The 144179-nt window shown below is 39.8% G+C and overlaps 2 protein-coding genes across 3 annotated transcripts; both read left to right on the forward strand.

Moving 5' to 3' along the window:
• Nucleotides 1-26591: 26591 nt before the first annotated feature.
• On the forward strand, nt 26592-83008 carry sdk2a (sidekick cell adhesion molecule 2a). Its single transcript, XM_081363966.1, has 44 exons — nt 26592-26746; nt 31395-31501; nt 32083-32230; nt 33347-33480; nt 35832-35943; nt 36150-36340; nt 38515-38598; nt 38679-38873; nt 41028-41144; nt 41370-41537; nt 42520-42622; nt 43150-43326; nt 44440-44576; nt 44667-44814; nt 48519-48659; nt 48835-49016; nt 54256-54371; nt 54543-54738; nt 54842-54940; nt 55024-55215; nt 56764-56885; nt 56978-57087; nt 58677-58827; nt 59952-60189; nt 60912-61027; nt 61116-61305; nt 61387-61485; nt 62497-62691; nt 62775-62976; nt 63074-63177; nt 63432-63502; nt 63613-63748; nt 64521-64577; nt 65501-65602; nt 65793-65908; nt 67387-67573; nt 69228-69365; nt 70635-70796; nt 70898-71023; nt 71107-71271; nt 71367-71507; nt 72914-73058; nt 76900-77029; nt 79670-83008. The coding sequence occupies exons 1-44, from the start codon at nt 26610-26612 to the stop codon at nt 80069-80071; spliced, it is 6489 nt and encodes a 2162-aa protein (XP_081220092.1). The 5' UTR covers nt 26592-26609; the 3' UTR covers nt 80072-83008.
• A 5086-nt stretch (nt 83009-88094) lies between these two features.
• cdc42ep4a (CDC42 effector protein (Rho GTPase binding) 4a) lies at nt 88095-113275 on the forward strand. 2 transcript variants are annotated; one of them, XM_081377389.1, is made up of 2 exons: nt 88095-88315; nt 109739-113275. In XM_081377389.1, the coding sequence occupies exon 2, from the start codon at nt 109922-109924 to the stop codon at nt 110927-110929; it is 1008 nt and encodes a 335-aa protein (XP_081233515.1). In that variant the 5' UTR covers nt 88095-88315; nt 109739-109921; the 3' UTR covers nt 110930-113275. The 2 variants fall into 2 exon arrangements, with proteins under 2 accessions (XP_081233515.1, XP_081233516.1); XM_081377390.1 differs by lacking the exon at nt 88095-88315 and adding an exon at nt 108534-108753 and having other exon boundaries at nt 109739-113201.
• Nucleotides 113276-144179: the final 30904 nt, after the last annotated feature.

The following is a 144179-nucleotide window of genomic DNA, read 5'->3' on the forward strand; positions in this document are numbered from 1 at the left end:
AAACTGAGTGACTGTGACACAGTGATGGACGGAAACAGTTTTGAAAACTTTTGTCTTTTTGAAACAGTCGTTATTTTGTGACTCTGTTGAGATGGTGCAGAATCTATGCTTTAATGCGTGTGTTTATGACAGTTCCTTTGAAAAGGCAGGAATAAAGAAACTCTGATCAATAAGCTCAGCTTGATATTCACAACAGTGAGGCTGAGGGAAGCAGTGCTTTAAAAAAAAAGTTGAGACTGGCCTTTCAATAATTAAGACAGATTTGGGAAAGCAAACATCTCGGAAAGAACGGGTAAGAGCGAGCGCTTTGATAATATCCCGCTGATTCATAAAACATTCATACACTTTTCATTCTCAAACTTGTCAGTCAGATCTCTGCACCTTGTACTCTTCTTTTCATATGCAGGTCTTTGAGGCTGTGCGGGCTCTGCGAAGATCTATAATCACAGCTCTGAGCCCTTTTCTAAATCTATCTGATGAAAAAAAAAAATTCCCATTTAGAAAATAAAGGATCAAACAGTCATTATTCAAAACCATGTGGTCGCCTTTAAATGCAAATGCAAAAGGTTATCCCTGCCCTTTGACTCAGAGAATATCCCATGGAATATTATTTTATGAAGTGCACTGATCCCGTGCAGAAAAGCTGGCTGCGCTACGGTAGACGGGGGAGAGGAACCACGGATTTAGCCGCAATCTGATTTACTTTCATCGTGTCGCACGCAGTGAGATAGGCACTTAAAGTGATGAAGCAGAGCGTCAGGTTTATGTTCCTCACGGAGCTCGCGCAAATGACTCGTGGCATGTGATCTACGCCACAACAGCCTGTAAGGGGGGTGTAGGAGCATCAGTTAGTCTCTCAGGCCTGATTAAGGAGCCGTACGACGTATCTGAATATCTTATGTCAGAAAAAAAAAAACGTCTTTGAGAAGTAGTAGTGTACAACAGGAACCATGGGAGCAGAGTGGGTGGGGTTGCTGGAGGCAGAACAGTTCACAAACCTTCAACAGCTTCGGGCTAAAACAACTGTGTTCTTTACAGGAGTGCCAAACTTACGTTGCACACAGAATTCGGCCTTGCGTGATCAGACTTCTCAGTTGTGCTGTGAGAGTGCGCTCGGCGTGTCAGCACTCCTTTCTTTCCCTTGGAATGGTCTGGTTTTCATCAGCTTTTGAGATGGCCCAAAGAAAAGCTGTCATCTTTCAGCTGACAGGCTATACTCCACAAACTCTGAGTGAAGAGGAGTGTCTATGTCCCTCCTGCGCCTTGTCAAAGTGACAAAGAAAAAGTGGAGCGAAGCGGTGAGAATCTCCCCTGCCTGAGTAGAAAATCTTTGCATTGTGTTTACAGTATGTGAAGTAACACTGCTGGCCACCAACGTGTGCTGTGTGTTAGGCTTTGTGAAAAAGAAGTACACTTTAGCATACTTTTAAAAAGTGTACTTATTACGGAAGTAATAAAGAATTTACTTTAGTGCGAACTAAATGTGATGTTTTCAGACACATAATTGCACGTTATTTGCACTTAAATGAAAATGTGTAGTTTTGAATGCAGTTAGTTAAACTCGAGAGTGCTTTTGACAAAAGTACATCTTTATTTGTAATTTCATACATTTGGCAGACTTGCTACTGCCAAAACATCCAGATACATTGCTGTGAGTGTGTAAGACATGCTGCTGCTGCTGCTGGACATGTAACATACATGATTTAACCCTCATTGCAGATCTATACAGGTGGAGCTGGGGAAGGTGGAGGGTTGCTAAAACGCGCTCCAGACTGCTTACAGTAACACTACCAGTATTTGTTTGAATGTAGCTCATTTGCCGCTGGTGCAACAGCAACCAATCAGCTGTGCTATGTAGTTGATGATGCGATCTCTACCAAATGAGTTGAGAGGTATGAGTTTCAGGCCCCCTTTAAGTTTTAACTAAAGCTTTATTTAAGTTTTTTAGCTTTTAGTATGAGTCCAAATCTGATCACCGCAGACTTCAGCTTCTCATCACATCTTCTGTCCAATCAAATGCTCTCTAGAATCTAAAGCTCCGCCCCCTATGCTATAAATAGCACCTGGCCAAAGCGACCGTTGACACGTCACAGAGCAGTATGGGTTGGAGATGTGTGTTCGGTTGCTCAAACGCTCGAGTTTTATTCCGTTTTCCAACTGTACGTTCGTTAAGAATGAAATGGCTAGAATTTATTCACACCTCTACTATTGAATCCAACGTATCATCAGCGCTCGGATTCACTTCCATGGTGCTGTCAAGTACGATTTGCAGTCTATGAGGTACACTAAACGCTATTGGCTATTTGAAAAGGGGTAGGACTCGTAGGAGCCATTCAATATGTCCCGCCTTAGCTTCCTGTTTCAGTGGAAATTACGTCAACACATCATACGAAGCTGCGCGTTCCAAGGCACTTCAGTGGGCCTTTAAGGATCTATCAGCCGGTGCCGTCTAGAGTTTCATGACAGAACTTCTTGATAATTTTTTTTAAATATACTTGTAAGATCTGAAGTACACTACAGGTGCACATTCAAAACAATTAAGCACACATCTTTTTCACAAGATGGTCTCCTGCATGGCATGCTGGTATGCAGATGTTCCCACCAGCCAAAAATTATACCTGCCAACTTAGTTCTGGTCTTTTCAGCAAGGATGGTTGTTTGTAAGTGTCCTCAAAGACGAGTAATTTCACCCGTTGGCCATCTAAGCCAGCTATTTTCTTTTGTTGGTACCTCATTGTCAGTGTTTGACAGGTTAGATTTGGCAGTTATCCCCTGCTGGAATCTCCACCATTCTGGGTAAAAAGGATGTTTCTCCATTGATTTCTGTGCAAAATATTTGGTGAATTCTGACATTTTTGCCATTGAAATATTTTCTTGTATGTTTATAGAGTGATTAGTCACATGTATTTTATGCCTGTCGCATTCTAGCATAGTACTCTTTTTATTTCCACCATATAAAGTTACAGTACAGCAGAAATAATAAGAATGGTGGTATGCTATTCAAAATTCAGTCATTATGCTATTAGAGGAGATATTTGGATAAGAGGGAATGGGACCCGGACTCAGATTGCCTGAAGCGCTATTGCGCCAGATGCTGGAGCGCTGCCCACAAGACTAAAATGAATTTTAATTAAACATTTTTAAACATGCTCATCATAGAAGAGGTGTATTCAAGTCATTGCATTGTGTGAATTACATTTTTAATATGTTTATGAATAAATTAGCTAGTAGTTAGGACAAAACAATAACCGTGACATAATTACCCAATGGTCAGAATGTGAAAGAGAAAGTAATACGAAATTTCCCAGCGAGTGCATTTTATTTCGGACCAAAATCACTTGAATGCACTTCTTACTGTGATTACGATTTTCAAACTCTTAAGGAAGAACTTCTCAGGAGGACTTGAATGCAAATTATTATTTTTTCCATTCAAGTCCTTCTCCTTAAACTTTCTTTGATGTTTTGCTTCATAAGTACACATTTATTCTCAGTGCTACCACAGATATGATGTGCCCAGAAACATGATCTCAGAGAAACCCTCCCAAGTCATATAGATCACAATTGATCTCTCAGTGGGATTGACAGCATGGAATTGTTTGTCAGCCTTGCACATTCCACTTGTTCATTATGGCCCTTGGGGTTTTGGTCGGTACGACTAATGCAATCGCTCAGAAGCTGCCGGTCAATATAAAGACACGTGTAACAGAGACCGACCACATTCACGACCTATCTTGCCTGTAATTACAATGTGCCTTGCACATGACAGCAGCGTCTCCACTCTTATTAGCCTCAGGTTCATGGACTTTATTCAGACTCATGTCTCATAGAAGTTTCTGGATTCACCTCAGAGTTGTCTGATTGCGAGGTGCGTTGCCTTCACAGCCGGGGCCCAGGTTGCGTCGACGTGCCGGGGTCATGACCTCAGCAACACTTCGTTCCGCCCATCCATTAGGTGGGTAACCAGTGTGCGTGTGTGGGCGAAAGTAGACGAAGATTGGTGTTGAATCTTTAAAGAGCCTGGCGCCTGCCTTTTGTGTTTAGCACGCTGCTCATGAGCTAGTGCCTGCAAGGTTCGGATATTTCAATTAAAAGCAAAACTGAGAACTGTGGTTAAAAGCACAGAGGGAAGCTATGCTCCACCGCTCCCCACCTAGTTCCTACTTCCCCCGACTCCATCGCAGAAACACAAAGGCTATTTTCGGAGAGCCAATGCACTGTGGGGCCAGCGGGCAGGCCGAGCTACTCGCCTAAAAGCACTCATGACTTTTTAATTTGTGGCTGAGGGGCTGTCGTCCTGCGGTCGCGGAGCGGACCCAAACGTCGGCGCAAAATAGAGGGATCAAATCCTCACCCGTCGAGTTAGCTCTGTCATAAAGCGAGAGAGGGCTGGAGAGGTGAGGAAAAAGAGGGGAAGGCGGGGAAATGAGGGTGGTTGGAGTTGCGAGAAGGAGCGAAAGTGTTAGATTAGTGCATTTCAGAAGTTACTCGCTGATAAGGAGACCATGAAATGGCCTACAAAGGAGGACAAAGAACAGGGGACTGACAGACAGAGATACTTTGCATCGTCTGACTGGTGAACAGAGAGAGAGATGCAGAGGACAAGATGAGGACGAGCCAGACATCTCCAGAGAAAACAAAATGATATCTCTTCCAAAAAAGAGCACGGTGGCAGACAGTCTCATGGGCGTCATTCGGTATTAACCCATCTCTGTGTCTGATTCATCTCTGGCACCTGTTTCCTACATATGCATTCATCCCACCGCAATAATACAAAACAAATAAAATATGTTTATGGCATTCTCGTCCTGTCTGTTTCAGTTATGGCATTTCAATTCAAAAAAGATTTATTGAGTTTTGAAATCCACATTCAAAAGTGATAGACAGAGAAGGCCTGATGAATAATGTATGCCTGACGTTGAACTCGCCCTATGAGAAGTGCAAAATGGTGTTAGTATTCGAAGGAGTGTGCATACAATGTCAGGGGTGAAAAGGTAATAGGCCATTGTTTCCTAGAGCCTACGAATAGCAGTTTGAAAAATGTATTTCACCCGGGTTCTTTTTAAAACTGTTTTAGCTGTATATGAATGGAGTGCCATAGCAAAAAAATTATTTCAATTTTGTCATGAGTCCTGATGAAAGTAGAGCTTCAGATTTGGACTCAGTAAAGCATGCGGCCTGCCATAGTGACAGCTCTTATCTAAAATCAAAATGTAATTTAGTTTATCTGAGAAAATGCTCATAAATAAATCTGAATGTATTAAAATAATCCTGTGCATGAAGTATGCATAACTGTGTTTAAGTGATTCTAATAAAATTCTGAAGCGTTTAATGCCTGTTTAAAATACCAATGCGATCCTCACCACTGTGACGCCAATGTTCCCTAATGGGTTTCATTTAAATATGTTCATTTGCGATTTTCTCCACCAATTCATTTCTATCTCGGATATTGTAGATGGAGATTATCCCTGGGATTACAATGTTGGGGGGGGGGGGGTAAAAAAAGACACTCTCAGTGTGTATTTACCCGCAGCTTAGTGATGTAGATGTTAAAAAATGGGTCTCGCATATGCAAAATAAAACCTTGACAATATCAGCCCAGCGTTGCCCATCTGGCTTCCTGTCAGTTTGTCATTTGCTAATATTCATTTCCAAATGTGGAGAGCTAACAGACGTTTACGATGTAAATCGCGGAGCTATAACTCATGTCAGTGTGGCAAGCAGCATTAATCCGCCAAATCACTCATCCCAGCGGGTGCCAGGAACATTAGAGCCACCGACTCTGTCTGTGGGACTCCACTGTAGTTTGTGATACCCGTCTGCATCAGCTTTGTAAAGGCCACCGGGTAAGAGCGGGGCCAGTGCTGTGCAAACTCCAATTCCCCTTCTTAACAAAGCCATTCTATTGGCTAAGACTGAACATACTTTTTATGAATACTCTTATCATGTGCTTGGTTAGAAATAATGGAAAATTGTTTAGTGGTATATTTGGACTTGAAATTAATACATGTTAATATATATGTCACATATCACATTATATTACCAAACTCAGCAAGCTATTAGATTGGCCACCTGTATCATATTAACTCTTTCCCCGCAATTGACAAAATTTTCGAAAAGTTTTCACTGTTATTTGGTAGGGGTTGCTATGACACATCTTCTGAAAAAGTACAGAATCTCTGGATCAAAGCACAGGCGAAACAAGCGATAGCATGTAAGCAGATGCTTATGTAAAATAACGCAATCATCAACATTAAACAGCTAGCATATAAATATAAATACTGCCTAACGTTACGAAAATTAAATGTCGACCCAGGACGAGGTATAGGACTGTGAAGCTTTGGAGGTGTCGGTGGACTCAATCTACCCCATCTGTGTTTTGATCACTGATCCGGAAGTAGTCTTTGACAAAACAAGATTTTCTCAGCTTTTTCTCAAAATGTTGCTTTTCTAGGAAACTAGAATTAAAATATATATATATTTTAAAGCAGAGTTCATTATTTTGACATATTCTATAATCAGATATTTTCTCAAAATATTCTGGAGGCCATGAAACTTTTGTGAAAATTATCAAAAATGCTGGTGCTAGCTGGCAACTTTTTTTTCAAAAATTCTGGTGGGGAAAGAGTTAAAGGGTTAGTTCACCCAAAAATTAAAATTATGTCATTAATGACTCACCCTCATGTCGTTCCAAGCCCGTAAGACCTCCGTTCATCTTCGGAACACAGTTTAAGATATTTTAGATTTAGTCTGAGAGCTTTCTGTTCCTCCATTGAAAGTGTCCAGAAAGGCAATACAGACATCATCAAAGTAGTCCATGTGACATCAGTGGCTCAATCTTAAGTTTATAAAGCGACGAGAATACTTTTTGTGCGCAAAAAGTAAACAAAATAACTACTTTATTCCACTATTCATTTCCTTCTCTCTGGGCCTCGAGCTATTTCACGTAGTGTTTTTGCACAGCGCGTTTGTGTTGTATGTCACACATAGGCTCACTATTTGCCGACGCTGGTCCTGTGTGATGCGTGTGACGTACAACACAGACGCGCTACGCAAAAACACTACGTGAACTCACTCGAGGCCCAGAGAGAAGGAAATGAATCTTCTGTGTTCCGAAGATGAACGGAGGTCTTACGGGCTTGGAACGACATGAGGGCGAGTCATTAATGACATAATTTTAATTTTTGGGTGAACTAACCCTTTAAGAATTACAGTTTTGAGTAGCTTGCCTAGTACTATTATCTCTGTGGTTTTCATCAGGCATTAGAATAGGAGGCAAAATTTCCACGACAGCGCTCCATCCTAATGGCAATGTAGACAGTCGCCTTAGGCCTTGCTGAGATTGTTCAAAATAAATTTGTATTTAACCCAAGGAAAATGCTAAATAGCAATTGTACATTGGAAGTGAGAGGCGCACTGTGACAAAACTGTCAGAACAGCTTTAATCAATGAACTGAACAAATCCAGTTTTGTTTTGTCACGCTGCTCTGCTCGTTGAATCTATTTCTCTGGAAACAAAACCACTTCTCACGTGGTTGCACTTTTTGAATTTTTGAAGTGGAGCATGGGGCCCTTTGTAATGATCTTTCCTAGGGTCTCCACAAAGGTCAGATTATGGTCCTGCAGGGCTCCAGGAAACCTGCCTCTTTAATGTAAAAAAAGAAATAAAAAGAAATAAATCATTGCAAATGTGAGAAAGACACTTGCAGTTTTGAAAGTTTTGAATTTGCAGTTACAAGAATGAGCTTATATATTGAGAACGAGACAACACTATATTATACATCAAAGCTGCAATAAGGGTGTTCAGGGGCTGGATTCACAAAACATTTCAGAGAATACTTTTTTTCTAACTGCCATTTTCCTTTTATTTTCTAACTTAAGAATAAAGTTAAGAATATTTTGTATTTCCAAAAACATTTCTAGAGAGAGCGTAAGAATTACTGAATGAGACAGATCGCTGGGACAAGCTCTAAAATAAACTATTTAAAATACACAGAATATTTAAAATGCAAATGCGACGCTGAGTGCAGAGCTCCAATCAAATCATTCAGGATGGAAATAGTGTGCAAAGGTAGCGCAAAAAGTATTAGTGCTGGTTGCGCATAAAAAAAACGATTTTTTTCTATGCGTTGATCATCAAATATTTGCCAAGAACTGCAATACCATCGTACTGTATACAACAAAGCCTGTCATTTTCTTCTTTAGGGCAAAAATAAGCAGTGTTGGAGCAGGTTACTTTTTAATAGAGCTGTCATTCAATAAATAGGAAAACATAGTAACGTGCTTTACTTATTTGAAAATGTAACTCAGATATTTTATTGTAAATTTTAAAGTAATGCATTACTTTACTAGTTACTTAAAAAAGGTAATCGTATTACGTATCTCACGTTACTCCCAACACTGAAAATAAGATGCTCTTAAGAAACATTTGAAAACTTAATGTCAACTTTTCAAATTTATCATAAGGTATTTCTGCACTTCTTTCATGAACCTTTTGTAAATCTTCTGCAAAGATTTTCATGAATCTGGCCCTCAAATGCACTGTTTGTGCTGAGATGGGACCGTTTTTAATTTCTTCATTTATTACACATAGTGGCAGTAGTCAGAAGTCTTCAGTGGTTTATTTCCAGGTGTTTGGCCTCCTCACTGATAGTCAGAGGCCCCAGGGCATGGGCCCCATTGGCCCTCACTGAAAGAGTTTGAACAGAGAATATTACCATTAATGGGTCACAAAAATCACAACTCACAAAAATGTTTAAATGATGAAGTGAATGGTAGAAAGGGAAAATGAAATGGTTGTGTTATTATTTTTAATTTTGTTATTCTGTCCCCCAGGGAGAAAGCTGACATTATGTGAGAAGTAGAATTGCTGTCGCTGTAATTCTCTCCCTCACTCACTATTTATCTCTCAATTGCTTGCTCTGTCTTTCCCTTTCTTTGTCTCACTCTACCTTTCTCTCTGTCTTTTAAGAGCTCCTGAATATTTATAAGAGGATGTCAAAAATAGAGCTAACCTTGATTTTACTTTCACAACTTCAACCCTGCACTGAACCTCTCAGGCTCCCGTTTCCAATACTCTTGCATATAAATTGGATTTGTTAGTAGGAGGTTGCCAGTGTGACATCTGGGTGGGGTGGAAAGTATTTTCCCCCCCTACAGCAAGGTTTTTGATTCTCACCTTTGCTGCAGGAAAAGAGAGAGACATTTCATAAAAGTGGTGATTAATCATCTAATGTTTTGGAGTTTAGCCTGACAGAGGGGAAGATATCTCAGTAGAGCCAACTTTTGCACCACAGAAAAGTTATGTGTTGTTCACCTCAAGCAGAAGTTTTGACTATAGACACATACAAAAATTCCTCTGAGTCATTACTTATGGTCCAATAGAAGTGTGTGATGGTGTTTGTTGTGACTGTAATTTCTTTTTTTTTTTCATGAAGTCCAGTGCTCGGGTTGTTTCTGGGCTGTGACTTTTGGCCACCGAGTGTGTTGCCACTGGCCAATAACGACGCACGGCACAGGCAATGGTGGGACTTTATCGTCTGTGTCTTAGGAAGCTCCGCTAAATTGATGTGTCTTGGCCCAAAAACAGCTTGCTAATGTTACTATTTGCTTATTGACTGCTATCTGTAACCTGACAGATTTCTAGGCATTGTAAAAAACATTCTTATAATGACATATAATTATTATAACATGTACTATTATTTCTTGTTAGCGAGCTAGAATAAAGATGGCTAAACTTGCTTGCAAATTACAGCCAGTCATCTATTAGCATAACTGTTCTTTCATATACACAAAAAATGCTATTTCTCTGAGGTATGACATTTCAATTTTAAGTCCATTCTAAAGAGTTCCACCCATTGGGCCTGATGTGAACTCAATCAGAAAAATGGGGGGTTTGGGTTTCTCATTCTTCCTGGACTTCTATGTCATGGATGTGACATAAATTCAATTGATATCTGAAACTAGCCATGGAACCCAGCAGCTGTGCACATATTCCTATGCATGGTAGACAACGAAAGCACTCACTAATTTAAAAAAAAAAATCTGTTAATGTGCCCATCACCACATATTTCCCTTGGCCAGACCCTAGCCTGTGCTGAAGAAATCTATCCCTGTGACCAGGGCACCTGAATTTAAACCACATTAGTCTGCATTTCTCACAGAAAAATGCTGATCCCGAGCAGTCTGCACCACAGTTCTTGCCCTCTCCTATGTTTGTATAACCAGATGCTTATTTAGTCTATTTTTAAAGGTGTGGTCAGTCTTCCTCAAACTCCAGAATTTCAGGAAGTTTATCTATACGGGTGCCATGTTAACCACAAGCACGGAGCAGATTCCAGCCGTTTATGGTTTATGCTGACTACAGAGGTTAATTGCACCCGGCCTCACATGCAAGACCATTACCGGCCACTATTGTCTCCTGGCAAACAGGATAATTAGTCTTCTGAAAAGAACTCCACTCTCCTTTTGTTTCTAAGCAGTGCATCCCAGTTACCGATGCACAATATCTGGGTAATTGAGAAGCGAGATGAGATTCAGCGAGAAGACATGTAAGACGTGTGAGAACAATGTCATTAGCATAATGCCTGAGTGTTTGGATCCATATCTGCGGTCGGCTCTACTGTCCAGCTTGGTCGGCCCATGTGCCCAAATGGTTCTTGCTGGAATAGAACTCTTGGAATGACAGGGGTCAGGGGTCAATGATGAGGTCTTTAGGGATGTGGAGTGCAGTGAATGGGGACTGCAGCTAGATGTGAGGTCCTAGGTGTCACAGGGGAGTTATAATTACACCATCTCGGAGAACACCAACAGCCCTATTAAGAAGAATGATGGGGGAAAATGGTGGTCAAAAAGGTCTGCAGGAAGTGCGTTTATGTGTGTAATGGAGTGCCATTATACACTGTAGACTATCAGCAGGCTGAGATTGGAAACTGCTGTTTGTCGGCTCGAATTGTTTTGTGTATGTTTTCAAGCATAAAAGTTCTTGTTTGGTCACCCAGTCTCAACTCACCATAGGTCTTGCTTGTTCCGCTCACAAAATAATTTATTTTTTCTACTTTTGTTACCAGCTTGTGCTCCCAGATGCACGGCCATTGTGCGGATTGTAGCCTCAATATTGTTTTGTCCTCTGTGAGGACACATTCTGTCTCTGTTTCATAAACTCGGATGGAAAACCCAGAGTTTTGATGCTTCTCCGTTTCAAGTCGCTCTGATGTAAAATATGGCTGACGTACCCTTGACAGTTCAGAGCTGCATCCTTTGCTGTCCCTCCCATACGAAACGCATGTGACTGATGTTCCTAATGCGAAACGTGTTCTTCACCCTCATAACAAATAAATAAACCATTGTCCAAGCCGAGCCCTGTCTGCTTTGGGACACAGGCCGCCATAAATGTAATGAAGACAGATGGTAATTCTTCTTTCTGTCAAAGCCATGCAGCCATTAGCATTTACATCCAGCCCTGCCATTCACTCAGTCACCTCGCGGCACTCTAGCCGGCACACGCGCAATGATAAGAATCACAATCAGCGGCCTTACCGCATACATATATTACAATGCCAGCCTCCAGATACAATGCAGAGCTCCTGACTATTAACAAGTATGCTATCTCTCCAACACAGGGGTTTCAGGTGTAGGGGAGGGGTTGAAAGAATGCGGGAGGAATCCGACAGCTTGTTCTGTTGGAGTGTCAGTATCTCTAAGGCCCAGTGAAATGACTGCTTGAACAGATGGGGCCTAGACCGTCCTGTCCATTTGAAATGATTGCCTCGGATGCCATTTAGTCATGAAGAATGCAATGTGTGATTTCCTGTAGGGGAGCCTAAAAGGGCGTGTCAGCCCATAATTACACAGCATATTTGTCATTTTTATGTTTGTTTGTTTTTTGACTCATTCTTTTGCGAGCCTGGCATTAAGCGAGTGAGGTATTGGACAGTGACATGTCATTCGTCCAGGTGCTCTACCATAATGGAGCCAGTGAAATAATAATGTGTGGATGGAATGCTTTCCCACCACCCCATCAACTAATTAGGATCTAATTATCCAGGCAAGTGTAAACAATCGCAGCAGATGGCAGAATGCGCAGAATTAACTCTAATGACCCGGGGCTCAGTGGAATTCTCATTTCGATGCCTTTGTTTGTTATTTTCCTCCATTATTCTTTGCCCTACTTTCTAAATACAGTTCGTAGCTGCCTCCTCGTGCCATGCTATAGTGCTTGCCTGCTTTCGATCTTTCTTCTTTCCACTTCGTTGAGGTGTTTGCACAACTCACATTATGTAATTTATCTTCTCTCTAAGATCAAGTAAATTTGTATCTTGTACTCTCATTTTCCGTTTTTTTATGCCACCTACTAGCATTAAATTAGACAGGAAGACAACCCCGAAGATGCAGTACTCTTTAAGTAGACACATAATTACAGCACACATGCCATTAAAACTTCAGCGCTCCCTCTGCTTCACTCCAAAAATTCACTACTCAAGTCCATCAAAACAGTATCTGACTTCACAGAGTCCACTGGATGAAGAGAGAAACTTGCAGTCAGGGCAACTGATTGGGATTCTCAGAGGCATTGACAGAAGGGTGAAAAATAGATGTGGATGAAGTATGAGGGTGCACGGCATCTCATTAATTGATGGTTGGCTTGCACAGTTGCTTTTCCTTGTTGTGCCAAGCGCTCTGGTGCCTAATTAATCTCATGGATATCAGAGACACGTCCCTGGGCGCATGCATCCCTTGGTGTTGTGTAAGAGAGAGATTGAGAATCAGAGAAGGAGAAAGGAAGATGAAACAAGAGGGAGGGAGAGAGAGTAGGGAGAGGTGGGGAAGGATGCAAACAGAGGTGAGTAGAAAGATAGGTTATAGAGGAACATGCAAGGAGACAGCATATGCACAGCGCCAGAGACTGTGACGAAGAGGCAGAGAAAGAAGAAGTGACAAAAGGTAAGAAAATAGATAGGTGTTGAAAGAAAGACAGGGCGGGGGAAGAATGTGTGCTGGCATTGTGTCGATGCCGCCTTCAGGAGGCTGTGCTCGGATAATTCAATATGCCGACCATTGACTGCCCCCCATTCTGTCTTCATTCCTAATTAAATCTCTATTTGATAGCTCAATGCCGCCTCTAATTGTGTTTGAGTTACGTCACTGGCTGCCCGCAGCCCCCTGGATCAAAATCGCAATGCCGTGCTACATTACACCTCAATTAATCGCATCAATTACACATCCATTAACCCGCGGCAACCTACTCATACTGCAGTCATAGACAGATGTGCTGAGAAAACCTGAGGAGCTAATGAAATTCAGAGCTTTGAGAGATAGCAAATTACCCCACCGATTGAATTGCAACAGAAGTCAAACAAAGTAATTCCGAGTTCCTGTATTATTCTACGCCTCATTCAACAGACCTGTGGTGCTTTTCAAAGAAAGAAAACAACAGTGAAAGAAAAGCTTTTTCTTATTTCTTGGTGCTATCACAATCTGCCTAAACAAAAGAGATTCTGAAGCGCCTACCCTTGTGCCTCACAAATGTCATTTTATCAGCCATAAATATACCAGAATATACTGTACACAGTAACATATGGGCTGAAACATTGAATGTGTTGGTGACAACAGTGCTGTGACCACATTGCTGTTGCATCTGCATTTGTCCTAATACGGTAACATGGTTGTTTGCCCTGAAGGGCAATGGGGCTCTTCACCTGGCTTCCAGGGGGGAGGGCACTTTGCACGCTTTGAGAGTTGATGAAGTGTAAATCGGCAGGGTGCCGGTTGTCTAGGTGACAACCGCTACTGACAGAGTGACAGATCAGGCTGACCTTCAGCAGGGATCAGGAGCACAGAGTGAGACTGTTTTCTGTGCCAGTCTCATACACTCACCTGAACCAGCAGACAAACAAACATGCACATAACTCTGACTTCTCCAGTATTGCACCTAAAGGCTAAGGGCATGGCCAACACCTACAGGCAGTAAGTTGAAGTTACAGGCAGTCAACAGGAAGTTGCAGGAGAAAGCAGAGGTGACCATTGCCCCAAGGTTCTACACTGATTTAATCAAAGGTTCCTCCTAGAAGAAAAAAAAAAAAAAAAAAACAGCTTAAGAGGTTGCCTAGACCATGCGTCCATTTATTTTAAGCCTTTGTGATGAGAAGAGCAGGATTGGCTAATGTGCTTATGCACAGGTGCCAGAGGATTAAGCGGAAAGGGACATGGCCCCTGCCGTGTTGGAATAAGGGAGGAAACACCAAAACAAGAGTTCAGCCCTAGCCCTGAGAGTACGATTGCATGCCAGCGTGGTGCAGTGAAAGCTCTGAGGGGCCTGCTTTATGGATCCCGGCTGGTGCCTGTGGCCTTTGTCTCAGAGCTATTAAAATTCTGTGTGCTGCAGCAGCAGCCTGAGTGGAGCGTTGCCATTCGAGGTTGCCTGTCAGGTTAGTGGAAGTGCTTCTTTGTCGTTTCTAAGGTGGCCAGTGGTGGCAAGGTGGATAAGGGCACTGCAGAATAATGCTCTCAGCCCGACCAAGCATGAAGAGAACATTAAACGCCCCCTGACTCTGGCCAGCTCAGCTTGCCTGCTGCTGGGCTCCTCCACCGCAGAGGAACCACCCCTAGGTTCTCCATCTGGACCAATAATCCATGCCACCCAACACCCACACACACAAACATACAATGTGTTGAAGGAACCTCAACATACCACACTTAATTCCCCCAGAGTATGTTGACATGCTTCCTATCTCTTGCCACCCCCCATGAAGACCAACACAAAAAGGCTTCCTTTAGTTTTATATTTTTCTTCCACTTCCAAACCACAGGGATTCTGATGAGAAATGGCACCTGCGTTATGGTTCATTAAGGCCGAGTTTAGCATCATCCTGACCTGGGGTTTCTTGCTCTCTGTGGGCACGCTCTCCTGCGGACCTAGCCCGCCCACTCAGAGCAGGATTTTAGAGAGTGAGAAACAGAGCTGCTTAACCTTGCCTGAGCCCCAGCAGATCAAAGCCTGGTACTCAAACAGTGAAGAGGCCACAGGCACTGACTGACATTCTCATTACAATATGGAGATCGCTCTTAGCACCAAGAAGCTTCCTGTGTGAGAACAATGTCAGACCTCTGCAAACTAGTCTGTGCTCTGCCTCCATTTCATGCTAACATAACCTTTCGTCTGACATAATGGGAACCCATGGGAGTGAAACTTTTACCACACTGTGTATTCGGCCACAAAAGCCCTGTTCATATCTTTGTATCTAAAGCAACACAGCTGCTCCAACCCGTTTGAGATCTCTCGACCACTAAATTTAACAATTTAGACAAACAGCAGAATTTTCTTTAAGAAAGCAGTTAAGAAGAAACATTATGAAGTTCTCAGTTTTGTTTGAAGTATCAACATTGTCTCAGATGTTTCTCCTAAAATTCCTAGACACACACGGGACAATTTGTAGCCTACAGTAAGACTATAGCGAAAGCCATTATTAGCCACCAGTAATGTAGCCCTTTCCCCAGGCTGTTTATCTAATCATTTAAAGAGTTTCAGCCACCCATGGAAACAAAATGGCAGCTGGCCTCTGCCAACAGAATACTTTGAGTTTTAATCTATTGTTGTTAGTGCCCACTTACCTTCCTTTCAGTGAGGATTACTGGGTGAGAGTTACGTCAACTAATCAACATTAATTTGGTGATAAGATAAGATGTAAGACTGCCCCCCTCAACATTTTTTTTTTTAGATCAGTCCTATGCCAATGGTATGGAGAATAGTCTACATCTAGAAAATTACTTTGCATATTATAGAATATTCAAATAATTTAGCAGATTTAATGAAGTACATTATATTGGGTTTATACTGAAATCTGAAATTTAATTGCAGACTTTGGTATATTGGCAAATTTTGGAACAGTATAAGATATTGTTTGGTGATCTCAGGAGATAAATCTTAAGGGGAAAAAATGGCTCAGTTTAATCAATTTAATCTGGTCTAGGAAAAAAAAAAATAAGTCTCGCTTTTTTTCTTTCTTATGGGCAGTCTAGATGAGACTTTATAAGATGGTGCAAATAAAAGCACAGCCAAGCCACACACACACACACATTTGCACACATATGTACAACCGTCCATCATATCATCGTAGGGGGGATACTGCTTTCAGCCAATCGATGTGGAGTCTGATTTTGCACCTGAGGTCTCTAATGGTGGTATGTTTATAGTGCGGCATTGCTAAGTGGATATGCCTCTCCACTGGCTGCGCTGAATGGCAGTGCATTTACTGGAGGATAAAATGTCTGTGGTGGCACGGTTGGCGAGCGCTGTGCACTCAGGGTGGTGTGTGTGTGTGTGTGTGTGTGTGTGTGTGTGTGTGTGTGTGTGTGTGTGTGTGTGTGTGTGTGTGTGTGTGTGTGTGTGTGTGTGTGTGTATGAAATGACACTCTTTTCAAGAGCCTGTTACCCAATGGCCATGATTTGGAGAGTTGTACCAGGATTGATTAGGCTGATAATAGTCCAACTCCTTTAGATGAAAAGAATTAGCCATTCTGCACACCATACAGGGGAGTGTGTGGGTGTGCGTGTATGATTGTTTTTATGGGTATTTATATGTATGTGCAGGACTGTAGTGATGATATGGGTAGACCTACTGAATATTCTTTCTCCATTATTAGGCCCTGCTTGTCACAGGGCCCCAGACAACATTCCCAGTTGCCCTCACCTGACCACATTGTGAATGTTCATGTGCATCATAAGTTAATATGCATCATTTACTTGTGTGTATTTTTTGTTTGTGTGGGACCTCAGTCCAAACTACATCACTCTGTATATGCTTGATGGCGCCCCTGAGAGGTGAGACTTCTCAACATGTCTCTCAGTGCACCTTGCAGCACAGAGAAATTAGCAGAGTGTTTTACAACCCTGCAACAGAGCTCTAGGGCTCACTAGCTTATTGCCTCAATTAATACAAGCTTTAATTGGCTTTTCACAAACACAATGACAATCAGATCCATGTCACCTACAGAGAACGTCTCGATCACGATCGATAGGTCCCATCATCTGCTCCTCATGGGGGAAATGAAAGCACTTTGTCTCTTGGCTAAAGGCACCTGCATGCAGGGCTTTGTGTTTGTCTGAGAGTCTGTATAATCCGGCTGTTTTAGAAAGACTGAAGATGAATGGATTCCTCGGCACACTATAGCTCATTCTGTCAGGTTTGCTGGAGGAGCAACTGCATCTTAAACTTATCTTCAAAACCTTCCCTCACTTAGCCCATCTGGCCCCTGAAATTCTCACCCTCTGTCATGACTTCAGATGTCTCTTCTTTCAGAGCGCCTCAGCATCACAACAGACAAATCATTTCTTAAATTGTCTTTTATATTTTAAGAGGCCAAACTGAGTTTGTCAAATCGTGTTTAGCTTTTCGATGTTAATGGCTTCTTTTGCCTTTTTTTCTCTCACTCACTCTCAGCATGATGTGATTCACCAGTGAAAAAATGTTTCATCTTTCTTTGTTGGTAGTAAACAACACTCCTTTCAAACAATCATAGCCTGTTGTTTACGTGGCCTGTGGGTAGTGCACAAGCTCTGACGTGTTTCCACTATATATATATATATATATATATATATATCAGAATGCCAAAAATGAATAAAAAAAAATGAAAGAAAGAAATAGTCAGTAGCTGTAAGAATTGTCATATCTATTTCCTCTCATGCCCTGTGGTCACTGGCCGAGTGATGCCCGGTGGTGCCGTCACAGCAAGGTCACTGTCTAAAATGTTCACACTCTGAGTTGAAATGAACTTTCAGTCTTCACCCGAACAACAAAATTGAATTGGATTGGATTAAAACATTGGAATCTTCAAAAAGTGGCTGAAGACACATCTTTAATGAACTAATAGCAACTTAATGTATCTCAGGCACCAAGGGAGGCAGTACACACAAAAAGTATATATATATTAAAAAAAAGAAGAAAAAAAAGCAAATATAAGTCAAAGTGTTTTTGTGTGTGTGTGTGTGTGTGTGTGTGTGTGTGTGTGTGTGTGTGTGAGAGAGAGAGAGACGTGGACCAAAAGACTTATGAGAGACAGGGTGGCATTATGATCGGCTGATAACTTACTTTACCCAGTTTCTGTTGATTAATCAACAATGTTGTGTTGATACTTCTGCTGTAATAAAAATACTATACAAACTCAAAATACTGTATGTCATTGTATAACATATGGCAGTTTAATGTGGTAGCCTTTTGTTCATTTTAATTTAGATTATGTTAATACAACTAAATAAATAAAAAATTAAGACAAATTTTTTTTGGCTGTATATAAATGTATTTGTGTTATTAGAATGTAATTTGCAGTTACATCAGAAAAGTAATGTGATTACATAATGTATGCTACTTGTAATGTGTTACTTTACCCGTTACATCAAAAAAGTAATCTGGTAACATAATGCACATTACTTGTAGTGTTACTTTACTTGTTACATCAAAAAAGTAATCTGATTACATACTGCACGTTACCTGTAATGTGTTACTTTACTTGTTACATCAAAAAAGTAATCTGATTACGTACTGCACGTTACCTGTAATGTGTTACTTTACTTGTTACATCAAAAAAGTAATCTGATTACATACTGCACGTTACCTGTAATGTGTTACTTTACTTGTTACATCAAAAAAGTAATCTGATTACATACTGCACGTTACCTGTAATGTGTTACTTTACTTGTTACGTCAAAAAAGTAATCTGATTACGTACTGCACGTTACCTGTAATGTGTTACTTTACTTGTTACGTCAAAAAAGTAATCTGATTACGTACTGCACGTTACCTGTAATGTGTTACTTTACTTGTTACGTCAAAAAAGTAATCTGATTACGTACTGCACGTTACCTGTAATGTGTTACTTTACTTATACATCAAAAAAGTAATCTGATTATGTAATGCACGTCACTTGTAATGTTACTTTACTCGTTACATCAAAAAAGTAATCTGATTATGTAATGCACGTCACTTGTAATGTGTTACTTTACTCGTTACATCAAAAAAGTAATCTAATAACGTAATGCGTGTTACTTGTAATGCTTTACTTGTTACATCAAAAAGTAATCTGATAACGTACTGCACGTTACCTGTAATGTGTTACTTTACTCGTTACATTAAAAAAGTAATCTAATAACGTAATGCATGTTACTTGTAATGCTTTACTTGTTACATCAAAAAGTAATCTGATAACGTAATGCATGTTACTTGTAATGCTTTACTTGTTACATCAAAAAAGTAATCTGATCAGTCTGAAAACATAAATAGATCAATATAGATTTCAGTCTGAGGTTTTCTCAGAGAGGAGAGCTACAGTAGAAATGTGTCCATTTTAAACATAATCAGAATGATCAGATAATAAGGGTAAATTGACATACTCTGGTAGACTAGAGAGCATGAGCGTAGTCTGAGTTTGGTTTCCACTGAGTTGCACCTTCCCCTGTTGTAGATCTTTGATGGAATCACATCCTCATGTTCTGATAGCAAAGATACACAACGTTCAACTTGCATGATGTTCTTCTCTGTATTAGCTTATGAAGTCCGTCTGCTGGTGGAACGGGAACAAACTCAATTCCGTTTGCAATAATAAAGCTGTATTATATTTATAGTTCTCTTACGAGAGTCCTCTCGTACTGCGTTTTATCAAAACGCTACGGGAAAAGTCTCTTTTCACGAAACACTGAAGCAAAAAATTATCCTTTAATTTTCATATATGTAAAACGCGTTGCGGCAGCAGCAGACAGCTATGGCGAGACGGCTTGCTCGCTCATTGGCTGCTCTGCGGCAACTGCTTAAGCCTATCGAGCGAGGCCTGGGATGACATCAGGCCAATGAGGGCGCTTCGCGCCCTCCTCGCCACTTCCCGCCGAAACGGGCGTGGCTTACCTCTATAAAAGGAGCTCGAGAAGGCTGACTCACTTGATTTTAATCTCTTCAGCGAAGCGCACGCATCGCTGGATCACGGAAGCAGCGTCGTTGAAGCAAGCACATCAGCGGGACGAGCCCTCGAAGCTGCTGGCCAACGCCGCCTTCTACAGCCGTACCTGCTGCGCTTTCCGACGCCTATATCCTTTTCATACTATTGCTTTTCTGTGTGTGTGTGTGTGTGTTCTTCGCAACACTCACCCCTAAAAGAGCTGCGTCTTTTTCAAGATGCCTTCCTGCGGCTCGTGCCGAGCCCCACTCACCGAGGGAGACAAGCACGTCATCTGTGTTTCCTGCCTGGGTGAGGACCATGCAGCGCTCGCGCTCGCTGACGGCGGATGCCCTCACTGCGAGCTTTTGCCGATGGTGACTCTGAGGACTCGCCTGGCATCCTTTTCCAAGCCTGCATTCACCGCCGCGATGCCGCGCCGTAAGAAGCGCCGCTCGCAGCGGGTCCCGGAACCCGCTCCAGCCCGACCAAGCTCGCCGGTTCGCCCGCCAGCTTCACCGGCCTCTCTCGAATCACTTCCTGATGCTCAGCGCCCGCAGTCTGCCGCCGCTTCATCAGAGGAAGTCGGTTCAGAGGCCGCGTCGGGGGAGAAGGATTCCTGCTCTCTGCTAGCTTCAGGCAGCGAGGATTGGGCGAGCTTTGAGAATCTCGCGCCTCCTGCCCGCAAGCCCTCAACGAGAGCCAACATTGAGACGGAGCTCATGCGGGTACTCGCACTGGCCGCGGCGAGCCTCGGCCTCGAGTGGTCTGCACCGGAGCCCCCCTCTCGAACCCGGCTGGATGGTAGTTTCCTCCCTGGTGAGCGCACTTCCCCGGAATCTAAGCCCGCTCCTTTTCTTCCTGAGTTACACGAAGAAGTTGCGAAGGCTTGGAACGCGCCCTACTCTGCGCGGACGCGCTCATCTGTGTCACCCGCATTTTCCTCTCTGGATAATGCCAGTGACCGAGGCTACCTCTCTCTTCCGCCGGTGGAACAGGCGATAGCGACCCACCTTTGCCCGCCCTCTGCTGGACGGCGGACTAAACCGGTGTTGCCTTCCAGAGCCTGCCGCATGACGTCGACGCTGCTCGCGCGAATCTTCTCCGCCGCTGGGCAGGCCGCGTCATCGCTACACACCATGGCTACGCTGCAGATTTACCAGGGTGATCTCCTCCGTAAGCTGGACGAGATGGGACCTGACGCTATCTGCATCGCGGATTTGAGGAGCGCTTCAGATCTCACGCTCCGAGCTACTAAAGCCGCCGCACAAGCCATGGGACGGTGTATGGCTTCCGCCACTGTCGCTGAGAGGCACTTATGGCTGACGCTCACGGAGATGGCCGATTCCGAGCGCACTGCGTTTCTCGATGCCCCGCTGTCTTCCACCGGCCTTTTTGGTTCTTCTCTCTCCGAGTTCGTGGAGAGATTTGCCGAGGCCCAGAAAGCGTCTCAAGCCTTCAAGCACTTCCTGCCGAAGCGCTCCGTTTCTGCAGCGGTTTGTGACAAACGGACCCCGCGGAGCTCTCAGCCTCAGCCCCCGCCTTCGGCCGCCTCTTCGCAGCAGCCACAACAGCGCAGCTCGAGGCCCCGCTCTCGGTCCAGCGCCCGGCGCCCCTCGTCGCGCGGGCCGCGATCGAGGGTTGTGGTAAAACCGGAAGTGCCGAAGAAGTCCTAGCAAGCCTGGGAAAGCGCAGGTGTGTGAGTCCCGTTGCGGCCGGCCTCCCACCCAAGCGCCCCGCTGTTTCAGTCCCAAGGTTTGCGACTGTTCCGGTGTTTTCTGCAGAGAGCAAGCCTGCACTGCCGCCCGCTTGCCTGCACACAAAAGCCGTTCTCACGGCTACCCAGATAAATCTCGAAAAGAGTGTATTTTCTGGTGTCCCGGCCACGGCCGATGGTGCTATAAATGTAGTCTCGATGCCCACTCCTCAGTGCCCATCACTACACATAAGCACAGCCCTACACGTAGGGCCCGCGCACATAAAATCGACTCAGGTCGGTTGCGCTTCCAGCATAGTGAGAGTGCCCACTTCCCAGTGCCCACGAACACTATGTCTAACACATCACAGGCTCTCTGTAAAAACGAGAACTGTGAGCGCGCGCTCTGCTCAGGCAGACGCCGCGCCCAAAGCAGTAAATGTGCCACATCTACTCGCTCACATGGGTCCTATGAGACTTTCTCAGTCCTCCCTCACTCAGCTAAGCACTGTAGTAAGGTCGAGGACGAGCGTCTCGCCCGCTGTATTAAGCGCGCGCCCCGCCTCAAATGCCACAGGCATAACGCCTATGTTTGTATCCCCCGAAGCACCTCTGTCGCACGGCGATCAGAGTGCGCTCCGTATCCAGCCCCTAGCCAGCCATGCAGAAGCATGGGCAGCGCTCCCAGGGGTTTCGGACTGGGTGCTAGGCATTATAAAGAGAGGCTTCTCGCTACAGTTTTGTCGACGCCCTCCCCGCTTCATAGCGCGCGTCGAAACTACGGTCTCGTTGGAAGTAGCTCACCTACTTCGAGCCGAAATATCAAAACTGATAAGCAAAGGGGCGATAGAGCGCGTTCCCCCAGCTCTAAGCGAAGGGGGGCTATACAGCAGATACTTTCTAGTCCCCAAAAAGGACGGCGGTATCAGACCCATACTGGATCTAAGACGGTTGAACAGAGTATTGGTGAAACGCAGTTTCAAAATGCTCACAACCAGCAAAATTCTCGCGCATGTTCGCCGAGAAGACTGGTTCATGTCAATAGATCTGAAGGACGCGTATTTTCAAATACAAATAGCGTCACACCACAGGCGATACTTGAGATTCGCCTTCGAGGGTCAGACATACCAGTATACAGTCCTGCCATTCGGCTTGTCCCTAGCACCCCGTACATTTACGAAATGCATGGACGCAGCGCTCGCTCCTCTCAGACTCAGAGGCATGCGAGTGCTGAACTATTTGGACGACTGGTTGATCCTAGCTCAATCACGATCAGAGCTCGTGGAGCACAGAACCATTTTACTCGATCACCTCGAGAATCTTGGTATCACAGTCAACTGGACAAAGAGTTCATTGAACCCCAGTCTAACGATTTTGTTTCTGGGCGTCGTTCTGGACTCACAGTCTATGACAGCGCGGCTGTCACCACAGCGCGTGTTGATCATTCAGCGCGCGGCGAGGTCTTTCCGCCGCGGCGCTGTCACCCCGCTCAGGAAGTTTCAAAAGATGCTGGGTCTCATGGCTTCAGCATCGTCAGTTCTCCGGCTGGGCTTGCTCCGCATGCGCCCGCTGCAGTTCTGGTTGAAAACGCGGGTACCGCGCAGAGCGTGGGCGACTGGTCGATTACGCCTCAAGGTCGATCAGAGCTGTGTTTCAGCCCTGGCGCCTTGGACGGCGGACGACTGGTACCAATCAGGTGTAAGCCTGGGGACTTCCTCGAGAGTGAGGATGGTGTCGACAGACGCATCCACCTCGGGATGGGGAGCTCTGCTCGAGGGCAGACCGTTCTTCGGCCTGTGGTCGGAACGAGAAAAGCTCCTACACATAAACTGCCTAGAAATGCTGGCAGTGCACAACGCGATGACGCGTTTTTGTCCCCGCATCAAGGACGAACACGTCATAGTCCGTTCGGACAACATGGCTGTGGTGTCCTACATAAATCGCCAGGGCGGTCTGAAATCCATATCCCTGTACAGGCTGGCGAAACGCCTCCTGCTATGGGCTCAGCACAACTTACGCTCGCTGAGAGCAGTGCATGTACCTGGGCTTCAGAATGTGGGCCCAGACAGACTGTCCAGGAACAATGTTCCCCCGGGCGAATGGTCTCTACACCCACAAACAGTCCGGCTGTTGTGGGAGAGATTCGGCAGAGCGGAGGTGGACCTTTTCGCGTCCCGCGAAAACGCGCACTGCCCCGCGTTCTTTTCAAAGACCGACAGCGCGCTGTCCCGGAAGTGGCCGCGCTGCCCGTTATACGCTTTTCCCCCCGTCTCCCTCCTGCCACAGGTGCTGGAACGGGTCAGGGAAACGAAATGCCCAGTCCTGCTTGTAGCTCCGTTCTGGGAGAACCAGACATGGTTCCCAGTTCTGATGCAGTTGGCAGATATCGCTCCATGGCCGCTGCCGTTGAGGAGAGATCTCCTCTCGCAGGCCGGGGGCTCGATTTGGCACCCACACCCGGAACTGTGGTCCCTTCACGTGTGGGTGCTCAACGGATACCCGTTGGTCTCACAGAGGGAGTCGTGAATACCATCACTCAGGCTAGAGCACCGTCGACACGGCGGCTTTATGCTTCGAAGTGGTCGGTTTTCTCCGGCTGGTGTGCAGCTCGGAGCATTTCACCCCTCGAATGTGAGGTAACGGAGGTTCTCTCCTTCCTACAAGAGCTGTTGGATAAGGGCAGATCCCCTTCCACGCTCAAAGTGTATGTGGCGGCTATTTCAGCGTTCTTTGGTTCAACGCTGGGTCAGTCGCTGGGAAGGAATGATTTAGTCATCCGCTTCCTCAGGGGAGCTAGGAGACTGAATCCGCCCAGACCTCCTTCAGTTCCTTTGTGGGACCTTTCTACGGTCCTAGCGGCCATGAAAGGTGCCCCTTTCGAGCCTATCCAGTCTATTAGCCTCAAACATTTGTCTTTCAAAACAGTGTTTTTGATGGCTCTCGCTTCAGTGAAGCGCATAGGCGACCTGCACGCGCTCTCTGTGAGCCCGGCGTGCTTGGAGTTTGGTCCTAATGACTCTAAAGTCATACTCAAACCTAAGCATGGCTATGTGCCGAAATCCCTCAACACGCCTTTTCGGGCTCAGGTTATATCCCTGGCTGCCCTGCCGGCATCGAGTGAGGAAGGGGACTCGAGTTTTCTTTGCCCTGTTAGGGCTTTAAGAGCTTATATGTCCCGCTCTGCTGTCTTCAGACAGACAGAGCAGCTCTTTGTCTCGTTCAGCGGACGTTCCAAAGGAATGGCTGTTTCGAAACAAAGTCTATCCAGATGGATAGTTGACGCCATAGCGCTGGCTTATACTGCCAAGGGCATTCCATGCCCTTTGGGAGTCAGAGCGCACTCTACGAGAAGCGTTGCTTCTTCGTGGGCTTGGTCCAGCGGGATTTCCCTACAGGATATATGTACGGCGGCAGGTTGGGCCTCGCCGTCTACATTTATCAGGTTTTATAACCTAGAGGTTCCCGCCTTGCAGGCTAAGCTTTTGTCGGTGTAATCTGTTCAGCCGTCTAATCAGACCGCTGAAACTCATGCGCTATGCGCTACCGACTATCTTGGGCAGAACTGTGTAAGACCCACATTTCCACATTAGTTCAGGTTCCCTACCCTGTCTATGTGATGATTATACTTGCGTCTGTGGACATGTTTTTTCTACGACGCTAAAATTTAGGGAATTAAGGCTCTCACCCTTATTCCCTGACTCTGTGTGAGTCAATCTGGTGATTATGCACTGTATGCCTGAAAAAGCTTCCGGTGATCAGTGTTTTTATCCCAGCACGCACGGCGTTTTGCAAGGGGTTCCCGTAGCGTTTTGATAAAACGCAGTACGAGAGGACTCTCGTAAGAGAACGTACTCGGTTACTAACGTAACCTCGGTTCTCTCTAGAAGAGGGAACGAGTACTGCGTTCTCTGCCGTGCGTACGGTTCACTCTGGTTCGCTTCGGCGATCAAAATCAAGTGAGTCAGCCTTCTCGAGCTCCTTTTATAGAGGTAAGCCACGCCCGTTTCGGCGGGAAGTGGCGAGGAGGGCGCGAAGCGCCCTCATTGGCCTGATGTCATCCCAGGCCTCGCTCGATAGGCTTAAGCAGTTGCCGCAGAGCAGCCAATGAGCGAGCAAGCCGTCTCGCCATAGCTGTCTGCTGCTGCCGCAACGCGTTTTACATATATGAAAATTAAAGGATAATTTTTTGCTTCAGTGTTTCGTGAAAAGAGACTTTTCCCGTAGCGTTTTGATAAAACGCAGTACTCGTTCCCTCTTCTAGAGAGAACCGAGGTTACGTTAGTAACCGAGTACGTTTTTATATGATTTTATTCATTGGGTTGTTTAATACACATAGTATTGCTGTGTTATTACTGTATTATGTCTAATACAATATCTGTTCAGTTAAAACCAAAAACACATACTTTCCACTCAAGTGGACATATGAAAATCTCTTTGAAAAATATGTTAAAACAAGTTCAAATATTGTTTTTCATGTCCTAAGAGCAATAAAAACAGCCAAAAAAAAAAATCCTGACTGAGGTTTAAACAAAAGGGTTAAGTACACACTGTTGCTTTTTCTGCCTTTAATTATGTTGAATTGAACCTTCCTCTTCGTCATTCTTTGTGGACCAGAACGTAACACTTGCATTGTTTTTCACTGTTCTTCATTTCAAGTGCTGCACTATTCTAATGCTCAGTTGAATCTGACTACTACATGATAGCTGTACATGTATTGTTTTCTCCCTTGGATTAATCTGCTCGTATTATTCGGGTTTGTAAGTTGCTTTGGATAAAAGCGTCTGCTAAAATAAATACATGCAAATGTAAATGTAACCTCAGCCCTAAGCCTGACTCTAAATCTCACCCTTATATCGGATTGGCTGATAGAAATGTTGTCTCAGGAATAACAAGTATGTTGATCCAGGAACATGTCCTACTTGGGTGAAACATGCTAAGCCTCTTTCTTTCTGCCTCGCTCTCTCTCCCTCCAGATGATGTACCACCCTACTTCAAGATGGAGCCTGTCGCAACCCAGATCCACCTGGAAGGGAACCGTGTGGTTCTCACCTGCATGGCTGAGGGCAGCTGGCCCCTGGAGTTCAAATGGCTTTACAATGGTACAGAGCTGACGCGTTTCTCCCTGGAGTACAGGTGATACTTCCCAACTTCTCACTGCTGTATGAGTGTTTCTGCAAGTTTTGGCCCTGTAGACATTTAGAAAATGCACTTTTCACACTACCACTAGTCTAACAGTGAAAGTGCATTCCAAGCACGATGTCACATCTCAAAAAATGTATTTTATTTAGTAACATTTGGTGGTAAAAATAGTAACAGTGAAGGAAATGACATTTTATTTTTTGACATTTACACAAAAGAGTTTGTCCGATTTATTCCAAATATGACATTTTAGGAATAAATCAAACAGCTCTTTTGTGTAGCTATAGCATTTTATGCTTCCTAAATACACAAATGTTTTTCACAGTTTGACAAAATTACAGCTAAAGTATTCTGTTCCATATTTCCTTTATTTTTTCTTTATTTTTTCTTTATTTTCATCTAAAAAAAAATCCAATGCAACTGTTAATATTTTTTTTATTTTTTTTTTTTATTTTATTATTAGGCTATTATTATTATTTTTTGGTGAATTTTCTTTTTTTAAGATGTGGGTCTGGGAGAAAAGTAATACAATCTATTCAGAAAAGGCACCTGAAAAGTAGAAAAAAAATCATAAACATCAAGGCCTGGCTAAAAACCATCCAAGAACAATTTAATTTGACCTTCATATAACAAAGAGACTAAATTGAAATCTTTTAGTTTGAATAAAAACTAACCAAGATCACAAAAGTTCCTGACTGTAGTTGAAGAAACACGACAGCTTAATCACCATCACAAATACAACATTAACCACAGTTTCAATTGCAACAAATTTCATTCAGTTTTTCTGGTGTTTATTTAAATGATGTCTCCTCTCTTTTTTGGTGAGTCACGAGCGTTTGTGGATTGTAGTCCTCTTGAGTTGTAGTAGTGTCTCGTTCCCTCTGCAGCCATGAAATCACACTCATGCCTCTCAGCTCACATTAAATGAGAATGAGATGTATTTCCTGAGTGATCCCTGTCGTCCATGTTTTGTTTTATGGATTCTGCATAAATGTTGTATCCCTGGTGAAGGCAGTGTGGATTTATCAATCAAAAGCAAGTACTCGAGTAGCTTGTGAATTATTTTCGATAGCTTTGAGTGCTATGTGTAATATTTATATTTAAAAACCAAGTGATTTCTCTCTCTCTCTCTCTCTCTCTCTCTCTCTCTCTCTCTGGTCACAGTGAGAGGACTGAGCTGTATTCTTTGCTCGCATTCTTTTTACCAGGATTCTTTCATTGACTTTGCATTTTAAGACTTCCTAAAAGCTAAAGTCTAACTTACCCGCAGTGTTTACTCTGAGTAAAGGGTCGAGTCAGACGTTTTCTGGCCTCTTGCAGAGGTTCCTGCTCTCTACGGGTTTTCTGCCTGTCAGTCAAGACAAAAGGAGCGGTTTCCGACGCAGTCCGCAGAGCATATCCAAAAGATCCCTGGTGACTGAAACTTCCCAGCAGTCTCTTACCTCTCAGACATAAAGTGTGTGTGTTTGTGTGTTTGCATGGTTTGTTTTTTCAAGGAGTGAGGCTCTCTTCTTTGTATTCCTCACATTTACCGATCAAAGAAAAAGCTTGAATTCACTTCAGCAGGTTAGACTAAACCTGCGACAGGTAATGCAGGAAAACTAAAGGATTGGAAAAAGAGCTGGCGGCGTAAAAATGAGACAGCATTGACTGGTTGGATAGAAGCACTACTGCCCACATGTTCGGCTCTCTCTTTATCACTCCATTTAACTAATAGGTCTTGTCACAGGCTCGTGACTGAGGCCATGTGCGGAGGTGTAAAAACACACTTACCTACTTCATGTTTTCATGATGACGGCTCAGTTTTTAAAAAAACAGCATACATGACTACAATTGCAGACATTCAAAGCAAAAGAAAATATCCCATATCCATGGGTTATCCTACTTTAAATGACAAGGGTGACTACACATTTACACAACCTACAAAAATTAAAGGTCCCGTTCTTCGTGATCCCATGTTTCAAACTTTAGTTAGTGTGTAATGTTGTTGTTAGAATATAAATAATATCTGTAAAATTATAAAGCTCAAAGTTCAATGCCAAGCGAGATATTTTATTTAACAGAAGTCGCCTACATCGAACGGCCCGTTTGGACTACATCCCTCTACTTCCTTCTTTAATGACGTCACTAGAACCGTTTTTTAACTAACCTCCGCCCACAGGAATGCTCCCTCAACTCTACCGAAATTCGTTTATGTACTTGCGCACTTCTTATAACTTACTGTGTTTACTCAGCTCTTACGGTGATTTTCTGAAGTAAAACTGACGCGTTTTGTGTGATGTACAATAAACTTTATTAAACTCATCAGTATATGTTTGATCATCATTCGGACCTGGTCCGAAACAGCAGACTTGTAGGCTATTAATAAATAATGGATACATACAAGCAGACGACAAATACGTTATAATAACCGTAATTAAACTATTAAACTATACCTGTTCCATCTCTATACAGCACTCTGACTCTGTAGGCATTATTGTCCGACTCGAAATGAACACCGTTACTGAGAGTTTCTGATATTATCATCATTCCGTGAGATGAAATTGTCCTGAGAGACTGAGCACGAGCTCATGAAGCTCCACCCCCTGGGTCGTCCAGCAGCAGCTTATTTGCATTTAAAGGGCACACACTAAAACAGCGCGTTTTTCTGAGCCCCAAAAAATGATACTTTAAACATGCTGTAAAAAATTATCTGTTGGGTATTTTGAGCTGAAACTTCACATACACACTCTGGGGACATCAGAGACTTATTTTACATCTTGTGAAAAGGGGCATAATACGGGACCCTTATGTTGTTTTAAACCTGTATGGCTTTCTTTCAAAATATCTTCTTTTGTGTTTCAGTGGAGAAAGAAAGTCATACAGGTTTGAGGTTGAGTCAAAGATGAAAGAATTTTCATTTTTGGGTGAACTATCCCTTTAAACATTCAGATGTGGATTTTTGCTGTAAAATTTGTATGAATTAATTAATTTATTTTCATAGTAGCCCTATTTGGGAAGTAAAAAAAAAATGCCCCAAGTGGTCAGAGTTTGCGTTGCATGTGCCAATGAACTCTGGCCCTTGTGGTAATAAACCACTGCAAGCCCATAAATTGCGATTAAACAGAAGTAACAGATTATTTTCTTCCTTTCTATGACACACATCTGAGTGAAACAGACTGATTATCAAAAAAGATAAAATGTAGGGCGGCAACTTCTATTCATCAGTTGCTGATTAGATGGAGGCAGATCTGAATCTGTTGCGTTGAAGCTTGAAATCGATTGTAAGAAAGGGGTGGCGTTTAAATGGACTTAAAGTTATGACTGATTAACATTACAAGGTCAGTTTTTTTTTTTTTTGTTAAAGTGAAAATCATTTAGAAAATCAATAAGGTGAATTTTTATTTCATGCCAACTTTGGGGGCCTTAGTGGTTAGTTCACACTTGAAGTATAACTTTGCAGATTTTCAACTCACTTTGTATTGTTACAATGTCGGTAGTATGTAAATGAACAATGTCTACACGTTCTCCGTGTTATCTAGACAGAGAAATTCACGTTTATATGTCAGCAAAAGTTGGACTTTTGAAAGCTCCAGGATTTTTGTGAAAACCACAGATTATACTTTGCATTTTTGTATCCCCACCCCGTACTTATTATACTCTTTAAACAGCATTATGGTAAACATGGAACACTATGGCAGCAGCTTTCTTATCTGTCCTCAACAGCGTCACAAACACTGAGGTTTTTCAGATTTTCTTTGTAAGATTCTCTCCATCTTTAAGATTTTTTGCAGCCTTTAGCCGCTGCCTACAACACGCTGGATCCTTCACTGGAAACCAAAAGTAACTAATTCCCACTAAATGTTTACTCTTTGAATTCTTGCACTCGGGAACAATACAGATCAACACCACTATGACTAAAAGTTTGCTAACAAGTATTTCCTTCTAAAGCAAGGCAGTATTTGACTGGTCAAGCTTATCCATAGCAGACTGGTGGGAGTGGCCTTGGATGGCAACATTCCCAGTGCATTATGGGTGTTGAAGTTTTCCTACCTATTTGGCAAAAGGGAAGGCAACAGCCTTTTTTCTTTGTTTTCTTTGGTTCCCAAGTTTGAATAAAAAAGGCCATTTTGCCAGTGGTGAAGAACTCCTTTAATGCTGTGAAGGGGATCCTAGTAGTCAATTCGTACTGTATGCTGTAAGGGGTCAACTAGTGGTCAGCTTCCACTGTATGCACCAAACCCTCTGGTGTTCCTTTGATCGGGTCGTGGGTCAACCAGCCTGATGCTCTGTAAGCCATAGTAAGTACAAGGCCCCAGTCCATAATTCAACCTACATCCACATAAATATTTCTCCCCTTTGTTCTATCTGACGTGTGTATTGCATCTCCTGTGTTTTGCTGATCACAGCATCAGGGCTGCCTGAGGACTCCTGTCTATTGTGGATACTTCAACAGGTTACTCATAAAAACCTTGAGCTGGCTGAGTGTTGCTCAGCATTTGAGCAGAAGCTAGAACTGTGTTTAATTATGGACCGATAAATAGCTTTTTTAGATCAGTGGCCATTTGTTATAGCCACTGCTTTGGGCTTCCTGCAAGCTCTCATTCTTTGAGTATGACATGAGCAAAGAGTGGTGGATAAAATTCAGATTTTCTTTCACCAGGTACGTAATTTCATCACTGGACCGCTCCCATGCAGGCTTCTACAGATGCATTGTCAGGAACAGGGTGGGAGCTCTGATGCAGAGGAGTTCACAACTCCAGGTCGCCTGTAAGTTTCACATCCTAATAAAATACTTAATGATGCAGGCACATTGGCAAAATTTAGCTTGAAGAGCAAAAAGGTTATTGTCTGTTGCATGAAACACTGGTCATAGAAGTCACTTTCAAACCAAGCAGCTTTCTGTTGGCCAACATGGTCAACATGGCCAACTCTCACGTATAATTCCTGATCATGTGGATCCCAAAAATTCGCTGTTCAACAGTAAATGTGACCGCACCTACAGGCAAGTGGTGATGATTTGAGGCACCTTTAGTGCAAACAGTGTGGAATGATTAACGTACCATAATGTAATGCTTTTGGGTTTTGGATTCCAAGAAAAATTTGATTGACACTTTTGTTGCTTCCTGCACCATTCAGCTTTAATTTAGAACAGACAAATTAGCATATAGAAAAGCTGATAATAGAAACGTGTCACAAGTTAGGACTAAGTGTTACCAAGTGGAATCACAATCCCTATCACAAGATTGGTGCTTTGTGTTTTCTGTCAAATGACTCACAATGTACCTGTTCTTGTTTTGTCCTCTCACTTTCCTTTTTCTTCTTTTGCTCCGCCTCTCTTTGTTTCTCAGACATGGAAGGCTTTGTGGAGGGTGAACGGTCTCAGGTGGTGTCCCAAGGGGATGCGGCATTGATATTCCCACCACAAATCCACAGCTTCCCGCGGCCCGGGATCACTTGGTTTAGAGACGGACGCAAGATCCCCCCCAGCAGCCGCATGTAATCTTCTTTTCATTTGCTCAGAGTCAACTTAATGGCCCCCGTTCTCACAGAAGGGCTTTTATACCTTACAGAAAAAGAGTGCAATGCTACTGTATAATTACTCCAAAACTTCCAGAAACACTCCAGGAGTATTTATTGCAAGAACCCTCATTGGAAAAAACTGCTATAATAAGAACCCATGTTGACTTTAGACTAAACATGATTGAAGGCTAGAGAGGAAGCCGGCAACACGGGAGCCAATTAGACAAAGTGGACAAAAGGCCTTTATTGATGACCTTGGATGACTGACAGAATTTGTGCCCTGCGTGTTTGCATATGTGTGCACAGTCCGTGTTAGAAAGGTCTCGGTAATCGCCTGAGATCAATTTACCTCATCGGCCAGCAGGAGACTTGAAAAAAACAGCTGGCATGTTTGATGATCTATAATTCATGCTGATCGTCCGGCATGTCACATGTGACGTGAGGGCTTTAGACACTTAGGATTGTGTTCCCCCACCCCACCGCACTGACTGGAGAACATTCAGACACGGTTTTTCAGCTGGAGTATATGAGGAATCCCCAATGAGACGCTGAGCGTTGAGGCAGGGGTTATATAAACATCTGAGGCTCCAGCGGCGCTGCTCAGACCTTCATTTTGTCTTGTTCTCTCTCTGTGTCTCTCAAGCGGCAGTAATGGTCCTATATGATGGTGAGAGGGCCTGACAGCATACGATTTGTTTGCCGCTTGTTTGTTGCTCCTTCGATGCATTGATATTCCACGGCGCGTTTGATTTGGACTCTGTGAGAGCCCTCACTCTAATTGTGCCGGAGTCGGTTTAATCTGGGCTGATCAGGCCTGTGCTGACAGATACACAGGCTCTAATCTCACTGCACTCCAAGTGTCGACTCTCATTTAACCACACACACTCACGCATGACCTGCATTTTAGCTCCAGCAATCCTAAAACACTTATCCACTCGAGTCGTCAATGCAAATAGCATTACCATCGCAGTCTATTGGACGTGAACTGTTTTGCTCAACACCCTTGTGTGTTTGAGTCGTTTACACACACGTTTGCCGGTTGCAGTTGTGCTTTATGGTTTTGTGACTACTTTTCTCTCTCGAACGTCTTAGAGCCCTTACTCTGGACAACACCCTTGTCATCCTCTCCGCCGTAGCCCCAGATGCGGGCCGGTACTACGCCCAGGCCGTCAACGACAAGAATGGAGAGAACAAGACCAGCCAGCCCGTCCTCCTGAATGTAGAAAGTGAGTTCTGAATAAAGAATCTATGCAAGTTTTGTGATGTCCAGTCCAGGAGTCTTCAAAAAAAAATCAGCCAATAGGGAAAGGATTTCCAATTTTTTTGTCAGCTGAACCCCTTACCTAAATGTTTATTTTGCATATTCATGGCTCTCAGATGTCGGTTAATGCTCACATGACATAGAGGTAAACAAATAACATGTTTGAATATTGGTTGATATAATTTCTTTAAGACGTGTTTACTTTGAAAAAGGTTGACCTCTGGTTTCTGCTTTTTCCTCTTTTATTGATACAAATAGTTGAGAGAGAACAGAAAATGTTAAAGAATAGGTTTTAAAAGATGCGAGCTGGACTCAAATTGGCTACATAAGCACCACTTCACAATTTGTTGGAGCGTTTACACTAACTGCTTGACAATCTTAATTGTTTGCAAATGAGTTTTTCAATTGATGTGTTCATAAGTAAACATCTCCATCGCCCCCTAGTGGCTGTGCATGACACCTAATGCAGTGCACATATTGGTTCAGACTCCAGCTTTTCATGGATCAATATTCCCCAACTCGCTGCACTGTAGATTGCGAGTATGTGGCGTGTGGTGGAGCTTTGTATGATAGTTGTGGTCCTGCAGTGCCACAATGACAGGGTGATTAATCACCCTCATAAAAAACAGCCCCTCTCTTTAATAGACCCCACAAAAACAGATTTATGAAACAGACAGGCAGACCATAAAGACCCTCTGTGAGACCATGGCCTACTGTAACTCTTATCCAGGGGTCTACGTATGGAAAGGGAAGCAAATAAAGGGTAATCAGATCAAGGCGGAAGAGAAGAGAGATCACTGATTGAGGGCAGAGAATCAATGGACAGCTAAAGGTTTCCAGAAGCTGACAAATGATTGCGTGGCATTTAATCATGTCGACAGCGTCTCTCAATCAAGACCCATTCTGCAGCACGGCACATTAGTGAAGGTATTACAGTGCACTTACAAGAGGAGAGGATGCAGAAGATTACATATATAATAGTAAGCACATAATGGAGAGGGCTGTGCAGAGACGAACAAGTGCTCTGAACTTCAAGTTTTTTGCTTTATGTCTGCTTTCTTTCTTTACCTCCTTCTCCACTCTTGCTTTCTTTCTCTCTTTCTCGCTCTCTTCTAAGAAGAAAATTTTATAGCTCACAGATTGCTTGTTCAAGTGGTTTCTCTGGTTTTAGATTTCATGGGCACCCAAATGGCTCCAGTGGGGTCAAGCAGAGGCCATCCACTGGATGATCACACACTTTCACTGAGAAGATCACTCTTTTACAGACAACATACTGTAAAATTGTTGAGCGGTACAATTCATGTTAATTGTATAGCTCACGTAATTTGGGCTTGGAAGTATCTGGATGAGAAATGATCATGAGTTCATTTTGAAATCTCTTGCTTGGTTAAACTTTTTTGATATCGTTCTGAAAGTCTAGAGGAGACACATGGGAGATTATTAAGGTGTTATTCCTATACAGCATAAACAGAATAAAGCAAATGTCTCTCTTTATTCACCATTTAAATTCACTTTGAAATGCTTTTGGTAATGCATTTTACTTCTATAATTTCACATTTTGATGGCAATAACATGATATTTAAACCGAAAGAAATGAAGGTTGGGGCTTCATTGGCAATTGATTATGAAAAGATATTCTTTGAAGTAACATACACCGGTAAATCATCATGATAAAGATGGTGAACAGGTTCATTTCATGTTGACTTTAACTGAGCACTTTCATTGACACTGTCAATGCAACTGTACACTATCATTCAAAAGTTTAGCGTCCGATTTTGTGCAGTTTTGCTAGAGGTTTTTATCCTCACCAAAGTTGCATTTACTTGATCAAAAATACAGTAAAACAGTAATATTGTGAAATTGTATTACCATTTTAAATATTTGAATGTACTTGATGGCAAAGCTGAATATCCCAGTCTTCAGTGTCACATAATCCTTCAGAAATCATTCTAATATGCTGATTCATTTTTTTCATGGTTCTTTAAATGTGAAAAAAGTTCAAAAGAACAGCGTTTATTGGAAATATTTGAATCTTTTGTAACATTATTACTGTCACTTTTGATAAGTTAAATGCATCCTTGCTGAATAAAAGTATTGATTTCTTTAAACAAATCTTACTGACCCCAAACGGCAGTGTATATACACATCTTTCTATTAGTTTCCATTAAATATTCAGTCTTCGAGCAGTCTAGAAGGCTGATTTACATCCTGAGTCATATCTTGCACCATTTCTTACAGCAAGCCAAACCAATTTAGGATAAACTCTTGAGATCTCATTTGTGATTTTCCTGCCTATATGCTTCTGCTTCACTTTAGACATTGGCGGCCCAGCAGACCCCATCGCTCCCTCTATTATAATCCCGCCGAAGAACACCAGTGTGATGGTTGGCACGTTTGAAGTCACACTGGAGTGTGTGGCCAATGCAAGGTGTGTGTGTGTGTGTGTGTGTGTGTGTGTGTGTGTGTGTGTGTGTGTGTGTGTGTGTGTGTGTGTGTGTGTGTGTGCACGAGCACTCAAAATGACCTCTATCAAACTATTAAAACTCAATTCTGTTTATTTGTTTCCTTCGGGCCGCTCCTATATCTCATTCCCCGCTTGTGTTTATCCGCATTTCTCTCTCGCTTTACCTCCAGGCCTCTCATTAAGCTCAGCATTACATGGCGGAAAAATGGAGTGCTGGTAAACCGAGGCCTCCGGGACTTTGGCCGCCGTCTGACCATCAGTGGACCGTTGGTCAGTGACAGCGGCTACTATGAATGCGAAGCCTCCCTCCGAAGCAGTAGCGCCCCCTCTGTCAGCGCCGGAGCATATCTGCACGTGATGGGTAATTCCTCCTTCCTGTCAAACGTTACGTCGGAGTTGTGTTTAAAATGTGCCTTGTACAGAAAGTATTCATCCCCTTTGCATCATTTTCTTCTTTTTAATCTTCAAAAATGCCAACACAGGAACATGCAAAAACAATCTTTCATTTCTCCAAGATAAAAGACTCGTTTCTGAAAGTATTCATCTCTTATGGTAAATACTAGCCCTCTTGCAGCAATTACAGCCTTGAGTATGTCTCCTCGAGACTTGCACATTTACTTTGTTTCATTTCTGCTCATTTACTATGGAAATATGCTCCAACTCTTCCAAATTAAAAGGGGTGCCTGTGGATTGCAATTTTCAAGGCGTACACCAGATTTCACTTGGATTCAAAGTCAAAGTTCTTGTTGGGTCATTGCTAAATATTTGCCTTTTTTAAGTCCTTTCCTGCTGTGTGCTTTGGGTCGTTGTCCTTAAAATACATCTTTGAACAAAATCTAGATCCTAGAACTAAGAGAAGTTCTGCTTTTACTGAAATGCATGATGTTAAGAATAGTATCATCATGGTGTTGGACCAAAAGAGAGCGCTTTTCTTTTAAGCCTCACATAGCTCAACTTTAGGCACAAGGCGTTCCTCTAAAAAGGTTTTTAAGGTTTTCTCACCTAGATTTGAGCAAACTCTAGGTGAATCTTGGCATTGGCCTTCCTCCAGGAAGGCCTTCCTTCCTCTTTCCTGTCTGGGTTGTGCTGTGTCTATTGCCTTTTGTTATGATGGGCTTCGCGGTGCTCCAAGGAATATTCTAAGCTTGTCAGTCTTTTTTTTATAAACTTGTCCAGGTGTTTTCCACACAGTAACTTCCAGTTTTACAAATGTCTTTTGGATCTTTAAAGTCATTGCTGTTTGCAATTTTCCACAGAAGCATGAATAAGTAATGTGTTAGTTCTGTGGTGAAGTTTTTGTTAATGTCCAAGTTTTTTATCAATCAATCAATCAATCAACAAATCAACAAATCAATCAATCAATCAATCAATCAATCAATCAATCAATCAATCAATCAATCAATCAATCAATCAATCAATCAATCAATCAATCAATCAATCAATAAATCAATAAATCAATCAATCAATCAATCAATCAATCAACATTGTTTATAGAGCGCTGTAGGAATTACGTAAATTTGTCGGCTAACACCAGTGTTGCCAAGACAGCTGTTTTTTTTTAAAATTAGCCCAATTCCCAAGGAATTGGGCTAATTTTAAGTTGTTGCCGTGGGTTGATTTATTTATTTTCCCGCAGGTTGATTCCAAATGTTTGGCTAACATTCTCAGTCAGTTATGAAAACATTATTTCTGAATCTTTTCTGAACATTCAAAGCGTCACTTTTTTTTTAATGTTTATAAGAATGTTACTTTTGAAAGTTCTCTGAACATTCTGAAACAATTAGTAACATTTAAAAATGTTAGATGAAAATCCAACGAAAACATTTCAGAAAAAAGAATGTATAAATAACTAATCAGTAACTATTGTTTTTCATACCTCCCAGAGGACTACTAAGAACTACCATAAACAGGTTCATAATTAACATGAATAATGCATAATGTATAATTAATTCTATGTATTACCAAATCCTTCAGAAGGAATGACTAATTATTTAGCAATTTTAGAGGGTTTTTGTACGGTTTAGAAATTGGTAAATGTAACAAGTCATTATAGTGATCTTCACTTTAGAAAACTGATCCAAAAGCCTACAATGACTTCAGTCATTACTAGAGAGTTATCATGTTTTTCACTTTAGAATTAATTATACATTATGCATTATTCATGTTCATTATGAACCTGTATGTAGCTCTGGGAGGTATGAAAAAAACAGTAGTTATTGATTAACTAATAGTGAACTACATCATTCAACTGAGCGCCATTACTTACTAATTCATTAATCAGAGTTTCTTGTTAGTTAAAAGCAGTTACTATAATGTTAGTAATGCGTTGCTCATTTGTTCCTGTTTAGTTATTCATTAACGACAGAACAGTATTACCTAAACCCTAAACCATATATATATATATATAGGTTGTTAAAAAGGTGGTGGGTGTTATAGAGAATTACTTCTACAGCAATGGTAAAAACACATCAACAACTGTATGATTTTCAGTCTGGTCAAGTATTGTCACGACTGACTCAAATGAACTCTCTGCAGAACATCCTCAGTTTGTGAAGGAGCCCGACAGACACATAACTGCTGAGATGGAGAAGGTGGTAGACATCCCATGCCAAGCTCGTGGTGAGTTTGTGCGTCTGTCCATGTGTGTGCGTGAGCGTGTGGATGTGTTAGATAACACTCCTCTTCCTATGCCCCTGCAGGTGTTCCTCAACCAGATATAGTGTGGTATAAGGATGCTGTACCCATAAGCCCCGTGAAGACACCTCGTTACAGAGTCCTGGTGGGCGGCAGTCTGCAGATAAACGGACTGCTCCCGGACGACACCGGAATGTTCCAGTGTTTCGCTCGCAACTTAGCGGGAGAGATCCAGACGAACACGTACCTTGCTGTCACCAGTACGTCAAAGCACCATCTGGGCCTGTCAATAACTCTTGTCTTCATTTATTACACTTCTCCCCTACATTCATCTTCTTCCTTATCTGCTGTCAGATGTGTCATTTTATAAAGTCTGTGACTTATCAGCAGCTTTTACTTGCAGAAAGAATGAAAGATTAAAAAGAGTGATTATTCCAAGTTTAAGAGGGATAAGGATCCTAAGAATAATGGATTTTCCATGTGCACTGGACAGGTCTTTATTGTGTCCACCATTTATTTAATGCTTAATAGACAGCTTAAAAAAAGATATCTTTGATTTGGTCAAGTTAGGGAAGTTAGGGAGCAATGGCTCTTATATTTTTGGATTTAGATCTGGTGTGTGTGTGTGTGTGTGTGTGTGTGTGTGTGTGTGTGTGTGTGGTTTAAGGTTATGAATAGGGGATAGAATGTACAGTTCTGCTCATAATTTAGCACAATATGCAAGAAGGTAATAATATTAAAAATCCCCCTGTGGTGAAAATCTCATTTTTAATGTTGACCATATGTCTATGTGGTGTTTTTAATATGCTTTAAGACAAACCATGTGTAAGTCAACACCATTGCTGAGTATATATATAAAAAAAAAACTAAGACAGTCTCAAAAACGCAGTTTGAAATCACTTGATGTCACAAACTACCTTGTAGCCAATCAGGTCAACGTGTGAGTGGGCTTTAGCATATCATTAACTGTTGCGATGCAAGAGAAGCCAGGTTGTCCTGGTATATTTAGCTGTTGATATGAAAAATCGTGTACATTTAGCAATATAGCGGGTGAATTATGATGTATTTAACGATGCTATTATAAACCATATGTCTTCCACTGACGTTCTGAGTTGTTCAAAGTGTTTCTAAGAAGGCAGTTGTCTGACTCGGAGATGGTGAACATAGTTTGTGTGACATTAGCAACACATTATTAGCTGTTTGATAACGTAGTCAAGGGAAAGGCTAATCATATTAATTACTGTTATGTATCTGACGTTGTAGAGAGCGATACATAAAACGCATTACCATTCTGATTCATAATTCACTCTTCCACTTCTTCTTTTGAATATATTCTTCATATTCATATACTAAATGAAGCGAGGTTGTAGAGTTACATTCAAGCTATTTTAAGGCATGAATAATTTTTTTTAATGTTTAAATGTTAAAAAACATTTTGTGTTATTTTTTTTTATATTTATTTATATTTATATATTTATTTTACTGTCCTGAATAAGCTGTTTCACATAATAGATATTATAGTCCTCTAGACAAAATATTAACTGAATTTACACAAATTAACCAGTTCAAAAGTTCACGCTGAATCTTAATATTGAATACTGTTACCTGGATGATTAATGACTGTTCTTGTATAATGACAGTGGCTGTATGATTTTGAGATTCTGAGGACATTTGAGGGACTTATAGACAATTAGGTGAAGGTGAAAACATTCATGGTGCTTAAGATGCTTTTTTTTTATTTTTTTTTATTTAGTACTGCCCTTTAAAAGCTAAATGAGATACTCACATGTCCAATTCAATCATCCAATTAAAAAAGTTTCAACTCATCGGCTCCTATTTCAAAGGGTGTGTAAACTTATGAGCAGAATCGTAAATCCATCTGTGTTTACTATACTTAATAAACCAAGCAAAGTTGCTACTGTGTATCAGTGGATGTTACAGAGCACATCATGAGAAAGGAACATGGCCTAGAAGAAAGCATTAATGCCTAATGTAATGAACTTTGAAGTTGTTGTTTTTTTACACTTGTTAAATAGAGACAGTATATGTCCAGGATGAAAGTAAAACTGGACTGGAGCAAACATGGATGGATTGGATCGAATCGGCAGCAGAATATGTTTCCAGATCATTCCGTAACAGTTTAATTTTGTCTACAACGACAATAAATCCAGAAGTCGCCTGCAATTAGGAACCAGCCAACAGTCCTCGCAAAGAAAATTGCTTTTATAAACATACTAATGTCTTCAGGGATATCTAAAAATACAGAAGGGTCTGTTAGGTTTAGATGTAGAAGTTGAGTTGGAAAATAGTATTAGCTCAGTAAGACAACAATAGAAGTCAATGGAAAGTCCCCAGTGTGTGTGTTTGGGTGAATATGTGCATATTTGTCTTACCAGCCTCTCTCTCTGCTGCAGGTATCGCCCCAAACATCACGGCCGGCCCATCTGACAGCGCCGTGATTGATGGCATGTCTATCATTTTACACTGTGAGACCTCAGGGGCCCCGCGACCCGCAATCACATGGCAGAAAGGTCAGTCTCCAATCAGTCATCTCTCTCAGAGAAAGATACCCATCAGTGTCTCGTACTTTCGGACATCAATGTTTCTATGGAAGCTTAGGGATGTCGGCTAAATCAAGAGTCCAATCAACGTTGTTCTGATGAGCTGGGGACCATCTTGTCGGTTTGATCGTCATTTTCATTTCTCTCTCTCTCTCTATCTCCCTTGTGTTTCGCCATCCCTCCGTCTTTGCACAGCTGAGCGGGTTCTGGCAAGCGGCTCTGTGCAGTTGCCGCGTTTCACTTTGCTGGAGTCTGGCAGTCTTCTGATCAGCCCCTCTCACCTGTCTGATGCCGGATCCTACACCTGCATGGCCAGTAACTCCCGTGGGATTGACGAAGCCTCGTCCGATCTGGTGGTGTGGGGTGAGTGTATGGCTCGTCGTCTCACGCAGAGTGACTAGAAATGACTGAAATGTCATGTGTTAACCATCAAGTACATTACAAAGTAATAACATAATTTCCTTCAACTTGAACTAACCTTGATTTGTCATAGCATTCGTCATATTATTGGATATTTTAAGACCTTGACGCACAGTCATGAGGGTCTGCAGTTTTATGTTTTTTATGGGTTTTATTTTGTGCTTTGTTAGGTTGTGGTGTGTTTTGTTGTTTTTTGTTTTGTTTTGTTGTTTTGTGGTGTTTTTTTTGCTTTGTTTTGTTGTATTTTTTGTTTTGTTTGGTGTTGTTTTTTGTTTTGTTTGTTCGTTTTGTTATATTTTGTGTTGTTTTTTGTTTCGTGTTGTTTTGTTTTGTTTCTAAGTGCTGATTTCGCCACATCATTTTTATGATCGCACCACATGAGTTTTTTTTTTGTTTGGTTTTTGTTTTTATTTTGTTTTTTGTTTTGTTGTTTTGTGCCATCTTTTTTTGTTTTTGTTTTTGTTGTTTTATTTTGTGTGTTTTGTTTTGTTTTGTTTCTGCATGTTGATTTCACCACATAATTTTGATGATCGCACCACATGACTTTGAGTTGGCTGACTTTTTAAAATATTTATAAGCAATATAGGTTGCTTATAATAGGTTACAATATAGGTTGCCCCCCCACCCCCGACAAACCCCACACACCCCACACACCAATTAACTTTGCTTGCGGGTGTCGCTGTTGGACAGTGTTACTTAAGAAAATCAAGTGATTAACTTCAAATTTTTGTATATTTTCGTTGTTTTATTTTTGTAATATGGATTACTTTCTCATCATCTTTTTTGAGGAGGCACTGCCTCCCTTGCTTCCTCAAAGGAAACACCCCAAATATACTTCTTTTACACAAGGGATGGTTGTTACAGAAATTGGAGGTTGAAATCAATGTGATCGATCACGGTACTACACTGTGATTTGTGTGTGCAGCTCGAACGCGAATCACTAATCCACCTCAGGACCAGAGTGTGATCAAGGGCACCAAAGCAGCCATGACCTGCGGGGTGACCCATGACCCCAGCGTTACAATCAGGTACAACCTATCCATATCTTTGACAACTCTCTCTCTCTCTCTCTCTCTCTCTCTCTCTCTCTCTCTCTCTCTCTCTCTCTCTCTCTCTCTCTCTCTCTCTCTCTCTCTCTCTCTCTCTCTCTCTCTCTCTCTCTCTCTCTCTCTCTCTCTGCCTTATCTAACACTCCATCTTTGATCAACACTCGCTTGTTCCTTCACTTCCTGTCCTGTGTGTTTATTACATTCAGTCTCATAAGACTTGATTTAACTGTCACCTGCTGGGCTGTTGTTATTCATTTGATCAGGGAAAATGGATGAAATGTAAACAAAGCAATAACTTAGATGGAGACTTTAATTAAACGCAAGACAGATGAGATTAAATGGGGAAACGATGTGGCTGCAATTAAGAAGTGTTGATGTGTATGTGTGAGAGCATATGTGTGCAGGCCAATGTGCTGTTGTGTGTGTATATATGTGTGTGTGTTCTTTAAGTTTTTCCATGGATTGTTGCTGTGAACAAGAAGTAAATAGACCTCCGTTGTTGACAGGCACATCTGGGAAAAAGGTGGAACGGCTATTGATGTGAAGTCGAGTCCCCGCTTGCGTCTAGACTCCAACGGCACCCTGCATATATCTCAGACCTGGTCGGGGGACATTGGGACCTACACCTGTAAGGTCACCTCTGTGGGAGGCAACGATTCTCGCAGCGCTCACCTGAGAGTCAGGTACACGTCAAAGAGACTGACACCTAGCCAGTTGCCCACTCTCTGTGTGCTTCGCATTATCGATTCACATTCAGCTACCGATTTTCACTGCCTATTGGACATTGTTTTGGATTTTATCTGTGAGCTTTGTTTTCCTTTTGGGATTTAAAGAACTGAGGCAATAGGTTGTTGGGAATGCACAATGAATAGTAAACAATACATCCAAAATTCTCTCCTTTACTCTTTCCTCTTTTTTATCAATGTTTCATTGTTTCAAGTACAGAAGTGCATTGTGTTTTATCTGCTTGATAAATAATGGTGCACTGGCAAAGCAGTTGAGGCAACATTTATGTAAACAAGAGAGGCAACGTTTATTATAAAAACTCTATTTATCTCTCACTCAACATCAGTTTGGTTTGCTTTATTGACATGACAAACAATTGTGCATTTGTGTTGTCAAATCGTTTGCAGATTAGCAAAATAGCAGAAAAATAACCTCTTTTTCTGCTTTTTTTGCTAATCTGCAAACGATTTGTGTACTCATGAGTGTAAACAGTACAAAAACAGTTTATCATGTATGCTACCATTAAAAGTTTGGGGTCAGTCATTTTTTTTAAGAAATTAATACATTTATTCAGCAAGGATGCATTAAAATTGATCAAAAGTGACAGTAAGGACATTTATAATGTAACAAAATATTTCTATTTCGAATAAATTCTGTTCTTTTGAACTTATTTCTGTTGAACATAATTAACAGCATAAAGGTTTTCAACGCTGATAATAATGAGACATTTTTCTTGAGGAACAAGAATGATTTCTGAAGGATCATGTGACATTGAAGACTGGAATAATGATGCTGAAAATTCAGCTTTGATCACAGCGAATACATCTCATTTTAAAACATATTCAAATAGAAAAGGTTATTTTAAATTGTTATAATATTTCACAATTCTACAGTTTACTGTAATGGCCTTGGTGAGCATAAGAGACTTCTTTCTAAAACATCTTACCGACCCCACAATTTTGAATGGTAGTGTATATTTTGAACAGAAAGGAAATGCAGTGTAAAATGTGTGAATGATTAATGATCACTTTTTGTTACTTTGGCCTCGCTCTCTCTCTCTCTCTCTGCAGGCAGTTGCCTCACGCTCCAGAGAACCTCATCGCCACCCTCAGCAGCTCTGAGAGAAGAACCATCAACCTGACCTGGGCCCAGGCCTTTGACGGGAACAGCCCGCTCATCCGTTACACCCTGGAGGTGTCAGAGAACAGTGAGTTTTCTGGCCTGCTCAATTTTTGTCATCACTCTTCACTCATCATTCAGCTCCAGAGTCCACTCTCAATGTCTCTGTTGGTGACAGACGCACCATGGACCGTCCTCTTGGCCAACATCGATCCAGAAGCCTCCAGCGTGATCGTGGGAGGGCTCATCCCGGCACGCTCCTACCAGTTCCGCCTGTGTGCCGTCAACGATGTGGGGAAGGGCCAGTTCAGCAGGGAGACGGCAAGGTGAGTGCGGCAGTCAAAAAGCCAGAAACTGTAGCTCACCTTTTCTGTTATCACAGGTAAGCCTGAAGCTTAGGACATCATACTGTGAGATTTAATGGTAACAAAATGATTGTTTTTTACACATATTCAAGGAACAAAGTTTTAACGAAGCAAGATTTTTGACTATAGCATGAGGTTTAGTCTTTATTACAACTTATTCAGGTCAAGGACTCCCCACTTCCACAGAAAGAGACTGACATGAAAAGCGAACAGTCACAGTTCATTTTTAATTACGTGCTGTTTGAGAGCCAAGTTTTTTTTGTTGTTTTTTTTGAGGCAGATGGGAAGAATTCAATTAAAAAAACCTAATACATTTTAGTTCAACTTAATGCATTTGTTTAAATGTAGCTAAAATCAATTGTGTGCAATCACTTACCATACATTTTTTTATTAAATTCAATTAATCATTTTTTTTTTTCAGTGTACAAATAGATTTGATGCCACTGGTGATCCTCATTGCTCAGACAGGTTGCTAAGAAAACTGTTGTTCCCTTACTTCCAGAAGTGAATATCAGCCAATCAGATTGAAGATAGTGATTTTACAGTACAACGCTTTCCATCAGACGGTCTGTTATCAGGGTTTCCTGGGGTGTCCTAAGGACTAGCTCAGACATGTCCGCAAGAATCGGACTTAAGCTAGAAGCTAGCCTTAAAAACCCTGGTAAAAGCTGGAAGAGAAATTTCTTCTCGCAGACCCTCGTGAGGAGGCAGTGCATTATTCAGCTGAATCTCAGCCTGCAGTGCTATGAGAAATGGAACTGTACACTGAGAGACTTTAACAGCTTTTGTACAACCGCTCTCAACTCTGTCTACTACCGCATTACAAAGAGCGCCGAGCGCCTTCAAACGTGCTCCGATCCCATAGGAACGCATGTGACGTCTGAGACGCACACACATAACATCCTGACTCAAAGATGCCCCAAAAACCGAGAAAATGCCAAACAACATTTCTGCTTGAATTCAATGTTTTAGCATTAATATTCGTATCTGGTTGTGTCTTAAGGGATCCTGCTAAGAAAGAAGCAGTCGTACACAGATATTTGATTCTTGTAATCTGATACATTTGGAGTTTCTTCGGATCAGCTGGAGAGTGAAGTGTGTATGCTTCATTACAGCTGGAGGGAGACTGATTGAAAATGGAAAATGGAAAAAGTCAAGCTCAAATCAATGTTTGAGGATGAGATCTGAAGGCTTGTGGGAAGTAAACATTCTTTGCCCGTCTGCAACTTCCTGCGCATGCACAGCTGTGGCAAATCAATAATCTGCTGCCCAGGATACCAAAGTCCTCGACAGACTTACAAAAAACAAACTGGGAAAATATTAGGGGAAAAAAAAAATGTGTAGCTGATGCAATACCACGTCAAGAGCTAACATTCCTGGGGGCGAACATGCATAACACACTATTATGAGGATGCCATATTGTTCTCGAACACAGTGGTCAAAGTGGTGAACTTCGTGGAGGTTTCATCATTTGACACCTAATTTATAATTTAGCATATGAAAAACAAATGGTCAAGGTTTGGCTGATTAGCATTGCTGGTAGATGCTGTAACTCTGCAGGCTAATTTAAAATTAGCATTTTATCTGGATTAAATATTTTTTCTCTGTCTGCTAACTTTGATGGGACTGTGTGTGTTCTTGTGGTGCCATTAGCCAATCAGCATCATCATGCCGTTGTTTTCCTGCTAGCATTCAAAATCTCACCAAGGCTGCATTTATTGATAAAAAAAATACAGTAAAAACAGTAATATTGTGAAATAGTATTACAAATTAAAATAACTGTTTTCTATTTGAATATGTTTTAAAATGTAATTTATTCCTGTAATGGTAAAGCTGTATTATCAGCATCATTACTCCAGTCTTCCGTCACACGATTCTTCAGAAATCATTCTAATATGATGATTTGATGCTCAAGAAACATTTCTTATCATTATCAATGTTGAAAATGATCAATATCCATGTTTCAATTGTGCTGCTTAATATTTTTGTGGAAACTGTGATCATTTTTTTTTCCAGGATTCTTTGATGAATAAAAAGTTCAAAAGGACAGCATTTATTTGAAAAATAATCTTTTGAATATTATAAATGTCTTACTGTCACTTTTAAACAATTTTAATGCATCCTTTATCAGCTGAATAAAAATATTTATTTAAAAAAAAACTTACCGACCTCAAACATTTCAATGGTACTGTACATATTTGCACATTTACATAATTTTGATTCATCCTCCTAGTTCAGATATTTGTTCAGATTCATTCACTGATTCGTTCAAATTACATATTTATTTTGAATTGATTTGAACTGAACTCCCTTGAACATAGACGGCAGATTTTAAAATCATTATCTGAGCAAGCAGCTGCTATTGAGATGAATGAGAATGCTAAACAGGTATTATAAACCTCCCTGATTCTGACAAACGCACCACAAACTCACGAACTTATGCAACAAAAAAAAAAAAATTACCATCCGTTCATTCCCACAGACTCTGAGCTCATCTCACACCAGATCTATTCTCTCAACTAACAACTTCCACTCATTTTGCAACTTGCAGATCAGAAGACATTCTTCTGTCAGCGCGTTCAGACTGGGGGAACCCGCAGAGGTGGGGGTGACATAACAGCACTGCGCCGCTCAAGGATCCGCGCTTATTTCTTTGATCCTAAAACACTGCGCTTTATCTCAGCCACAGAACTGCAACTCTCACGCAGGAGATATCAAGATGTCAAGTTAAATAGATTTAAGAGGAGTCTTGCTGGATTTTTTGTTCTCTGTGTCATTAGCCAATTTTGGTTGTGGCGTCTTTGATCATCTCACGTCAAGTGAAAGCATGTATCTCGAGGGCCACTGCTCGAAATGCAGCCAGCGCTCAGACGGCTTCTGAGATCAAAGTCCTTAATCGGTATTCACCGGCAACCGGTGCATTACAATGACACACAGACAGGATATATGTGGTCAATGGGCCGTATTTTAACGATCTAAGCGCATGGTCTAAAGTACACGGCGCGTCCGAATCCACTTCTGAAAGTTTAATGACGGGAAAAATGGTCGGCGCACCCGGCGCATGGACTAAAAGGGTTGTCCCTATTCTCTTAATGAGTAATTGGGTGTGTTTTGGGCGTAACGTGCAATAAACCAATCAGAGGCTCATCTCCCTTTCCCTTTAAAAGCAAGTTGATAAAAGCAAAAGATAACTGTGTCGGGCTGAAACTAACAAAAAACACTTGCGCCGCACCTGGCGCCGCATTGCGCCGGGTGTATGATAGGGCCCATTGTCATAAATGTGTTTATATCTGAGCTATGAATATTGTAGATCTGTTTTTTGCACAATAACTTTCCTTAGTTTTTCTCAAAATCATACAACCTTGCTTATTTTCAGGTTAAAATAGTAATTACACAAAAAAATAAACTCACATTTTCAATGAGGTCTGAGACAGCTTGAACTTGCTGCATGTAATATTAATCTTCCAGTGATTCCTCTCTCTCTCTCTCCATCTTTCTTTTAAATTATATATTTTGTATTTTTGCCTCTGTATTCGATGGTACACTAAATCAAGGAAGTAATTGGGTGGATAGCGAGGTAACCGACTCAACCCTGTGTCACATAGCCATTCCACTTTCTCTTTTAATCTCTTTTTTGGTTCTTTCTCCCAATTCCCTGTTTTTAGAGTACCATTACCGGAGGAGCCCCCAAGCGCCCCTCCTCAGACAGTGATAGCCAGTGGCCGAACCAACCAGTCCATCATGATCCAGTGGCAGCCGCCCCCTGAGAGCCACCAAAACGGGCCGCTTCAAGGCTACATCATCAGGTGAGAGATCTCTGGGACTTTCCTTTATACAATCAAGCATCTAGAGTAGGTCGGGTCTAGCCTGGTTCAAGTCCCATTGGAACCCTACTCAGTGAGAGCTCCTTTATTTGAGTCTCAGAAGTCATAGGACAGATGCTTTTTCCATGTCTCTTACTATTCCCACCATGCCGCTCAGGTACTGTCTGTCTGGATTACCGGTGGACTGTCAGATGAAGAACATCACTAACCCAGACCAAACAAATCTTCTGCTGGAGGACCTCATCATTTGGACCAACTACGAGATTGAGGTGGCCGCTTATAACGGGGCAGGCCAGGGCGTCTACAGCCCCAAAGTCACGGAATGGACCCTACAAGGCGGTGAGGACCTTGAGGGTATTTTATAATCAACATAGTGTGGATTTAACGCGTACCAGATGTGGGCCAGATCTGGGCCGATACTATGTTGCTGTCTGGGTTTGGCGCAAGATTTACTAAACAGGGCAAATTGCCGTGAGAGCGCAATCCCAAACACAGACGCAGCCAGATCATTTCCATAATGACCAACACAATCTACAAAGAGCAATGCAAATTAGCATCTGGTTTAAGACGTGCTTTTTTTGGGCGGTAAATAATAGCGCAAACACTAGTAAATTGACGAGCGCAAACCTTAGTAATTTAAATACTCTCCTCCCATAAATTTTGCGTCTGAAAAGGAAACTCATACAAATGCATATGCAATAAGGTCAACCGTAAAAAAAATTTTGAGCACTTTTCAGCACTAATTTTCCATTGTGTGTCTTTGGTAAACCCTGACAGTAATTTTTAATGCCGAAAGAGGGTTTGCATTGGCGCAAATGATTAGTAAATTTGGCCCTAAATGCCTAATTTGCTATTAGATGTTTTTAGATTTAATGTTTCTCATAAATTAAAGACAATTATTAATTGGTCATCTGTTCTTATAGTAGCAGGGTTGAAAAGTTAAGCGTAACAAATGCCATCACTATACTGTACGTTTTGTGTAAAAATTGAGAAAATGGAATAAGATTATGATTATTCCTGTCTTGCTAATGAATGAAAAATATGATTTCAACAGATGTAATATTTAATGTAATATTATTAAGTTAAATTATTTAACATTTCCTGTGAATTAAATACAATTTTTTGTTTGATAATATTTTTTCTTACAATAACTTGAGTAACAGGGTTGAATAAGGTTTACAAATGCATTTAAATTTACAGTTTGTGTAAAAATAGAGAAAATGGATTGAGATTATTTTCTTCTCGTCATGATGAAGAAAGGGTTCAAATTTTGTCATGTCCTGTGTGTCACAATTTTCAAGGAATATGCTTTTTTTGAAACACTGATCCATTTATTTTTTCATTGTGAAAAAATAACTCAAAACCTTTGGGATAGTTTTTATCATCATATAGGTAAGCACCTTGATTCTTCCAAATTGATTCAGTTAAAACATATAATCTTTTACTATACAGGTACAACAAACACTCAAATGAATTGCATTATTTTTTATATTATTTTGTTTGAAAAATGTTTTAATCACAAGCAAAAATTCTCTAACTCGCAGTCTACTGTTTTACATTTTTTTCACATTTCAAAACAAGAAAAGTGACAGATTCTTGAAATATTATGATGATTTTTTGTAATGCCACTGATGCATAATATTTTTTTTACTTTACATGAAGATATCTGTTTTGTCTTTTGTACAGTGCGTGCAGAATTATTAAGCACGTTGATTTTCTTATCATATTTTTTTTTCCAGGCACATTTTACCAATTCCAAACCACATTAATCGTAATAACTACAATTAATTTTGTATTTAATCATTTATAAGTGATTTTCTTTTACAGATAAAATAAGCCAAAAAAGAGATTTAACTCAGACTGAAAAGTCAAAAATTATTAAATGCCCATGAGAAGACTGCAATACTAATGCAATACTAGAAATTGCAGTTAAGGCATGACCATTGGACAGTGAAATACTCATTGAGTCAGCAGGGTCAGACAAAAACAGGTGGAGAAGAAATTACACATGTTAACTTTAAAATAATGAAGAATTAAGGTGAAGAATTAATTGTGAAAGAATTGTGAAACCATCATGAACCCTTTAGTCTTCAGCGCCACCATTTTCCAGAACTGCAACCTACTTGTAGTCTCCAGAAGTGCAAGGTGTCAGGATCTCAGAGACTTGGGTTAGGTAAAGAATCCTAAAATGTACCCCCCTTAATAAGAATCACAAGCTGAAGTATAGTAAAATACATGAAGACTGGTTTTATATAGGCTTTATAGACAGACAGATTGAGAGTGACTCTTGAAGGACCAGCACCACATCCTCTTCTACCACTATTTGAAGAATTTATCTTCCAGAATACAGGTATGTTTTATAAGTTTTGGGAGTTTATTTTTAGTCCATCTCCTACCCTGATGTCCGTTTTGCAGAGATGGACTAAAAATGAACTCCCAAAACTTACTGTCAGATTCTGGAAGATGAATTCTTCAAATAGTGGTAGAAGAGGATGTGGTGCTGGTCCTTTTTCACTCAATTTCACTGTCCAATGTTCATGCCTTAAATGCAATCTCTAGTATTGCATTAGTATTGCATTCTTCTCATGGGCATTTAATAATTTTTGACTCTTCAGTCTGAGTTAAATCTCTTTTTTTTGGCTTATTTTATCTGTAAAATAAAACTTGCCCTAATAATTATGCACACCTGAATATAAGCCGTTTTTTTTTATTTTTATTTCCAGCCTTCATGAACAATTATATATCACTTATAAATGATTAAATACAAAATTAATAGTAGTTATTATTAGGGGTGCACCGAAATTTCGGTCGCCGAAATTTTCGGCCGAAAATGCCATTATCGGTTTCGGGCCGAAATAAAAAAAACTGCCGAAAACGTAAACCGAAAGTGAATGCCACCCGCCCGTCCCATCCGTGCGCAAGCGCTTAGGTTTCACTCACGGTCGAGCTGTTATCACGCGTCTGCCTCAGGCCCGGCGCCACGAGGGGGCAAAAGGGGGCATTGCCCCCTCAGATCTGATTTGTGCCCCCTCAGTTTCATTTTTGTATTTATGGTTACAAATGAAATGTTTAACCTTTTGAGCGGTACAATCCCATATATGGGATTTTTTTTTATTTCAGTGCCCCTGAGAGTACGGTCCCACATATGGGATTTAGAATGTTCGGTTACGTGACATAACGGCCAGATTCAAACTGTGCTTTCGCGCGTTGGTTGGCGCTGAGCCAGAGTCGGACGCGCTCAGCGCTGTCATATATCACAACTATGCAGTGTTTTCAACCTCACAATTTTTATTTTAGGTTTCAGACAATTAAATACACATTAAGCACTAGTAAAACAATACATTTGGCGTTTGTAAAATACACACTGATGTCTGTGGAAGCAGCAATAACAATCTATTCAAATATAATTTTCCGACGTGTGTTATTCATATATCAGACAAACACAGTGGAAGTAACTATAAAGTAGTTTACTCTATTCTTCTATTCCACTTTCTTGCATGTATTTCGGGAGAAATTGATGACTCACAGGATTCTCAGAACGCGGCGCAAAGAAACAGCCATCTCACGTTATAGATCAAGATCAAGATTATTTATAAAGGTTTTTAAATGACCAAACACACTCACATACACATTTTTTTTATCAGATAGTTGATGACATGATAAGCAAGTTTGTGAGTATTTTGAATCAAAAAGGGAAAAGGAAATAAAAGCGATATTTCCGCGGTGTGTCACGTGACAAATATGACGCGTTGCCATGGAAACATTAAGGGGGAACGTTCTAAATTCTAAAATAACAGTCGCCTTGAAAAAACTCAGAGTCAGTTAGAATATTAAAATTAAGCGTGAAAGGGTTAACATATGCATAATAAATGAAGCTGGCTTATCTTTTTTTACTAAGCAAGTTATTGTGTATTGTTCATTGATGGTATAAAGTTAAGCCCCCTTAACAATTTCACATGCCCCCTCAGTCATTTCATTCTGCAGCCGGGCCTGGTCTGCCTATCAAAGATTAAGCATGTCAGAGGGCTGTCACTTATTGCACAAGCGATCGGACCAACCAACACATGTTTCGAAAACGAAAATAGGGAACGGCCTTCTCTCGGAGCGCGTCCAGCTCGTCACGATACGCCCGCAGCGAACGCACGTCACACAGCAACTGCAGGTTCTGACACACACACACACACACACACACACACACACACTCACAAAATAGCCTATTTATGTATAATATAGCGCATAATAAATGTAGCCTTCAGTAATGTTTTTCATTGATGTTATGGCAGTCCACATTGCTGACTTGTGTGCGTCTCAAGCACTGTCTTTACGTTCGTCCTAATGCCTGTTTAGTTGTCCGTGGATTTGCCTATGTTGAAAACGCATCAACGCCAAATATAGGCAATTTACTAACGATTCAATGAACACTTATGTCTCAAAAATCGAACAGGATTTTTTTCACAAAAGTGACAGCCCTATACGTGAGGACACCAAAGTTGCAATATGTAACATTTGTTCTGCAAAAATCTCCAAAATTGTGGATTTTTTTTTTGCTCAACTTTTAAAAAACGATTTTATTTAATGGAACATAAAACTTGAAGGATAATATTATTTGGTATTATTATTTATATTTATTGTTAAAATATTGTATGTTTTGTTATGTAACTGTTAATAAAAGTTTGATTATTATATTGTGATTTTTCATTTAAGATCCATTAATTTCAAGCAATTTAAATATATATATAAAATGTTTAAGTTTTTTAAAAGAAGCCATTTTCGGCTTCAGTTTCGGTTTTCGGCCAAGTGCATCCTAAATTTTCGGTTTCGGTTTCGGCCCAGAATTTTCATTTCGGTGCATCACTAGTTATTATGATTAATGTGGTTTGGAATTGGTAAAATGTGCCTGAAAAAAAAATATGATCAGTCCGCATTATATATTTATATATATATATATATATATATATATATATATATATATATATATATGGAATATTAATTTGTTTTTGTAATAGGTTTATTTATATGTATATTTTATATATAATATTTCTGATCACTTTTTTCTTACAGTAACTTGGGTAACAGGGTTGAACAGTTTAGCCATCAACATTACAATTTGCGTTAAAATTGAGAAAATGAATGGAATGATTTTCTTGTCTTCTCATCATTCTGAGAAAATTATGTCACTTCTTATTTGTCATAATTTTGAGAAAAAATGTATAGTTTGTAATGGGCAAAAAATCATGCATTTACAGGTTCGCACACAACATGAGGGTACACACCCAAATATATTTTTTTTTGGTCTTGATATCACATTCATATAATCATATTCATACCAAATTTAAACAGATTATGCAAAATTATGACATTTTGATGGTTGTGACAGTTGTGACAGATCAAAATCACCCATTTTAAAATGGCTGCTTTTCATGCTAGATCCATTTTTTAGATTAGATAACAGTTTATACACTGTCTAATAGTTCTCACAAAAAGAAAAGGATGGAATTATTGTCTGTCTCTTTTTCAGTCACTGTCCGCTCTTTGATTTCCCTCACCAACTCATCTCCTCAAATCTTCTCTTTTCAAGTGCCCACGGTCCCACCTGGGAACGTCCAGGCAGAGGCTGTCAACTCCACCACAGTCCGCTTCACGTGGAGCGCCCCGAGTCCACAGTTTATCAATGGCATCAACCAGGGATACAAGGTGAGCGTCCATCCAGTGCCCTCTATTGGTCAAGCACAGGACTGCAGTGCTTTTTCTATTGTAATGGTTTCATTACTTCCAATATATGTCATGGTGAGACAGCAGCAGCAGGATTCACATTGGCTTGTGCTAAGCGATAGTGGTCACATCTGTCCGTTTTTTTTACTTCAGCTGTTGGCATGGGAACCAGGCCACGAGGAAGATGTTACCTTGGTTACTGTAAGACCCAATTTTCAAGACAGTGTTCATGTGGGTTACATCACCGGACTGAAGAAGTTCACAGAGTACTTGACTTGCGTGCTGTGCTTCACTACGCCAGGAGATGGTCCTCGCAGCACTCCGCAGCGCATACGCACCCACGAAGACTGTGAGTGTCCTTTTTACGTATCCGTCTCTACACATAGCGATGCTCACTTCAGGCTTGCAGGTGTCTGTTTGAAAAGACTCAATGTGGGTGTCTGTATTCTCAGCCCCAGGACCTGTAGGTCACCTGAGCTTCACAGAAATCCTGGACACTTCTCTCAAAGTGAGCTGGAAAGATCCGCCCGAGAAGAACGGCATCCTCACAGGTACCCGTACCAGAAAAATGGCGATTTCTTCTGATCTTCGGAAGTGAGTGTATTCTCAACCGCTTTCTGTCTTGTGCTCGCAGGGTATCGCATTTCCTGGGAGGAATTCAACAGGACGAACACGCGCGTCACGCATTACCTGCCGAACATCACGCAGGAGTACCGGGTCACCGGTTTGACTGCACTCACTACCTACACCATTCAGGTGGCCGGGATGACCTCCAAAGGTCAAGGTCAGCTGTCGTCCTCCACCATTTCCTCTGGTGTGCCACCAGGTCAGTTTCTTCTCATTCAAAGTTTTCTTTCACTCCAAGATTGAGTCGATACCGTCATGCCATCATTTTCCAGCAAAAGTGTAGAATTTGTAGCTCCTGTATTATTATGATGACTTACTATCTCCAGCTGTTATTTCAAATCAATTAAAATTTGTGTTCATAAGATTTAATTGATATTTTGTGTGTGTTGGGGCCAGTAGAACAACTTATTTGCATGATTTATCACAACTTTTGTTCTTTTGTCAAATCAGCTTAGATAATTAATGTGGTTTAGATAACATCATATTTTTGAGTTTCTGTATATTAAACCAATCTTCTTCATTGTATTAAACGTCCACTGAAGTGCCTTGGAACACGCAGCTTTGTATGATGCGTTGATGTAATTTCCACTGAAGCAGGAAGCTAAGGCGGGACATATTGAATGACTCCTCCCCCTTTTCAAATAGCCAATAACGTTTAGTTTACTTCACAGACTGCAAGTCGTACTTGACAGGATTTAATAGTAGAGGTGTGATTAAATTCTAGCCATTTCATTCTTAACCAACATACAGTTGGAAAACAGAATAATATGCAATAAGCTGGCCAGGTGGTATTTATAGCATAGGGGGCGGGACCCTTTAGATTCTAGAGAGCATTTGATTGGACAGCTGATAGTTGACAGTAGAAGCTGAAGTCCAGTGCATTGGACCAGTCCAGTCCATTTAGTTTTGAATGCTTTTATCTCCTAAATGCGAATTTTGTCATTATTTTGGAACACACCAGCTAATTCTTAAACTTAAGGCTAACAAATTCATACTAAAAGCTAAAAAACTTACATTTTGATTTCAGGGGGCCTTTAACTCAATTTTTTTAATTCAATGAATTAAAATTTTTAAGGCATCCAGGTAACTTATGTTTTTAAGTTAAACCAACAATATTTTTTTTTTTACAGTGAAAGCAAAAAAAAAAAACTTTACTGTTCAGACAACCGGGTTGTACATTCCTTAGGATGTTAACTTTAACTGTGTACCCTTATTAACCTTCCTCTTGATATCAGAGTTAATGAAGGTACGCTGAATTTGATGGCATTGTGCATTAATATTCATAATCTTCAGCCACCTCTTAGACACAAGAAAGAGACTAAACACAGTGAGACAAGACACCGTGAAAAAAATGCTTTGAAGTTGTCCTCTTTAGATGCTTATAATGAAGCATCGGTATGCTGGATGGATCACACTGTTTTTAAATCAAACCTATCTTGTCTCACTTTTTGTTCCCCATGATGCTAATTTGAAAGCTTCTGCTTCTGCATGCAAAAATTAACTGATGGCAGACAGAAATGTGTCATGCAAATATGGACAATGTGCATCTCTCTTTGATTCTGAATGCAAGGCAGGGGAAAGTAAAAGTCTTTTGCATATTGTTCAGTAAAGTCTTACTTCACTTTTTAATTCAGCACGAGGCATTGCGAGTGAATTGCAATAATATTGTTCCAATGCCTTTTATTTGTTTCCCACTGAGCCATTTCTACCATTCATCCTGCATTTTTCGTTGCTCCCGTTCCCATAGAGATGCCTGGACCTCCTACCAACATCGCCATCTCCAACATCAGCCCACGTTCAGTTACCCTGCAGTTCAAACCAGGCTATGATGGCAAAACATCTATCTCACGCTGGCTGGTAGAGGCTCAGGTAGTTCAGAACAAATTTACGTTGAGAGCTCAAGCTATCACCTTTTTTATTAGCCATCACTGATCTCTCTCTTTCCTTTGTTGCACGTTCAGATCGGTGTTATCGGAGAAAACGAGGAGTGGGTCATGGCCCATCAGTTGGCCAATGAGCCTGATGCACGATCCCTTGAGGTCCTGGGCCTGAACCCCTACACGTACTACAGGTCCATCCCCTGCGACATGTTGAAATCTGAAATGTACTGGGCCATTCTACAGATTTGGTTCAATGTCAGAGTTGGAAACATCTTGAAAAAACTTTGTCTTTTCCCACAAATATTTTATGTATGCAAATTGTATAATATCCAAGGTACACATAATTGTGCAGTTAATTCTTATATTGTAATTTCAGAAAGTGTTGGAATATTTTTCCTCTCCCCAAATTTGTCACTAGCGAAACACAATAATATATAATTTATTATATTATATTTATTTATTAATTAACAAAATATTATGATTTTGTTTACATCTGCCTTGTAAATATATTTCTTGCTATTTTATTAAAAAGTTTTCACAGGTAAATCAATAACAATTAAAATTTTAACGATATTTCAGTTGCAATTTATGAGATTTGTGTATTTTGAATCCAATCTTTTTTCAAAGTTAAGGATTCATTATTTTGAATATACATTGAACCAAACACTATCATAACATCTTGTCCTGTTTCGATAGTGACAATACTAGTGATACTTTTAAGCATAGTTCAAAGATGCTAATCAGCACATGGTTAGCTAGCATAGTTCTGAACAATTGTACACACACACACACACAGAAAAATAAATTTTATCGAATAACACCCCAAAAAACAATGATGTCACAACCGAAACTTTTACCACATGTTTCGATTGTGACTGTTTCGGTAGAGACAATTTTCGATACTTTTGAGTCTAGCTCAAAGATGCTAATCAGCACATGGTTAGCTAGGACAGTTCTGAACAGTTGTACACATAAAAACTACATTTTATCGAATAACACCCCAAAAAACAGTGATGTCACAACTGAAACTTCACCACGTTTCGGTTGTGACTGTTTCGGTAGTGACAATTTTAGATACTTTTGAGCCTAGCTCAAAGATGCTAATCAGCACATGGTTAGCTAGCACAGTTCTTAACAGTTATTCACACATAAAAATTCAATTTTATGGAATAACACCCAAAAAACTTTGCTTAATTGCAGAAAAAAGGTTTTTGTTAGTGACGTTCCTTTTAGTTACACGCAGATTTTCAGACTTTTGAACACATTTACCTCAAATGATGGGACCTATTTACTCACTATGTAGCTATGAGACAGAGGGACACAGGAATATTTCCTGATCAAAAATGTAGGGGTGTAGTCAAAATCAGCCTCAGCCAATGGACTTAAACACACACTGTTTCGGTAGTGACATGACAACATGGGACACATTTTTTTACATAAAGTTTCATGATTTACAAAGAAAAAATATTTTTTTTTTACTTCTAAAATCTAAAAAATGTTTTTTTAAAACATCATTGGAAAAAATTGCTACAATTATTTTAATATCATTTTCATAAGTTGAAATTTAGGTATTGAGGTTCAAGACAGCCACCTCCCAATTGAAAGTACCCATAAATTATGATTTTATATGTATTAAGCTTACTGATATTTTAAATATTATTGTAGGATTCAATAGATAATAATACGAATTTGGTTGTGGGACCGCAGTTTGCACCAATTCTGTAGAATGGCCCATATACGGTGCCTGAAGGCTGCGTTATAACTGGCCGTTTGATTTTAGGTTTCGAATGAGGCAGGTGAATATAGTAGGCACAAGCCCACCCAGCCAGCCATCCAGGAAGATCCAGACCCTACAGGCTCCTCCTGACATCGCCCCAGCCAACATCACTCTCCGCACAGCCAGCGAGACCAGCCTGTGGCTCAGATGGGTGGTACGTATGGGTTCTGGAACATGATCGATTTGCTTAAGAGGAAAAGATGTGTGTTCGTTTTAATTTGAGTAGTCCGGAGATTGCATTTCCACCCATAGGAAAATTTTATTGATCAGTGTTTGCTTGTTCATATAGCTTTGTAGAATTAATATAGGTCCCAGTCTTTTATTTAAGTAGCAACTTATATCAATGTTTCTTATTGCTTCCTATTCCCAATTACGGAGAAATTGTTATGTTAAATATGTTATTTATTTGGAAAGTTCTGATAATTAGATCTTGGAAGAAATGAATGAGAACTGTTGGTATCTCAATTTTACTTTGGCATCTCCACAAATTTGAGAACGTTTTCAGACATTGGGTCCCATTCACCTTAGTCCTAACCCTATCCCTACCTGTAAACCTAACCCTATACTTATTCCTAAATCAGAGGGACATGATGGTGAATAACACTGATGTAGAAGCACCTAACCCTGGTTGTAAGCCTAAACTTGACATCAACTGTAAACTTGTCTCTCAAATCTGTTTAATCTGGAGCTGCCGTATTGATAAATTAACTAAATTAATAACTTTTTTACAACAGAAATGAATCAACACTGAACTTACTTAAGCTGGACAATGACAGTATTTTTTTCTAGAGCTGCTGTGCAGCCAAATAAACTTTGTTGCATTATTTTCCTGTTATCATTGTAAAGCCGCTTTGAAACAATTTGTATTGTAAAAAGTGCTATATAAATAAAGGTTACTTGACTTAACCTTGGACATGTGATCACTCATTTAGAATACTCCAAATTCATTAACATTAGAAAGAGGTTAAAAACAAATTAATGTGCGTACATGTTGTGAATTTTTTGGAAAATGCTCACAATTAGAGACCCATTGTCTTTTCTGAAGAGACATATGTGAGATTATTGGGGTCTTCTTCTCGGGAGATACATCAGACAAATTAGAAACTTAAGCAGAAGTCTCCATTTGCATCACATTGTTTTGGGAGAAACAGTTGGGGTATTGAAGAGATTTCATTTGTGATTGTATTTCCCTAACGGTGATAAGACCTGGTCGAGTGGTGATAAATATTCTAAGATGCTAAGATTTCTAATCTAAGTTGAAGTGTGTCTGTATTCTAGCCGCTGCCAGAATGGGAATACAATGGCAATCCAGAGCTGGTGGGCTACAGGGTGCAGTACTCACGCCTGGGCTCAAAGGTTGGGGTCCTGTCCCACATCATTCCTGACAGGCTAGAGAGAGAGTTTACCATTGAGGACCTGGAGGAGTGGACAGAATACGAGGTCAAAGTGCAGTCGTTCAATGGCATCGGGCCAGGACCGTGGAGCCAGCCAGTTCACGGGAGAACCAGAGAGTCAGGTGAGAAATCTGCTGTGCTTTCTTTCCTCCCTCCCTTGTACTTTTGCTCTTTTGTACCTTCTCAAATGCTTTTACAGCAATGCTGACCTTTGAATTAATTATGATGGCTGCCCACAGGAACACTTTATTGCTCAAAGGTTGTTCCTTTATTGTCCGGGAGTCTTAATGGAGTTTGCAGTTATGATTGAACTAACTTTGTATCGCCTAAAATTCTTATGAGAAATAAAACATAGATGAGACAATTGCTGGCATACAGTAAGAGAAGATACCTATAAAATAACTGTGGATAGTATAACTCAGATAATTGATGAGACATATTTGAGTTTTGATTTCAGACTTAGCAAATCCAAGTTTCTGAGATTGTTGAGATCTCATCTGAAACTTTAGAAGAGATATGACACTCCCTGGGGTCTTTTTCTCCATTTGCTCTCTGTTGCTTAGAGTAGACCATTAAAAAGTTATTTGTTTCATGCAAGTATTGAAAAAAAAGTTACTTTCTCATCAGTCAAACTGTCTGTCATCCACAGTTTGATTAACAGCTGGCAGCGCAGTCGAAAACACGTTTTTACAATTATGTACTGAATTGTAACCAGACTGCATTGGTGTATGCTTTATCTTGTAAACATGTGACAGGTACAATTAATGACAAAATGCACGCTGTTCCCGTTTGAAACTCTGATCGTTCTTACAGTTGTTAATTGTATGTTTTTTCCATTTGTTAGTCCCCTCCAGTGGCCCTGCAAATGTTTCAGCTTTTGCTACCACCTCCAGCAGCATCCTGGTCCGCTGGGGTGACGTGCCAGAGACTGACCGCAATGGATTAATTTTGGGCTATAAGGTACATTGTTAACTGGATTCCTACTAGATTTATTGACCTTGAATTCATTGCAGTAGTGAAAAGATGCATCTATTCCTCCTCATTTCAGGTAGTATACAAGGAGAAGGATGCAGAGTCAGCTCTACGTTTCTGGTCGGTTGAGGGAAATACCACTTACAGTGTCCAGCTCACTGGTCTTGGGAAGTATGTGCTTTATGAGATCCAGGTTCTATCCTTCACCCGTATAGGAGATGGCATGCCAAGTTCTCCGCCCATCTTTGAGCGCACACTTGATGATGGTGAGAGTCTAAACCACAATTAACAACCACCATAAGTTATTAAGCTTATGTTGTGCTAGTTACATTTAATTTTTTTAACAGTACCTGGGCCTCCAGTCGGGATCCTTTTCCCTGAAGTTAGGACTTCCTCAGTGAGACTGATCTGGCAGCCCCCTGCTCAGCCAAATGGCATCATCCTTGGTAAATTGGGTGCACTATATATGATTTTTGCAGTCCTTTACTATTGTGACTTGTCAGATTGATTCATGATCACAGTGTGACCATGGGTAAAATCTATGGTGCACTGGGCCACGGTCTTTCACATCAGATTGGATTGGTACACATCGCAGCCGAAACTTTTCTCCCAAACGTCCCATTGACATTTCGTTGGAGCAGTCACACTGCACGATGGTACGATTGCAGAATTTCTAAGATTTACCGCATTTAATCAGCTGTCAATGAACATTAGTGTTGTCAAAAGTACTGAAATTTTAAAAATGTGACAATACCAGCAATTCCCTCTAGTATATTGAGCGCTGTTCAACGGATTCTTAAACACCTCTGATTGGCCATTCTGTTGACACGCTCAACATAAATGTTTCTGATTGGCCATTGTGTTGACGTGCTAAACATGTATGTCTGTGAATGGCTACAATGATCAACGCTTCAAAAACACGTTGTCTTCACCGAACGCTTACACAGACACACATGGGAGCATATGAAAGCAGGCGTCTATCAGCGGATCCCTAATATATCCACTGACAGACAGATCCGCTGATAGACGCCTGCTTTCAAAAGCTCCCGTGCTTTTGACAACACTAGTGAACATGTTACACTAGCTGATTAAAGATTAGAAACAAGACTTACTCTGCAAAAAGAGCAAACCAGTTGAAAGTTAGTGCATCCGCCTCCCATTCTGGTTGATGCTAGCTCAAATCCTGCCCAGAGCAGTGTGGGTAGGACTAGTTTTTTTGGAGCCGTGATCCGGATGGGAGTGAGGTTTAGGCAGTGAGCGTAATAAAAGTTAGCTGATAGAGATACCTGTGCAGGCAACCTTACTAGACGCCAGAGGCTGTGGTCTTTTGTGTCCTTGTAAGTGCGTCCGCATCCCATTCTGGTAGGCGTTGGTTTGAATCCCATTTGAAGGGGTGCTTGTAGGAACAGTTACATGATAATCAAATTCACAATCTACTAACAGTTTCTCTCATCTAGCCTATCAGATTGCTTACCGGAGAAACTCCTCCAGTATTACCTCCGCCATCGTCGATGTGCTCAACCCAAGTGCGCGACAGTATACAGCAGCTGGACTGAAACCAGAGAGTTTTTATGTGTTCCGCCTCACAGCCCAGACTCGAAAGGGCTGGGGAGAAGCGGCCGAAGCACTGGTGGTCACTACAGAAAAGAGAGGTACTGCTTCACCTCTCTTTACAAGGTCAGGTGCTGTTTACTACATGTCATTGATTAAAACGACTCATCTAATCTCCCCTCAGCACGCCCACAGCCCACAAGTCGTCCCGTTGTGCCTCAGGAAGAGGTCCTGGCCCGCAGTGTGCTCCTGTCATGGGAACCAGGCAGCGATGGTCTGTCACCCATCCGATACTACACAGTCCAGTACAGAGAGCTGCCCGACAGCAACTGGACTGTCCACTCGGCATCAGTCAACCATGAGGCCACCTCTTACATCATAGACAGGTAAGCCTGAATTGATCCCGTGTCAAACTTTGAGGGTCATAGAGGACAAAACTGGTAGCACCGCAGTAGTCCTACTGAGCTTTTTTCCTGTTTGCAGGCTCAAGCCTTTCACTTCCTACCAGTTCAGAGTGAAAGCCACTAATGATATTGGGGACAGCGAGTACAGCGAGGAGAGCGAGGCAATCACCACTCTACAGGACGGTAGGGGCAACTGCGAAACGCTTTAATGCTGTCGAGGCCTGAGATGAATCATAATGTGGCCAAAATTGGATACAGCCAGTGAAGGGGAAAAACTGCTGGGTTACCTCATGCTTGACCTTTGGCGTGTAACCAGAACGCTGCTAACAGTTCCACCACTATTAGCTGGATTTCACTCTTGGTTGTTCGACTCTTATCAGGGTCTTTGCAGCTCCGCAATCATTAGCTGAACAAACTGTCTGTTTGTGTTCCATTAGCTCCCGACAAAGCTCCCACAATCCTCTCTGTGACGCCGCACACCACCACATCTGTGCTGGTCCGCTGGAAGGTGAGGTCTGATTCATCACGCTGTTCTGAGAGGGAACACGGGTCTTTATCTGTTGTTGAATGTTGTGTTTACAAACGGGAGATAATGATAATCTGTTCAAACCCATCCAGCCACCCCCCGAGGAGGAGATCAATGGCATTTTGCTTGGTTTTCGAGTACGCTACAGAGAACTGCGTTACGATCGCCTACGCAGCTTCACAGTGCGCACAGTGAACAGCCCACCAGGCAACTGGGCTGAGCTCACAGGTGAGTCTCAAATAAACTCACTCAAGTCTAAATTAGTATTTGTCTATCTAGCCCTGTTATCTACAAAAACTTACAGTGGTAACAATAGCCTTATAAAAGACGGTTTGTACCATGGTACAGTCAAGGGATAATATGATGACTTGATTATTATATTCATGTACCTTGGTATTACAACCATGTATTTCAAGATACATCAAAGAATAAAAATACATAGTACAGGATACTTAATTTGATCAGTTCTTACTTTCCCTGAGAATCAAACCCATGACCTTGGTGTTGTTAACACAATACTCTATTGTTTGAGCTACAGAAAGCACAGGAAACTACTACCATCATGGTACTTTTAATAAAAACAATTGTAACTAAGCCATATTGGCATTAAACCATGGGTTTTGTATGGGAAGTGTTTGTGCTGATCAAAAAGTACTTGCGTCACAATCACATGTATATAAGTACATGGAGAGATAAGCTAATCCAGCAAAATGCTAACTCGTTTGTTTTGTGTTTCCCTGTAACTGAACATTGTGGCTCATGGCATTAACATGCATTGAAGCTTTACAATGTTTGATAATGAGGACTGTGTTAATTGTTTTCTGAGCAGTTTGTTTCTCTCCCGAAGTCTGTAGAGCTGCCAGTCTTTCTGCTAGCATGAGCTAATGCGCTAATCCAGCTCTTTTTTTCTCTCTTTCTCTTACTTACTCTTTATCTCTCTCCCTCTTTAACTTTGATCTTACTCACTGCCATCCTCTCCCCTCTACTCAACCGTCCTCAGCCCCGTACAGTGTGAGGAACCTGACCGAATCCTCACTTACACAATACGAGCTGGACAGTAAGTCCTGAGATTCGCTCTCGCTCTTTCATCAGTGTTTCTATCGTCATCATTTATACCAGTGTTGGGGAAGCTACTTCAAGCTGTTCATAACTGAAGTAGTTTAACTGCAGTCAAGCCATCCAATAAACAGTTAGCTGAACTACCAATAAAACTGCAATGAACCTATATAACCGTTCAAAAGTTTGGGATGGTTTTTGTTTGTTTGTTTTTTTCAGGCAGGATGCATTAAATTAATCAAAAGCATTTTGGAGCATTTAAAATATTATATTATTTTCTTAATTAAGTTCTTAAATTCTAAATATTCAAATCTGTTAATATCACTTCATGCATGCTTATTAAATTAAATTTGATATTATTGTTTCTATTGAAATCTGAATGTATAATTTTAAAATATTGTTGATGATTAATATTATTAAGGATATTTTTATGCATATCTATACAAATTAGATATTCTCACAGGGACTCAAATCTGTCTATCATTTTCTTTTTCGCAACAGTTCTCTTTAATGAAACATCTGAATGAACAAATTCACTGAGATGAATCAGGAAACAGTAGCTCATTACTGGAAAAGTTACTCTGATTATACTAAAGAACATTAAGTTAGCAGCATCGTTCATTATGGTTAGTTACTCCCCAACACTGCTTTCCAGTCATCCACTCCTTCATCCTGCCAAACTCAATCTCTGAACTCCAGTTGCGAGTAGTACTCTTTCTCACACCTCGTTTATTTGCTCACACGAGAGCCCAGTCTCATTTGTCTCTCTTCTCACGTCTGACTGTGCCCATTTCTCTCCACACTGTCATTGGCTTTTCCTCACAACTTCTCACTTCATTGGAACGGGATCATTATGTTTTAGCACCACTTAAGGTTTTATCATGCAATATTGAATAGGGTGTGCACTTTTTTTCCATTGTTCAGATCTGAATAAACACAAGCGCTACGAGATCCGACTGAGTGTGTATAATGCAGTAGGGGAGGGGCCCACCAGCTCGCCACAGGAAGTGTTTGTGGGAGAGGCGGGTAAGGACACAAGTATTCCTCCTTGATGCTCTCAGTCAATATTATTGATTTCACAGTCTAATAAAACATGCAGTAGTGATGTCAGTCAGTATACAGTCTAATAAATCAGTCAGTCTGGTTTGATCATCTCTCTCTCTCGCTCTCTCTCTCTCTCTCTCTCTCTCTCTCTCTCTCTCTCTCTTCTCATCAGTGCCCACCGCTCCACCTCAGAATGTCGCTATCCAGTCCTCAACAGCCACTCAGCTTGATGTCACATGGGACCCTCCTCCAGTGGAGGCCCAAAATGGGGATATTCAAGGCTATAAGGTAGGACACTTGAGTGTGCCTCAGCAATTCAAAGATCAATTCAAAACTAAAACAGTGGTTCTTTGAGCGCCCCCTGATGGTGTGCAACACAACTGTGGAAATGCTGTCAGTTACCAAAGAAAATAATTCTGGATCGTCCCTCAGTTCGAAAAAGCAAACAAATTATTGCTTATTTGATATGACATAGTCAACAACGCTACATTGGCTAAACCAATAATGTGAGTTTAGTGAGGGATGAAAGGCGAGTATGTGTGACCTGACAAAGCCGATTTACTGTTGAGGCCCGTTCACTCCAAGAATGATAACTACAATGACTATATAAACGTCCACACCAGCATACAATATGGCTCTGCATGTGCTGCAGTTTGTTGTCTGCCACTTTAAATGCTCGAGGTCTGATTCTGATTGGCTGTCAATGCCAACAAAATGCTTGTGAAAATGAATCCAATTATAACTTTCTTCTGTGTGATATGACATAGTTGTGGTGTGGACTGTGACTACTGTCCTTGGTGTATATATACATATAGGCCTATACATACAGCAAGCTATTGATAGAGAATTGTTTTAAAACTCTTCTGTGGTTTCAGTGATTTTCAACAAACTTCCAAGGGGGCCTCAAGATGACTTACAATTATTTAAAATAAGTCAAAACAAGCATGAAAATAAGCTGAAACAACTATATATGTATATATGTATAATAAGACAAAACAAGCATGAAAATAAGCTGAAACAACTATATATATATATATACTGAATATACATCTTTCTAGTTATGCCAAGCTCTAAAATATTTTATTGGGTAGAAATTTGAGTGAGGGATGGCCTTCAAATATTGTTTTGGACAATGGTGTTCCTTGAAGTAGAAAATTAGGTTCAGATCCACTGCTTTAAAGTACTAAAATTATAAATTCTTTATGTTTCTTGTTACAATTTAAATAAATACAAGACAGTGCATAGGTCTAATTAGATGCTCTAAATGCCCATTCACACCAAGGACAATAACTTTAACAATAATTATAACTATAAAGTTTTAATAATCGTTCTAATTCAATGAGAATAGGGAAAGTTACTTTCAGAAAAAAAAAAATTTCCAGCTGAAAAAGTTTTTCCAGCTGATTAACAATAAAAAACTCTGACAGCCAATCAGAATGCACCAGACTTAAACAAGCTCGAGGTTCTACTAAACAACGTTATTGTGCATTGGTTTGGACGCTAATATAATTACCATTACCTTTAGTTATCGTTCTTGGTCAGAATAGGCCTTAAGACAAGCCCGCATTCTTGCACAAATAGGCTTTTATTCTATTCTATTAGTAAAGAATAATAACCAGGTGACTAATTGATCCTTAGCCTGATAGACTGATTTAATCAGACTTGGTCTGAAAAGTTTGAGGACTGCTGCTCTAAAATATTAAGCTTAATAGCCCATCAGACTGACGAATTCTGAAGTAATTAATTTATGTGATTTGTCTTGCTAGATTTATTATTGGGAGTTTCAGCTGCAGAATGAGACTGAGCGACTCCGCACTCTCTTCCTGCCGGAGCTGAGCGTGAAGCTGAAGAACTTGACAGGCTACACCACCTACATGATCAGCGTGGCTGCCTTCAACGCGGCAGGGGACGGCCCGCGCTCGCTGCCCACCAGAGGGCGCACTCAGCAAGCAGGTGACCATGGGACTCAATGCAAAATACATCAATCAACAACCAGTGAAGTGACCTTCATGCTTAACCCGCTTTGGGAGAATGTCCTAGATCTTTGATCCCACTGTTTTCCCAAAAATCCCTGCTGGAAAGGTTATTAATTTTCAATTGGACGGATCACATCATATGGATTGCATGAGGGCTATGGTGTTAGATTATGAAGGAGAATCTTGGGGGGTAGACCGTTGGAACGGAAGCTCATGACAGTTCATTTAGGACCGGGAGCTGGGAACTGGGTTTGAGAAAATGGGCCACATATTGAGGAAGTGTTTTTTGGCAGGTCAGCTTAAGTAGAACTCTGTTCCAAGCGATTGAGAAAAGTTAATTCAGCCTTTTTCCGCTCCCTTAAAGACTGTGACAGTGTAGTGAGGAAGTAACAATGAGAACAGTACAGGCGAGACTGAATCTTGGCTCAGCTTACACTAAGACACTGGGAGATGAGCCAACTCAAGTCTTCGTGCCAATCTTCCGGAGGGCAAACTAACTCCTTGAATTACTGCAACATTACCCTGACCTCTAACAGAAGAAGAGTGCTTAAATATACATGTGCTGAAAAGTACTTTTTGAGTTTTTTTTTTTTAAATCTAGCTGTGTCCAGGATCAAGAATATCTTTTGACACCCTTGCCAAATAGTGGGTGAATTGAGGAAAAATAATAAATAATACAGTATAAAATAAAAATAAAGAAATATTTCTTATCAGCATTATTGACAACTTTCATTATATAGTGTATATAATGATGTCAGTCAAAAATAAAAAAAGTATTCAGCAAGGATGCATTAATTAAATCCATCAAAAATGACTATAAAGACATTTGTAAGAGATTGAAATAGATTTATTTTGAACTTTCTATTTATCAAATAATCCTGAAAAAATTATATACTGTATCACGGTGTCCACAAAAAAAAATACATATATATATTGCTTTTAAACTGTTTTCAACATTGATAATTATCAGAAATGTTTCTTGAGCAACAAATCATTATTAGAAAGATCTCTGAAGGATCATGTGACACTGAAGCCTGGAGTAAAGATGCCGAAAATACAGAAATCACAGGAATAAATTACATTTTAAAATATATTAAAATAGAAATCATTGAAAAATCCCAATCCCAAACTTTTGAATGCTATAGTATAGTGTATGATAATTGAAATACTGTTTTTACATTACACATACAGCCTAATCTCAGTTTTTGTGTGAAATTGCACCTGTTAAAACGAACATGTAGGCTAGACTTACTGTTTTTTGTTTCCATTGCTTTCGTTTCGGTAGCTTAAGGTCAAGAAAATTCCACAACTTCCTTGATAAAATCTTGATACCTTTATTGCCTGAGTTTAACAGCTGTTATATGTTTTCTTTTCTTTTCTAAAAGACACATAACAGATTTTGACTTTACAATTTGATTTAAACCATGTATTATGTTCCAGTTCTTAATAAAGTTACTAGCTAACTGCGAGTAACTGTTTTATTTCCATTTTTACTTGCGTTTGGTTGGTAACTTTATTTATTTTACTTTGGCAAGCATTCATTTTTGGCCCTGATTAGATCAATGGAAATCAAACAATCATAATGCATGAAACTGTGTTGGATGTTGATTGAGATCTCTTTAACTCCACAGCTCCAAGCGCTCCCAGTTTTATCCACTTTAGTGAACTCACCACTACCTCAGTCAACATGTCCTGGGGTGAGCCCAAGCAGCCCAATGGCATCGTGGAGGGATACCGCGTGGTCTACGAGCCCTGCACACCTGTGGATGGTGAGAAACTACACCACAATAAAAGCTTTTGGCTGAGCAAATTATAGAGGTAGCTTTCCATAAGCAGCTGATTTACACCATTTTCTTTTCTTTTTTACATCATGCTTTTTTAAACTTACAAATGTCTGAAATTTGCTCTCCAAATCTGGTCAAGATGAGGTTTCTTTTTGGCATGTAATGAATGGCATTCCTCTTGTGGAGTTTCCCTACGTTTGCCCTGTTATTGAGCAAGGCATGGTTAAAAAATTGTAAAGTGTGGTGCATTGGCCAAATTCCACCATAATTGGGATCAGAGAGGGAATTACTGTGGTCCCATAATGGCTCCAGTGTTGTGTTGGGGGGGGGGGGGGGACCAGATGTGCTGGGCTGCTGTTTACCAAGGGCCTGTATCTGAAGAATACTCTTCAAAGAAAAAAGCCCAACTTTCTCTGTTAGTTTAACCCCTAGAGCATGACCTCGTGCAGTGTTCACACGTATATGTGAATTTAAGTGTAAAACTCTGAAAGCAAAGTCAGTGCTTGCAAAGCAACAAAGTGTTATTTAAGCTTAGGTTTTAGCCTTTACTTCAGCGTAAATTGATTGCTGGATCAGAGACACCTTGCCTTTTAGTAACACTGAGAGCATATCTTTTTTTATGTCGGCTACACACTCGATTATCAACACATGCCATGTTCGGGAATACTGTGAACACACTGAAAACAGTAAACACTGTAGCTGCCTGCTTTAGCAAATGTAGAAGATCAACCGGGTATGTTATGCATACAGAAAATCTGGATACTCCTGCATAAATTTGCATAGTATTCATAACGTAGCTATAGTCACTGTGCAACATGAAGGTTGCTATAAATGGTTAAACAGAACAGAACTGACAGAACAGATAAACGGAAGACAATAATTTTTCAGAATGCTAATTAATATTAAGATGAGTCATGACTGTCAGATAGATGAATGCTTAACATTCTATCAATATAAGCCAATGGAACATTTTGAAACCTTAATTTTAGAGGTCGTATAAAGTATAAAATTTCTTAAAACCAGAATTTTTATGTAATTCTATTACTGCACTCTCCCATTAAAAGGTTTGGGGCCAGTACGTTTTTTTGAAAGAAGTAAAAAAAAAAAAAAAAAAACATTTGAATTGTCAATACAGTGCCACACTGCAAGCTGTGTAATAACTAGTGTTTGTATGTGTCATTGTTAGTGTTTCACTCTAGCGTGGTATCTAGAGTTTGAGTGTTTCCTCTACAGACTCCTCTCCTCACACTTCAGGTGTCAGTAAGATTGTCACAGTGGATGTGAAGGGCAGCGCCCCCTTGTGGATGAAAATCAAGGATCTGGCAGACGGAGTGACCTACAACTTTCGCATCCGTGCCAAAACCCTTACCTATGGACCAGAGGTCGAGGCCAACATCACCACTGGCCCTGGAGAAGGTCTTGTTGCCTTATATTTAGCCCAATTTGCTATTTTGTTACACCAATAAAACTAAAGCGTATAATTTCATAGCATCTTATTGCCCTATTTTGTTTTACAGGTGCTCCGGGGCCTCCGGGAGAGCCGTTTATCTCTCGTTACGGCTCGGCCCTCACTCTCCACTGGTCCAGCGGTGACCCTGGCCGTGCTCCCATCTCACGCTATGTTATAGAGGCAAGACCATCTGGTGAGTTAAAGAAACAGAAATAGTATAGAAACACAGCATTTAAGGTCATTACAGAGGGAATAATGACATCTCACCACCAACAGATGAAGGACTGTGGGATATTCTAATTAAAGACATCCCTAAAGAGGTGACATCGTACACTCTTAACCTGGATACTCTCAGAGAAGGGGTCACCTATGACTTCCGTGTCATCGCGGTGAATGACTATGGCTACGGTTCTCCAAGCGCCCCTTCTCCTTCAATCTCAGGTGAGTAAACTTGAACAAGCATGCCAGGAAGCCTTAACGGTTTTGTGTTTCATTGTGGAAACCCATTTTTCTGCTTCTTTTCTCTTTTTTACCAGCCCAAAAGGTCTCCCCCTTTTATGAGGAATGGTGGTTTCTGGTGGTTATTGCTCTCGTGGGCCTCATTTTCATCCTTCTGCTTATCTTCATCCTCATCATACGAGGCCAGAGCAAAAAATACACCAAGAAAACAGACTCAGGTGGGTTGATAAGCCAAAAACACTCAAAATTGATCCATAATCTCTCTCACTTACCCTGATTGCCCTGTCTCTTTTTGCTGACTCACGTGACTAAAGTGAGATGGACTCAATATAAGCTTTATTTTCCCATCACTGGTGGGTATCGCCATAGCGCTCTGGGAAAAAGTGATTTTCCACTTGAGAGATGCACAAAGAATCAATAGCAGTGTGTGTTTGCTTCATTTGGTTGTGGTCATTACTATCAAAATGATTGCTGACTCATTTTGCTGCCTCGGAGGGAGGCGGTCTGCTGCCTCAAGCAAAATTACATCACTCATCATCTCATGTCTTCTCTCAGCTTGGGAAAGAAAGTGACTGTCAAGTCTTTTCTCACTATTCTTGAGTTAGTTCCAAACAAAACTCAATGGTTTTGCCAGTTGCAGACTGGACCACAAACCCTTAAAGCTGTGGCAACTAGGGGTGACGGTGTAGAACACACTGCAAATCTAAGCCGTCAGACGTTCAATGTCTGCCCGAAGTTGTTGACGGCCGAACAAGTCTTTATGACTGACCTAACTGTTTATTTCCAGTTCGATTGATTAAAAAAACAAGTGCATTTATTCCTAGAAGTTGCATAAAGCCAACCAGTTAGATAAGAACATGTCAGATCAAGAAAGTCCTTTGTAGTTTGTGTGCAATTTGCATGAGCTGGTTACTGACTGTGGGCACCAAGCATGTTGTATCTTTCTGCTTAGAGTTCTGGGGAGGTCGAGTTGCTTGCTGATCTCTGAGTGTGGGAGGGATTCTCACATGTCTGCCTCTGAGCTCGGTTAGCGTTTAGTGCCAGGGTCAGTCAACAGGGTTGTGGATGTGTGAGTAGCACAAGGGAAGTGTTTGTGTAGGACACAAAGGGCTTCTCTCAAGATCCTCCCCACCCGCCTGGCCCCGTTCGGTCCTGATCTATTGGTGCCGGTTTGTTTAACTGAAGTCCAGTGAGGCCAGAAGTTCTGCAAGGTGGGAGTCACACTGTCCGTCTAGGCGGAGAGGTCACTGCTCTCTCACCTCCATGAAATCACACTTCAGTTAGACTCTGAGCCTTTGAGATCAGAGGTCTTCTGACTTTAGAAGATGTGTGCTGGATGACCTAGTGAGATTTGACTTGCCTAGCTGCCATGGTCAAGTATACAACAAGGCCAAACCCAGAGGCACACCACTAGAGTGTAGCCGTTTGAGATCTAGGCTGGTAGGCCCAAAAAGTTGTTGGATCAAGTGAGGTATGTATTTGCATAACAATACCGGGACATTTTTACGTTTTTTATCTATGTGCAGATATATGGTTTGTTGAATTTAGGATTGATAGATGTGATATGATTGCCGCCACAGTTGTCATGATCCTCCTAGATTGTCTTCTTATCTTCTGTCTGTAGGTGCCCATTCAAACTGCACATCTCTGCCCCTATCCCATGGAGAGATGGTGCGGCTGGATGAAGGACGCTTCCCTGCCCTGGAGCTCAATAACCGTCGACTCTCTGTCAAAAATTCCTTCTGCCGTAAGAACGGAATCTACACCCGGTTAGTATATGCATAAAACATGATTTCCATCCGTTGTATATATACATATAAAGTGATATCACTTCACAGAGCAACTCTTTTAACTGAATATATATTAAAATAGTGCTAATGTGATATTTTTTCTGGAAATTTTCTTTGGGGTAAACACTGTCAGTATGCTGTTGAGGACATTATTTGCACAATGGCTTTAATTCCCAAATGGCTACAAACAAAGAGCCAGAGAGGAATGTATTCTGTCCACACACAGAGCTTTGGCCGAGCCGTTGATTTAAATTCTACTTCAGGCATCCATTAAATGGATTGAGTTGGCATGGATTTTAATGACAGTCGCTCTTTTCAAATTTCCAACTGCAATCTGTCAGCTGAAAGAACACACCAGATTGGGGAAGTTGGACCACTCGGACCTCCCTCCTTTGTGTCTTATTGACATTCAAAGTGCATTCTGTAGAAATTGACTATTTATGTAAGCTGCTTCAACAAAGCATCTTTCTTCACATGCTCTTGCGCTGAGATCAGACTATATTCATGATGGTCATACCATGTCCCCGGTTGCTTAAGGACTAAGAGAAAGGTCTAAAAGACAGTACGTTATTCAATGACATTTAGGGGGGTTCAAGTTTTTTTTTAAGGACATTTTCTAGATAATTTTCTGTTGTTTTTTTTTGTGTGGGTTTTTTGCCACAGGCAACCTAAAATATCTTTCGTCACTTCTTGCACATTTAGCCAAACGTCAGCCACAACTTTGAAGTCCTTATTATCTACAATAAATTGATGATTAATGACAGCATGTAGGTTTTGTCTTTATTGTCTGATACAGATCATAACACTGTTTTCTAACCAGTTGCGATCCAACATGTTTAGACACTGCAAGCCAATCAGGGGATATTTGGTGTTTAGTTTGCAATTAGGTGGACCACGATTTTGGACTAATGAGATTTCATGGTGGGTGGAGCTACACAGTGTGACGCTTGCAGAAAGAGAAATGAAATGACCGATGTATTCGAAAAGCTTGAGCGACTGCTGTTGCTAATAATTAGCTCATTGGGCGAATGTGACCAGGTTGCATATTTTCACTAACCTTGTCAAACATTGTTTGACAACATTCAATGTAATATGTAGAGTTAAAACAGTTAAGTACATGTATCTCATCCTTTGAAGGCGTTCAAGCCTTAATTGACGGGGTCAGACCGCCCTCAAACCCTTCTGTAGTTCACGGCCTGCTTCAGGACTACTGGACATACTACTTTTGGACATATTTGCATGTACAGTGGACAAGAATGGTCTACAGTATTATAATGTAGTTTCTTTATGAAGGAGTTTGAAGGCTACTTAGCGTGATTGGATGAAGGGATGGGTCTGCTTCAAGCTTCCTCTGCTGGTAATTGGAGAAGCCGCTCTGCGCCCATTATACTGGAATGTGCTGGGGGGTTTGTGCTGGTCCTCTGCCCAGATGCAGAGGCCCAGATTTGGGATCAAAGAGCCTGAGTAGCGAAGAACTTCCACTTTGGATGCAGTCCTGCTAATGAGCTCGCATCAAGATTGAGTCACGAGAGATATCTTTGATAGAGGTAGAAAAGGAAAGGGTTTGGTATGGGACGGAAGAGATAGAGGCGAGAGATTGGGATGGATAAAAAGAATGGACGATCTCGGCGCTCTTGAATAATTGAAGCCCCTTTCTGGCTTCTGAGGGGTGTTGGGGGCTGTTTAAAGAGGCTCCGCCTCTCCGCTTCAACCTTTCTCAAACCTCAGCCTCCTCTGAATTTTAAACAGATACAATGTCATAACCCTCCCCTCCCCCTAGGTCTCTTGCTTTATTCCCAGAGGCCCAATTTTTGTCGGGACAACCCTTCCACAACCAAGGCTTTCCGTTAGTATACAGCTTGCGCATGGTCCTCTTGTTCATTTTCAGGTTGAACAAAGCTTCATATGTTTTGCCATTGATGCTATCAGCTAGTGGATGCCATGTTTTTGACAAACCCTCTTGCTTATCAGATATTCCTTTTACTCATTAGTTCCCCGCGTGGTTCTTTAAAGTTTTTCCCTCTGTGTTATTTCAGCTTGATTTATAAGCCAACTGAAGTAAAGGGAAGCTTAGCAGCCTCAGTTCAAAAGCTAATGTCTCCAGTGACCTTGGCTTTGAGCATATCAGACCTCATTATGGCAAATCAAGTAAACCCATCCTGCTATGCGGTGATCCTTCTACCTTCCTTTTTAACGAGCACAACCCCTTTTAACAGTTCGTCCACAGTAGCGCCCAATGAGTGGATGATTCCCTGTCCCTTTCCCTTCAGAAGTCTCATCATCTGTTGTTTCTCCTGGACTGTATAGACTGCTCTTTGAGTGTATTCATCCAATAAAAATCAGCTTTGATCCATGATGATGCTGCATCATTGGCTCTGCATGAGTTCCTCGTGATGTCCTTAAAACTCCTACGCAGTCAAGTCCACATTAAAGTGATAATTTACAGTCTGCTTCAAAGAAAAATCACCATGAAAGTATCAGAAAAGTGGCCCATATGATTTGTGCACTAAATTCCAAGTCTTTTGAAACCATGCAGCAATTTGGTGTGAAGAACAGGATGAAATGTCTTGATTTACTGTAGGGCTGTTGCAATATACAGGTAAAACCGTTATATTTTCAAAATGAAATATTGATATTGTGTTAATACACATTTGATAATATTGTAAATAACCCAGCAACCAGTATCTTGTTGACTCTCTAACATGGTATTGCACCTTAACGTTGGTTGCCACCCATCATAATACAGAAAAAAAGATGAAAATGAAGGTGACGATGCAGTGTGTAGCTACTACTGCGCCACAAAATTGTCTCTACCCGCACAAAAAAGTTTGCTAACCAATGTGGAAGTTTTTTGGATTTGGTAAAAAGGACGGGTTGTTAAAAACCCCAGTCTGGAGGAAGTGTAGTTCAACAGTTCTTTTTGCACACTTTTGTACTGTTATGGTTACAAACTATTTTCGCCTTCGTACACTTGAATTTTTTTTTTTTTTTTTTTTGTGAAAACACAATATAAAGATGAATTTGATGTTATAGTCATAATCGTTTTGCCCACGATAATCCTGTAGTGAAAATGTAACATTGTGAAAGACCTATTTTAACTTAAAGGGATATTGAATTGAAATGAAATCTCTGATCTCTGGGAGAGTTCACCCAAAAAACAGTTGTTTGTCAACTGTTTGATTTTCCATATTCTTCAAAATATCTTCTTTTGTGTTCAGCAGAAGAAAGAAATTCATACAGGTTTGGAACGACTTTAGGGTAAATGATGACAGAATTAAAAAATTTGGGTGAACTCTCCTTTTAACATCAGAGATTTCATTTTATCAAGTCAAGTCAAGTCAAGTATATTTGTATAGCGCTTTTCACAATACAGATTGTATCAAAGCAGCTTCACAGTATTAAATCAAAATAACACAACAGAGCTTGGTTCTAGTGGAAAAAACGTCCACGTTTGGTAAGGCTGATCAATAGTATTTATTGATTGATTAAATTAAATTAAATATCCCCAACTGAGCAAGCCAAAGGCAACAGTGGCAAGGAACCGAAAAACTCCATCAAGTGACCTAATGGTGACCTAAAACTCCATCAGGTGACCTAATGGAGAGAAAAAAACCTTGGGAGAACCCAGGCTCAGTCGGGGGCCAGTTCTCCTCTGGCGTTTATGAACTAGAGGCCGGATTTAAATGTAAGATTAAAAATATTATATGAATGCCTGGCTGAAGAGATGCGTCTTTAATTTAGTTTTAAACTGGGAGAGCGAGTCTGAGCGAGTCTTTATCAGTGAATTAGTAAATGATTTCTCTATGTGTTATTGCTCCAGATCTCCACCGCGACCCAGTCCCGGCAGCCTGCACTACTCTGATGAAGATGTCAGCATCAAGTACAATGACTTGGTCCCAGCTGAGAGCAGCAGCCTGACCGAGAAGCCCTCAGAAGTGTCTGATTCACAGGTGATTCACCCCAAAAAGGCAAATAATTTTTTGAATAATCTGTTTTCTGGAATCAAAATGGACTTAAGTCTTAAAACATGTTGCTGATCTTATCACCCTTCATTCATCAGTGCATGTTATTCCTAGAAAAAAGAAAAAAAAAGTCAAATAACTTGCTCTGCCTTTGAAATGACTTTCTGTTTCGGCTTACATCACAAATCCCTCTTATTTGTCAACCCCTCCCCCTAACCGCCTGACTTCAGTCTGGTATAAAATGGCCACTGTTTCCAATTCAATGAATTGCTAAATCAGGTCATGTCTAGCATCTTTCTCACTGAATACCCCATTTTACTTCTAAATACACATCGATTCACTTGACTGTATTGTTTGTCATTCACATGTTTTCTTTTGTCAGCAGGCTTGTGGTTGCCATTTAACATTGTAAATGAAGTGTTGAACACACAAAACACTACAGACCATCCCCCACAGGGAAGAAAAACCACAGAAGGGGTCTTTTTAACATCTGGATTGTTTTTCTAAGACAGTGATGTGATTAAATGGAGAACAAATGGAGATGTTTGCTTAAAGGATTAGTTCACTTTCAAATAAAAATTTGCCCATAATTTACTCACCGTAAGTTGCGCATTAGGGGTAAGTAAACTGCCTATGGTCGTTTAGCTGGAAGCTAGAATTTTACTTTGTAACGTGTTAAATATGAATGTTTTTCTTACACAAACTCATCGTTCATGGATGGATGCGCGTTTTTGAGCTTCAATCTGTTGGTTGCAATCCACTGCCATTATAAAACTTGTAAGAGCCAGGATATTTTTTTATTTAACTCCGATTGTATTCGTCTGAGAGAAGAAAGTCATATACACCTAGGTTAGCTTGAGGGTGAGTAAATCATGGGCTAATTTGCATTTGAAAGTGAACTAATCCTTTAAGTCTTCTGCCTCTTAGGCTTCTCCTGATCAAAAAAAAACAACAACAACAACAAAAAACTAGTAATCTCACCTGTCTCCTCTAGAGATCTCAATAATATCATTCCTTCAAATATCATTTGTCTGCATTTTAGAAGAAATATAAGAGACAAAGTTGATACTTAAAAGAACAAAAAAAAGCAGAGAACTTCTTTAAATCTCTTGAAAGAGCAATGAAAAGGAGAAAATCTTCAAAATACCATTTATTTAAGCTGAACCATTATTTCTACAAACACATTAAATGAATGTTGATAAGAATGACCTTTCCTTTACAAACTGCTCATCTCATTCCAGACCAGCTGGTCTCATTTCTATGCATTGCCTGGAAAGGAAGGGAAAATGGCTTAAAATGTTTCTCATGTCTGAAATTTTCCCATCTCTTGTCTTCATGTTTGCAGTATTTGATACAGTTAATGAAACTAGGGCTTAAAATGTCATGGGGATTGGTGAATCATTTGTCCCAAGCTGTGAGAAAGTAGGGGGCACTCCTCTTGTTTTGAGCATTTGTCTTTCCTCCCACAATCCCACTGGGAGCTTTTTGCCTATTTGTCAGGTACCCAAACTATAATAACATTCCTCCTTCAAAGAAAACCCTCCTACCATGCCACACTTTAGCATAATATCATCGTAAGCAAGCGATTCAGTCCCTCTCTGACAGCTACAGTTTGAGTAGAGCATTTTTGAGAACCACCTGTCATCGTTCCTCATTCTGATTTTGATTTTGTCATCTGTGTGGTTCTGTAAATAATGTTTTTTGCCCTTTCAGGCGGCGCTTATGTTTTCTTATAAGATCACTGCTCCTCCGAGTTTTGGGTGAGGCTGTAGTTTGTGTCTAGTAGTCTAGTAGAGCAGTGCTGATGATAGGAATCTGTAGAGTAGGTGCTCTTATCCCTCTCATTAAAACAATTGCTCATATTTAATTTCACACTAATGAAGCCCTATATATCCTTTTGTGTTTCATATAAAAGTATAAAAGTAACAGTAAAAATGACAGTTCTCAGTTTTGGTAAATTATTCCTTCATTTAAACGGAGTTACGGAGAATTATGTTGTTTTATTCATCTTTAAACAGCTTATTTCATAAATAATTACTTTTTCTACATGTACACTACTATTCAAAAGTTTGAGATCATAGTTTCGCTCACCAAGGCTACATTTATTATTTTGATCAATACAGTAAAAACAGTAATATTGTGAAATGTTATTATCATTCCAAATAACTGTTTACTATTTAACACATTTTTAAAATGTAATTTATTCCTGTGATGAAGCTGAATTTTCAGCATCATTACTCCAGTCTTCATTGTCAGATAGATAGATAGATAGATAGATAGATAGATGGATGGATGGATGGATGGATGGATGGATGGATGGATGGATGGATGGATGGATGGATGGATGGATGGATGGATGGATGGATGGATGGATGGATGGATGGATGGATGGATGGATTGATGGATGGATGGATGGATGGATGGATGGATGGATAGATAGATAGATAGATAGATAGATAGATAGATAGATAGATAGATAGATAGATAGATAGATAGATAGATAGATAGATAGATAGATAGATAGATAGATAGATAGATGGATAGATGGAAAGATAGAAAGACAGACAGATAGATCAAAAAAAGTGAAGGTAATGTATAACAGAATATTTCTTTCTCATTCAAAAACAGGGCAGCGACAGCGAGTACGAGTTGGATCCAAACCGGCAGAAGACCCACTCCTTCGTCAACCACTACATCAGTGACCCCACCTACTATAATTCCTGGCGCCGGCAACAGAAGGGCGTCTCTCGGCCTCCGGCGTACGGCTACGCCCAGCCCGACTCGGTTGCGGAACAGGAGTCCCGACCCCACCCGCCTCCGCTGCCACCGTTACCACCTCTGCTACCCCACAGCAATCCCTCCCCGCAGCCGCAGGGCCAGGGCACCCTGTTCAGGCCCAAGGGGAGCCGGACTCCCACCCCGTCACTGCTGTCCTCTGACACCCACAGCCAGCACACCCTGTACAGGCCCCCTAGCAGCCTGGGCACCTCCGCCCAGGTCCCGGCCACAGGATTCTCTTCGTTTGTTTGATACAAGACTCTCATTCCAATGACAACACGCCTGGGAGGGACTCCTGCAGTGTTATTGGTCTGTTCTGTATTTTTTTTTTCTTTCCTTGCTGCACCGTGTCGGACATCAACAGCTGCTTTTTTTGGCCGGGTGTGCAGGTGTATTGTGCGTGCAAGAGCATTGAAACAGACAATCATTCTGAAGGGAATCGGTTTGTTGATTGTACATTTTAAAATATATTCACTTCATCCTTCACTAAAAAAAGAAATGTGAATATACAGAAAAATGTCCAAAATATTAAAAAAACTGACTGAATACATAGCGGAGTCCTAAATTCTGAGACCATCTGGAGTTTTCTTTTTGATATTTTGCAAGGTTCATTTAAGTTTTAATATTCTGAAATATTTAAGGGCGAAGAAAAGGCAACAGTAGTGGTCTCAGACTTTTGGACCCCAGTGTAAATGTTTTAAAGTGATGAGAACAAACTGCATTTCACATAATGCTGCCGATTTCCAAAGCGCTTATCTTTATAATTCTGTTTTTGTGATATCGCTTCGATGTCAGTCACACAGAAATCAATGACAGAATATTTCTGAAGGGAAAACATTGCAACTGTGAGTTTGTAGCAATGTCGGTCTATTGAAACGGAAGAAAAAGAGAACATTCTGCTTCTTAGACAACGAACTTTGTGAAGGGAAAAGTAAGGAATTTCTGTAAGAAGTTTTTATTTATTTTTTTGCTTATATTGCTTATGTCCAACCAAGGAGATGTAGAAAAGGAAGAGGCACTACCATCGTTTCATTATTTTCATCGAATTGTGATACTTTTGGGATGGGAATGTGGATATTAGTGAATAATCCAATTTATTCTGCAATATTTATGGTTAGGATTGGATCAAAGTTTTTGTATAGTTTGTTGAGAATCAAATCCATAATTTGGTACTACCCCAGCTAACAGGGAACCTTATGTAATGTTCTAACAAGGTTCTCTAAAAGTTAAGAACAAACGTTCTACCAGTAACATTGGTAGAATGTTCGTTCAAAGTTATCTGGTCTTTAATAATGTTCTCAAAATGTTTGCACAAAAAAACATTATTTAAACATCGTTCATGGAATGTTTAGTCGGATTTTGGTTTAAATTTTTTCAAATGTTGCTACTTGTTTCAGAATATTCTGACAACATTCAAAAGTTACGTTTCCATAATGTTTCAAAATAATATAACCAAGAAAAAACGTTTTTAAAACGTTGAAAAAACATTCAGAAATCAGAAACATTTTTTCTTCAAACCCATGGTCGAGTAAGGAAGAGTCACTTCATGGAAAATGACCGTATTCCCAAGATATTATCAAATATTTCAAAATATATTCATGCATTAATCATGCATTTGCATTACACAAAATATAACAACTGTGAATTTGTCAGTCTCTGAGGGAGTTTTTTCTGCTTCTTATGGGCTGTTTACACGACTGTTTTCAACTAAAAATGGAAAACTTGTTATGCGTTTTGGCCTTTCATTTACACGACAACCTGAAAACGCGAACCAGAAAAAAAAAAATACAGTTTTCGTCTCTGTGTAAACTACAAAAACACTAATTAGTTAACGCGCATGCGTATTACATGATAAAGCTACACTGTGTAGGATTTTGCGGTGAAATTGTTTATGACTACCACCTGAATATTACTTTCTAGCCCCTCCCATTCCGAGGGCGTTTTAACTCCTACGGTGGCCGTATTATTTCAAATCTGCCGGCAGTCGCGAGTAATCTCCCCCTCGCATTCGTCACGGAGCCACTGAGTGTAAAAACGCAAAAGGCGAACCTTGAATTTCCAGGTATGTCCCTCTTTGGCTAATGTATTTTCAAGATGGAGGCGCAACATGGCTGCCGCCATTCGAGCGACTCGCTCGTATGTATCCTAAATGGCAGATTCTACGCTTACGAGAATACTTGATTAGTGGTATAAGTAATTACACATTAATGCGTACATATCATTTTGAAAGAACAAAGTGTTTTTTGCAAAGAATCAACTTAAAAAATTACACAGTGTAGCTTTAAGTCTACATGCGCGTCGTTTTTCTTTTCAAAGTGACACCGCCAACTACTGGGCTGGAAGAATAATACAGCGCTTTTAGTTGTTTTCACTGATCTGTGTGAATGAGGATCGTTTTGATAATGTTGTCTGTACGCGCAAAGGAAAAACGTTTCTGTTTTTAGTACATCGTTTTCGTGTAAAATTACCCTAAGACCATTGAACTTTAACACTAAAGCGCAGAAAAGAAATTTATAGTGAAATGGGATTTCCGAAGGATTCAATACAAGACCAGCTGCATTTATGTTAGCAAAGGATGTCACACCTGGATGTCTTTGAGGGTATAATAATGCTTCTGGGAAAAGAAAAGAAAAGAATCTTCACATTAATACTTGTGTGGTCAAAAGCGATCGCTTCAAAATGTCTTCAAATCTGTAAGATACTGTGTGGGTGAACATCTTTCATTCGTAGTGCACATTAAACACTCATCTTTTGCAATTGAGCTTCATGGACTGAAGTCACATTGTCAGTTGAGTCATAAACATCTTTGAGTCAGTCTCACGTTCGGGGTCTGTTGCTCTGAGGCTGTCTGCTCTTTCAAATGACAATACAATTGTATGTATTTCTCTGAATATATTGTAGAATGTGTTTGTACGGTTCACAGTTTGACATAGTGTACACATGCAGAATGCTTACGTGTATGTCAGCAGATATGCTTTATTTATAATCGATTGGTTTTATACTCTAACTTAAGAAGAACAACAGCAGTCTTATGTGGAAACTATTTTAAAGGACTTGAAAATTATGATGATCATGCTTCACAATATCTCCTGTCTTGTTCTCTGTGAGGTGACTATCACTGTACAAAACTTGATGAATTATATTGGACCAAGGCATGGTTCATATCTAAAATAAATTACTCTATTTTTCAGTGTTTTTGTTGAATATCTTGCTTTGAATTTTGAAAGTACATTTTTGATCACATACTGTAAAAAAGATAATAAAGATAATGTAAAAAGCTATGTTACCTCAACACATACTTCAAAAGTTTTGGGTTGGTAAGATTTTTAAATGTTTTTTAAAGAAGTCTCTCATGCTCACCAAGGCTGCATTAAATTTGATCAGAAATACACTAAAACAGTAATATTGATTTTGACCAAAAAAAAAAAAAAAACCTTCTCTATTTTAATATATTTTAAAATGTAATTTATTCCTGAGATGGCAAACCTGTATTTACAGCATCATTACTCCTGTCTTCAGTGTCACATGATCCATCAGAAATCATTCTATTATGATGATATGATGCTCAACAAATATTTATTTTTAGTGTTATAATCAATGTTCACAACATTTTTGCTTACTAATATTTTTGTGTGGAAACCATGACACATTTTTCAGGATTCTTTGATGAATAGAGAGTTCAACAAGCATTCATTTTAAAAAGAAATATTTTGTAACAAATGTAAAATAATAATAATAATAATTATTATAAATAAAATATATATATATAGGCAATATATTTTACTGTAAAATTGTTTTGTGGGAGTGGAAACTATGATTACCTTATAAATTACTGTGAAAAACAGTAAAATACTGTTTCCAGAAGAACTTTTTATAATATTAGATCAGATTGTATTTAAATAGTAAAATGTTTCTTTTTTATAAATCATGTACATTATGGTGTTTTGCCTTGCCTTTTTTATTATTTAGCTGATGTTTACTACATTATAACGCATATTGTTCTGATGGTGTTTTGTGTTTGAGTAGTAACAACACCCTGTCTAAATATGTTTATTAGCCATGATTCATGGAAATGTGGGGTAATCAGCATATCATATCATATATCATATCATATATTATATCGTATATATACAGTGAGGAAAATAAGTATTTGAACACTCTGCTATTTTGCAAGTTCTCCCACTTGGAAATCATGGAGGGGTCTGAAATTGTCATCGTAGGTGCATGTCCACTGTGAGAGACATAATCTAAAAAAAAAAAAAATCCAGAAATCACAATATATGATTTTTTAACTATTTATTTGTATGATACAGCTGCAAATAAGTATTTGAACACCTGTCTATCAGCTAGAATTCTGACCCTCAAAGACCTGTTAGTCTGCCTTTAAAATGTCCACCTCCACTCCATTTATTATCCTAAATTAGATGCACCTGTTTGAGGTCGTTAGCTGCATAAAGACACCTGTCCACCCCATACAATCAGTAAGAATCCAACTACTAACATGGCCAAGACCAAAGAGCTGTCCAAAGACACTAGAGACAAAATTGTACACCTCCACAAGGCTGGAAAGGGCTACGGGGAAATTGCCAAGCAGCTTGGTGAAAAAAGGTCCACTGTTGGAGCAATCATTAGAAAATGGAAGAAGCTAAACATGACTGTCAATCTCCCTCGGACTGGAGCTCCATGCAAGATCTCACCTCGTGGGGTCTCAATGATCCTAAGAAAGGTGAGAAATCAGCCCAGAACTACACGGGAGGAGCTGGTCAATGACCTGAAAAGAGCTGGGACCACCGTTTCCAGGGTTACTGTTGGTAATACACTAAGACGTCATGGTTTGAAATCATGCATGGCACGGAAGGTTCCCCTGCTTAAACCAGCACATGTCAAGGCCCGTCTTAAGTTTGCCAATGACCATTTGGATCATCCAGAGGAGTCATGGGAGAAAGTCATGTGGTCAGATGACTTTTTGGTCATAATTCCACTAAACGTGTTTGGAGGAAGAAGAATGATGAGTACCATCCCAAGAACACTACCCCTACTGTTAAGCATGGGGGTAGTAGCATCATGCTTTGGGGGTGTTTTTCTGCACATGGGACAGGGCGACTGCACTGTATTAAGGAGAGGATTACCGGGGCCATGTATTGCGAGATTTTGGGGAACAACCTCCTTCCGTCAGTTAGAGCATTGAAGATGGGTCGAGGCTGGGTCTTCCAACATGACAATGACCCGAAGCACACAGCCAGGATAACCAAGGAGTGGATCTGTAAGAAGCATATCAAGGTTCTGGCATGGCCTAGCCAGTCTCCAGACCTAAACCCAATAGAGAATCTTTGGAGGGAGCTCAAACTCCGTGTTTCTCAGCGACAGCCCAGAAACCTGACTGATCTAGAGAAGATCTGTGTGGAGGAGTGGGCCAAAATCCCTCCTGCAGTGTGTGCAAACCTGGTGAAAAACTACAGGAAACGTTTGACCTCTGTAATTGCAAACAAAGGCTACTGTACCAAATATTAACATTGATTTTCTCAGGTGTTCAAATACTTATTTGCAGCTGTATCATACAAATAAATAGTTAAAAAATCATACATTGTGATTTCTGGATTTTTTTTTTTTAGATTATGTCTCTCACAGTGGACATGCACCTACGATGACAATTTCAGACCCCTCCATGATTTCTAAGTGGGAGAACTTGCAAAATAGCAGGGTGTTCAAATACTTATTTTCCTCACTGTAAATATAATTCAAGTAGCTTGGTACCATAAAGTATTTAACAGTGAATTTCTAAAACCCTCAGCAGCCAGTCTTACAGTAAATTTAACAAACATGTTTGGTATTATAGTGGTAGTCATAGTAGTCTCATTACATCTGTGACTCTTGCTCCATAAGGAAGAGAGACGTCCCAGCAGCTCTTGCCTCATTTCCCATGCATCTATAGTGGAGATAGATTTGGGCCAGATGAGAATGGGTAAGTGAGCGCTGAATTATTCAGCATCCCAAGAAACTGAGCTTAGACGTGGGAGAGTTCGCCTGGAGATAATCTCTTTATTCCAGGCCGGAAAGCATCGATCTGAACATCGGGGGGTAAGAGAGGAGATGTCACAAAAGAGATGAGAAATAATAACCCAGTAGGGAGGAGAGGCCAAGCTTACAGTGTGACCTACAAACAGACAAAACTCATCTATAATCATTCCTACAATCATTAAAAGTATGCTTTCTCTATATACAGTATATGAAAATAAATCAACGCACATACACAATGTTAAGGACAGTCATTGCATGAGGCAAGCTGAATCTCACACGGTTGATGGATCAATGAATCCTGGGAATAAAGCCAACTGGGGAAATGACTTCAATTGTGACTAAAAGACTTCCTCAATTTACTGTCTGTCACACTGTTAATATAATTATGACCATGATTGTGAGTCATAATGTGCCCCAGTCACATCATTTAACATGCGGATGGCTGCATCTTTTATTATATACTCTATTGAGCAGTGTTTATGCATTAACTTGAGTAATGTAATCAGATTACTTTTTCAAGTAACTAGTAAAGTAATGCATTACTTTCAAATTTATCACAAAATATCTGAGTTACTTTTTCAAATAAGTACCGGTAATGCAAGATACTTTGTTTTCCTCTTTATAGACTGACAGCTCTCCTGTCCCCATGTTGAGATAAACCATGAGTGAGTGCAACAGCATTGTGTGTGCTGTGTGAACATGATGGTTATTGTAGTTCTAGACTAAATGAGAGCATTTACTCATCTCTCTTGCACAAAAACAGATTCAGTATTCCTCAAAATGAATAAAACTGTGAAATGCAAACTCAGAATATTACGCAAACCTGCAATAATTTAAATGTTAAAAATTATTCAAATATACGTTATGTATTTAATCTCACTTTATTAACCGATGTCTTTGCTGCGGACATCTGATGATCTAAATCATAATAAGCAAAAATGACTTTAGATAAACATCACATTTCTGTTTTTATTGCTGATGTAAGAGTTTTTAACTTTCTGCATCTCTGAAATGTTTGTTTGAGCTCTATGGTACTGTTCCTTTACATGTGCCAAAATATAACTTTTTTTTTTTTTTTTGCTATTAAAATCAAACAAGCAAGCCCAGCCCAGGTGAAAAAAAGTAAGGCAAAAGTAATGTAACATTACTTTCCACAAAAGTAACTAAGTAAAACAGTTACATTTTTAGGGAGTAATGCAATTTTGTAACACATTACTTTTAAAAGTAACTTTCCCCAACACTGCTACTGAGTTACTAAAAATTCCATGTCACTGATGGTTCTGGTTGTGGGGCCATCTTTACATAAAAAATAATAATAATACAACACTGATATATGACCATACTGTTTGACTGTTGGGTGCAGATAGTGATCTCACTGTTCAAACATGCCTTTCTTCTGTACACACAGTGCTAAAGGCCTTGAACTGCAAGAGGATACTCCTCTTTAGGCGCATGTCAGAGGTGCAAATAACACATAATGGCCTTTTGCAAATTGATTTATGTGAATACACAAACAGCAGTTAAACCCTGTGGGTACTGACTAGGTCCTTCAATGGCACAGTGACTAATAATTGTTCCCCACAAGATCCCTATCAAGTTAACTGCTTTTCAAAGAGACATCCAAAGACAAAGGGAGGGCCACAGGGAGGGCAGGGCAGGATCAGTAACACCCTTTTTACACGCAATACAGTTTTGGGATTAGTTGTTAAAAATCAATCCAGCACTGCAGAAAAAAAAATAAAAATAAAATAAATAAATAAATAAACTGAACAGGATGTTCATCTTTGATAGCTTTACTAAAGAGCAGTCTGTACAAAAACAAAATTGAAAGCAACGTTCCAGTTTAATAATAGGGTGATACTCATGTAAACATGTGGTTGTGGTCACATTTCACCAACATAAAAAAAAATAAAAAAAAATCTTGATTTTGGTTTTCATTAGATTCCCTGAACTGTAATAAATGATTTGATTTGATTTTTCTACTCAGATCAAAGAGGAGAGCAACAAACACATAAAAAAGGCTTTTAATTTCGCATTTCTTTCTTTGATTTTAGGTTGAAATAAACCCGGACGTGTTCTTGCGGTTTCCTGAAGTTCACCGAATTTTGTGAATTTAAAGTGACAAAACAGCAAGTCACCAGTACGCTCGATGCATTAATTGTGCTGTCTCTTTAAGCGCATCGTGTATAGGGGCGTGTCTAATGTTAATAGGGGGCGTGTCTGTGCAAAGAAAGGGCGGAGTCGAATGAATTATTGCACAGAGAGGTGCGTTTAGAGCAGAGCTTGACACAGGAAGGATGCGGGTTGGCTGTCTGTGGACTCAGAGCTTGCGTGTGTATTGTCACAACTGAGAGATACATGTATTACCTATAAATAAACAACATAAAGGAGCACGAGGAAATATTTAGCTCAAACAGCAAAACACCCTCTGGATGAAATCATGAGCTGCACAGTGTATGGAGCACAGCATTAAATACAGTAAGTTTAACCCTTCTTTAAGGAGAGTGGGGTATTTCACACAATTAAAACATGCATGCATAGCGCTTATTTTAACACTCGCGTGAGCGTAGATTTAGCTACTAATAACAATCGAATTGTGCCTTTATTTATTAGGTGGTACTGGGTTAGGTCAAAGTTTTTGTTTAGTTTGCTGAGGCAAACCATTCATTAGTCTGCACTATACTAACACGAGACCTCCATCAGTCTTCAAAGCCATGGTCGAATAAGGGAGGGTCTCTCGAAAGCTGTTTATCATTTTTCGAATGCATGTCTGTTCAAAATATATAATTAAGCTGTTATACATCTCCATGCATTTGCATAAAAATACATCCTTTCCGCTGATAGAAGCGCTTTCTGTGTGTCCATTGTTTATTTCTGTGAGGATCCATCATCATCATCATCATCATCACTGCTCCACATGGTCAGCTGGATCATTGTTCTTTATGTGTTCGTGCGTTTCACCCAACACTCACGAGTCAAGCACTCTTATTGATTTTGCACCCTCAAATTTGAGCTCAAATTTGCTCAATCAACATACGTCATGTGTGTTGCGACACGGTCGCCTCTCGGTCACTGTCTGTGATGATGATGTCCATGTGCCTGACTGCTGCTATGAAATATTGACGGTGTAGTAGGCTATTGGCTAATTGGCGCACAGCATGTGCAACACACAACATTTCTTTGTTGTGAATTGAATGCAGATTTAGAAACGGAACTGAGACACAGCCAGTGTGAGGTCTGTCACAAAGGGAAGATCCAGTGCAGTGAGATTGGCTATGGTGCCCATGGCAATGGATGAACTTGAATGTCCTGACCTACATTATAATACCGATGTCTTAAATTATAAGATTAAGCTATGGCTAAGCTATGGCTAAGGATGTAAAAAGGATGTAAGCTATGGCTAAGGATGTAAAAAAAAAAAAAAAAAAAAAATATATATATATATATATATATATATATATATATATATATATATAATATATAATATATATATATATATATATATATATATATATATATAATTTATGCATAATTTATATTATATAGCCTATTAAATAAAATAAATAAAACAATTTTCTTAAATATACATGCATGTGTGTGTATTTATACAAAATTATTATACACCGTATATATGCATTATTTGGATGATTTCTGTTTTTTAAACATTAGGATACATTTACAGGACAATGATTTACAAAAATCACATATAAACCACAATGTTGTGAAAAAAGATACCCCTTCACACGAAAACGACTAAAAGTGCTGTATTACTCATGCCAGGCCAGTAGTTGGCGATGTCACTTCGTAAAAAAAACACGTCGTGCCTATAGACAGAACCAGAGAATGTCTAATAGGAAGAGAATAGGCTCTATGCACGATCGCTTCCGCGTTTTATCTCAGCCCGCCCAGTTACATCCGGTGCTGCGTCAGAAGCCGTTTTTGCATTAGGTGGAGATAATGGAAAATTACACTCGCTGTTTACAAGAACTTCCAGCGGTTAACGTGAATGATGTTAACAATATTGTGAGGCAGTTAACTGTCACAAATATGAGTAAGAAAGAGACATCAACAACTTTGAGGGTGAGTATTCTCTCATATCGCGCGAAATCCGACTAGCGAATCAGTTTCTAAAATCGTTGTCTCCGTTTCTGAGAAAATTAATTTTATTAAAGTTTTGCCGCTATACACTTCGCTATAGAACGCGCTATGCGGAAGTAAAGACGCCGGCTGAGATCCTACCGGAAATACGTCAGCAGCGTTCGTGCATATAGCCTATTGGCACTCTCTGCTTACTTCCGGTTTCTGGACTGGCTGCAGTAACACTTCTCTGTCCTTGCGGGGGCGCTCGCAGGCGAGTGCAGAATGAATGGAGGTCTATGGCGAAAAACCCTCAAAATCCACTTTTCTCAGGATATAATTTTTTGTCTAGTAATTTGAATGTTATATTCGAACGGAGATGCAAAGAAATTACACATTGCTGGGTGTTAGATTTTTTTAGAGTCACTTATTTGCTTTAAAAAGTCTTTTAAAATGTCAATGACGTCAGAATGCTGACGTCATTAGCAGAATGCTAGCGTGTTATGGGCAACAACAACTCAACCTGTAAGAAATCGAAAGGACATAAGTACTCGTTCATTCAACTTTCGACCTATAACCCATGTTGAACTTGCAAAACCTACGATAAAATCTGAGATTTCTCAACGGCAATCGGGTGAAAGAGACACATTTAGCCGTCTAGCCCCATAGACTCCCATTCAGTCTGCACTCGCCCGCGATCACCTCCAGTGGAATTCTAATGGAACTGCAACCAAGATCGATACAATGGGGCTAATAGGAAGTGCCAAGGCTCTCCGTAGACGGGCTCTGACAGAACACGCAGTACGCATGCGTATGACGTCACCGTTTTCACAAATTCAGATTTTTGTAGTTTACACAGAGATTATAACGGTATCATTTTCAAAACCTTTTTGAAAGTTTTCAGTCCCCCAAAACGTTGTGGTGTAAATGAACAGCCAAAACACATAAATGTTCTGTTTTTATTTGAAATCAGTGTGGTGTAAACAACCCCTTATGTATCATGTTAATAGTTAATGTCATGAAGTAGCCTACACTCAATATGTGTATATGTTTTTCTAATACAGAGTACTTCATACGTCCACTTAAAATAAATTGGTTAAAAGCTGCTTAAAAGTCAGTACTGAGAAAAGCACTAGCATCATTTGTTTAAAGATGCCATTTTGATATTCAGTTTATGTAATAAAATTGATAAATGTATAAATGAAAGATAAATTCAGAAATCTTTCTGTGCTACTGAAGGAGATCCCATATTAATCTTTCACATTAGTAACAATAACCACAATAGCTGTAGTTTGTTGATGATAACTGTTAGTATGGTAAATTGTTTTAAGTAGCCTAATCACCATATGAATTCATGTTTGACTTTGGCGATGTTGTATGGAGCAACACTCAAGTGCATCTGAAGGTCTGTTTACACACGTGTGTCCACCAGTTGATAACCGGTCCTCGTGTTTGTTTAGTTACAGAGGTTCAGCACCTGCTGGTCATCCTGGTACTCAGGTTAATGTGTTTCCCATTTTCTCGTTCATCACTCCCCCACAGTAAACAGACCGCCAGAAACCAGATGTACAAGTTTATGTACTCGCTGCTTTCTTTCTGTTAGTCTACTTGAAATGTTTTCGGCTTATCTTGATATTTGTTTGATATTTGATACTTCTCAACATTATGATGTTGAGAAGATCTCTTCCTCATTTACAAAAACGTTAAGGAGAAATATATATCATTTTCACCTGCATTCTTGTCAGAATTAGCAGTAGTGTGTATTTGCCTCTGGAAGTTACTTTCTCATTTGCAATTAATTATTGTGACTTTTGTCAGCCTCAGTGGGTTTAAATGCTTGTACATCTTCAGCTCATTGTTCCGCATCCCTTTTTAGTGATTATATTTTTAAAAACCTAATGGATCATTCTGTGTCAGATCAACCAATTTTGGAAACTTCCCAGGCTACGTTATGACAATTTTCATCTGAGATTTGGAGCCAAATTACAGGTGAGAGAAAATGACTTTAGAAAGATGGCAGCATCATTTTATTTTTACTCAGAGATTGGTAGGCCTATTAGTAAAAGCTATTGACTAAAGCAATCCCTATTTCATTATATGCCAATGGTGACAGGTCCAAAACGGTGACGGGTCCAAAATTGGAAAAAGCAATTTGCGTGTTTTTTTCCCCCTAATGTTTGCATGCCTGTAACTCAAGAAGTATAAATTAATAACCTTAATATAATTTTAGATTTTGGTTCTTAACAAACCTTTCTTTTGGTATACTGCCCTACAAAGGTAAAACGCCGTAACATCATGTTTGGTCAAAAATGAGTTAGTGTCATTTTTGTGGTATTTGAGACCTCCTCTATCATGTGAATAAATATCGTGAGTCAATTTGATTGTTTTAGCGAGAAAATAAAGGGCTATGACAACCGTAACTTCCAAAACCATACGAGAAACCACAGCAGAACGCCGTAACAGCTGTTACGGCTCTTTGCCTTTGTTCCAGCACGTTGAAGTTGAGTTAAGGTGTTCTGACTTTATTTAGCCCGGCATCAAGAGAGATGTTACGGTGCCGCTGTGATGTTACTGTACTCTGGCTTTGTCATACTTTCAAAGTTTGCCGCTCTTTAACTGTGACCAAACCACGTAACATACAGACGACACATCTTTGAAATAAAGTGTGGACTGCCGAGTGCTTGTTTGTATTATTACAGAAACAAAGCAAGGTGAACAAGCCATACATAGATGGTATGCAAGCTAATAGGTTGTCATAAATGTTGTTATTTTCGTTCAGGGCGATGGTTCAGATCTGTCAATGTCATATTGACAACCCGGAGCTAGCTAAATTTAATCTGTGTCACGTAAGTTAGCGCTAATGTTGACGCTGACACTCGCCTCACATCAGACGCCGAAAACCAATTAAATACACAGGCATCCTACCTTTCCATGCAATCCGATATAATCCATAATCCATAGCAATGCACGTCATCTGCTGTATCCACAACAATCCATTTGAGCCATATTTCCTTCTTGCAGGTGTTCATGTCAGATCTTACACAAATTCAAATAGCACTAAGCTAGTTATCGCTAACGTACAAAGTAGACTAACCTAAATGGTAAAAGTAATTTCAACTTTTTTTCGGTTGACTCTGTCTATATTATCTCTGAATTAAAAAGCAGTAATCCAAGTCGAGTTCGTTGACTGCATCTTGAGCAGTTTTGTGTCTCTTAACCCTTTAACTGCCACCCCCCACCCCCATCCATAATATTTTTGTTTATAAAAAAAATCAGACTTTTTTTTTTTTAAATAAAATTGAATTGGTGTTATTTTTTTAACTCTTGGTATGAAAACAAACTGAGTTTTCTAACAATCTTTCATGGTTTTTCATGTTAATTGCTATTTCAAAATAAAGGCCTAAACATGCTTAATGAATATGAAATATTCTTGTTGCAAATTGATAAATTACTGCTCCTCTGTAATTTATTTTAAAAACATCTGTATTTTTATTATAATTAAATTATCTTTATTGTGAAAATATTTCTTGTATTTATTCATACTGTACTGCAAAGTAACTTATCTGTCATACTGTTTAACTTTTTTAGTGTTGCCGCACTATCCTGATCATTATAGCACTAAATAGGAACAACCAGAGGTCTTCTATATAATTTAAAACACATACCATGATGACTAGACCTTGGTTAAGTCTTCTTATAATGGATGTAAGTATGGGGGACAGCAAGCAAATATTGATTATATGTCAGTTACTGCCTTTTGCCTTTGCACGACTCCTTATTTTTGGCACATGATACAAAGGCAGAATACAGTAACTGCCAAACAAGGGTCAAAGGTCAATTTTGAGCTCAAGATTTTTTGCATACAAACATTTCTTCATTATAGCAACTAGTTGTCAAATTTTGGGAGTCCTACCTATAATACTTTTGTCTGGACTAGGGATGGGCATAATTAATCGACGATCGATAATCGATCGTTAAGAATTTCGTCGATCACGTTTATTTGTTATCGATTAATCTAATGCAGGTTGCGTTGCGTAGTGTGAGTCTTGAAGCAATGGAATTGATTTTAGCGCGGAGGTACCTGTGCATCCCGGCAACGTCAGTCCCCTCAGAGCGGGTGTTTTCAGCGGCTGACTGGCTGTCACCAGGTTGCGGTCGCATCTGATCCCAGATCATGTCAACATGCTTATCTTTCTCAACAGAAATCAGTGGACTGGTGCAGAAGTTCTATGGGAACTTCATGCGTTTTCTCAGATCGGATAGCTATCTGATTTATCAAAACGATTCCATTTACACCCGGTCATATAAATGTGTTTTTGCAAAACGGATATAAATCCGATCTTGAATTCCCGCGCTACATATTTAAATTGTTGCACGTCCAAAGCAACTGATATGAGCTGCATTTTATTGATCATCAGCGAAAATTTCTAAATCAAAGACTGCAACAATATTGCGGCAACAGCCCTGGTAAGATCATTTCGGTTCTTTACTTTTAATGAAGATGATTGTGTTTTGATGAATGACTTTCACTTTGATTTGCGATAGTTTGCACGTTGGCTTGAATAGATGCTCATCTGTGGTGATGCGTGTTCCAGTAACGCCGTCATATCTGGCTATAACATGACATATAGCCTAGGCCTATAAAACGCTCTCACATGTTTATTTCTTAGCATTTTTGGGATAAGTCAAATTTACATATGTAGTTTCAACAACCAGATGCATTTACTCTTGTCCAGTTTCGTCTGGAATGCGTCTCAGTTCTCCTCCTGAAGTGGTTTGAGCGATCGGGTTTAAATCCGCCTCGAATGCGTTTCGGAGGGCATTTACATTTGGTCTTTTCACGATCGGATAGTTATCCGATCACAGAAAACGGATGAAGTGGCCATGGGTCTCTGTTTAAGAACGCCGGCTCGCTGTTCCGCTGTTTTAGAGCACTGCAGGGCATCTTCAAGTCTAACGTTACCGAACGTGCAGTTTCACTGCCACAAGTTGATCTTCTTGTAATAAAGATCTCATCGAGGACAAACAAACTGTATTTTTGTATTTTCATTGCATTTTTAATTTATAACAAGTTGAAGAAATAATGAATTTCAATATAAAAATATTAATGATTAATCGATAGTCGATCGTTAATTCTCCCGACGATCGACTAAGAAATTTTTAATCGAATGCCCATCCCTAGTCTGGACAAAACAGAAACTTTAAAGTCATTTTTCTCAGTTTCACACTCTAGCGAGTTAAGGTCTTTTGGCTTTGCAGGGCAGTATATTTCACTCTACAGGGTTCACTCGCACAGATCTGGAGATCTCAATGTGTCTCCATGAGTAAATTGTTAAATTCTACACATTTTCAGTGGTCAAAAACCAAATGCGGGCCACTTTACTTACGGCGGACACTTTTCTCCTTTAAAGAGGAATGCCTGAATAACTAATAATGTTGAAAATAGAAATGCATCTTGTTTCCTTTCAAAACATTTGCATAACATAGTCATGTTCTTTAAAAAGAGAAAAGTATCAGCTGTATGCAAAGTGACCCACATTTGGTTTTTGACCACTGAAAATGTGTACAGTTGACCAATTTACTCATGGAGCTTCATTAAAGGAGAACTCCGGTCAATTTTAACATTGAGCTCATTTTTTTGTACATTTGGAGTGCTGTCAATACAGAGAACAGCGACAAAAATCGGTGTTGCCTACACAGAGTTATTCTATTTTTAAAATTTGCACCCTGTTGACTTCAATGGGGCAAGTTTTAAACCTGCTTTTAGCCTCTTAACATCCTTGATGTGTCATTACAAGTGCACAGGCCATGTGAGTGATTCCTTCAGAGTGAACACGAGTGAATCTGACTGCAGTAGATGTGAAAGATAGGGATAAAAATGTTGTTATTTAAGCCAGCGCAAATACCTGTGTTTACATCCTGTTTTTCGGTTGAAGTCCAAAGTAGTCGATTGTCGAGTTCACGCGCATAGGTTTAGTTACCTATGATCACGCGCGTGAACTCGACAATCGATTACTTTGGACTTCAACCGAAAACAGGATGTAAACACAGGTATTTGCGCTGGCTTAAATAACATCATTTTTATACATATCTTTCACATCTACTGCAGTCAGATTCACTCGTGTTCACTCTGAAGGAATCACTCACATTTTCTGTGCACTTGTAATGACACATCAAGGATGTTAAGAGCCTAAAAGCAGGTTTAGTACTTGCCCCATTGAAGTCAACAGGGTGCAAATTTTAGAATAGAATAACTCGGTGTAGGCAACACCGATTTTTGTCGTTGTTCTCTGTATTGACAGCACTCCAAATGTACAAAAAAATGAGCTCAATGTTAAAATTGACCGGAGTTCTCCTTTAAGATCCCCATATCTCTGTGATTGAACCATATTGGGCCTTTAAAACAAAGATACCAAAAGAAATGTTTATTAAAAACCAAAATCTAAAAGGATATTAAGATATATTTAATACTTCTTGAGTTACAGGCATGTAAACTTGGGGCAAAAAACGGGGCAAAGTTTGTTTTTTTCGCATTTCTTTGACTGTCACCATTGGCATATAAAGTAATCAGATGTAATTAGACCTACCAAACTTTGTCTAAAAATAAAATAATGCTGCCATCTTTCTAAAGTCATGTTTACCCCAGAATGACCCTAATATGGTTCAATCACAGAGATATGGAGATCTTAATGCAGCTCCATGAGTAAATTGGTCAATTGTACACAGATTCAATTTATGGTTTTCTAGTTCACAACCGCCTGTTTTTTGTGGACTAATGTCCTGGAGAGTGTTTTTGAGCATATATTCTGTTTCTGTGTATTTCCTAATGGTAAAATAAGAACAGGTGTTAAAAGGGTGATGTTATAAAGAAGATCCCAGTATGTTTTTGACATTATTTCTCTCTGAGAGAGTGCTGTGTGTGAGCATGTCCTCGACCTCCGCAGTTGTACGTCTGTGTGGCTCAATGTACAGCCTTTTCACGTTCCAGGAAATTCCACATAAACTGTATTTTTCCCCAGAACAGGGCAGTGAAAGCAATGTCAAGCGCCGGAGGCTGAAAAATGCCTAATAGAGCCGTCAGTATGTTGCATGAAATCATACAAATACAGATGCTAACAGGAATAAAATTAGGTAGAAATAGCATGCTTGATGGAACCAATTGCAGATGGAGATATCACATGAGATTTATTTGACATGATACAGTGGACAGGGTATGTGAATTCAGCCTCGATTGCTCTCTGATCCACTGCCAATTCACTGACCACTTTAAACTTTATATAACCTCTACGTAAAAACCCTGAAACATCACAGTCTTGCACTTACCGTTTAATTAGTGGCATTTATAGGGCAAGCATCAGTATTACTTTTACTAATTGACCCAAAATATTAATCTTTACTTTGTCACTTATCCTTCTCCGTTAAATATATATGTATGCATGTATGTATGAATGATATATTATATTATATTATATTATATTATATTATATTAGAGATGCCATAGACATATTATACCTCAAATCATACGCCTTGGGGAAACTCCTTTATGTTACGGATTCCATAAGTTTAAAGAGCTAAAGTTTCTTCCCGCTTTTTTTAACCAATTAATTGACATGGTTTTTCCAGTCATTTGTGATTGGTTGAATATGGTTGAATTGGATCATTGAAGGTCAGCAGCAAATACATTGCTTAATAAAGTGAGATTAAATACATAAAGTATATTTGAGTAATTTAACATTTAAATATTGCAGGTTTGCGTAATATTCCGAGTTTGCGTTTCACTTTTTCATTTTGAGAAATACTGAATCTGTTATATCATTTGCTTTCAGGATAATCCTTTATGCAAAATTGAAGTTTTCTTGCGTGAATTTGAAACAATTACAGCCAAGTATACAACGGTAAGATGGAAGTTTTGCACTGAGGAAAACACATTAAGCACGCATATGATGGTAGGACAAGCCATGTAGGTTTATGATTTAGTTTGAAGTGCTTAATATAAAGCACTTCTCATGTTTAAGACAATTTGGATCATGCACTTATCTGGCAACAGCTCTGTCCTTCCTTATTTTTCAGATAAGTTTGCAACAAAGTATATTTCCCATCCTAGGGGGGGAAATCGGAGTTTGAAATGACGTTCCGCACGTGCAGTGGTTAAAACAACACTATATGTGACCCTGGATCACAAAACCAGTCTTATGTTGCACGGGTATGTTTGTGGCAATAGCCAACAATACATTGTATGGGTCAAAATTATAGATTTTTCTTTTATGCCAAAAATCATTAGGATATTAAGTAAAGATCATGTTCCATGAAGATATTTAGTAAATTTCCCACCTTAAATATATGAAACATTTATTTTTGTGAACGGATGCAGCACTATCGCCAATAGAAACGGACAACTTAAAAGGCGATTTTCTCAATATTTCGATTTTTCTGTACCCTCAGATTCCAGATTTTCAATAGTTGTGTCTCGGCCAAATATTGTCCTATCCTAACAAACCATACATCAATGGAAAGATTATGTATTCAGCTTTCAGATGATGTATAAATCTCAATTTAAAAAAAAAAAAATTACACATAAGACTGGTTTTGTGGTCCAGGGTCACATATTCATTTGTTAAATGTGTGTACCAAACCGAAAGACCCACCCCAAATACACCCCTAATTTAAAGTTATCTTGAGGCCCCCTAGTTGGCTCTGTCCTCCTGGTAAAGAATGACTGTATTAGAGACATGGACCAATAAGAAATCACTTAGAAAACTTTGTTTTCATGTCAATTTTATTCAATATTTGATGGTAGAGAAAGGTGCATTGTCTGTTACTAGGTAGTTATAGAACCATTTCTTTGTTGTTACACAATGAAACTTTCCCTGGAAGGTTTGTCTATGTCTGGCTTTGTCACTCATTCTCTTTCCTATTTATCCACAACACTTCAACAGAAAAGCAAAAAACAGTGTCAACACGGCATCTCAGCTATTTAAAATGACGCCTTTCATGGATCCCATCACTGTTTTATGACTGCAGACCGTGTGTTTTTAAAGATACCCGGCAGTAACGTCACACCTGGTGAGGATGAGAGCGGTTGTAATGTTCACAGCTGCCTTTAGGTGGAATAGACTCTCATTACAGCGAGGGACGCTACACTCTTACATATAAATACGTGAAGTTCATCGTAAACATCACTTGAGCAGCAATAACAGTCAGTTTATGGAGGCCTGCTGTGCTGTTTGCTTGTTTAGTGTGATGGGGGTTGAGTTTGTGTTGTGTTTATGCTCCTGCGGAAGGGCGGGGAGTTGATTTTGTTGGGATGGGAGGGAGTGGACACTCTGCCCTTCCTGTCCAAAAACCCCAGTTTACAAACTCAATCTAATTCACATCACTCTGTCTGTGTTGTTGCACCGTATTTCACTTGACAGTCCAGACTTAATGTACTGCTTTTAAAGGCTGTTTATTGATTAAATCACTATTCATGCATTGTTTTACTCTCAAGTCCTAAAGTTTAACAAAGTACTTTTAGTTTAGTAAGTGTCAATTTAAGATGACATGAGGCCTGTTCACACCAAAACCAATAACTGTAACGATATCATATGTGTGTCCACCAATGGACAGTAAAGTTCTGTTTATTATAAGCTTGCGCTGCTGTTAAATTCTTTAAAGATTCTGATTTGCTGTCAATGTATTTAAAAATTTTGTACACTTGGCATGTATAATATACATCTGTGATCTATAAGCTATAACTACTGTATTTTTTGTTTGTTTGTGAAATAATCAGTAGTAGAGAAATGTTTTCGTTGTTGGAGACTGACGCACCATTTTTTGAATTCTTTTCCCCCCACACTGGTCTGTTGTTGTGCTATCGTCTATTTTTATATAAACCCACCGTCAAACTGCACATAAATACAAAACAAACCGTGGTCGTCTTTTTTTTTTTTTTTTTACAAGAGATGGTCACTTCCTGTGTAAGCGAGTAGTTCCTGGCCGACAGACAGGCTTCATGAGGATACAGTCCTTACAGTCGGTTGTTGTGTTAGCCATGTGTGTGTCTCACTGTCATCTGTCTGGCGTCCACATCACCGGTGTTTTGGGAGCGGTGGATTGTCCTCTGTAAATAATATGCAGCTTTGAAAATATTTTGCTTTGGAGCAGAATGAATATAGATGTGCTGACGTAATTATTCCCGCCAAAAACAATGGATTTGTGTGTGTGAGTGCCAACATTTCTACTGTGTGAATAATCCTGTACATGGCTTTATTGTTCTGTGCTCAAAAACAACATCCAGAAAAAAAATTGTACAATGAAAATATATTAAATATAAAAATAAGTATAAAAATTTTAAAGATTTAATGTAAAATGTTAAAAATAATGTAAGTAATAATGTATTTTTTTTAATAAATAGAGGAAATATAATATAAATAAATGTTAAAACAAATTAAACATTAAAACAAGTAAATAAAAATAATATTAATTAAATATAAAAATATAAAGAAATTATAAATATAATAAAAATAAACACACACACACACACACACACACACACATATATATATACACACACACACACACACAAAATACTGTATATTTTGTATTTATCTTTTTTATTTTATTTATGTATTTTGTATTTATTTTATTTTATATTCATCTTATTTTGTTAAAATAATTAACATTTGGCAGATTCTGCAAGGTGTATGGACCACAAAGTCGTGGTCAAAAAGTTTACAAATAACAATAAATATTTTATATACAATATAAAAAAATAGATTAAATTATAGATAATATATATTAAATATAAAATTAATTTCAATATATAAATAAAAAAAAAATAAAAAAAAACCTTAAGGTAAACGTAAGTAAATTATTTTAATTTTAAGTATGATAATAAGTATTATTTTTTCCAGTTGATTTTCACTTGATAAGTCAACATGATGCTTTAATATATTTGTTGCAATTGAATTGAATTTTGCAAATTCATTTGATTTATCATTTTGAGTGGTTCATTACTTATTTTTCATAATTAAATGTTAAATATGTAAGTCGTACAGTATTTACAGCCATAACTGAGAGAGAACCCTTGTTCTCAAAGCCTAGACAAAATCTTGCATGGTGAAATCAATGCACTCATTTCCTCAGGCAGAAAGCCATCACTCTTGCTTTTCTCAATCATGACATGTAACTTCAGCTGACATATTTTATTCTGACTGGGCCACATTCATAATGCAAGGTGAGACACCATTTTTAGTTGGAACCAAGAGGTTTGCTCCATCTAAATCACCACAAAGCAATCAAGATATTGACCCCCCAGAATAAGGGCTGCTTGAATCTTTTGACTGATCTGTTTGAAAGACCCATCCTCCTATCTATTGTCATGCTTACTCTGCTCTGTATAAGAGGTCTGCCACATTCAGCCCAGTAGCCTTTGTGAGCAAATGCAAACGACACCTGGGAGGTGTGACAGGAGGAAGAGAGGTTAACGATGAACCATGGTGTGAAGATTATCTTATCTCAAGTGAATGATATTTACTCTCCCATCCCCTCATCCTTTCTGCATGCAACTTCCACAAAGCATAGCAGGCTTAGCATTATCTGAGGTCCGTTTGAGCAGCGGAACTAGATTAGCTGGCTTTTCAGAGCTTCCGTGATTGGTTTTTTAGGGTTATCAGCAACTGTGAGGACGAATGGGCTGGGAGGATGCTGTGGGTGCTTAGTCACTCTGCCACGGAGAGGTGCATTATGGGTAATTGAATTGGCTCTGGTCAGTGTCTGCTCTCCAAATCAAATATTTAGCCTATTTCTGGTAAAGCAGATGTAAGATGTTTCACAAGTGGTTGACACTTACATTAGTAGTCGTGCTGCTATAAAAAGAGACGTCGCTTTTTTTACACTCTCTGTAAAGGCTTGTTCACATCACAGGGTGCTAGAACAGCACCAAATTAGTTTTGTTTATTCTTTGTCCACTTAAATGTCTGGTGAATTCTTCTAGGCTATATTGCTTTAAAGCAAGCGCAATTTGTTCTTGACCGGTGGGTTTTTACTTTTTTCTTTGATAGATTATTTTATCCAATTTGGCTTTGTATTCAAGGTATACATTTAGCTTTTTTTTTTTTTTTTTGCATATTTTAATTTGTTTTAGTAATTGTATGGCCTTTTGTCATTAGTTTTAGAGATGCACCGATATGAAAAATTTGTCTGATACCGATAACCGATAATTCTTTATTTTTGAAAGCCGATAACCGATATATTGGCCGATAAATCTAAATAATTTTTTAAGAGCCTGATTACAAAAACAAAAGTCTTACCATTAAAATCCTTGTCCCAAACACACAATTATAATGATGTTCTCATTATAATTATGTAGCCGATATGACAGACTTGCTCTGCGCATTAACTGTATTTTCCGTTTTTGAAGTGATTCCAATCATATTTTAAGCAATTCAGAACCATCTGAAGTGTCTCAGCTGAAGGAGATAATCCATTATTTATCGGCTTTAATATATCGGACAAATTTTCTTATTCGGCCGATAACGATATAACAAATGATCATATATCGGGCCGATAATGATATGGTGGCCGATATATCGTGCATCACTAATTCGTTTTTTTATATATTTCTATTTAGCTTTATTTTTGTTTTAATTTTGGTAATTTTAGTACATCAATTTATCAGATTATTTCAGTTAGTTGCCAGTTTCATTTTTATATTTGTGTCTTATTTTACTTGAGCATTTTCAATTAACAAAAAACAAATGTAATGGTTTCCATCCAAACTTGCGAGTTTAACTTCACGCACAAAATTGTAATATCGCATAAAACATTTATCAATGAAGCAAGTGTTTCCATCTCGTGTTCAAGAGAACAAAATCGTCACTTCCTGAGAAAAACTGCTGTGATGTTATCTTTTATTTGGATGCTGAACGCAATCGTGTGAGATGCTTCTGGGAGGGAATTAAACCAAATCTCAGGCATTTCAGAACGATCAAACCAACAGTTGAGATGCTGCGATGCGATTGGTCCACTGGTTAGTCCAGTTAACCAATCACAGCCTCTTTTTTTTTTTCTTTTTTTTTTTACACATCAAGGGGTTTATGTCCTCCAATCAGATCAAAAATGGATCCACCTCTATTGAGCGCATGCATTTTTTTATGTGCATTTTTTGAATTTATGCTTGGCGTCAAGCACAAATTCAAAAAATGCGCATTAAAAAAATGCATTTTTATGTCTAGTAGGAATCACTACTTTGTTCTAGAAATCTATTCACTATTCACAATAATTTATGAACTCAGTGGCTTTCAGTTAATTCCATCCAGCATTTTTTAAAATCTCAATATGCACATTAAAAAGGTGGATGGAAACGGCTAATAACAACCAATCACGACCTTGATTTTCATTTTCATTTTGTTCTTGGTGCAAATAGGCATTTATTACTTGTTTCTCACACATTACACATGTACTTACTATAGTAATAACACTACATTTGATACTAACTAAACCAAACCCTAACCTTATAGTAAGTGTTATTAATAACTTACTCTGTAATTAATTGTAAAATCACACTGTAACAAGGACACCTGAAAATAAGTGTAACCATTCATTTCTTAACCAGTCTTGCTGTGCCCTGCTGTTTAAAGGTCTGTTGTAATGTAAGTTGGATTGCACCATATGGGTCTCTGTCTGTGCGGCCATGGGGTCATGGGGACCTCCATACAGGTCACCGGCTCCTAATGGGCCCAGTCAGACGGATCTGTCCCAGCTGGTGCACACACCTCATCACATCACATCACACCGCTGCTGGCAGATTTGTGTCTAGTAGGAATCACTACGTTGTTCTAGAAATCTATTCACTATTCACAATAATTTATGAACTCTGGCTTTATGAACTTATGGCTTTCAGTTAATTCAGTTTTCTACAGCAAGGTGAGGCAAAAGGAACTCTTTCAAGTTGCAGGCTTTTCACAGCATTTTAACTTTATAATTGAATTAATGCAAGGCGTCTTTATTCTGCTTCAGCTGTAGTCTTTCTTTTTGATGATTTTAGGACTCTGGTACTGAGCAGAACGCATAAATTATTTATGGTTGAGGCGTATAATAAAAGAACGCGGCTCCGGAGGCTCCTGCTCAGACAGGCAAAGAAAAACTACCACAGATCAACAGCAGATCATTCACTGTCTGAGTGCTAGGATGCACTCAGCACTTTTGTTTGATTCACAGAGAGACTTTTGTTCACAAAGAGCGAGCTTACTGTTCGTCCACTGCGAGGACCAAAGACGGCTTGAAGTGCATGTGACATGCCAGTGTGCTTCAGCCTTGAACAGCATGTTTCAGTGTCTTAACGTTGTCATTAAATTAGACCAATTAACCCATTCTTCATGTTTTAAGGGTGTAGTGTGTAATTTCTGCCCTACTAATGGCAGTCCGACGCCCAAAGGGTGTTATATGTTTGGCAACAGCTCTTCTAACACTCGATGATGGAGTGTGTAGCATTTCATTTCTTAAACAACCATGTAGGAGGACACATCATGGCCTTATTCCAGGACCAAAAATGTATGCACCTCTTTATGGAAATGAATGTTGTGATGTTATTTCATCATTTTTGGACAAGATCTTGTATTGACAATGCAAGAGTCCAGCACTCTGTAAAGTGTCCTCCAGCACATCCCAAAGAATTTTTGCATTTCTGTTTTGCTGCTAGTTGGGCAGGAACACACACTTCACTTATGTAAGTGGATGTAAAAGTTTTGAGATTCAGTACTTAAACAATTTCTGGATTGTGATTTCAAAATTAGGATTTGTGGTTCTCTCAGAGATGCTTTTTGAAACTAGAGGCACCCGAAACGCATTGTGTGTGTGTGTGCCTGTATGTTTTTCTATGAGATTTGCTAAACCTCTTAAACTCACACGGGGGTCAGAGGTTAGTATGTATTGGGTCGCAGGGATGTAGAAAAGGAGGAGCGGGTAGTGGGAGCGAGGGAGGTGTGTTTAGTCTGTACAGAGGAAGTCCAACTGCTCCCTACAAACTGTGTTGCTATCATAGACGTTGTGAAAGGGTATTTGGAAAGTCACTCACCCCTTCAGGGGCCTGTTGTTTCCCACGCTGCCTTCCCATGCTCCCCGGTCTTCATATTTGCACGTCTATAAATAAAGCTCCTCCTTGCCAGAAGCGCTTGATAAACTGGTCCAGAGATGCACATTGACCACTATAAACCAAAGGTTGTTAGCCTTTCCCGCAATATGCGCTAATGGAGCATAGTGGGGCACTTTTGAGAGGGATTTAGAGACCGACTGCAGTGTGTCTGTATAGAATGACTGTTCCAGAAACAAATGCAGAACAAGTGGCCAGTGCATGAAAAAGAGCAATACTGTACATAATAACTGTTGTAATAAAAACGTTCAGTGCTCAAGGTGGCAATAGAGTTGTAACCTAATAATGCACAAAATGGAGTTTGCTTAGCTAGAAGCGTGTGTTCACATACTTGCGAAGACTATGTTTGGGGCCTTGGTGTACTGTATGTGGGGCAGGACAGAAATGCAGTGGAACTGTGTGTCTGGGGGATTTAGGGCTTTACATCTTTCATCTACTGCTTGTTTTTCTTCCAGCTCATGCCACCCAGTAGAAACGCCTCATATAAACACTGCTGTCATTGTCCAGAATGCTGTGAACTGCTGTCGTGCATTGTAATTTGTGCCACTAAAGCCCTATTCACACGTAATTCACTTTTTCAAGGGTAGATGGAGTAATGTAAATTTACCACAGGACGTCTGTAATATTAATGGCCAGTTCGCACGGGATAAGATATCTCAGTAAAACTAGCAGAAGTGGGAGGGGTAACTCGATTTGCGCATCGTCGTCACCCTCCTGTCGTCATGTGTATTACATTGCTTCCTGATATCACATGCGCTAACACATATAACCTATATTTATATAAAACAGTTATGTCCGGTCGAACGATGTATTAACTTCAGATTGGATTGTGTTGGTATAGGCACTTACAAGATTCATGGTTCATGCCTCTAACAAGTGCTTTCGACCTTCTTTCTGATCTGAATGGTGTGTGTGGAAAACACTTGAGTTTTGCCACAGACTTGTCCCAGCGTCTAGAACGCAACTGGATGCTTTTTAAAGCACCTCCATACTTGAAAAACCGCGGAAAACTACTTTTAAACAGGAAATGGCGAAATATTTACGTACATATTTACAGCGGGTCTATTCGCACGGGATTAGTATTTCCTTAGGTGTTTTTTCCGGACCTTTTTACTGAAGGTAAAAGACACCGTAATCTTTACTGACATTGTCCGTAATGATTACTGAGATGGCACATTTGGACGGGACTAAAATCACTGAGAAGCTCTGGCAATTATTACTTTAGCCCAGCTCTCCATGTTAAACTAGTCCCATCCGAATAGGGCTTAACTTAATAATTTTGCATACTGATTGCTCGCTGTCCTCTCTTTGGACTTCAGTTTGTGCCATTTTTTATGAGAAGTAATTTGTTTGTATCATTATTATACTTCCATATTTCTATTAATACAATTCTGAAAATTCTATTTAGGACACTTTCAAATTAGTGGGGAAAAAACAGTTTCCTCCCCTTTTGGGAAATTATAATCATTACATTTAATGCAAAATAAAAATTTGGTTTTGGGGGGGGGGAGGGTTGTGGCGCAAAAAAAAAGTGTCTGACTGCATAAAACTGCAAATTTATGCAGAAGTTAACCAGTTGCATGGGCAAGTGGTAAGTGTTAAACTTTTATAACTTGCACACATTTACCTGTACTTATGTATTCTGTACTTATGTATACGTTATGTCGACTAATTATGTAATATTGATTAGCCAAGGTTTATTATAATAATTTTCGCTATGATCGATATAACCAAAAACTGACATGATAGTCCATACAGACTGTTTTCAACATTGATAATAATCATCCATTTTTCTTGATCATCAAATCATCACATTAGAATGATTACAGAATAAATGATTAAAGAATAAATTACATTTTAAAGAATAGTAACACAAAAAAGTTATTTTTTTTAATTGTAGTAATATTTCACTATTACTATTTTTACTGTATTTATGATCAAATTAGTGTAGCCTTGGTGAGCAGAAGAGATTTCTTTCAACATCAAACTTCTGAATGGTAGTGTATAAATCTATACATTTTTCTATGTTTTTTTTTTTTTAAGATGTAGAAGCTTTCAAAAGACATTATAATTTTCATGCTTTATTCATTTTCATTTAAGTTGTATTTCTGCTCTAGCTTCTGTCCTAATAGCTTACTCAAACTTGGCAACATTCAATGGCTTTTGCCTAAGGCAAGATAATGATGATACATTAATCCAGATACATTTGAAAACAGCGTTTCAGTTTAAAAACGCTCTCCATCCACACTAGCGTTTTCAGGCGTTTTCCAAAAGTTTCTCATCCATACTGAAACATCGGGGAAAAAATCTCTAAATTCACCTTACTGCGCATGTGTAAAACCTAGTCCAGGTCGCACTCAGTCACCATATGTTTGGTCTAAAACGCAACTGCTCTTATGTTTTGCCGCAGAACTTCAAATGTGAGTACATTTTCTGTAATTTTTGTAGGACTGTGATGAAAAGTGTGCAAAGTAACATATTTTAGCAACAGTGTGAAAGTGAATAGCACATAACAGGCACAATACCGCTATAAACATGAATATTTATGGGTTCAAAATGCGTCACATGACTAAACATGCGTCAACGTTTTCAAATACATCCGGTTTGGCAGTCCACAGTACAACACGAAAACGGCATTTTCAAATGTATCCACTTTGGAGAGCGTTTTCAAAAAGCTTAATTTTCATTAATAAAAACGCCGTCTCAGTGTGGACGGAAAGCCAAAACAGAGAGAAAAAGATGCGTTTTCAAACAAAAATGTATTATTGTGGACAAGGCCTAAAATAAATAGCTAAATGTAATCAAGAATTTAAGGTATATATAAATAAGGTATCAAAGCTTGATTAATGCACAGTAGAAACAATACTAATATTAACCAACACTGATATTGTCACCAATATATAGTGCTTGCCTGGGAATCATTTTGGAGGCTGTGCAAGGGCTTGCTTTGTTTTCAGGTGGGCTCGTCATCATGAAATGAAGTCATGGAAACGGGTGTGTGTGGCGTAGAGCCGCAGGACTCTATCACTGATTGGCTGAGCCTTATCCTCGCTCTCTCTTGCCTTCAGGGAGGTGCTGGCTGCATGCATTCAGTCCGTCTCTAACAGAAGACACAATAGAAGATGCTCATTATCTGTTATTTAAACAGTGAGTTATGATATTCAGTGGTTCTGGGACATGGCATGTCATTTTTTTTTTTGTGCTCCATAATTAATCTTCAATACCAAAGAGAGTGATGATTCTATTTTAGTCAATGATTTTCTGCATAATTCACAAAATCACTGTGGATAATTTAGGTTTTTAATTTAGTCATTGACTATGCTGATGCATTGTAATCAGTGAACTCTATAGAGTGAAATAAACAGTTTGGTTGGTGCCAAAAGGAAATAAAAAGCATGCTGACAGGAAACACTAACATCTGTGTGCAGAGGGGTGTTGCTATAGAGACGCAGGCAGGTAAGGACATTATCAGGAAGTGCAGACAAAGCTGGTAGAGGAAGACTGAGCCAGAAAGAGGTCATGAGTTGGTTGGGCACCTCAGAGAAATTTACTCTTGCTGCTGTTCGTTTTCAAAGCAAAGACTTCATGAATATAACAGCAGATCTGTGATAGGAAAAACTTGTTGCCTGCCAAGCATTTGGCCTGTCTCTCACCGTTAGTGTTCATTTACAGACCTGGGAATTATGCCACAGGACTCTCTCCGGTGAGGGTAAGCATTTTATTCATTCAAAGTGAGGTTTGTTTAAGAGCGTCAGACCTTGTTGTGGTGTTTTGAGTTGGAGGTTTGTACTTGCTTGTCTGTGTGTAAATGTGTTTGTGCTTAATTTGATAATAATTGTGGTTGTCTATGGTGAGTTACTTAGTTCAGAGCATAGAGGTCCATTTTAGAGTCGAGTATGTTACCGCCGAGCCATCAATAGGGTCATGGCTAACCATGTTCCTCTGTCTCTGCATACAGTCATGACTAATTACACAGGAAGTCACTGTCATTTGATAGAGAGTCTTATCGGTCTTATTTGTACTGCAGAGCAATGGCGTTTGATGAGATATTGCATTCTACGTATCATTGGCAGCTGGTCTCTATCTGTGATGTTGTCTTGTACTTGTGTATTATACAATCATTTATTTACCATACTGAGAATTTTAGAGAGGGAAATGTGCTTAATCGTCATGAAAGTTTAAATCATAATGATTCCAAAAACAAGCTTTATTATCTTTAAATAAATGTTTTCTTTTTGATTATTTTGGGGTAAAATATGGTTTTACCCTATGAGGATATTACTATTGACACCGTAAGTATTTCACCAAGTAGTTAAACTCTACACTAAGTTCTGTCAGCAGTCTCTGCTTATCAATGATTGAAAGTCTGCCTGCCTGACCGCAAGAATCCCGACCCTTACCTCATCTGAATGCCAAAAGCACTTCTGCAGACTAGCGCAGGGAAAAGAATGACACTGCAGCTTCGGCTGGTATTCTGGCCAGACACATTGATAAGACATCCTGGAACTGCCTGTGTTATGCCTGGACTTCCAATTTCTTCTGACCGTATTGATCTTGCACCCAGAAAGGCAAACAACACAGAGTTATAATTAACTCAACTTCTTAGCTTTGCACTTTGGTTTTGCTTAGAGTCAAGATGTCATCGCCAGTTAACTATGAAATTTAATTTTGATCTTGTTTGTTCCCAATTACAGATTATCTCCTGTCTGACAGATGAAGTGGCAGCCATCAATACTGGACAGTGTCAGCCTGAGCAGAATCTGGTTAAACCAGGAACCTTTTAGGACTCTTTAAAAGAAAAACACTGATTTGTGAAACCACATCACCACCAGTCAAACACAATTGTAGGACTGGATTTGTGAGTTGTAAAAACCAAGATGCCTATCTTGAAGCAGATAGTAGCGGGGTCTCAGACCAAACGGCGCTCTCGTATGGACCTTACTACAGAGATGATCAGCGCTCCGTTGGGTGACTTTCGGCACACCATGCATGTCGGGCGCAGTGGAGAAGCTTTCGGGGACACCTCTTTCCTAAGCACTCGATCCGGAGAGCCATCCCAAGAGGGACACACCTATCCTCGCTCTCCGAAACCGGGACTGTTGTCTCGTACCTTCCGGAGCAGCAAGCGCTCTCAGTCCGTCACCAGAGTAGACCAACAAGACAATACCCTCCTTCCTCCTAGTGGGTCACCTACCTTTGTGAAGAATGCCATGTCCTTGCCCTTTCTGAACAATGAAGATGAACATGATATTGACAGTAGGGAGCTTAAGAGCTTGACATCCAGCCCCTCCAATGGGGCCTCTGCTAACGCATTGGACCTGGAGCTCCACGAGAAGCACTTCGGAGTGTTGACGGACCTGCGCTCTTATCCATCCTACAACGGGGGAGGAATGAAGAAGGCTGAATCTGTAATGTCATTCCATGTTGACCTTGGGCCCTCGATGCTGGGGGAAATCCTGGGGGTCATGGAGAAGGAAGACGATGATCAGGGGTTTGAGGAAGGCAAGAGCAGTGAGGGACATGCTTCTCCTCTGCCCTGCAACCAGGGAGAAGTGGATATGGATGAGGAAATAAGGGAGATCGCTGTGAAAGAAGAGGAACCAGAGGGCTTAGTTGCTCACGACGAGGGTCCCATGAGGGCTCCCAGCTCTGTCGACTTGGAGATCCAGAGCGAAGGCACCAGCACCCCAGAACCACACCAGAGACATCTGCACCACCTCGACAGCTGCTCCAATTCCAGCTCCGGTTCAGCCGCCATGAAGGAGAAAACAACCAGTGAGCCTTACGAGGAAGATATTGGCATTACCGACAACACCTGCAACCCAGACAATGAACCAGCCTTCTCCTCCTTCATGGAAGATGAAGATGATGAGATCCGAGTATGAAACCCTACAATCAGTTAACCCTTCTGGGGATGGATCGATAAATATTCAGAATTTGGCATTGTGTATTGAGGAGAAATGCAAAGACATAAGCACGTCAAAGCTGGACAGATGCCTCAGGTTCCTGTGTCCCTGTAGAGATAAGTTGAGGAGACTGCTTTAGCTCAGACACCAAAGCCATCTGTAACACTACTGACCCATGCTAAGATAAACGGCTGGATGTGTTTATATTCAGACTGAATATCAGTCCAAAACGGACCTGCTACAAGTTCCACTGATAGCTCTGTTGAAGGAAAGGCATCCAGGAATACATGCGTGACCAAAACTTTAAACTTCACTTGCTCAAGCAAATGCCGTTTTAAGCCATTCTTCCATAGTCCCATGCAGGGTTCCCAGAGTCGTAAACTGGAAATGTCAGGGATTAGTTTTTTGAAAGTGTTATTTTCAGGCATTGAAATGTCATGAATTTCTTTGTGTTTGCAATCTCTATAAAAATTTGTTCTCTAAAAAAACTCACCCGATAATTTTTTGCGTCAAAAAATTTGGGAACCCTGCCCATGACTTGGTGCCTAAAGATAATGGTTCTTTTGATTTGGAGCACTAGTGTATTAAAGTGAATAGTGTAATTTGTTCTGTGGCCCTATGCATTAAGGTACTGTATATTTTCAAAGTTAAAATCAGAACTCTGCCATTGGCAGAAAAGTAGCATCGTGTGTGGAGGGAGCTCTTACGAGATGATCCAAAATGCTAAGTTCTGTTTTACTATACACATTCTTGGGGTTGTCAAAGCCCTACAAATAATTTATCTCTTGATTGCATAAAATTCAGTCACACAATATCCATCCGGTAATAGGATGTCATTTTGAGAGCTACTGTGTTTCAGAAGCTCAGGAAATGTCCTTGTGAAGCTGATTACAAAACCGCCCAAGCTCAAATTAAGATCATTTGAAGGTGGCAGATGTTTGAGATGCTCTTCATCCTCCACGGAATGATTATAGTCCACGTTTGGGAAGAATGGCAACAGGTGTCCCTTCATCAGATCTTTTTTTCAGTCTGTACATGTTTTGCATAGTAGTTGTTTGCTCAGTATCTTGCATATCTTACCACTTCCTTCCTGCTCTTCATGGCGTGTGAGGGGAAATACTGCTGTTTATTGCTGGATTCTTCTTTTTTTTTTTTTTTTTGTGATCAGTTTGGTTGTTGCTGTCATTGAAACATTTAAACCATAGTTTAAACAATATTACCTGTCAAGCAAAACTAAGTCAGTTGTGTTGAGTCATGTCTCCTAGTAAACATGAAAGTGTCAGTTGTATTAATTGTGCTAACTCACTTTAGCAAATTATGGCACTGGTATTGCTCCGTAGGAAATTCACAGGGGCGCTTTAATACACTGTTAATACACAGAGACACTAAAATCCATTGATTCTGTTTGCATGTTTAGACATTTTCATTATGTACATATAGGTCTTCATATTGCAGATGACCATGAATAAACTAAACCGATGCCTTTATTACTGAAGACCTTCATGTGTGAATTAACTGCAATAGTCTGCAAGCTTACTGTCTCTGAATAAAAAAATCAGGCACTGTGAAGTCTTGTGAAGCCTTAAGCAGAAAAGTGCCAAATCTAATCTAGCATGTACTGCCTAGTAAGCCTGACTTTTGAGTATAATTTAACATGGTGAATGAATTAGGCTTTGCCTTAATCTACAATTGCAGATATGGGCCAAATAATCCATCTTAGTTTGATTACTGTGGACAGAAATGCTAAGCAAGAATTTACCCAATTTGCTTCAAGATGAACCTCAGGGAGAAAAAAACATGAGGTTAGCTATTGAGATTTATTTGCATAGCCTTGTGCTAGCGGTCAAATTAAAATGTGGGGAGATAAAAACATAAGCAAAGAGAGAAGTCTAATTACGTATATCTGAAACTGGCTGTGTGTGAGGTGGATTTAGCGAAGCTTATCTTCGTCTTTTCTTATTTCTTTGTGATAATAGTGCTGTTTGCCTCGCTTTGCTACAATTTCTATGTTGACATGTATATATTCATGCTTGCCAGCCTTTTCAAAAGGCTATAACTGCTATATTTTTTAATAAAAGAAAAAGTTGTCCACAAAGTTATTTTCTTCATTTCAGAATTTTTGTCCTTGTAAGATTATTATTTTGTTGTACTTTTGTATTGTGCAAGTGGCTTAAATTTGGAATTTATCATAGATCAAATAACATGAAACCATTTGGTTCATGAGACTGACAATAAACAAGCCTTTTGATTGTCGTTTATTTTACCGTGTGCTAGTTATGGTGTTGGATGAGTGGAATATTAAAGCGGCCATGACAGGCAAAATCTAAATTGCTTTGATCTTTTGACATATAAGGTCTTTGTACCATTAAAACATCTTGCAAGTTTTATAGCTTAAAACATCCTTAATCATAAACCATCATAAACAAAGCATTTCAAGCTGAATCAAGCTCCAAAAACAGCTTGTTTTGATGTTGCGGGATCTGTCATGTAACACAGGCAAACACATTTGCATATGACCGCCTCCAGAGAAAGAGATCAACACATAGTTACACATCATCACAGCATAGGCTCCGCCCACTGGCGTTCAGTCGCTTAACAGCTGACACTTTACTAAACTGGATGTGAGCGGCACGTCAAAAGCAAATAAAACCCCATTATAATCACTGACGCTGTCTACACTGGATTCAGTATATAGATGCATGTTCAGTTTCTGATAATACTCCTCACGCTTGAGTCTGTCGACAACAGGACAAATGGAAGACCGAAGGAATGTTCGCTTTGAGCGTCCAGTTTACACAGCTTGTTTGTGTCTTCAGAAGGATCCCAGCATCAGGAACAAGTGGATGGTTTATTTTAAGGGCGTCCCAGATCGTGTCGGAGGATTATATGTTTGTTCGGAGCATTTTATTTTGTAAAAGAGGCACAGTTTAATGGAGAATTCACAAAAAAATATTTTATTGAAAGATGAAGCAGCCGAGTGTATTGGATTTGACAGCAGCTGCATCACAAACCGCATGATTTCATAATGCTTTATCTGTAAATAATGGTTTTACATGGAAAACGTTTTCAAAACGCTCACGTGCAATAGCGAGTGGGCGTTGATACTGTTTGTTATGCAACAACATTAGCCAATCATAACAGTGGCCATTAACTGACAAGCCTTAAAGGAGCCGCCCCTTAAAAATATATATTATTTCAGACAGGGTCAGAACGGAGGTCGAAAACAATAATTTTTCCACACATAAATGGGTGATTCTATAATTGGAGATACATTTTGTATTTCAAAAAGTTCTGTATTTCAGAAATTCAATATCTTATTGAAAACATTTTCAATTTTAATAATTCAGTGCTTGCCAAACACAAGTTAGTGCCTCTTCTTCTTTTTTTTTTTTTTTTTTACACATTGCTTCAGATCTTATCGGTGAGGGAAAGTGACATAATTTCCTGTATCTTACAATTTAAAAGCAAACTGGTATGAGATAAAAGTTATTTTTAAACAATTTAATGTTGTAGAATTAGGAAACTTTATGACTTAATGGCTTTTATAAATAAATTGAAATATTACCAAATGAAAAGTAAAATTAAATATTTTGATTACACAATGATACACTGAAAATTTTCAGCTATAGGCACTTTTTTTTTTTTACACAAAGAATATTATATTGTTATGGCCTGTAACATCTTATGATCTTATCATCTTATAAAAATAAAACCATTTGGTTAAAGCAGGAACAAAAATAGTGACTTTGGACACCAAATGTACCTGCAATTATAAATCCATGTCATGACCCCTTTAAGCAAAAGTTACTAGTATGGGAACTACTTTTGGAAGTCGTTATTTGGTTAGACAGCATGTGCACAATCACAGATCCATTAAATCAAATTCAATAGGCCAATATGAGGCTGAGGGGAGCTCAACGTTTGTCAACACATGTTGTTAATGGAGAGAAGACCTCCAGTGATCGCTCGACCACATGCAGCTCTTAACCGGATCACTGCGACTGCAGACCTACATGAAAGTTTCATGTGAGTAAAGAGGATTCACACACACACATTTAACCTATAAGCTCTCATATTTAGCTCTTCCTCACATCTTGTAGCGGCGCGATGACTACAGGTGAAAATCAAAAGCCCCTTATTCCCAGCTCAAATTTAAGAGTGAATATGTATTGATTTGAGTGTTAAAAGTAAAGTGGTTTGATTGATCTGTCTGCTGCATTACAAAGTTCGTTAGGTGTTAATGTACCTTCGGCTCAGATGAAAGAGAATTTTAAGAGTTCATGTCTTGACAAAAAAAATGCATTAGCCTATTTCATAAACCAGCAAAATGTGGATACATTCTGCCACCTAGTGGCCAGATATATGCACAGGCACTCTTGCCATGGAAAGTATTACCATGGTACTTGATCAAAAACGTATACATACAGGCCTATAAATAGTGCTTAAAAGTAGTTAAGTTAATAAATTATTATTAAAGTATTGAAAAATGTAACTCGATTCTCAAATAAAATGCAAAAAAACAAACACACGATGGAAACTGAAATGGAAATGAGTTGGAAAGTAAGGGACTGCATGTGTAACTGGTGTGAATTATTCATTGATGTTTCTTTTATATATATATTTTTTCTTTCATTTATTGTCTATATTGTTAATATATAAGTATTCTCTCTACTTTTATATTTAGTTAATGAACATCACAAAATTTTGTTCAGATCGTTGTTCATAAGACGACATAAACGTAAAATAGCAGAACTTTTTCTTTGGGTGTTTGTTGGGGAGGGAGCGTCATCAGTGGAACACCTCTGGGTTTTCCCTCGTGCCATAGACATAATATACATAGACGCCCTATTGGCCGCTGGATCGTACGTCAACGGCGCCGCCATACTGCGGAGGGCAACTTTCCCATACCTCTCATAACGAGAATTGAGAAAAATGCCTATTTCTTGTGCTGCTTGGGGCTTTACAAATCGCCACACAATTGAAAACAGGTCTCAGGGAATTACCTTTCACAAGCAAAACTGAAAATTTGTTTCTGGTTGCATTTCATTTACTATTTTTATTTTCAGAGTAGAAAGGCCGCGAAATTTAAAAATACTACTGTTATTGTGTCACGAAATGTAGTTTTAAGAGTTTTTCAGTCGACAATGTAGTTGTTTAAAGCTCAAATCTGTGGTTTATTTATAAAGATAGCGCCTTTTTAAAAATGTTATCTGACGGTTTCGGAGTTGATCCAGCGATCACCGCGGGCGCTCAGCGCTCATGTACCCCGCCGAGAACAGCCTTGCCTCGGCTATAGTGCTTCTGAGTTCTGACGTTCGTCGCTGTCAGTCTAGTGAGAATAATTCGTCTTGTGTTTATCTAACGGGCGATCTTTGGTTTCATTAATCTATAATTTGTTCCTTGGCAGATTGTTTTGGCTGAGGGCAAAGTGAAGTTTCATAACTTTATATATTTAGGCTATTTAACTTTAACAGTGTAGCCTGCTGTATGTTTGACTGGATCGTTTACTTTATTTCTTGACTTGTATAGCTTCTTATACCTTTTAAAAACTGAAATTTAACAAAAAGAGACAGGGTTGCGTCGTTTTATTTTATATAGCCTATGTAATAATATTTTAAAATGTATAAATTTACATTATTTATTATTGTTATTATAATAATATACCACTTGCGATTATCAATCTATTATAGTTATGCTGTTAAATTATTTTACTATTCATTGTAACTATTTAACTTATTCTTTTTTATTGTCTATATTCTGTAATTGATATTTCATATTCTATTGCTATTATTATAGTATTATACATAAACTATGCTATTATCAATATATTATTATTATTATTATTATTATTATTATTATATTAGTACTTATGATATTATATAATTATACTTTTCATTACTATTTTATTTACTGTATACTGTTTGTTTATTTTATTGACTAAACTATTTACTATTAGCCTACCTCTCACTTTATCTAATTTACTATTTGCATTGCACTGTAGTTGTACCATATCATATGTATTACCATAAAGGATCCATCAGTTATCTTTGTTATTGCTAAAATCAGGTCAATGACAGAATATGCTTTTCCCACAATAAGAAAACTTTATTTAATTTAATGTGAAAATTAAATTATATCTCAGTATGGGGGTGTTCACAATTCTTATCCAAGAATGAAAAGCTAAATACATGACAAGCCAGAGCTTTGGCCATTCCTTATTAAAAAAAATAAAATAAAATATAAGTCTATCTATCGAGAGTTTAACTAACTACAGATGGAACTTTTTTGTACACCACATACAAACCACCGAAATCGGTTGATAAATGTAATTTTTTTTTTGGTTTTTATACAGAAAAACCGCAGCTCAGCAGTTTACTTGCATTGATTACAGCGCAGTCTTGCCCTCCACAAAATGGCGGACGCGTTGACGTATCGCAGCAACGTTCCAAAGCGGCCAATAGGGCGTCTATGTATTTATTATGTCTATGCCTCGTGCGATCTGTAATAGCCTCAGTCAACCTGTGCGCGAGGCTCACGAGCACACGCAATGTTGCTTCTCTCCGTGATTATTACTGGTATGGTGATGTTTATTGTCTAAAAGCATAACTATCGCTTTATAAGTGTGATATGAGTGCATTTCATGATCTGAGTGTGTTAGTAGTGATGAGGTGTGTAGCAAAACGATTTTATGAAATTCATCATAGTGCTAACTGATTCATATTTTGCATTCATGCTTAGTTATATGAGAGAAAGAGAGAAGCTGATGTTCCATTGGTCCACTGATGACCTCTATTCGTTACAGGTATGTTTGTAATTAGTTCTGTTTAGTGAAATAATAGAGATCTGGTTTACTGTCAATGTGTACTGTATGAAGAGAATCATGAGGGGAATGAATCAGATTCATTGATTCACGTGTGAAGCACGTGGTGCGGCCTGCTCATGGTATGTTGTTAAATGCATGTTATGCTTTTCTTTTGGATTTATGTGTATAAATAGTATTATAATTGATATCTGTTTCATCATAGCATATGTTATAACATAAATATTTGTAGTAATGCATATGATTATACACTCTAGTATACAATTAATGTACTTTACACCATTGTAGTGTACTAATAACAGAATTGATGTGATGTATCACAAGGAAGATTATGAATGTATGGTAATCAGATTTATTATTGAATTTACATGTTTTATTTATTTTTGTTTAAGTTTTGTAATAGCCTGAGTCAACCTGTGCGCGAGGCTCACGAGCACACGCAATGTTGCTTCTCTCCGTGATTATTACTGTTATATGAGAGAAAGAGAGAAGCGGATGTTCCATTGGTCCACTGATGACCTCTATTCGTTACAGATTAAAAAGAAAACTTTGGATCTCATTGTTGAGTGGTGGTGTGGTCTTTTGATGAGCGAGAGTCCGTTCCAGACTTGCTACACATGGAAGTGGTGACAACTTTGAAGAAGTTTAAATATAAGATTAGGTTTGCTTTTGTAACATGTTTGGTTGCTAAATAAATGGTTTTCTATTTTTCATTAAAAAAAGAACAAAGAATGAGTCAGTATTCCAAATATATATATTTAATTATACAACAGTGCTGTTGAATGCTTGAATCTGATCGGTTGACAAACGTTCTAAGATGTGCAATTATTTTCATGGAAACGCACGGCTAAGTAGTTCCAGGCAGTTCTTGACCGCATTACAGTTCCATATCACTTCGCCAAATGATTTCAGTTATTTCAAAGGTCCGTACCTTACAGACTACAACAGCAAAATAATCAAAACCAACAACGACACTGACCCAGCAAATATATATAGTAAATAACAGGATAAAAATGACAAATTATTGTCACAAAATTACGTTTTATTATGTATATAGCAGCATACTATCCTTCTCCCACTCTCTCTCCCACTCAAACGCACACACACCGGCACAGAAACGTGTTGTCAGCGTCAGGAAAGTTACTTTTAAAAGTAATGCATTAAAATATTGTGTTACTTAGTTACTTATTATGGAAAGTAATGCATTATGTTACTATGCAATTATGTTTTGCATTACTTTTTCTCATCTGGGCTGTTTGTTTGTTTGTTTGTTTGTTTGTTTGTTTGTTTGTTTGTTTTTATGGCAAATGTAAAGGCCCTTTCACACCAAAAGTGAAATAAATGAGCCTCAGGCTGTAAGAAATGCAAATTCACGCCTGTACAGTAGAGGGCGCAGCTCAAATAAACCTTTCAGCTGTGATCCAGAATAGGACGAAGAGAAGATAAGAAACACAAATCGATGTTTATCCCATAGATATCATATAAAGGCTAGATGTCTCGTCCGCGCTGCTGGCCAATGGAGCTCGACATCCGCACACGGCGGCCATCTTACGACAGGGTGCTCGCTCACTCATAACATGGTGCATGTACTTTTAAATAACCATAACTTGCTCAATTTTCTACCTATTTTCAAACGGTTTGGTTTGTTATAAACGTCAGAGATGTAGCTATTATACTGCATACATATGAATAATTATGTTCAAAATGTTTAAGCATTCAGAATTATAGCCACTTTAATAACGTTTGTAAGAAACCAAACCGTTTGTAAATCCGTCCAGATTTCAGCGAGATAAGAGGATTTGTGTGCGTGCTGCTCACTCACCTTAATTCACAGAGCCCTGTCCTAAGATGGCCGCCGGTGATGCCGGAAGTGACTCCGCCTTAAGACATCTAGCCTTTATATGATATCTATGGTTTATCCAAGCGGCAACATTCTAATCTGAAAAATGAAGCCTACCCGGAAGTGCGAAAAACTGCAATACATCGAAAATCCGCTAGGGGAAGGTCCCAAAAGGGAGCAAATGTCCATAGACCCCCATGTTAAAATGTCCGTTTTCACAGCAGAAATTCATGTTTTTACAGGTTGGTCCCATGGACTTTTATTGTATTTTTCGATAGGTTCCGAGTGCCTGACAACTGTGAGGGGGGTGAATTTTTTCTAACTCGTTAATTTAGATCATATTTAGATATAAAATGTATGACAAATAAGGGCGTGGTTAACTTTGATTGACAGCTTGATTGACAGCTGATAACGAGCATAGGCTGCGCCAAGGAAAATGACAACATAAGAAGCGCCATTTTTTAATATACAGTTGAAATATAATACTACTGTTTCTGTATCATGAAATGTAGTTTTAAGAGTTTTTCAGGCGAGAATGTAGTTTAAAGCTCAAATCTGTGGTTTATTTATAAAGATTTATGAAAATTTTATCCAGGTTGTGAGATCCAGACGATCACCGGGCGCTCGGCGCTCATGTACCCCGCCTGGAACAGCCTTTCCTTGGCTAGTCGTTCTGACGTTTGCCGCTCTCTCTGGCGTCTCTGTAGTGGTTAAACATGAGATATAATTCGTCTTGTGTATATCTAACGGCGATTTTTGGTCTCGTGAATCTATAATTTGTTCCCTGGCCAATCGTTTTGGCTGAGGGCTAAGTGAAGTTTCATAACTTTATAAGCTATTTAACTTTACCGTTGTATGGTTAGACTAGAGCGCTGACTTTGTATGTTTGACTGAATTGTTTGCTTTATTTGTATAGCTTCTTGTACCTTTTACTTATACTTTTATAATGGTTAATATTGATAAAACTGAAATTTAACAAAAAGAGACTGGGTTGAGTTTTGTCATTTTAAATTTTAATCAACGAATATGATCTGTAATGTTGTTTACTGCAACATCTGTTGTTTAGTACAAATGCACATATTGCCTGGACCATATTAAAATGTTTAATATTTTTATATTATATTTAAACGAAAAGAGGCAGGCTTGTGTTTTATATTTCGTTTTGTTATAAATAGGCTAATGTTATATGCAGTGAATATAATCAATAAGCGTTGCCTGAACCACATTTGTGTGGCTATAATGTTTAAGATTTCTTTAAATGAAAACGAAAAGAGTTAGTGTGGTGTTTTATAACATATTTAGTTTTATTGTTGCCTAAAATATACATACAGAGATTAGCGGAGTAGCAGAGCGAGCTGAGTGACGCGCGCTGTTCCATTTGCAGAATAACCGGACTCGCGTCCTTTACCCATATATGGATTGGCCAGAAGGTGGGCGGGGTTAGGATTTCCCAAGACTTTCCAAGATGGCGCCGCCCATACCCCCCATAAACGGCCTCAAAACCGTTCTTCAGAAAGTCTATGGGTGACGTCACAGACGCTTTGTCCATATTTTTTACAGTCTATGTGTTTATCTAAAGTTGAATTGGATCATCAGCAGCAAAGACATTGCTTAAAAAACTGAGATTAAATACATAAAGTATATTTCTTTTATTTAACATTAAGTATTGCAGGTTTGCGTAATATTCTGAGTTTGCATTTCACTGTTTTTATTCATTTTAAGGAATACTGAGTGAATCTAGGGTTGCCAACTTCAGAAAAGAAAAATGCGGGACAATCGTGGTTCTTTATAGGAAAATTAGGGACACTCAAAATATTTGTAGCTACTGTATCACACAGTATATGTCATTTCAGGTTTGTATGTGTTTAACATTTTCTCAGATATAAACACATTTGTTTTGCTTAACCTATTTATGTACAATTTAATTCTAAAACGAATTTTAAGGTCACACAAAAAAGTCACATTAGGCCTACACACAAACCATAGTTCAAAATAATAGCATATATCTGAAATAGAAAGCTTTTGTAACATTATACACTATTTTAAAGAAATTAAAGAAAGTAATAGCATACTTTTCATGTTTTCTTGCGTGGCTGGATGTTGGACTCATGAACAATAATCACGTTGTTTGAATTCACCAAAACTGATTTGCCGAAATCAAAACCCGGCCGGACAGTGAAAGGGATTTGCCGTTCGCGCGAGTCTGGATCGAACCGGGAGCGACCAGAAAGCAGGATTCTGTTCGCAAATCAAACAATAATTTGTCCCAAAAGAATAATTAAATCTCAATTTAGAGTTTGTTATTCGTATGGTCTGATGTGCGTGAGTGTGGGCTGTGATTGGATGATGCGGTGTCGTGATCATTCTCAAGTGTCGTGTTGCTGTTGTATCTGTCAGTGGTTAGATCAGCGTAGCAGTCTACAGTGCTATGCATAAGTTTAGACACCCATGCTAAAGTTGACTAAAAAGAGGAATAAAAAATCATCTTTTGGAAATTGAACTTAATGCCTTAATTAAAAAAATTAGGAAAAAACCAACCTTTAAGGACACCAATTTTCTTTGTGAATGAATAATGTATCGTATATAAATAAATGTTCTTCCTTAAAATACAGGGTGCATAAGTTTGGACACCCCTATGTTAAATTCCCATAGAGGCAGGCAGATTTTTATTTTTAAAGGCCAGTTACTTCATGGATCCAGGAAACTATGCATCCTGAAAAAGTTCCCTTGGCCTTCGTTATTAAAATAGCCCCACATCATCACATAGCCTTCACCATACCTAGAGATTGGCATGGGGTACTTTCCATAAGATCATCTCTCAATGCAAATCAAACCAGCTATTAGGCTAACTGAAATAAAACCATGCCAATCTCTAGGTATGGTGAAGGCTATGTGATGATCTGGGGCTATTTTAATTCCAAAGGCCAAGGGAACTTTATCAGGATGCATAGTATCCTGGATCCATGAAGTAACTGGCCTTTAAAAATAAAAATCTGCCTGCCTCTATGGGAATTTAACATAGGGGTGTCCAGACTTATGCACCCTGTATTTTAAGGAAGAACATTTATTTATTTACGATACATTATTCATTCACAAAGAAAATTGGTGTCCTTAAAGGTTGGATTTTTTCCTAATTTTTTTAATTAAGGCATTAAGTTCAATTTCCAAAAGATGATTTTTTATTCCTCTTTTTAGTCAACTTTAGCATGGGTGTCTAAATACGCTAAATACGGGACGTCCCGGCTGAATATGAATAACCATCATGGTTACACAGCGAAAGCTTACCTGCAGTTTCTTTGCTTAATTGCAAAGAAGTTTATTGCATTACTTATTAAAAAAAGTAACTGAGATATTTTGTTGTAAAAGTATACTATATAAAAGTAATGCGTTACATTACTAGTTGAAAATAGTAATCTGATTACGTAACTCGCAGTGCTCGTAATGCATTACCCCAATACTTGTCAACGCTGTTTAACAACTCAAAAGCTACATGACATTTCTCACTAGCGAGGTAATAACGGCGCTGTTCTTGAAGCAGATAAACTTACAGTTTCGCTAGTAGTAGAGACTCTGCTGCCGAACACTGTTGAGAGACGCACAGACACTCGGGTAATTCACTTACAATTAATTAATCTCTCTCTCTCTCTCTCTCTCTCTCTCTCTCTCTCTCTCTCTCTCTCTCTCTCTCTCTCTCTCTCTCTCTCTCTCTCTCTCTCTCTCTCTCTCTCTCTCTCTCTCTCTCTCTCTCTCTCTCTCTCTCTCTCTCTCTCTCTCTCTCTCTCTCTCTCTCTCTCTCTCTCTCTCTCTCTCTCTCTCTCTCTCTCTCTCTCTCTCTCTCTCTCTCTCTCTCTCTCTCTCTGACTGCATTGACTGCTATCAATGGCTCAAGCCTCTGTTACTAGCTCTAAAATTATGTTTTGGAATTAGCAACGGAGGCTTGAGATTAAATGTGTATGAAATTAGTCCTACACACAAGAGAGTTTTAAGGACAAAAACCTGACAAGTCTTTAAATACATAATTTGAACAATGTTTTGAGGTGTGGTAACCATCCTATAAGTGGATTAATTGACTCCGTGCCGTTGAATTATTGAAAAATAAAGCACACCCGAGGTGTAACATATTTTTGAATAACTCAACAGCCCGTCGTCAATTATTCCTTACACAATCCACTTATAATATGCTAATTAGCCCCTGTGCTGTTCCTTCTTGAAAATCAAATCAGCCAGTCCAGCCTGTGAGGATTTTCCTGTTGTTCCACTATATGACCAGGTGAGGTCACTGTTTGTCAAAATATAAGGTATTATCAAAATGAGCTGCCATAACCGCGGCCTCCTCTGCCGAATCTCATGACAGGAGTCAAGGCTTCCAGAAGGAAACCAGCATGAAGAAATCTGGAAACCATTAAGCAACCTGCTAGAGCCGCGATTTGAGCGAGCGAGAGATAGAGGACGGGAGGGGGAGAAAGGGGGATGGGTTAAAGCTGGGAGTGGAACAGAATGAACGATCAACTTATTTTTCCTCCTTGATTTCATTCTCAATAGACAGACACACACACACACACACACACACACACACACACACACACAATTGCCTTCATTTGGATTCCAGTACGACCCCTCCCATACTTTTTTCCTTTGTCTTTGCAAAGTGGTTTGTCTCAGGATTAATTTCTCGAATGCTAGAAAGGGTGGGACACGGCTGCAGGCGGGCAGGCGGGAAACTCGCTGCAGCTGTGGTCCACACATCTGTCATGATCATAGATGGGCGACACCATAGACACTTCGTTTAAATGCAAGAACTGACAGTAGCCAGACAGCATGTCCTTTCAGCCTGTCATCTACAGCAAATAATGACCGCATTCATGTCTGAGGCTTCCCCGCAAAACAACAAAACAGTTGAGACAAAGGAAGATGGTTGTATCACACAAAAAAAAAATGTTTTAATGTCACATACTTTTCTTCTAGCCCAGCTCAACATGAAGAAACAACTGTAAGTGCAGCATTTGTAGGTTTATTTCCACAAAAAAATGTAAATATTTTTCTGGCGCAGTTAAAATATTGCTGTGTAACAAATCATGTAAAAAAAAAATTTTAATTGAACTTTTTTTTTACATTACATCTTTTCTTACATCAGCATATGAGAGTAAGATGGACGACTACAAGGACTCATCTCAAGATCTGTACTGTAAAAAATACAGATTGCAAATACAAATACAAAGGATCAGTATTTATTTGAAATAAAAACTATTTAGTAAAACTATGAATATCTTTACTGTCGCTTTAGATCAATTTAATGCATCCTATCTAAATAAAAAGTATACACTTCTTTCAATTATTAAAAATTTTTTGTAGGCCTATTATTATATTTGAAATGAGAACTTACTGAAGTACAAGTGTGTCTGTGGGGGTTTAAAACAAACAAACAAACAAAAAAAGTTTGATGGTTGGGAACACTGGGTTTAGTTCAGCTCCAATATGTTATAGCTTAAATCAAGAAAATAAAATGTAAGGCTTAACCCTAGAGTCCAGATTCTCTGTTCCACTCCTTCTCCAAAATACAGTTCACCGCTGATGATATGCAGATGGGCCATAAAGTGCATATCAGCTGAACCTTTTGGACTTCTTTTGTACATTTGCTTGTTCTTGGTGAAAAACACTGAGCTGAATGTCCAAAGTTGTATCCAACATTTCTGAGCAGAAGAGCCAGGCCATGATATCAGACACTATTTTGTTCTTGTCCTTCATTTGTTTGCAGATCTAACCGCTATGAGCAAAGGGCTTTGAATTTAACAGCCCTTCGGAAAGTGCATTAAACTAAAAATTATAATAAAACCCAAATGGAAAAAATACTCCACTGCACTAGCTGTGCTTGAAACTCATCTAACAGTAGAACTGCTTTTTCCATCAGGCATTTTCCAAACGTATTTTAGCTGAGAGTGCAGCCGCTCTTGAGTACACGCCGATGGACGACTCCAGCTTGTGGTCTGAGAAGGATCGGAAAATGTAAACATACGGCAGTTTGGCAGTGACCTCTGACCCTGGGCCCATGGGACCACACACACGGATGAGGAACAGTTTGGAAGATATGAATGTTTGACGTGCGGTTTAAGGGTTTAAAATCACCATGGATCAGAGTGAAGGACAACGTGTTCGGATCTCCCCACTTGTAGCTGTGTTTTATGGCTACAGTTTGTACGGATGATTGCGGTTGAGATTCTTTTAATGTTTTTATGTTCGCATTGTAATTCATTCTCTCTCTTTCCTTTAGAGAGTCTGTCTGTTGCAATAAGCAGTTTCCTGCATAAATCAAAGCCCGCTGAAGTCGGCTCAAATACTCCTAAATCTGCTGCACTCGCTCGAGGAGCATTAGCCACTTCAGCGGGACTGTAAACTGCAAGTGTGAAATGAAAAGGTATTTAATAAACTTTAATAACAGCCTTGCAGACAAGACATAATTTAGTGACATATACTAGCATATTCCATCTACTTTACGCTCACGTAAGCCGGGCTCAGACATCATGAGTTTTTAAATCCTAACCAATTATGAAATCTGGTTGCATTACGCACATAAGGAGAATCTTCACCGATTCTCTTCTCTCAAATCTCAAACATGCACACACTACAAGATATGAAAATGGTGACATCACGCACTACAAGATATTATTACAATTATGATGCCAGAGGGAGCACCTCACGTGATCTTATGCGGAAGCGGATGTAAACGAAATGTTTTCCAGCAAGAACTGGAGGTGAGATTTAATCTGTTAACAATAGTATGCTAGCTAACGTTAGCTTCAAGGGCTAACATGTTTACTGTTGCTTTGCGACACTAAGGCGATTCCTCTCCAGCTCTTCAGAAACAGAAAAATATACAGATAGAAAAGGTTTACACTAGGCAGAATGCAAATGCGACGTGATCCGTATGATGTTATCTAGTGACATTTAGCGAACAGGCTTCAGCTACTTTCCATACTTTCCTGTTGCCAACAGATGTAAACGTCTGTTTTTCACTTGAAGTGAAAGCAACGAAAAACAAGAAAGAGGTTGCTTTTGGCATTAAACTATATACAGATAGGCTACAATTAAAATGCCAAATAACTATAAAATATAACATTTACTTATCTAATCTGTCACGTATTAACGACCACGGCAAAACAGCTTGTTTCGTGGTCGATGTTACAAAACTTCTCTCATTCACCTCCGTCTCCTTGTAGACTTGTCTCTCATTGGCTATTGTGAAGGTACTGACGTAATCATAGTCGTAATCATATTGATTTAAAATCCTAAATATCAAGCAGTTTATAATATTGGGGTGGCCTGGGTGTGTCTGCGAGCAGATCTGGAGGTTTTGATCTGTAAACGCCTCACATTACCAGACTATCTGGGCCAAACATCGTAACTGAACAAGGATTTTTTTTCTCAGATTGTCGATTTTTTTCTCAGAAAATCGGGGATGAATTGGCCTAAAACTCCTGTAGTCTGAGACTTAGGGCCATTTAGGCCCATTCACACAGTTTTCCATTTAAAAACATGAGATGCTGATATCAGCGTATGCATCTATCAAAATTGGATGTACACATAATGCGCATACAAGCATTCACACAGTGAGAGAGCATGTCATGTGGAATCTCATTCACCAGAATGAAAAAGATTTGCACATGGATGTGTGAAACGATTTTGGAGCATCAGAATTGCACTTTTGTGTTGCTACCCCACTGGAATGATGGTCCATACTCCTTAACTGATGTTGCCAAAAATGTTTAAAGTCAATCATTTTATTCCTTAAAACTCATATTTGATCACCAAAATTACATATTTAAACGTTTTTTTCTTTGATTTTTTTTTTCATGCCTTAAAATAGCTTGAATGTAACTCCACACCCTTGCCTCATTTAGTATACGCGGTTCTATGAATATGCAAATTAGCCCTGTCTACACTCACTCGCACCAGCTAATAGATCCACTCGTTGACGATCAAAAGTTGACGTGATTGGTTACAAGGTAGTTTGTGATGTCAGAATTTCAAACCATGTTTTTGAGACTGTCTTTGGTTCACTGCAGTTTTAATGAGAAAATACGCAGCAATGGTGTTGACTTGTGAATTTGCACATCATGGGATGATTTGTCTTAAAGCATTTTAAAAACACCACATAGACATAAACAACATTAAAAGCTTGATTTTCTCCACAGGGGGACTTTAATTGACACTCATGTAGAGCGTAAGAGCTACAGAAAAACAAGCAAACAGAAACAAACGCTGGATGACCACAATGAAATAACCAACATGACAATAAAGCAATTCACATCAAACAATTACTAAATGATAGACATTTAACTCATTTACCTTATTACCCCTTCAGTGAGATGAGTATGAGCAATAAGTTGCTGGCTGTAGTAGTTCACTTAATGGCCACTAGTGTCGCTAATAACAAGGGGATATTCTGCACATTGCTCATTTTAAGTTAGTGTCAAAAAAACCTGCAAGATCTAAAGATGCGTTTTTTTAAACATTAAACATCTTTTAACTTGCCATTTTTATGCATAAAACACAAGGTCTTGAGATGTGTTTTTTTTTTTGAACTCCTTTTAACTTAAGCACTGCGTTTTTAAAATAGCATGCCATGCACAAGATGCTGCAAAAGAAACGCAATGGTCAACCCTTCTAGATCATGTTTACATAGAAAAACAATGGGAAAGCAACGCAGTAGTATTCAAAAACGTGTTCTGTGTGAACTGCATCTAAAGCAGTTTTCACACTGGATTCTATTGCTTGATCCTGTTTGAACGCCTCATTCGGCCGAACCGCAACCCATGCAGTTCCGTGTGGATACACAGTGGAGTTTGAAAGAACGCTTACTCTAACCAAACTAAACTAAAATATGACGTCAAATAGACTCAAAAGAACACTAAAAGAGTCTTGAAAGACTCTTCAATCAAATGTTTTTCCAGGCTTTACACATGTGTTTGGCGTTCTGGATATTGATATTTGTCCACTCCCACATATTACTGATAGGGCCCATTAAATGCTTTCCCCTTCATTCATACCTCCCTCCCTCCAAAGGGACCTTCACTGTAATGCATTCAGCATTGCATTGAGCCATGTGAGAATACACACACAATATGTGCATTGTGCATGGGTGGCTTCTCAATCTCTCTCGCTCTCTCTTACTCCATCGTTTCCCTCATTTATTTATTATTATTTTCTGCTGTGTAGTTTATGATTTGTGGAATCTCCCTTATGAACTTGAATGAGTTTCCACCAATAAAAAGACAACTCCCAATACATGCATGCTTTCTTGTTTACAAAAGCCACATAATGCTGGCCCTGTTCAGCACTGGAGTTGTGGTATGCAGTCCAATATAGGGAAAGCATGCAAGGTGATGACGGGGTCAGATCTGGCCAGGAAGTGGGAGATCACAGGGGGTCACTTGCTTTTGGCATGTATTAAACTCTAACCCCTGCAGACTTCCACCTCCTTTTCAATCCCAGTCCAGCACCATCTGTTTTATTTCCCATAGGGTGTGAATGCAGTTCTTGTTATAGCATGCATAAATTGCATTAAATATGGTTGAACATAATGTGCAACATCTCTGGGACTTTCCGCCTTTTCTATCACTCTCCTTATCTGTGTTTGTGTGACTGTACTGGTAGGGTGATTCACTCAAAAATACAGATTCATTCAGGAATGAATCCTCAACTCTGTGTTGCTCGAAGATGGTTTAGCTTTGGCTTCGTTTGGAACTTGTTCCATTGGTGCAACAAAAATACACTAATATTGTGTCTAAATTGTAGGTTACTGAATATTAACTTCTTGTTAGTTGAACTTGTGTATAAAAGCAATATCACACTTGCAGTTGTGCTTGAGTGTGATATATAGTGTATAATTATTTTAGAAGTTGGTGCCTTCTAGACTGAGAAAAGCCAGAAAATGTATTTTTGGCTCATGTGGATAAAAGACAACAACTCCCAGAATGCACTTGCTTCGCTGCCCTACGAGGCCACTCCCAAGCCACGCCTACCGGTTACAGAGGGCAGTATCGGAAGAAGTGATACAAAAAGACGCCGTTTTATCGTGAGATCCCCCTATGGACGGGTTGAAAACATGTGGAACGAGCTCCTACTACTTTTCCAGACACACAATACAGAAATCTCTCGTCTCAGGGGACATGAGGAGGGAGGGAAGCACGGTCATTCGAAAATACTTCCGGGTTTCTACTGATACAAAGCTTAAACCCTTAAAGAGTTTCTGTATCTTGGGGGATACAGTCATTTAACAGGCTGTAGGGGGAAGGGCCATGGGGGAGGGGCATTATGTGGTTGCAGTTGATGAGAAAAGGTGTGTTCGACACCAGGTGTGTCCTGGTCACTGGACAAAATGCTCGCAACTGTTTTCTCAGCTTCCATTGCCCATAGAATATATCTGGTGTGGGGCACCACAGGGAAGATGGTAGAGTTAAAAAAAACAAAACAGGAAAAAGTTGTTTTAAAAATCGACACATGAACTGTTTAAAAAGTTATGAAATGTTAAATGTATATCCTACATAGGCAATGCATCTTGGGAGAAAAAGTTCATTTTTTTCCAATTTTTCTAATGTTGTATGGATAACATGAAAAAATGTAGCTAATTAATTGTTCATTAAATGTTTTAAAAGTTGTCACTATAATAAAAAAGAATACATTGCAAAATGTTACCCTAAATGGGCAATGTATCTCGGGAGATACAGAGTGTAACTTAGAAAATAAAGGTAATTTTTGGGAAAAAATGCATGAACTGTGTCATTTTAGTCTAGATACCTACAAAAATAGCAATGAATCATTTTTCCATCAAATTTATTTATGCTTGCCCCTTTAAGGGTTAATGCTAATCGGTGAAGTATCCCTTTAAATACATACTATATTTTTTACAGCTATTTGTGTATATGTGTAAATGTAAACAGTATTGTCACATGTATGTTCTGTTTTGGTTTAGTTCTAGTTCCTGTACCTGTTTCCTTTGTTCCCATTTCCCCATAGTTGGTTTCTATGGTTACTAATTTGAGTTACAAACCTGTTTCAGTTGAAAGATTCTCATGTGTATTTAAGCCCTCAGTTCTTTGTTCTGTGTCATCTATAGCCACTATATACGGCACGGCACGATTACAAACCGTTCTCGGCTCAGAATTTTCAGCACGGTTGGCTAATTTTGCTGAACGTGCTTGTAGAATTCATGTAGTGATGTCGCTTGACTGTTGCCTGGCTACCAGTTCTCTCGTACTTTAAAGGCACATAGTGTCCACTCTGTGCATAAGCTCCGATCTTACAGAAGCTTATTAACATCAACCTTGGCTTCGAGCTCCGAGCAAAGTATGGACTTTCCATTACTGCACTCTACTTCCTTTTTTTTACTTGTTCTTCTCACATCCTCTCTCAAAGAATGCAAACAACGAGATGGATTGTCTTTTAGGTTCCTTATTCTATCAGCCCAAGCCATCTCTGTCTGTCCTGTCCCATAGTTTGACTTCTTCTCATTGCTCTGTTGGCTGAGGGAGGAGAAATAATGGAGCGTTTGGCATTTCCCTGAGCGCTCCATGCCAATTCACCTTAGCACTGCATAATGGCATCTATAAGGAGTCGGGAGTACATCACAGCTGGGATAGAAAGACAAAGTATTGCCAAATAAGCAAGCAGGATTGTGAGTGCACTTTGTACAAATGGGACATGAAGAACATACTGAAGCTAAGAAGCAAAAACGGGTTATTCATAAATGATAATCGAACCGTCTCACAATCTTCATTAAAAATGTCCTCAGTTTAGTGGATTCTATCACGCTGTGGGAATCTTTAGATGTCATTGTGTTTAAAAATGCTGGGAATATTATCACATGTTTGAAAGCAAAATAGAGAAGTGCCTTTAACCACCGTTGTACTCAGACTGCCCCGCCAAAAAAAAAGTAATTTCTTAAGCAACCATGCAGGAAGACACATCATGGCTATATTGCAGGATGACAATGCCAAGATTCATCAGGCTCAAATTGTGAAAAAATGATCGTGAGGGAGCATGAAGAATCATTTTCACACATGAATCGGCACCTCTGAGTCCAGATCTTAAATTCATTGAAAGTCTTTGGGATGTGCTGGAGGAGACTTTACAGAGTGCTGGACTCTTGCATTGACAATACAAGATCTTAATCACCTCTTGATGGAAATAACATCACAACATTCATTTCCATCAAGAGATGCATACATTTTTGGTACCTGACTGCAACCCCTAAACATACAAGCACTTAGCAAGGCAATTTTTTCAGTGTGCAAAAATGTTTAGTTACACTAATGTATGAATTACAGTACAGTGATCACTGTGTGCTTGGCACTGTAGAATAAATGCAACATGTATGTGAACATTAAGGACATATACATAAATTATACAATTCCACAACAATATAAAAAAATACAATGATTAATGTACAACCACAATAGAAACATGACAACAACAAACTGCACTCTTTAAAATAAAGGTTCCAAAAGGTGGTTTTCGCAGCAATGACATAAAAGAACAATTCGTGGTTCCCCAAAGAACCTTTCAGTGAATAATTCTTAAAAGAACCATTTTTTCTTATATTAGTGTGAAGAACGTTTAAAAAATCTAATGAACCTTTTGTGCAATGGAAAGATTCCATGGATGTTAAAGGTGCACGGAACCATCAATGCCAATAAAGGGCTTCTACTTTTAAGAGTGCATGATTCATGTGACTCCTGACATTAGGGATTATTGGGAAAAAAATGTAATTGCAATATCTTGCGCTCTCCTGTAGCTCAAACATGGTGCTTGCAACACCATTGGTTCGAATCCCTGGGAAAGCAATAACTGATAAAATGTCAATGTATACATTGCAGGCAATGTTAGTCAGTTTGGATAAAGGCGTCTGTCAAATGAAAAAAATGTCAAAGTGTTTTGTTTTTCTGCAATATGGAAACAAATATACACTAGAATAGTCTAGAATAATTGGAGTGATTCTGTAGGGGAGTGCAACTGCACAGACAATTTTAATAATTATAATAAAAAAAAACTACAAATTACTTTTTATGAGCGAAAACCGTCCTTTTAGAACTGTAAAAAACAGTACCAGTAACAGTACAATTTTTAGAGGATTTAACGGCTGAAAACAATACTAAAAAGTATGTGTAGCAGAATATGCCCCTATCAATATTTGCTGGTATGTGTATGTATACTCACATGCTTCAGTGATGAAGATCTTCTTTGCCTGTCTGTCTGTGTGAACTCTTGACTCCTGACTAGCTCTCATGTGATTTAATTCATCATGCTGTTTATCTGCGTGCAACTTAATTTGGTCAAACTTCCACGAAGGCATGCAAGTTCAATCATAAAACATTCCTCTCTTTCAGGGTAAATGAAAAGTAGAGCGTTAAAATGGGTATATTTATTTTCACTTGGGGAGGCTGTTCTTGGGGTACATGACACCCAGAATTCCTCTCCAAACCGCTCACCTCCTTTTGACCTTGAAAAAAAAATCTAGTGGTGTTAAAACACCCCAATTTCATTCATCCTCCTTCATGCAGAACCACAAAAGAGACTAGATAAATTAGATCAGCATGTGGGTGTGAAACCTCAAACGTAAACTGCTTGAGGAAAATGCGACTGCAGAGACGAAAGGATGAAACTTATTCTGATTTGTGGAATGTGTCTCCTGCTTTCATTCCTCCGTCTGTTTTTATGGGGTACGTTGCACAGATCTGTGTGTATGTAGACTATCGCTCTTAAAAATAAAGGTTCAAAAGACCATTTTCACAGTGATGCCATAAAAAAAATTATTATAAACTTACAATTGCTAGTTGTAAAGTCAGAATTGCAATTCTTGCAATTGGGAGTTTATTACTCGCAATTCCCACTTTTTTTCTCACAATTCCAAGTTTATAAAAGTTATGACTTTGTCTCGCAATTCCAACTTTTTTCTCGCAATTGTGTTTTTCTTAAAAGTTTATTACTCTCAATTCTGACTTTTTTTCTGGCAATTCCAAATTTTTAACTCACAATTATGACTTTATTTCTCGCAATTATTACTTTTTTCTCGTAATTGCAAGTTTATAACTCGCAATCCAGACTTTATTTCTTGCAATTCTAACTTTTTTCTCGCAAAAGTTTATAACTCGCAATTCTGACTTTTTTCTCGCAATTCCAAATTTATAACTCACAATTATGACTTTATTTCTCGCAATTATGACTTTTTTTCTCGCAATTATGACTTTTTTCTCGCAATTGTGAGTTTATAACTCATAATTCTGACTATTTTCTTGCAATTGCCAGTTTATAGTTCGTAATTCTAACTTTTTTCTCACAGTTACAAATATATTGCAATTGTTAAATTCAGAATTGTGAGATAAAAACTTGCAATTGTTCATAATTCTAAAAATCTGTCATAATTGTAAAAAAAATCATAATTGTGAGATCCAAAAAAGTCACAATAACCTTTTTTTTTTTTTTTTTTTTTTTTTTTTTTTTAATGGTAGAAACAAGCTTCCATGGTTTTCAAAAAGATGCCACAGACCCCCAAATATAAACATCCAAATTCTAGGAATCCAAAATGTATGATTTTTTATTTTTTTGCAAATGTTATTCTTTTTTTATTTATTATTTTCTTTATTTATTTAATATTTATTTAACTAAATGTTTAGTTTAGCTAAAAATGTTAACTAAAAGTAAATTTAGTTAATTAGTTTAATAATTATTTATTTACTTTTTATATTTTCTTTTCTGTAAACTTTTACACAGACTCTCTAGCAATGCCTTGTGACCCTCTGGTTGTCCCCGGACACCAGATTGAAAACTCCTTATCTAAAGCAGTGGTTCCCAGCCTCCCCAGCTTCCCCCAACACTACACATTTTTATCTGATGTACCAATCTGAAATCTTTGGAGTCTTTACTAATAAGGTGTGTTTGATTAGGGAAACATCTAAAATGTGCTTGGTGTACTGCAGGAACAGGACTGGAAACCTCTGATATAAAGAACCTTTTTCAACTATAAAGAAAAATAGTGAAATGTAAATGTTCAGTGGATGTTAAATGTTTTTTATGGAAACACAGATGTCAATAAAGAACCTTTATTTTTAAGAGTGTACATCAGTGGATGTGTTTTTAATTACAATTTAATTATTCTCCAGCAGCATTGAGTGTGTGTCTGAGGAGCGGGGTGGAGCAGGGTCGTGCAGAGGGGGACGGGTGGAGGCAGGGTGATGTCACTTCTCTTTTTTTGCCCATGGAAGTATGGAAGAACTATAGGAGGACATCGAGAGACGTGTTTCACTGCAGGTTTACTATTGCGTCCTGCTCAGCAGCATACGCCTTGTATACCTCAAACATGTGCTCAGTTTTAAAGAGATCACCCCCCCCCCCCACACACACACACTTATAGGTCCACTTATAATCAGTGTTAATCTTTTCAGCAAAATTACTGACAAAAATGTTTGTTGCTGAAGTGTTTGATTTCATTAGTGATTGGATTCACATAATCCAATATTGTGCTGGGGATTGACCCGCTTGAGCTGAAAGAGCTGAACTCTGGTAAACTCAAGCGCTCTGCAAGTAAATTAATCTCATTCAAACATATCCTATATGAGATTATTCAGCGATTGGGGAGTTGGAACGATTGGGATGAGTAAAGTTGAATAGAGTTGAAATGATTGGGATAAGTAACTTTTTTTAAAAGAAGTCTCTTATGCTCATTAAGGCTGCATTTATTTGATCAAAAATAAAATGAATAATTAAAACTACAATATTGTGAAATATTGAAAAATGTAATTTATTCCTGTGATGGTAAAGCTAAATTTTCAGCATCATTACTCCAGTCTTCAGTGTCACATGATCACTCTAATATGATGATTTGATGCTCAAGAAACATTTCTGATTATTATCAGTATTATGCTGCTTAAAGGGTCAGTTCATCCAAAATGCTGCGTAACACGAGAATGAACCTCATTGGTTCTTGCAGAAGCTCAAACGTGATGCGTAACACAAGAATGAACCTCATTGGTTCTTGCAGAAGCTCAAACGCGATGCGTAACACGAGAATGAACCTCATTGGTTCTTGAGGAAGCTCAAACGTGATGCGTAACACAAGAATGAACCTCATTGGTTCTTGCAGAAGCTCAAACGCGATGCGTAACACGAGAATGAACCTCATTGGTTCTTGAGGAAGCTCAAACGTCCTGCGTAACACGAGAATGAACCTCATTGGTTCTTGATGAAGCTCAAACGTCCTGCGTAACACGAGAATGAACCTCATTGGTTCTTGCTGAAGCTCAAACGTGCTGCGTAATAGAGGGCTGCATTGGGATTGAGTCCCGCCGGGTCCCGCGGGACCCAACGCAAATCTCGCGGGAGCAGGCGGTTTGAACTTTGCTGCGGGCGGGAATGGGCGGCAAAAAAAAACACTGCGGGATCGGGAGGTAGCCTTGCAACATGATGGAGATGTCAATAATGGCGCTTTTCCACTACACAGTACCAGCTCGCCTCGGCTCGACTCGACTCGCCTTTGTTTGGTTTTCCACTGTGTAAAAGTTGTAACTGTGCTTCCAGGTACTTTTTTTCGTACCACCTCCGGCGGGGTTCTGGGCAAGCTGAGGTGATACTAAAATGTGACGTGAAAACACGGCAGACTGCTGATTGTTCAGAGAGAAGCATCACTATTCACTGCGTCATCATTGCACGCGCAAGACAGAGTATCCTGAATAAAAAAACAGCAAAAACGAAAACAAAACCATCCAAAAACAGCACACTCGATTTCCTCCTTTATCCTGTATGTGTCCAGTAGGCTATGCCGCCCAGGGAAACGAAACAAACAACCCCATGAATCTCTTTAATAATAGCAATACAAATATGTGTTTTTTCCATCTCTATTATTGTGCGGGAATAAATTCTCAGAGTTTTGTGGGTGCGGACGGGAGTGGACATACATATTGCGGGAGCGGGCGCGAGTGAAACACATACGTTGCGGGAGCGGGCGGTAATGGTCAGAAATTCGGCGGGCGCGGGCGGGAGCGGGATGAAGAAAACAGTCCCGCGCAGGGCTCTACTGCGTAACACAAGAATGAACCTCATTGGTTCTTGAGGAAGATCAAACGTCCTGCGTAACACGAGAATGAACCTCATTGGTTCTTGCAGAAGCTCAAACGCGATGCGTAACACGAGAATGAACCTCATTGGTTCTTGAGGAAGCTCAAACGTGCTGCGTAACACGAGAATGAACCTCATTGGTTCTTGCTGAAGCTCAAATGCGATGCGTAACACGAGAATGAACCTCATTGGTTCTTGCTGAAGCTCAAACGCGATGCGTAACACGAGAATGAACCTCATTGGTTCTTGCTGAAGCTCAAACGTGATGCGTAACACGAGAATGAACCTCATTGGTTCTTGCAGAAGCTCAAACGCGATGCGTAACACGAGAAAGAACCTCATTGGTTCTTGCAGAAGCTCAAACGCGATGCGTAACACGAGAATGAACCTCATTGGTTCTTGCTGAAGCTCAAACGCGATGCGTAACACGAGAATGAACCTCATTGGTTCTTGCAGAAGCTCAAACGTGCTGCGTAACACGAGAATGAACCTCATTGGTTCTTGCTGAAGCTCAAACGTGCTGCGTAACACGAGAATGAACCTCATTGGTTCTTGCAGAAGCTCAAACGCGATGCGTAACACGAGAATGAACCTCATTGGTTCTTGCTGAAGCTCAAACGTGCTGCGTAACACGAGAATGAACCTCATTGGTTCTTGCAGAAGCTCAAACGTGCTGCGTAACACGAGAATGAACCTCATTGGTTCTTGCAGAAGCTCAAACGCGATGCGTAACACGAGAATGAACCTCATTGGTTCTTGCAGAAGCTCAAACGTGCTGCGTAACACGAGAATGATCGTCATTGGTTCTTGCAGAAGCTCTAACGTGCTGCGTAACACGAGAATGAACCTCATTGGTTCTTGCTGAAGCTCAAACGTGCTGCGTAACACGAGAATGAACCTCATTGGTTCTTGCTGAAGCTCAAACGTGCTGCGTAACACGAGAATGAACCTCATTGGTTCTTGATGAAGCTCAAACGTGCTGCGTAACACGAGAATGAACCTCATTGGTTCTTACTGAAGCTCAAACGTGCTGCGTAACACGAGAATGAACCTCATTGGTTCTTGTGGAAGCCCAAACGTGCTGCGTAACACGAGAATGAACCTCATTGGTTCTTGCTGAAGCTCAAACGTGCTGCGTAACACGAGAATGAACCTCATTGGTTCTTGTGGAAGCCCAAACGTGCTGCGCAACACGAGAATGAACCTCATTGGTTCTTGCTGAAGCTCAAACGTGCTGCGTAATACGAGACTGAACCTCATTGGTTCTTGTGGAAGCCCAAACGTGCTGCGTAACACGAGACTGAACCTCATTGGTTCTTGTGGAAGCCCAAACGTGCTGCGCAACACGAGAATGAACCTCATTGGTTCTTGCAGAAGCTCAAACGTGCTGCGTAACACAAGAATGAACCTCATTGGTTCTTGCTGAAGCTCAAACGTGCTGCGTAACACGAGAATGAACCTCATTGGTTCTTGAGGAAGCCCAAACGTGCTGCGTAACACGAGAATGAACCTCATTGGTTCTTGCTGAAGCTCAAACGTGTGCGTAACACGAGAATGAACCTCATTGGTTCTTGTGGAAGCCCAAACGTGCTGCGTAACACGAGACTGAACCTCATTGGTTCTTGCTGAAGCTCAAACGTGCTGCGTAACACGAGAATGAACCTCATTGGTTCTTGAGGAAGCCCAAACGTGCTGCGTAACACGAGAATGAACCTCATTGGTTCTTGCTGAAGCTCAAACGTGCTGCGTAACACGAGACTGAACCTCATTGGTTCTTGTGGAAGCCCAAACGTGCTGCGTAACACGAGACTGAACCTCATTGGTTCTTGTGGAAGCCCAAACGTGCTGCGCAACACGAGAATGAACCTCATTGGTTCTTGCAGAAGCTCAAACGTGCTGCGTAACACAAGAATGAACCTCATTGGTTCTTGCTGAAGCTCAAACGCGATGCGTAACATGAGAATGAACCTCATTGGTTCTTGCAGAAGCTCAAACATGCTGCGTAACACGAGAATGAACCTCATTGGTTCTTGCTGAAGCTCAAACGTGCTGCGTAACACGAGAATGAACCTCATTGGTTCTTGCAGAAGCTCAAACGCGATGCGTAACACGAGAATGAACCTCATTGGTTCTTGCTGAAGCTCAAACGTGCTGCGTAACACGAGAATGAACCTCATTGGTTCTTGCAGAAGCTCAAACGTGCTGCGTAACACGAGAATGAACCTCATTGGTTCTTGCAGAAGCTCAAACGCGATGCGTAACACGAGAATGAACCTCATTGGTTCTTGCAGAAGCTCAAACGTGCTGCGTAACACGAGGATGATCGTCATTGGTTCTTGCAGAAGCTCAAACGTGCTGCATAACACGAGAATGAACCTCATTGGTTCTTGCTGAAGCTCAAACGTGCTGCGTAACACGAGAATGAACCTCATTGGTTCTTGATGAAGCTCAAACGTGCTGCGTAACACGAGAATGAACCTCATTGGTTCTTACTGAAGCTCAAACGTGCTGCGTAACACGAGAATGAACCTCATTGGTTCTTGTGGAAGCCCAAACGTGCTGCGCAACACGAGAATGAACCTCATTGGTTCTTGCTGAAGCTCAAACGTGCTGCGTAACACGAGACTGAACCTCATTGGTTCTTGTGGAAGCCCAAACGTGCTGCGTAACACGAGACTGAACCTCATTGGTTCTTGTGGAAGCCCAAACGTGCTGCGCAACACGAGAATGAACCTCATTGGTTCTTGCAGAAGCTCAAACGTGCTGCGTAACACAAGAATGAACCTCATTGGTTCTTGCAGAAGCTCAAACGTGCTGCGTAACATGAGAATGAACCTCATTGGTTCTTGAGGAAGCCCAAACGTGCTGCGTAACACGAGAATGAACCTCATTGGTTCTTGCAGAAGCCCAAACGTGCTGTGTAACACGAGAATGAACCTCATTGGTTCTTGCTGAAGCTCAAACGTGCTGCGTAACACGAGACTGAACCTCATTGGTTCTTGCTGAAGCCCAAACGTGCTGCATAACACGAGACTGAACCTCATTGGTTCTTGTGGAAGCCCAAACGTGCTGCGCAACACGAGAATGAACCTCACTGGTTCTTGCTGAAGCTCAAACGTGCTGCGTAACACGAGACTGAACCTCATTGGTTCTTGTGGAAGCCCAAACGTGCTGCGCAACACGAGAATGAACCTCATTGGTTCTTGCAGAAGCTCAAACGTGCTGCGTAACACAAGAATGAACCTCATTGGTTCTTGCAGAAGCTCAAAAATGCTGCGTAACACGAGAATGAACCTCATTGGTTCTTGCTGAAGCTCAAACGTGCTGCGTAACACGAGAATGAACCTCATTGGTTCTTGCAGAAGCTCAAACGTGCTGCGTAACACGAGACTGAACCTCATTGGTTCTTGTGGAAGCCCAAACGTGCTGCGCAACACGAGAATGAACCTCATTGGTTCTTGCTGAAGCTCAAACGTGCTGCGTAACACGAGACTGAACCTCATTGGTTCTTGTGGAAGCCCAAACGTGCTGCGCAACACGAGAATGAACCTCATTGGTTCTTGCAGAAGCTCAAACGTGCTGCGTAACACAAGAATGAACCTCATTGGTTCTTGCAGAAGCTCAAACGTGCTGCGTAACACGAGAATGAACCTCATTGGTTCTTGAGGAAGCCCAAACGTGCTGCGTAACACAAGAATGAACCTCATTGGTTCTTGCAGAAGCTCAAACGTGCTGCGTAACACGAGAATGAACCTCATTGGTTCTTGAGGAAGCTCAAACGTGCTGCGTAACACGAGAATGAACCTCATTGGTTCTTGCAGAAGCCCAAACGTGCTGCGTAACACGAGAATGAACCTCATTGGTTCTTGCTGAAGCTCAAACGTGCTGCGTAACACGAGAATGAACCTCATTGGTTCTTGCAGAAGCTCAAACGTGCTGCGTAACACGAGACTGAACCTCATTGGTTCTTGCAGAAGCTCAAACGTGCTGCGTAACACGAGAATGAACCTCATTGGTTCTTGAGGAAGCCCAAACGTGCTGCGTAACACGAGAATGAACCTCAATGGTTCTTGAGGAAGCTCAAACGTGCTGCGCAACACGAGAATGAACCTCATTGGTTCTTGCAGAAGCTCAAACATGCTGCGTAACACAAGAATGAACCTCATTGGTTCTTGCAGAAGCTCAAACGTGCTGCGTAACACGAGAATGAACCTCATTGGTTCTTGCTGAAGCTCAAACGTGCTGCGTAACACGAGAATGAACCTCATTGGTTCTTGCAGAAGCTCAAACGTGCTGCGTAACACGAGAATGAACCTCATTGGTTCTTGAGGAAGCCCAAACGTGCTGCGTAACACGAGAATGAACCTCAATGGTTCTTGAGGAAGCTCAAACGTGCTGCGCAACACGAGAATGAACCTCATTGGTTCTTGCAGAAGCTCAAACATGCTGCGTAACACAAGAATGAACCTCATTGGTTCTTGCAGAAGCTCAAACGTGCTGCGTAACACGAGAATGAACCTCATTGGTTCTTGCTGAAGCTCAAACGTGCTGCGTAACACGAGAATGAACCTCATTGGTTCTTGCAGAAGCTCAAACGTGCTGCGTAACACGAGAATGAACCTCATTGGTTCTTGAGGAAGCTCAAACGTGCTGCGTAACACGAGAATGAACCTCATTGGTTCTTGCAGAAGCCCAAACGTGCTGCGTAACACGAGAATGAACCTCATTGGTTCTTGAGGAAGCCCAAACGTGCTGCGTAACACAAGAATGAACCTCATTGGTTCTTGCAGAAGCTCAAACGTGCTGCGTAACACGAGAATGATCGTCATTGGTTCTTGCAGAAGCTCTAACGTGCTGCGTAACACGAGAATGAACCTCATTGGTTCTTGCTGAAGCTCAAACGTGCTGCGTAACACGAGAATGAACCTCATTGGTTCTTGCTGAAGCTCAAACGTGCTGCGTAACACGAGAATGAACCTCATTGGTTCTTGATGAAGCTCAAACGTGCTGCGTAACACGAGAATGAACCTCATTGGTTCTTACTGAAGCTCAAACGTGCTGCGTAACACGAGAATGAACCTCATTGGTTCTTGTGGAAGCCCAAACGTGCTGCGTAACACGAGAATGAACCTCATTGGTTCTTGCTGAAGCTCAAACGTGCTGCGTAACACGAGAATGAACCTCATTGGTTCTTGTGGAAGCCCAAACGTGCTGCGCAAAACGAGAATGAACCTCATTGGTTCTTGCTGAAGCTCAAACGTGCTGCGTAATACGAGACTGAACCTCATTGGTTCTTGTGGAAGCCCAAACGTGCTGCGTAACACGAGACTGAACCTCATTGGTTCTTGTGGAAGCCCAAACGTGCTGCGCAACACGAGAATGAACCTCATTGGTTCTTGCAGAAGCTCAAACGTGCTGCGTAACACAAGAATGAACCTCATTGGTTCTTGCTGAAGCTCAAACGTGCTGCGTAACACGAGAATGAACCTCATTGGTTCTTGAGGAAGCCCAAACGTGCTGCGTAACACGAGAATGAACCTCATTGGTTCTTGCTGAAGCTCAAACGTGTGCGTAACACGAGAATGAACCTCATTGGTTCTTGTGGAAGCCCAAACGTGCTGCGTAACACGAGACTGAACCTCATTGGTTCTTGCTGAAGCTCAAACGTGCTGCGTAACACGAGAATGAACCTCATTGGTTCTTGAGGAAGCCCAAACGTGCTGCGTAACACGAGAATGAACCTCATTGGTTCTTGCTGAAGCTCAAACGTGCTGCGTAACACGAGACTGAACCTCATTGGTTCTTGTGGAAGCCCAAACGTGCTGCGTAACACGAGACTGAACCTCATTGGTTCTTGTGGAAGCCCAAACGTGCTGCGCAACACGAGAATGAACCTCATTGGTTCTTGCAGAAGCTCAAACGTGCTGCGTAACACAAGAATGAACCTCATTGGTTCTTGCTGAAGCTCAAACGCGATGCGTAACATGAGAATGAACCTCATTGGTTCTTGCAGAAGCTCAAACGTGCTGCGTAACACGAGAATGAACCTCATTGGTTCTTGCTGAAGCTCAAACGTGCTGCGTAACACGAGAATGAACCTCATTGGTTCTTGCAGAAGCTCAAACGCGATGCGTAACACGAGAATGAACCTCATTGGTTCTTGCTGAAGCTCAAACGTGCTGCGTAACACGAGAATGAACCTCATTGGTTCTTGCAGAAGCTCGAACGTGCTGCGTAACACGAGAATGAACCTCATTGGTTCTTGCAGAAGCTCAAACGCGATGCGTAACACGAGAATGAACCTCATTGGTTCTTGCAGAAGCTCAAACGTGCTGCGTAACACGAGGATGATCGTCATTGGTTCTTGCAGAAGCTCAAACGTGCTGCATAACACGAGAATGAACCTCATTGGTTCTTGCTGAAGCTCAAACGTGCTGCGTAACACGAGAATGAACCTCATTGGTTCTTGATGAAGCTCAAACGTGCTGCGTAACACGAGAATGAACCTCATTGGTTCTTACTGAAGCTCAAACGTGCTGCGTAACACGAGAATGAACCTCATTGGTTCTTGTGGAAGCCCAAACGTGCTGCGCAACACGAGAATGAACCTCATTGGTTCTTGCTGAAGCTCAAACGTGCTGCGTAACACGAGACTGAACCTCATTGGTTCTTGTGGAAGCCCAAACGTGCTGCGTAACACGAGACTGAACCTCATTGGTTCTTGTGGAAGCCCAAACGTGCTGCGCAACACGAGAATGAACCTCATTGGTTCTTGCAGAAGCTCAAACGTGCTGCGTAACACAAGAATGAACCTCATTGGTTCTTGCAGAAGCTCAAACGTGCTGCGTAACACGAGAATGAACCTCATTGGTTCTTGAGGAAGCCCAAACGTGCTGCGTAACACGAGAATGAACCTCATTGGTTCTTGCAGAAGCCCAAACGTGCTGTGTAACACGAGAATGAACCTCATTGGTTCTTGCTGAAGCTCAAACGTGCTGCGTAACACGAGACTGAACCTCATTGGTTCTTGCTGAAGCCCAAACGTGCTGCATAACACGAGACTGAACCTCATTGGTTCTTGTGGAAGCCCAAACGTGCTGCGCAACACGAGAATGAACCTCACTGGTTCTTGCTGAAGCTCAAACGTGCTGCGTAACACGAGACTGAACCTCATTGGTTCTTGTGGAAGCCCAAACGTGCTGCGCAACACGAGAATGAACCTCATTGGTTCTTGCTGAAGCTCAAACGTGCTGCGTAACACGAGAATGAACCTCATTGGTTCTTGATGAAGCTCAAACGTGCTGCGTAACACGAGAATGAACCTCATTGGTTCTTACTGAAGCTCAAACGTGCTGCGTAACACGAGAATGAACCTCATTGGTTCTTGTGGAAGCCCAAACGTGCTGCGTAACACGAGAATGAACCTCATTGGTTCTTGCTGAAGCTCAAACGTGCTGCGTAAC

The sequence above is a fragment of the Scardinius erythrophthalmus genome, assembly GCF_964197995.2.
Source record: "Scardinius erythrophthalmus genome assembly, chromosome: 1".
NCBI lineage: Eukaryota > Metazoa > Chordata > Actinopteri > Cypriniformes > Leuciscidae > Scardinius > Scardinius erythrophthalmus.

Bases quoted from the DNA above. Each gene is read 5' to 3' on its own strand.
- sdk2a (XM_081363966.1), top strand. From the start codon at position 26,610: ATGGAGCCTGTCGCAACCCAGATCCACCTGGAAGGGAACCGTGTGGTT. The intron at 41,145-41,369 runs GTCAGTCTCCAA...GTCTTTGCACAG, and splicing joins CGCAATCACATGGCAGAAAG to CTGAGCGGGTTCTGGCAAGC. The intron at 67,574-69,227 runs GTGACCATGGGA...TTAACTCCACAG, and splicing joins AGGGCGCACTCAGCAAGCAG to CTCCAAGCGCTCCCAGTTTT.
- cdc42ep4a (XM_081377389.1), top strand. From the start codon at position 109,922: ATGCCTATCTTGAAGCAGATAGTAGCGGGGTCTCAGACCAAACGGCGC.